This window comes from Lathamus discolor, chromosome 1 (assembly GCF_037157495.1).
Source record: "Lathamus discolor isolate bLatDis1 chromosome 1, bLatDis1.hap1, whole genome shotgun sequence".
NCBI lineage: Eukaryota > Metazoa > Chordata > Aves > Psittaciformes > Psittacidae > Lathamus > Lathamus discolor.
Window position 1 is genome coordinate 127,030,742 of NC_088884.1, and position 125,744 is coordinate 127,156,485.

The 125,744-nt window shown below is 37.2% G+C and overlaps 2 protein-coding genes and 3 long non-coding RNA genes across 7 annotated transcripts; 3 read left to right on the plus strand and 2 right to left on the minus strand.

Moving 5' to 3' along the window:
* Positions 1–37,116: 37,116 nt before the first annotated feature.
* On the minus strand, positions 37,117–41,822 carry LOC136007357 (uncharacterized). Its single transcript, XR_010609655.1, has 3 exons — positions 41,705–41,822; positions 39,007–39,123; positions 37,117–37,189 (listed from the first exon to the last, which is right to left on the minus strand). It is a non-coding gene; the product is annotated as an uncharacterized LOC136007357 (long non-coding RNA).
* Positions 37,194–46,000, plus strand: LOC136007358 (uncharacterized). The gene is made up of 3 exons (XR_010609656.1): positions 37,194–37,346; positions 45,575–45,681; positions 45,867–46,000. It is a non-coding gene; the product is annotated as an uncharacterized LOC136007358 (long non-coding RNA).
* A 26,474-nt stretch (positions 46,001–72,474) lies between these two features.
* Positions 72,475–85,020, plus strand: LOC136021955 (uncharacterized). Its single transcript, XR_010615948.1, has 3 exons — positions 72,475–72,937; positions 76,723–76,813; positions 84,558–85,020. It is a non-coding gene; the product is annotated as an uncharacterized LOC136021955 (long non-coding RNA).
* On the minus strand, positions 82,340–104,738 carry FBXO8 (F-box protein 8). Of its 2 annotated transcripts, none has more exons than XM_065694669.1 (6): positions 104,654–104,738; positions 99,146–99,482; positions 96,760–96,886; positions 89,200–89,318; positions 87,474–87,670; positions 82,340–86,689 (listed from the first exon to the last, which is right to left on the minus strand). In XM_065694669.1, exons 2-6 carry the CDS (start codon positions 99,472–99,474, stop codon positions 86,502–86,504), a joined length of 960 nt encoding a protein of 319 aa, XP_065550741.1. In that variant the 5' UTR covers positions 99,475–99,482; positions 104,654–104,738; the 3' UTR covers positions 82,340–86,501. The 2 variants fall into 2 exon arrangements, with proteins under 2 accessions (XP_065550741.1, XP_065550750.1); XM_065694678.1 differs by having other exon boundaries at positions 99,146–99,485; positions 104,654–104,737.
* CEP44 (centrosomal protein 44) lies at positions 104,681–121,633 on the plus strand. 2 transcript variants are annotated; one of them, XM_065694647.1, is made up of 11 exons: positions 104,681–105,011; positions 109,574–109,714; positions 110,330–110,477; positions 111,435–111,581; positions 112,437–112,544; positions 113,996–114,127; positions 114,509–114,718; positions 118,135–118,204; positions 120,197–120,324; positions 120,602–120,639; positions 121,430–121,633. In XM_065694647.1, the coding sequence occupies exons 2-11, from the start codon at positions 109,626–109,628 to the stop codon at positions 121,485–121,487; spliced, it is 1,128 nt and encodes a 375-aa protein (XP_065550719.1). In that variant the 5' UTR covers positions 104,681–105,011; positions 109,574–109,625; the 3' UTR covers positions 121,488–121,633. The 2 variants fall into 2 exon arrangements, with proteins under 2 accessions (XP_065550719.1, XP_065550728.1); XM_065694656.1 differs by lacking the exon at positions 104,681–105,011 and having other exon boundaries at positions 109,608–109,714; positions 110,404–110,477.
* The last annotated feature ends 4,111 nt before the right edge of the window (positions 121,634–125,744 follow it).

Sequence of the window (125,744 nt, forward strand, 5' to 3'; positions counted from 1 at the left end):
GGGAAGAGAATGGAAGACATCTGGAAATGCATAGCTAAAAACATCAGCATGTTGGTCTTTTGGTTGCTTTTTAGGGCTTTGCTTTTACAAAGTTACAAATAAAAATCCCAAAGGAAAAGGATGAAGCAGATGTGAAAATAGTTGTAGACAAAACAATTTTTAATACTTGAAATAACATTAGAGGGATATGATATATGGGCATATCACATGAATAAAGCATTATACTGGGCTGGAGTTCTTCGGGTTTGTATTTTTCTTCCCAGATGTTCCTTTGCTAAATCATAAGGGCAGTTTCAGAATACATAATACACAAGGCACAGGCTGCTAAAGGCAATGATGGTACAGTATTTATCCTTCTGGTGCTTCTCCAGTGTGTCCATTTGGATCAATTAGCCTTGACTTCATGCTGATGAGACTCTACCAGACATCAAGAAAAGTGAAAATTGCACCTTTCTCTGTCATCGACTACGTGTAAGTGTCACAGTTTGGCTTGACCTCTCAAAACAATGTCAGCAACCTGCTGGTTTAAAGAAAAGCACACACCTTAAAGACAGTGTATTAATGAGCATGCTAATGACTTTTACATGGATTAAAAGAGCCAAATTGTCATTTAAACACTTAAAAAATCAATTGTTTATGTTCTACCAAATATTCCCGGTTATGGGAAAATGTCTGGTACAGCTCCACTGATTTGAAGGAAGTTGTGCTAATTTATGCCATTTGAAGATGCTGATGGCAGAAATGAAACAGGACAAAGAAAGTTATTATAGTTTGAAAGTGGAGTAACGTAAAAAGAGACAATAATAATGACACCAAGTTATCTGATGTGTAGTATTAGGAGAAGAACATCAAGATTAAAAAACATGCTGATCAATATGCCTAATTCTAAGCATATTATTTTCAGAATAGCTTTAATTTTTCTAGTTACTACTTTATCTTTCTTGTTGTGGAAATCAGTCCCTGCCATTTTTCTTCTTTTATAGACTCATTTTTCCTTCTTTGTCCAGCATTATCAAACCAGGACACAAATTCAATTATGCTGCTGTGATGCCAAAACCTGTGGTCCTGGCAAAATATATCATGCAGCATATCTAGGTAAGTGAATTAAAAAAGCATCTGAGCAGGTATCTGGTGTGTGTCACAGTTCATTCTTCCATAATAAACTATGTTCTCCTTCTCATTCATTTGTCAATCATAGTAACTAAAGATTATTGTTTGCTGTATGTACGTGACACCAGCAATTTGCAAAGTCTGTTGGCAAGAAAATCAGGTTAGAATGACAGAGTGAGAAATTAAGCAGAAGTCTGATGTAATTAGCTACAACAATCAGTGCCCTAATTTCTGATTTATTGTTTCCTGTTTTCCTGCTGCTTTCAGTCCATGCATACTGTATGTGTTTCATATAGGTCAAACAATTGCCTTATCAGTCCTGGCAAACCACAAGGTCAGAGTTAACAATATTTATTTAAACATGCAGGATGCTTCCCACTGCAATTAGGAAATAACTATTACTAATAGGTCTTTGGTGCTATTTCCTCATTTATACAACTTTGTAAAGAAATAAAGGCGATAGGGAATTCGGATTTCAGACTTCTTCCTAAATATTTCTTGCAGACAGTTTTATTTGACTAGTAGCATTTTGTTTTGTTAAACTAGCCACATTGAAATTACACCAAATGACAGTCTGACAAGATATTGTGAAATATTTACATTTACATATATCAGCTTAATAACAATGGACATGGCATATTTTGCATTGTTTAATACCAGACCTTAAAAAAAGACTATCCAAGTCTTGGTCCCTCTGAAATCAAGGAGAGCTTTGTGCCTAAATGATGGGATTACATTGTAGTCTCATAAATTTGTTCTGGCTGCCTTTTTCACATTACATAGAGTTCAAGGTCTTTGGATGAACAATCCCTTTTAGTAATCCAGGACTGTGCATAATTTACACAGTTCTTGTAATTCCAGTAGGAATTCACATTTCTGCTTGTTTTGGTTTGAAATCCACACAATAAATTGTGCATATCACGAGAAATATATTTACTACATGTATTCAACTCTTCAAGTAACTTGAAGACACACTTCATAAAAAGTAAAGCTAGGAGAGACCGTCAGAGATCATCTAGTCTGCTCTCCAAACTATTTCTAAAAGTAAACTAGAACTAAAACATTCCTGACAGAAGCTGGCCTAGCCTGTTCTTTTAAAACTTCAGAAATGGAGATCCCACAGCCTCTTCATGTAATCTATTCCTCTGTCTACTCCACTACCCTTGTGGAGAGATAACAGGGTGAAAATTCCAAACTAAATACCCTTGTTGCAAATTAACTTCACTATTTATTTTCCTTCCTATAGTAGATATGAAGAGTAATATAATTTTCTTGGCAGTAATATTTTATATAGTTCAGTCATGTATCTTAGTCTTTTCTTCTCTAAAATAATCCATTGTAGCTGTTGTTCCTTGAAATCCACATTTTCTTGACCTGTGATCTTTTTTTATTTTTGCCCTATGGCGAACCTTGTCCAGTCTTCATGGAGCAATTGCAAAACTGGGCCTTGTACATACAGCTCTTGTGTTTATACTTCCCATTGTAATATTTGTTTTATTGAAATGTTAAGACACTTTTGACTCATGTGATAAGCTATAACATCCTGATCCTTTTCTGTAAGACTGCTATCTAAGCAAGCCATTTCTCATACAACATTCATGAAGCTGATTGTTCCTACTTAAATGTTTGATATGTATTGATTGAATTGCTTTCTATTTATTATAGCTTTTTTCTGCCATTTGTCTTGATTATTTTGAATTCTAACCTTGTCCACCACAATGCTTGCACTTCTCTCAGCTTGGTATCATATGAGAATTTAATAAACTTACTGCGTGTTGCACCACCTAAGACATTAATGAAATGGCTGCACAGTACCAGACTCAACACAGATTTCTGCAGAACCCTAGCTTATCAGCATATTGTTTTCCAGTCTCTTCAGCACCCTCATTACAGTAGTATCAGGTAGAAAAGTTACTTTCGTGTTTGTTGTAGGGTTTGGGGTTGGTTTGTTTGTTTTGTTGTTGTTTTATTTTTTTCTTGCCAATTAGGTTATGCAAAAAAGTATTGACTGTTTTAATGAAGTAAAGATACAGTACATAATTTTTGGCTGTTACTTATCACTAGTTAATCTTTCAAGTGCTTAGAATAGATCCTTTGTTTATTTTTCAATAGTCTGAAGTTGCACTAGCTCTTCCATGGTTCTTTGGCTTTCCCTTTCCCCACTGTTGGGAATAAGCACCATGTTTGTCCTTTTCTTTAGCTTGTGTAATTTCTGATGATTCGAGGATTACTTCAGCACTTAAATATCTATGTGAAGTCCTATATAATTCACAGTAGCCTGAGGTTTTACCCTATTGTTGTCAATGCTAATCACGGAACGCATGTAATCTCCGATAACTACTTTTAGTGAACCATGAATCAAAAGAGTATTAAACATTTTACCCATCTTGGCATTATCTACTGCTGCTAACAGTACTGTTGGCTCTTTATTCCTGTTGACTACCAGGCTAATTTATTGCTTATAAAATTCAGCTGCTAGGAGAAGAGCCACCTGCTTAGAACACTGGGCAACACTCATTTGTCAGGGCAAGTTCTGGAGTCAGCTGTCCAAGCCCCAGGGCCGTGCTGGAAAAGAGGAATTATGACTGCAACATATAATAGTAACAGATTTAGGATCGAGGCAATATGACGAAGCGAGTATTTATATTAGTGACATTTACTGTCTATAGCGTTGTGTACACCAGAATGGAGGGAAAAGAAGTGATGGAAAGGGAAGAACATAAACATGAAAATTGTCAGCATTATGAATTGCTAATATTATTTTCAGGAAATAATATCAGCTAAAGAATATGTTACACAGACTATTTTTGCAAATAAATATTTACACTAGGACAAATTAGTGATTTTTTAACTTAAATGAGGAGAACTGTGGATGGATAGAAGATGGCTGAAAACTTCAGAGATTAGGTATTACTGATCTATTTGAGGTAGTTTTTCTAAACTTTAACTATTTTCTATTTTCAGCTTTTTAAGCCTTTTTAGTTTGAATGAATTGAAAAAGGCTTCTTATGTGTATTTATTAGTTTATTGGTCTGTAAGCATCTCTCCTATTAATATCAGTGGGTTACTCTGTTTCCCTGTAAAGGCTCCTGTGTGGTCTGAAAGCTGCACTCACAGGGTAAGTTTTTTTCATCTAGCTGGAATTTACTGTCAATTCAGACTTTCTAATATGAAAATTTAATTTTCAAATCCTTATTTTTCTTCCTTTTCTTTTTGTCTTTTTTCTTTCCAATTGTTCTTCTTGAAGAGAAAACTGGATTACAAAGTTGGAAATGAAAATTGACCAACGCTTTTCTCAAAGTTTTGTAAAATGAGCGAACACACGGGCTGAGAACTTATACATGAGGTAACATTACCCAGGTTAAATTTGTATTTTGTCTGGTTAATATTCCCTTAAGCTTTGGTCTTGTTCCCATTGCTATCAAAGGGAAATCTCTCATTAAGTTAAAAGGGTGTGGAATCAGGTGTTTAAAAAATTGTATTGAAACATGACATAGTTAAAAATGCTAGTAAAACTTCTAAGAGTGATCTTTCAATGGCCCTAAGAATTCAGGGCTGATCCACACCAACTATGTGCTTTAAAAAAGGGCAATGCACTGAAATGTTGCAAAATCCTTCCCCATCCCCCCTCTTGCTGAATAGTTTAGTGTGGAGTGCTTCTCAGGAATCTTGTGCACTCTAATGGATAGCCATCCATGGAGTGTATGTGTTTGGTTAGATTTCAGTACATGTACTAGAGCTTTCTATAGATACCTTGAATGCTGGAGTCTGGGGACCCATCCCTATCCCTGGACTGAGATGAGAGCATGGACAATGGCCTAACCTCAGGCTGAAACACAACCTTAGTGCGGACTACAAAATCCACGAAGAGGGAACCTATCACACCTTCCAGTCTGTACAGTAAAGGAGGCAAGACTAGAGTGCAACAGACTCAGTTTAGACACAGACATATAACAGCAAGCTAGAGCAGTGCTTTAGCTTCTCTTTTCATCTATTCTAATGTTTTGTTTGCTAGCATTCTGGTCTCTTCTGAAGTTTCTACTTGTTTTCTGGTTTACTCTTGCTGCTTAGAATGCTTATGAGTTTGGAAACTTTACTTATTAGCATTACTTATTTCTCTTGCATACCAAAGCACTTCCTAAACAGGAAGAGCCTAATTCATTGTTACTCACACATCAAAGTTTAGGTAAAAGAGGACAGCACAGCTAGAACTTAGTTTTCAAATGTGTGTGTGTGAAGTTGCTGTGGGAAAATATCACTATGCTGTTTTGCTGGTTATCATTCATGGCTGTAGGAAAATATCTTAAAGCTTCCTGGGATCACAGAATAAACCACCATAACAGCTGATATACAGCTGAAGAATTTTATTTCCTGTGACTGACAGTTCTTTGCAAATTAACGTCTTAGCCAAATGTTCAGGTAACATCAATCATTGTATCTTCCCGGAAGCCAATTTACACCACCTTACAGTAGATGAGGATAGCTGTAGGATATCATAAAGATAAAAGAAAGACTGATATAAAAAGTGGTTTTACCCTATCAGTCTAGACAAAATGTAAGGAATTGTTTTCTGCAGAAAGAACAGCTTCTTGGTCAATTAGAATTGTTGTCAAGAAAATCATCACTGAAACCCTTATTTCTGAATTTTAAGTAGTTCTATAGTAATTTTTAACAACTTTGGTTTGGTTTATTCATGATGCGATGGTCTGCGGCATTGGGTTTTGTGTTCTACCACCTTTCTTCCACAAAACTGAAAAGCCTGGCACATTGGGTCAGAGCTCATTAAACAGAGGAATTTAAGAATGCATATTGTCAAATTCAAACTTCTATGAGACATTCCTGTAACATTTGTCACTTTAAAAAGAAACACCAGAGGCTATGTAGAGCAAAAACTGTAAACCTCTCTACTTGCTTCTGCTTAAGACTGCTGTAGGTCTGACAGGATTTCTTGTACAGACACTCATAGAGGAGAGCACCAGGGAACAGAAAAGGAGGAGCTTGGAATGAACAGTAGATCTGTGGATTTTTTTCATCCAGCTCAAACAGGAAGTTCTTCAGTCCATCCCATAGAACCTCAAAGTTACAAACATTATGAACATTACAACATTATGAAATTAAACTTGAGTGGAGAGAATATCACAAATCATAATATTAACTGCATTGGGAGTGTCATCATCAGATACTATAAATTCAAAACACAAAGATCCACAAACACTAATGTCAATTGTGTCCTAATATTCAGCTGGCCAAATATCTAGTGTTTTTACTGCCATAGACTAAAAGTGCCAAGAATTAATATTTTGGCTTCCTGGAAAAAAAAGGAGCACTTATGACTTACTTAATTCACTGTATTTATGCTCTTGGTTAAAGTTGAAGCTAAGCACATGATTCAATGCTCTGAAGAACTAGCAATATTTTTTAAAAGAAATAAGTAACTATTTCAACAAAATTAATAATTTCTACTTTTCTATTCATAGCCAGTTATTTGCAGCAAATGTAAATCTAATGTGACATTTTGAGCATAGCACTTAAATTAAAAGTTTGTGGCTAATAATCATTGCCCAGATTACTAATGCTAGATATTAGTTCAATTTTCTACAATTTCAGGAAATTGTCAACCCAACAGTATTATGGTCTGCAACCATTCTAATATTTATGTCCACCAAATTTTTGGTATACTAGTTTTTGGGGACTTTTTCCCCCATAAATGGGTAAATCTTACTTACTTGCTTCAAGATACTAATGCCAATTTTCTTTGCCAGTTAATTTGGGGGTAGAAAATATAACTTGGGCTCGGTCCCCCTTGTTTGATAATTTAACACCGATATTACTCATGTTATTAGTTTTACTGGTAAATCAAGGAGCAAGTTGCCGGAATCCAGCTGTGACCCCAGGGCAGGAACTTTCTGCCGGCTGTCACCTTCTGACAGTTCAGGCTGTTAATTACCTCCAACAGCTGGAGCACAAGCACCTCTCTGTCTGCCAGCTGGCAGCCTCCACCTCGCACTGGCAGCCTGAGAAGATTTAAAACCTGTAACAAAAGGCTGCTATGTAAACAGTTTATTGTATAATACACAATGGCAGCAGTAGACCCACATCAGGAATCAAAGGTAGTCTCTGAGCTGGAAATGATGCAAGCCCCTGTTTGCCTCTTTCCATCAGTCAGCAGACAAAACCTGAAGTCCAAAGTGAAACAGTACAAGCTAAGGCTTCTCATACTCTGACTTCTGGTATGCAAGTGCCTGAACTGGTGCAATACCATAGGACTATACTGATTACTTTAATATGTGAAAATAACACAGCAAGAGTTTGCTTGGTTGGTGCTATGTCTGTCAATCACAAACCAAGAGGAACTGCAAAAATAGTCTGAGGTTTTCTTCTCAGAAAACAAATACAGACTTCATGAACACACTCTCAGGTCCCCACAAGTCCTTAAAGTGCCACAAGTGTCCCCTGGAGCTTTAACTGATGTATAAAGGCTCACAATTGCACTCCCGAGGGAGCAGTGTTGCTGTGCTGTATGTAAAATCTGTGAGCTGCTCAAAGGGTGTGGAAAGTAGGTTCCTCATTCCATATTCATGAAAGGGTTTCTATATGGCCATATCTGTTCAGAATGTGCAGCTAAACCATTGCTGAAACCAGACAATGGGAAATGCCTAAGGAATGGTTTGCATTTCAGCTTCTGGAATAAGTTATTTTATGTCTTACATGTCAATAACTTAAGTTTAGGAAACTGAACCACTCTAAGCAAGGGTCAAAGAAGGTACCCAAACCCTTTTATTAGCTTCAGCCAAGTGCTGAGAGGCAGAGCAGGATTGCCATCCCTCCCAAGACTAAGAAGGCTCAAGCCCCCACCCCTCTTTTGCCTGGAGAGCAGCCTGGTAACTTCCAGGTGAGCTTGGGCCACCAGAGACCCAGAACTGCAAAACTGATGAAATCAAAAAGAGCAAGAAGGAGCAAAACTGTGGGCCAGGATGAAACAGTCTTTCCTGGCAGGGAGATGTTCTGGATCTCATCCCTGTTCTCTGTAAAGCTCAAGTATTTTATGTGCTAGCTGTTTGGTGCACTGTGTTTCTGCAACAGAAATTTGTGGAGATTTACGGTCCTAAAGAAGTAACAAAATAATGAGTGTTTTTCACAGTTTCCAATTGTATGTATATAAATTTGAGTTGAGTATCTATAGGTAAGGAATATTCCATATTATTAGGTTTGCATTCTAACTCATGAAGGTTCAGACATCTGCTATCTCTCTGTCATACTTAGGTAAAGGGTATTAATACTGGTAGTAAGCCAGATCTTCCTGCGTCTTTCGAATGGTATCATTAGAATAGCTGAAATCAGTCTTTAAGAAGCAAGTGGAGCAGTAAACTTTGCATTTCAGGATAGGAAATAAGTGAAAAAGAGATTTGCATAGTGATTGTTATAGAACGTCCTTTCTCTTTCTGTCTTTGTCTTACTAGGTTTTTACTCAAAGTCAAAATAATCCATTCATATCTTGGTAGAAATATTATTTCATACGTGGAAATGAAATTTCATATCAGTGGTACATTTTCCATAGATGTCACAATATTGTTTATTAAATTTATTCTGATAAATTTTGCAGTTTATGTCCTTTGAAATGACTCCTAGCGGAAAGGAACAGCTCTTGGTTTAGAGAAAAAAGTTATTATTGAACAAGTGAGTCCTAGGGATTTCTACAGTAGACGTGAGCCTAATTTCACTTATATAAATACAGTTCCCAGTACTTGCAAGAATTTCACCTACCTCATCTTTCAGATAGACCTCAATACAGAGTTTGTGTTTGAACATATTTCAGATCAGGAGTGGACACCGCTCTGTCTCCTCCCTCCCTTGCAGAACAAAAGAAGTTGGAAGCAGAATAAAGCTGTTCAAGAAAGGGAAGACTGAACTGTCAGCTTTGCAAAAATTAACAAGATCAGCCCAAATGCCACCTGCATGGTCTGCTGACTTCTAAATGAGTCTGAGCTTCCCAGGCCAGGGATGTCCATGTAGTTTTTTAAAACTAAACATCTGGGAATGGCTTTTATATCACTATGGAGCATGCAGTTTCACTCCTATGCTTGCAATTTGTGTATTCCTGACAGCCATTTCAAAGCTACGAGCTTAATGAGGCTTAATCTCACAATATCCTTTCAGATCAAATGACTTCTGAGGTGGGATGTACCAAACTGTGGTTTTGGCTACAAAGGAGCTTCCCAGTATTTGCACCAGTACAAATAGGAGCAAAGTTTTGTCCCGTGATTTCTATGCATAAGGCTAAATATATGTGTATTCAGCAGTTTGGAATTTAATGTACAAGAAAGACAAAATTAACTTTAAATCAGTGGTTTATGTGATTTATACATATGAAGCATTACTTATAAATTCTTTTTACATTAATGCTGGAGGATGCTTTGTAAATGATGCCCAGAAATGCAAACAACTGCCAATATAAAGAAAGCCTGCCTTCACTATAGCTGAGCTAAAGCAAGGTCCATTTCTTCGTGTTCTCCTCTCTAAAGTTGTGGCAAGCATTTTGGCAGCTCCCTTTCCTGCAGACAATTCCCCTCTCTTGTTTTTAACTGCTTCACTGCTGGCCTAGTGGTCAGATCTGTCCTGTGCTGCCTTATCACACAGATGCTCCCTTGAAGGCAAGGAAAAGTCGGCAAGACATACCTGGTATCTATCACAAGCAGACAAGCTATCAGATAACTCACTGAAGAAAAGCCATTTTGAAGTAATATTACAATATTTTCTATGGATTGCACAGATCAGAAGCACCCTAATAGTATTAAATTTGTTTTTTTTTTCATTTGAATGAACTTCTATTTTATTTGGCTGTTAAAATAGCAAATATAGAACTATGTCAGCATAGTTGGTTTTATCATATTTGAGTGTATTATTTAACATATTTTCTAGAAATTATATTTTTTATCAAATCTAATGTCTTCTAACCATTTTTCTTGTAATAATCCTTAAAATACAATTTTTGCTTAAAGATTCCTTTTATTCCCATCTCTTTTCCAAAATAAATTTAATTTTAATTTGATGTCTGCTGGGATGTTTCTATTAGAAAATCTTTACGTAGGACGTTTCATAATTTCAGTGAGAAAATTCACAGTATTTTATTAATGACATTTTTATTTTCTTTATTTTTTATTTTTTTTTTATTTTTTCCTAAAATAACCAGTAACCATGGTTTATTTCATAGATGCAGTGCTGGGGTTTTAAAGATACTCCGCTACCTGAGCTCTTTCAAATTTCTTAAAATTTCAAGTGTCACATTTTCATTCACATAATTTATTTTATTGTGGGAGGGTGGGGGCTTTTTTAATGATGGAACCCCCTGTCTCCATCCCTTCTTCTTACCCTTTGTTCCTATCGGCCATATCTTTGCACAGACATTACGTATTTTCTATAGTCCTGTTTCACACTGAACATGTCATGTGTCTAATTTTATGTGTGTGAGTGGTTCCACCCATCTCAATCACTTTGTGGAAATTCATCACAGTGTTGCTAATGAAGCAGGACCATGAACACAGGGAGAGCACATGTTCCTTGTCACTCACTGTCCAAAGCCTGTCACGATCTGTTGAGTGACAGCCCTGCAACATAAGTGAGCCATGGCCTGATGGTCTGTATGATGAAGACATAAAATTCTGTGCTTGATATTGAAAGAGATGTGACCTGTGGGGGAGGGATCTTTTAATTTCCCTTCTTTTTGTGATTTCCAGCACCATAGAGCAGAGGGAAGTGAAGGAGAGAGAGGTTCAGGAGGAAGAGGCATTGCTCAGGCTTTCTTTGATCTGCTCCAGGTGAAGTTTTTCTGACCCAGGCAGAGCAGATCAAAGAAAGAAGCCAGAATACAGAGCACTCGAGTATTTCATGGCTGTAGAAAATACTGCCACAAAAGTGCCCCTTTTTTATCTTGAAAACGTGCTCACCTTACATATAACCTGTCATGGCACTCATTACCAAAACCAGATGATCACAAACTATTGATTATTTTATGTACCTCCTTCAGGAAGGCATTAACCGTGTAGTGTCTCAGATAAAAAACCTGTGACTGGTAAATGTAGAGCTCAATAAAACCATAAGAAACAAATGATAACAAATTACACATCTATTTTACTTCTAAAAATATCTTCACTTAAAGAGATTCTAATTTCAAATCTTCAGTAACCCAGTGATAAGTAGGAGACTTCCTTTGAACATTAATAAACCCTAACTCTTAATAATTGTCAGAGACAGCAAACAAGCTGATGTATTACCATTTTCTTCAATCTACAGTCTTTAAAGAGTAAAACAGTACGACTGAATAAGGCCTAAATCCTGGTTGCAGTATATATGTTGTAATAAGCTACGTGCTGCATGCTTTATAGCCATCAGTAGATAACTTTTTGCCCCAAAGGGGCCTCTTGCAAGGGCTTATCCTTGTGATTAACTTCCTGCACTGTGAGCAGTCTCACTGATCTCCATCAACTCCTCGTGGACTTTGTCGGGATGTCTCACAGCTCTTGTATATCATGTGTGGGACAGGCTTCGGCACCGGCCATAGGAAAGCCCCTTCACTGAAAAGTCACAATAGTCTTGCTTATGTTACTTGCCGGCTACTTTTTCATGCCTGGAGCTACCAGGCAACCCCAGCAGCAGGGCTGAGGGCTGGGTCCCTCCAAGTCAGAGAGAAGGGTGCCATCTACTGAGGCACTCACACCCCCGCCTGCAACAAGCAGGCTTTTCTCAGCTGTGTAACAAGCTGGAAAGCTCGTATGACCAAAGTAAATCCACAGATTTGATGACACTCATTAAAATGAACATTTCAGAAAGAGCAGCGTTTGTTCAAATTACTATATTATTCCATTTGTGGTGCGCTAAGCAAGAGTGAGCAGCTTTATGATGAACTGATCTGATGTGAGAGATTGCTTTGGTCCATATGCTTTAAAATAACAAACTTCATGGTAAAAATGCCATTTACACTGCTATAGGTTAGGATGAATTGAATAGTTATCATATCATCATTTCAGTTGTTAACCCTGAATTTACTCTGTGTATTTTTATGGAATCTGGAGTTTCTATTAAGCCTTTGTTAAAATCCACTTCATGCTGAGGGTTATATAGTGAATTATCATTTTATGCCATACATGGAATGTCAAACCCATTATCCTGAGAACAGATTACACAACTATTTCTGACACTACAAAATCCATCACTGTGATATTTTGTATAAAGAGGGTCAGAGGTAAACAGCATATTTTCTTCTTTCAACAATATTTTTAAAAGCTGTGTTCTAGTACTTTGGTTGGTATGTTTGTTTCAAAAGCCAAATCTGTATTTTGCAGAACAGCCTTGTTTCAGTATCTGTTGGTATCTGTCTTCTTTAATAAGAAAAGGGCACTAAAGACACTGGAGAGAGAGCAAATACCTTTATATGTGACTGTGAGTAAATCACAGGCTGTGTGTAAGCCCAACACATGCTTTCCGTTCATAATCCACAGGGGAGTGTACTAATCATGCATTTTTACTGCAGCTGTATGTATCCAAACATTTGACCAGGTAAAATTATTGGAGATGTCAGAGAAAAAGATGTATTTGCTGTTTTTACTTTCACCTCATCTTAGAACATAAAACCCTGTAAATAAAACCTAATCTTGGCAAATCATGCAGAAAAAGTCAAAATCAAGTTGTCAAAGTAATAAACAGTCCAATACAGCTGACAGGTTTCTTTGTTACAAAATAATATACACATGTCAGCTGTAAAAAAGATAGGCTGAGACCTAAATGTACTGGTTTTGAAACAACAAGTATGTAGAGGTCTTGTTCTCAGGATGGTATACAACTGAGCTATGATAAAGTTAAAAAGGAATTTTTGATGTTTTTTTCCCTAAACATTTTTCATCAGCCTACCCTGATCTAAAAATTGATTGCAGTCTGATATATAGCAAAGGCAGAGAGGAGCATCTGCCAATAGCTGTACTGATTTTGGGGGATTTTTCTTATCAGTGAATGACAATTGTGATTGGAAATGGGTCAAGCTTATTCTGTTTCTGTTTTTGTCATTCTTACCACCACGTTACAAAATAAATGTAGATTTTCAAGTACAGATGTATATTCCATGACTGTGTTTGGTATTGAGAAGTATTTATGGCAGATCAAATTGTTCTCTGATGTTTTTGGACAGATTTTACAATCAACAGGTTGAGTTAACAGGAGTTGTGAATTATAACTGAGTGGTATTTATAAACAAGAGTCAAATTTATACGTGCAGGAAGATATTGAGAAGTTTGAATAACACTGTCAACATGTCTACTGCCGATATGGTCTTCTTCCCCTTTACCACTCACTTGTAAGACTCTTTTCTCAAGATAGATAAGCCTCCAAACAGGTATGTGTATATTGATTTAAGCTTCCAAATAAAACAAAGAGCTGTAGCTGTTATTCCAGAGGTCACCCACTTGCAAAAGTGTTCTTTTTTCCCATTCTTCCTAGTGTATTGCCACTGCTTTAGTGCAGCTAAACAGTGTTTAAAATATTTAAAGCCAGGTTCATGTTTCTGAGTAAGTGCCTGAAGAAAACCAATTTAATTTAGGAGTATGGCTCAAGTGTCTTTTGGTATTTGATGTAATCATCTATGATCTTGCATTAGGCAACAGAATACTGTTTTCTGAGAGAGCATTGAAGAAATAAGGGTTAAGCATACCTGTTAAAAAGTTTAAGTGGATCCTTTTTCTTTTCCGTGCTTATTTTTGTATAATTGTAATTTACAGAGTTTCTGAGCTCATGGAAGTGCTGTTGTGACAGTCTGACAGAAATGCAACAACAGAAGGGCCTATTGAATACAACTGGTAACAATATACTGTTTTGTTTGATTTGTTTGTTTGTTTTTAATGCTGCCCACACCATTAAAATTGTGAGGAGTCATCACAGATTTAATGTAGTCTATCTGGGCTACCTTTACAGAGAGATGTCTTGATGCCATAGTCTGAACTTTACAAACCGGTATTTTTACTAAATTACTTTAAAGTTGTCGATAAGCAGAAAATAATCAAGAAAATACTTCCTTACATTTCTTAGTCAAATGTGAACAATATGTATGTGAACTTTGTAGTCCATTGTGGGCATGGAGGGTAATGCATCCTGATATCCAGTGTTTTAACTCTGGCTTATAATTCTGTTGTTGTTTGTCTTTGGACACAGAATTGAGTCACTCCATACTTTACTTTTTGTATATTTAAGAAAAAGGAGAGATGGCAACAGCGTACTTGCTCACCTCCCCTTTTAAGGTATGATCAGTTAATGCTGCTGCAACACTTTGAAGATAGGCTTTCCAGAACTTAAATACGATTAGACATTTATACAGATAATAAAACATGCATCCTTACTTAGGATAAGATACAGGGGATTTAAAATACTCAAGCTTCCTGGCATAACTAACTGCTTGAGATTAAGAGGGAAACCTTTCTTGAAAGCAGTTTATTACTCAGGACATTACTTTTGGTGTTTATGAGGTGGCTTGCATGTTTCTTTGAAGCATCACACACTGTTGGCTGGAAAGGAATAGTAGGTTAAGCAAACTACTGGCCTCACTGAGAATGACAGGTCTTAGTCTTGTGTTTCTAGATTCTCCCTGGCTGGTAGAGAAGAACCCTTTTGCTTCTATGTGCCTTACCTGGATATGGCTACACTGTACAGTTAAGATATGTCCCACCTTGCTAAGGCCTTGGTTATTTCAGGTTTTCACATACATTATATGAAATTTTAGTTTGTGGTTCTGATTTAGGTCAGTGCACATAAATGACCCTTACTAATTAAAAACTCTCAAAGAAACCCAGGCTCTTTTGAACTAGAGAGCAATTAGAAGAGCTATTGTGATTACAGATTTTGGGGTGGGTCATCTCCAATGACAGAACCAGAACAGCATCTCACTGGAATGAACACCCCAACTCTTCTCTAGCCATTGCCCCACCATTTTGGAGGATGGGTTAAACTCCAGAAGGTTGGCAGAGACTTTAGATCACCTTGTGTCACTGAATGCAATGCCCATGAGCTGGTCACTTGCCATCTCAGTGCTGGAGTAGACAATGCAAAATCTGTTTGAAAGTGTTTTGCTAAGACATACTGAAGTAGCAGAATTGCTGCCAAAATAGAGTCCTTTTTTGGACTATTTCAAGCAAAAGCAAAAATAAAGTAATAGATTAGTAACAAATAAGAACATTCCTCTGTGAGAAAATACTGTCTGCAGTTTTGCCCTTGCATTTTTAAATATGCACAACTACATGCAGTGCATGTGTGGTATGTGTGCATGTGTTTAGGTAATAACTAGCTTAAATTCAATCCTTATTACTTTTTCAAACATGCTTATCAGACAGAATGTCTCATTTAATTTTTATTCAGTTCATAGTTTCTGGTTTACTCCCTTATTATATTAAGTTCACTGGCTATTTCTCTCTCCACCCTTTTTTTCCCTCTTGTCACATACTTTTTATATATAAATATATGCATATGCACAGAGAAAGAGCAAAATAATCACTTATGAGCAATCTTGAAGCCCTTTCCCTTCCCTGAACAGCAACAAGAGATTTACATTTATAAATAGGGACCCGAGGGCTGGGAGGCAGAATGCTAACACACAACAGCAGTGAAGTTAGGCAGATAAATTTTTCAGTTCTTTTATCTAGTAAACATCCTAATGATCAACATCAAAGGCTGAAGAAAGAAGCAGTTCTTTTCTTTTGTGCCAGATTGAGAAAGAGTGGGCTCTTTTACATCTCATATGGGAGATATGAGGAGCCTTTGAATGGATCATTGCTTTTTATGAGTAGTAATGAGGTGAGAAGTATTCTAGTGTGTGGCACAGGCCTTCATTAAAAGCGTGAAACAGAATGGCTTATGGTCAAAAGGAGTAATTTGTTCTAACATACTTGCTAAATTGTGCTGTAACTATGCCAGGTCACTGGACTATATTTTCCATAGGATTCCTAAATGCATTTGTGTGTAATTATTCTGCGTCTATGGAGTTCAGGGATTTTTCCAATGGCTTGTGCTAAGCAGTTGACAACACTCATTCCTTTACTGGAAACTTCTCTAAATGCTATATTTTAAGAGGTGTGGATTCTGTTGCTCAAGCCTATATTTCCTCAAAAGAATAAGAGCTAGCAAAACAACATAAAATAGGCATAACAGATCTGAAGGTCTTACTAACACCAGAAAAAAACCCCAGGAAAACCATCCCCACAATCTCCATCCTCAATGTGCATGGATTTTATCAGAGGTCCATGTAAACTAAAGGCAACTAAACTGCTATGTACTGCTGCCTCTTACAGTAGCATGTTTGAGCAGCCTGATTTCCTGAAGCATTGCTCAGCCACTCCTCACATCACAGCAGACAGCAAGCAGAGATGGTCATCACTTTGGAAAATCAGCCACTTGCATTCTGGTGCTGCTGAGAAACATGATAACAATTATGCAGCGGCACAGATCCACAATGTGCAAATGGTTTTCAGGTTCTTATTTCTGACATCCTTGAAAAGAAAAAACTTTAATTATATGTGCAGTACAAATTTCTGCCCAGGTAATTCTTTATAGGGGACTAAAGGGGTATGGTCCTGGGAATCACACACTTGAACTGTGAACGATTGGAATAAATTACGCTGGCAAAAGAATAATTTTTCCAGCACACGTTATACACACAATAGGAGTCCTTTTGTAAGCAAAACACTTATAGCATCCAGGTCTGACCTTTAGGCATTAAAACCGTGCAATCTGCTGAGGATTTTGCATCCAGTCGGCAGCAGAATAAGGAAAAGAATGCAGACTACAGTCTTGCCCTGCTCCAGTCACTGCATCGCACCGCCTCTCTGCTCTCTAAACATTTCTCTGTTCCCAGAACTACAGAGAAACTACCTCCAGTCCTTGCCATGCAAAAAAACCTGGAAGGTCTTGCTTTTAAGCTTGATCTAAAGTAGGAGTAACAGCTGAGATTTTCAATGAAGCTTCTTTACAAGGAAGTGATAATGTACCTAAAAAAAAACCCAAAAGGAACCCGAATAGAAAGTATCATCTTCAATTTGTGCTTTTTAAAACAAAAAAGTAGGGGGAAAATAAAAATAGGCAATACATCTTATTTTTTTTTATCTGTCTCATTTTAGGACAAATAGCGATACCTAAAAATAATAAAAATCTTACTAAAATATTTTAATTAACTCAAGCCAAGCTTTTGTTTGGAATACACATTGATGAAACCTTATGAGATTTCAACTTTTTGCCCTGAGTCAGAGCAGGAAAATGTTTGAAATCTCAAACCCATCTTATTCCTAGCTTTGAACTAGGGGAAGGAACGGGACTGTGTATGTGTGTATGTATGTGGGCATGTGTATTTGGCAGCAATTAAAATATGAGAGCTGTGCTTAGAGCCATATGCTTCCCCCGAAACTGATAAAAGTTGCATGTGTATAACTGATGGAGACTTTGTCCCATAATGTTAAGACAGCTGAGTTAAGTTTCTTTATACCAGCTTACTATTTCTTCCTGTACAGGCTAGTCCACTTAAACCTATTTATATGAATGAAAAAATAGATTCTGTGCAGAACACATGAAATCTAGTCCTATTACCATTTGTCTTCAGAGTGTCTGTCACTTAGAAAACTGTGAAACAGATAAATTTCTCCACGTATTTTCCAGCCATACTGAGATATACAGAAGACTTCAATATTTTATGTTGATCAGTAAGTGCCGGGGTCATTCCTTGTAACTGGAAAAAAAAGAAAAAAAAGAATAAAGCAGAGGAGTAGTCTGCTTTACTTAAATAGCCACTCCCCTAAAAGTATGTGTATATATATGAGTGTGCATGGATACATGTAAGTATAGCGTATATAATTATATACGTTTATATATTCGCATATAACCACATACATTACATTGTTTGAAGAACAACAAAATGCAATGTTAGATTTTCCTAAATTTCAGATTGTTTTTCTTAGTTTTTCTGGCAGAGAGGTTAAGTGACAGGACAAAGTAGCATGTCAATAGACATCTGGAAACCGTAAGAGTCCAGTCAACAACTATATTTTCTCTCTGAGTACAAGTTAGGAAACTCATCCAGGTTTGTACAACAATAGGGTGAACTCGGGTTGCTGTGAAGGTTTCAGAGGATGCCTCTGACAAATGTCGGGTACCTGCTTACTGGGAAGATTTTAATGTCCTGGTGTTGAAAGATCTCTGTGGGATGAATAAAAAGATGAATATGGTTTCAAGCCAGATTAATTAGGATTTTATATCCATACACTCCAAAGTTATGGTATTAATAGAAATTGTCAATTGTCGTGCATTATGAATAACAATTTTTAATACACATTTTGACACTAATGCCAAAAAACTCTATGGTTTTAAATAGTATTTGAAATGAAATCTCTATTTTTTATTGATGTCTTGGAATTTATGCCTGCAAAGACAGGTTTCACCACCTTGCAAACACCACAGAGTTTGTGATGCAAGTACAATTTTAATGTGCTTTAAACCAAACCTGACTTGAATATAATGTCACCAGGCTGCCAGTATTGCCCGACCTTTCCCTTTCTCCCACTGCAGCTGCACACTGGCTTTGCAACCATTTGTTTGAAATAGTTTATTCTGTGAATAATTGTTTAACCAATAATTGCTTAAAAGGAAGAGAAAATAAAGATGAGCAAATTGAAATCACTTGAGGCTATTTAGGAAAAGGGAAAACACAATACTCCATGGATACAGCTACCAGAAGGCAGAATACTGACTACAGTTTTTAGCTCTGGAGCCTAGTTTACCCATTGAAGATATGAAGATCTAGAAAATGTTGGTCCCAATCCAGCCTTGATCTTCCAGACAGTATTCCAATACATTTTTGTAACACAGAAACTAAGATTTTTAAGTTAGCAAAGCACTCAGGTTCTGATAACAGGACCATAAATGCTATTATTAGTGCCTTCTTTATCAACAATTAAAAAAAAAAACAAAGAATACAAGCACTGTAAAGAGTGTGTTTTGCCCTGTGCCTCAGTTTCTCTTTACAGTGTATTTACAGTTCTCAGCACATTTCTATATCTGAGTTTCATGGAGCTCAAATGACCTGATGGTATTCAAGCTCCTCATTAACAGACAGAATCTGAAAGGGATATGGTTGTGTATATATAGTTGCTTTGTGCAATAATGTGTTAAATTACTCCAAACATCTCTTGATTAATCTTGAGCCAAATTATCTTCAATCATTTGTTTGCATATTTCTTGCTTCATGGGATCTAGCAGCAACGATTTAAAAAACCCCACCAATATCAGAAGGGAAACAAATTTACGAGTCCCCATGCTGCTTTTAGGAATCTGCGTCGGGGTCCCGTTACCCTATTTATTCATAAAGCATCATACATAAGAGGAGCATATATGCCCACTGTGTTTTTCTCATTACAACCAAAGTCCTGTTACATTGTTCCTGTTACATGAGTCTTGTGCATGACCCAGAATCAACCAAGTATTCAGGAAGGACTGGATTTTTGATTTATGTCATTTTTTGCCCAGTACAAGTTTCTCGGGAAGACAATTGCATTCTTGAAAGCGATTGACCACATACTTCTGCTGAAAGTTTTATTTATTTGTTTTCTTCTCATGTCTCTTGCCTTCAGAAAGGGCAAATCTTCAGCTGGCAGGTCAAGCTTCGTTCAGGCTTTCCAGGGCTGCTTTTTGGGTTTTGGGCCTCAATGCTGCGTCATTTCTCCTGCAGGGAGCTGCAGCCTTGCTTCACATTAATGTCCATGTGCTGCAGAGATTTACTCAACCAAAATTTCCTTGTCCTCTGAATGGCCTGCATATGTGCTGAAAAGTCCAGCTCACCAGTGCAAATCTGCAGATTGAACCAATCTAGTAGATTTTGGATGAGAAGTTTCATTTTCTTGTCCTTGTCCTGAATGTGGCCATACAGCCCAGATCTCATCCAAATTAAGAGCCATGCTGGTATGGAGCTACATGAACTCCAGCTATCTCCTGCTGCTATATGTGCATTTATGAGCACTAATGACCTGCTGAGAAGGTAGGGGGAACGGAGAAGAGGACTAGGGTAAGAATTAGCACATTAGTGGTTTCAGCCATAAATATATTATCTCTGTCTTGCTAGTAAACATTTCTTTTTGGAACTTATAATTGTATATTCCTTTATGTCACTTCTGGAAAAGCTGAAAGTCTGTCCTGTGGAATAGGCTATTTCTTTATTAAATTTAGGACTAAACCTCAGCCTGTTGCTGAGTAGTCAGAGGTGCCAGAGGCTGGAGCTGGGTAGACAACCAATCATGGCAATCTCCCTCCACTCTCTGAATGGAAGCTGCAGGTCAGGACATCTCTATCTGTTTTCTGTGCTTAAAGATACATCTAAACCAAGCAAACCTTGGTGACTTTGCATGTTCATAGTGCTGAAATTTCACCAGTGAATTATTCCCCTAATTAGTATCCCCAAAGTGTGGAGTGCAATGAGAAAAATAAGTCACGGCACTAACTAGAAGTGTGAAATGGAAGTAATTCCAAAAGGAATAATTTCCCAAGACTATTGTTCAGTTAACAAATACAAGAAAGTGACAGTCAGTGAAAGGGAAAATTATTTCTGCCTTTTTTTTTTGTTTGTTTTTTTGATGTCTTTTGGAACATGTCATAGCACTGCACTGATCTGACATAAAGCACAGCCATATAAACAGTTGCATTGGCACAGCTGAGCAGGCAATAAATTTGAGCTGGGGTTGAGCGAGCAACTGGATGAAACCCGGAGAAAATAGGAATGTCTTTTATTTCGTTTTGTTAATGAAACAAAGTAATCATGATTTGAGACCAAACCTGTGAGTTATGGAGGTTTAACTTTCTGTCCCAGGTCTGTGCACATCTCAAAACACCAAAGCAAAGGAGGATTTCCTGGTAGTAATAGCCGGACTGACTGTGCCCTATGCAATGGGGGGCAGTGGGGAAACAGTGCAAAATACAGAAATGTGTTAAGTACTGTATACCATTCTGACCTACTGAAAGTGAAATACATGGGCCACTGCTTAAATTGCCATTTCCCACAAAAGCTGCATTATTCTAAAGTGTTTTCTACCATTTTTCTTTTTAAATGCCTGGAGGAAATTAATTTTTATAAAAATGACAGTTAAGCTTGACCTTCCATCCTTAAGCTATTTGTGCCTTAGAGATCCAGCACATATGGTACAGTATGTTACAACCAGCTGCTAATTGGGCTCCCTGCAAACATGGCTATTAAGGTCAGCTGAATCAAATGAGGACAGCTCAAGCTTTAAATCCAAGGGATATGTGCCCTTCTGGTGATTGCACACAGCTCCCTTTCCTGCTGGTGAGAGTAAAATGAATTTATCCAGAAAGAATAGGCTCCTAGCCAGCTTTGTTATTATTCGTAACACTTTTAATATTATTATCCACTTATAAGTGCATTTGGAGCTATACATCAGAAACTGCAAAGCCCATTCCTCAGAGACTTTGCAACAAAAGCATATGGACTTCGGATCATATAACATGTAATTCAAATTCATCCTTAAGTTTCTATGTATAGATTATTTTCAGTATGTTTAGGTAAAAATTAAGAGTAAAATTAGAAAACTAAAGATTATAATTTTTCAGAATTTATTAGAATATTAGAAATCTTAACCTTTCTGTATTGAGAGAACATACTATAGTTGGACTAGATGATCTTAAAGGTCTTTTCCAACTTAAAAGATTCCAATATTTCAAACAGTACTATGTTAATTTTGTTGAGGTTGGCATGTAGTAACAAGGTACTACTTTTAGCAAGCTTGGTGAATACGAGACAAAATTTAGGAGACTCCAACAGCACAACAGCACTGTCTAATAACAAAAGTCTGCTAATCTACATGCAATCTTGACAGTGGTCGTTTAGCGTATTTGTTTTTTAGACTATTGTATTGTGAACATCCTGCCAACAGAGCGTAAGCCTTGCATACATCTTAAGCTTGACTATCAAAGTCAACAGAAAATCTCTCATTGCTCCTGAATGTCTATATTAATAAACTGTGTAAACAAAACATTCATGGGTACCTCACTGGGTCTGAAGTCTTATGGAACTGTTGCTGATTAAGGAGTCTCTTTACTTAGCATTTGTCTTTCACATTTATTTTTCAAAGTATTTCCGTAGCAGGCCAATGTGACTGAAGTTTCCTGACCCTCTGCCAATCACAATATAACCTTCAAAGGAAAGAGATAACCTCCCACTGAAGTAAGCAACAAAGAAATGTTCTTCAGAAGAAAATCCAGTAAAATTCAAATAGGGAGTGCAAAACTGGAACTGTTTGTGAGAGCCAAATACTGAGATTAATTTAACTCTTTAACTGGTTAGCCCCATAGCAAAAGGGCTGATTTAAATCAGAGTTCCACCTACCCAACCATGCTGCAGGGAGCAAAAGATAAGCCCTTCTGTGGCAGACACTTTCAAAGGCAGTGAGAAACGATCTTTCAGCCAGGACTGCTTGATGTTTATCAAATGGGAAGACCTGAGATAAGCAGGACCTGAATCCTTGTTTGCATTAGAACTGAGTGAGCAGTGAAGCCTTGGTCCCTTGAGGCATTCTGAAACACTGATATTTATTTTCATCCTAAGTAATAATGAAATTTGGAACATCATGTTTTGTGGTGTGGGGATTTTCTTTTGTTGTTTTGGTTTTGTGTTTTGTGGTGGTGTTTTTTTTGTTTGTTTGTTTTTTCTTTTTTTATAAACAATTCCAAATTAACATAATTTTAAAATACTGAATTGTTTTGACTGCATTTGCTTATCATGCTGTATTGCCTTATGAGCATAGTTGCCCAGAACCCTTGTGCCCAAATTCTTTTCAGGGCCAGGTTTTCTGGCTGGATGACATTTCTTTTCGGTCACCAGATGTACCATATCTTGATCAAAGGAATGACTGCAGAGAATAACAGAAAGTGCAGCAGGAAGCGTTACTCTTATGACAGCACCTATGACAATGATGCGTTTCTATTTATAATCCTCAAAGATGATAACCTCTCCCTGATATAAGCAATCAAACCACTGTTCTTTAAAAGGAAATTCAATTGACAGAAAATAATACTAGCTTTTTTTAGTGCTTTACACAGGTTTCATAGAAAGTGCAGTTTCCACTGAGTACTCTTTTATCTGTGTATTTCCTCCCTATATGAATAGCAAAATGATGCTGTTTAACTGGTGACTCAGTTTGTTTCAAGTGCCATAGTCAGCAGTGTTACCAAATCATCACTAGACACTTTGCCTATTTTCAGCACTCATTTTTAATTTTTTTTTTTTTTTTGGGGGGGGTGGGTGGTGAATGACATTGACACAACTTCCTAGAAACTCCACCTTTTGGGCTGAAAGTTGAAACTCTTTGCCTTTGCTCCATGGTGGTCAATGCTTTCTTATTTAGCTTGAATTCTGAAGGGAAATGACTCAGAATCAGGTTCTGGATGGCCCTTGCATAAAGTATAGGTAATGACACTTTTTCTGCTTTTGAATAACCTCCAGAAGCATGGTGCTCATTTGGAATGTATGTTAGCAAATATTGCTCACTCCCTTGCTATATTGTTTGAGTGGAAGAAAATTAGTCACCCCTGTGAAATGCCACAACAACCCACCATTGCTTCAACCAGCACCAGCCTTGATTTACAGATGTGAAACCAAAGAAGAATATGCTGTCCTTTTTGCCTAATGTCTGGTCAAAGTTTCTCAGCAAAATGCTGTGTTCTCTCTCATAAATCAAAAGATGCTTTATTTTTATGGGTGCTTGCTGAAGTCTGGAGGAAGAAGAATGGGGAGAGATTATATGATAAATGGTAGCTCAGAAGTTAACCAACTGTTATCATAGAGTCATTATTGTAGATAATTATTTTTCTCACTGGAGGGTTGTCATGTCTTATTCTGAGCAATCCTCAAAGAATAAATTCACTTAAATTTACCAGCTTTGTGATAGGAGAGTTGTCTCATCCTCTAACAGAAGCTAACAAGGCAGATTTAAGATGAGGTACCAAATACAGTGTTACAAAAAATGTTCAGAGTTGAATACTGTCCTTGAAATTTTTCCTTGCCCAGCTTTTAGGAAGGCCACATAAAGTTCTGTTTGGGTATTAAAAGCAAGGTAACATGAAGGAGAAAATAGGAAGAAATCCCAGCCTGTATCTTTAAAGCTCTTGAATGGTGTAAATTATAACAGTGGTTTCACATTTTCATGGGATCAAGGCAACAACAGTAAGCTCATAAAACAGATACCACTAATTATGCAGAGGAGAAGTCGTAAAGTCACTGGTGGAAGCATGTTTTATATTCAAGAACACATCATTAAAATTTTAAGACGCACTATCAAATTCTACATTTTAATACTACACCCAACAGCATTAAACCCTCCCAACAAGAAAATCAGATTGTTTAATGATCATGTTTGTCACACAGGTTTTATATGTCTGCTGTTGAAGCAGATGTGGACTTTTCTGTTGCTGGACAGCTTTTATCACTGGACAATTTAAAATAATTTTTACCCAAACAGTTTATAGAAAAATTAAATACAATAAAAAGAAAAGAAAATCACCAAATAGTTAGGAATATTTAACTGCAGAAATATTTAAATTTACCCTGTCACATAAAAATCTTTTTATAGCATTGTCAATTTGTTTTTACTTCTCTTGTATTTTATTTTTTTAATTAAAAAGTCATTTTAAAGTAAAAGAATAGTGATTCAGGCAGTCTACAACCCAGCCCACAAATGTTAGGTATATTAAAGGAATCTTTAAATTAAACATGGCTTTAACATAGCCATTTAAATTAAGGAAAAATCTAATAAGAGATATTTCAGGCTTTGCTGCTCAGCTCAGTCTTTCAGAAGACCAAAGAGTGTCCCGAGTGATGTTCTTTATTGTCACAAAGTGACTGAGGCCACTGGGAAATATACATACAAATTTTAAGGGTCTAAATCCTTCAATATAAAAAAAGATGCAACAGATGGTAAATGGATGGATTCTTGTTGAGACATCGACAGCACAGGCGACACTTTCAAAGCTGATTCTTGTGACCTACAACAAAGACTTCTGTTTGTGGGTTTGGACTAACAGATGCAAATAATGGTGCAGTTGCACATTCACACATGATGTCCCTCCCACACCTCCAGTTTGAAAACAGTCCTACTGCTCCATTCCCCTTCAGAGTGAGCTGAGTTGCTTCTAGCGTTTGAGACCTCTGCCCCTCTAGAAAGAGTCAAGCAAATGAAGTGTAATGTTACCAGTCTTAGTAACTAAAAACTGAAATACCTAACACTGCCTTTAAAGGACATATTTTTAACATTTAACAACTTTTTTTTGCTAAAACCTTTTCAAAAAAACTAAACTGGTCTGTCTCTAGTTAATCACTGTATGATGTCCAGGCACCAGCTAATAACATAGTTAAACATTTATCTGACAAAAAGTCAAATGAGAGTTTCAATTATTAATGTGAAATTGTTGAAGAGATTTCTGTTAGGACCCAATGAAGACTTCTGCCTGAAAAAAAAGAAAAAAAATCAATGGCTCAATGTGGCCTAATATTAGGTCTTTCTAAACCTTTCTCTCTCCAGAGCCAATATTTGGCCTCCACTATCTGCCAGCATCTTTTTAATGAGAAGCACACATCTAAAACTTCTCACAGCTCTCAAAATTTAGGAGTAAATATTTTTAAATTAAAACCGTATGCTAAGCAGTGTAGATTTGCTGGTGCAGATGTTATTTTTGGCTCATTTTCTTTAACCGATTCGTAACCAATATACTTCAGCCTGTGTTTCCAAATTTATTATTATTCTGAATACCACAGATACAGTGAAAAACCTTAACAGCACAATATTGCAAGATATTTTAAACAATGTTCTACTTAGCAGTAAAACTGCCGCTGGAATTCTGTGAATACCTGTGTGTCCTCAGGACACTATAAATAGCAAAAGCTGGAAGAAAGAGAAAATGGAGATAAGAATGACTTTCACCCAGAGTGGGACAAGAAGGACCATTTTTAATTGAATTCTACCCTCCCCCTCTCTCAGGTGATTGACACAGTCCTTTGGCATTTGATTTCTGATTGAACTACATAGTTCTGCAAACGCAGTAGAGTCATGTCAGCTTTTGGTGGTTTTTTTTTGTTGATGGTGCTCTCTCATTCATTCTAATTTTTTAGGATTCATAATAATGTGTGTTTTTGGTGCTTAAATTCATGCTTGTTATCCACACTGACATTTTTATCTGGAAGAACCTGAAGTGTCTGGTGAAAGTCACAGTTTTCTACGCTGCTAATTCTTAATCACTTTAGAATTAGTTAATTCTCTGCTTATGAGGGACCCTGTTGTCAGCCTTAATATGTTGTCCAATGGTTTATTAAAGAAAGCATCATGCATTTTTTCTATAAATTGATCTCATTAGCTTCATTCCTTCAAATGTTGGCTACTCTTGGGACCTTGAAATCACATTATCTCAGAAGAACATGGGCATCTCTTTAAGTCATGGACTTAAAAACCACTAATTTTGGACTTCAAAATTCAAATCAACTCAGCTTAACATTCAGAATGGACTGTATGATTATAGAAAGCTTAAAGCACAGAGATGCTGTTCATACTATTTACAATGGTCTGTTCAGATAGTTTCCTTAGAGACTAAAATTGCCAGTTTATTCTTACTACAAGCATGAACACATTTTTTTCTTTCAGCTGTTTTTAAATAAGGTGGTCAGGTTTTGACTACGTGTGATTATGCTATTCTTCCTGTTCTTCACTGTTGTAATCAAATATTTTTAATTTGCTTGCCCAGGATGGCTAATATGGGACTATTTTTTAGACCAAAACATACTTAAAGAATTAAAAACTAAACAATTGTGCAAACTGGGCAAAAGAATTTTTTTTAGCAAGCCAAGAAACATGAAATTTGAGAATGAGAAGCTCCTCAGCTACAGACACAGATACTAAATAATAGACTAACATAAATTAATTACACATAAGCTTACACAGGGGTCTGAACATAGGTTTAGAAAAATGTCTGGGTACTAAAGATCCAATCCACTAAACATCTGCCAATTTTGTGTACTACTATGATAAGTAGGCCTTAACTTCTAGAGAACTGATCAAGGCAGTAAACAGCAAATGCAGCTTTGCAGGATCAGGTCTTTGGCAGAATTGCATAGAGTTTACAGACACCCCATTTTTATGTCTTAAAACATTTTTTCTTGAGGTCTTTTTGTTTAGTTTTGCCAATTATCTCTTACACCTATATAAGAAAATTTCCTATCCTTGATGCTGAAACTGTATCTTTGTAACTTTTCAAATTTTTTTTATTATTAGTAAGCTATAATGTAGAAAAAGTAAGTTGTTCTGGGGTTCTTACATCTTCTGAAATTATTTTCCCAAAATTGTGGATGTTTTGCAGAGCATCATATTTTTTTTTAAAGGAAACAAACCCCAAACCTGTAGGTCATTCATTTTTATTGCCCTCTGGAACAAAACAGAAACATGTAAGTGATGGAAAATGTCAAACCCAACATTTTCACTGAATTGTTAAAAAAGTCCTGATATTTTAGTGAGAAAAGATTCAGGAAAAGAGAAAAAAAAAAGCAAAAACTTTGGAATGACACGTTTACAGACTGTCATACCATAACGAGAAGCATAAATTTTAAAACATGTAATTCCCTTTACCCAATCTAATAATGACAACCTGCTAAAGACACTGGCTAATCAGTCAGCAACTAAATCTAGGCATAACCTATCAGACAAACTTCATTAAATAAGTTTTGTGTCGTATTTTGCATAAAACCAAACTCCATAATTGGATTAATTGCTATCTTCATCAGATTTAGCAAGGTCAAGGATTAAGAAGGCTCAGAGAATGATCTGACCTTTCATTGCAATTGTGTTCCCACTGAAATCTTCAGCTGTCAAATTCACAACTGCAGGTTTCACAGGAGACTGACACAAAGTAGGTTTGATGCTGAATGTTATTATTTATGCCGCACTTTACCTAGCCATGAAATAGTCAGAAATTAACAGAATAGCTGTTTTGAAAAGCAATATGAAAATTATATTAACGCACAAATTTTTCCATGTTTTGATGGGTTTTGCTACAGAAAAGGAACTAAAGCAGAAAAATCAACCAAATTAAAAAGAAAAAAGATAGAGCAAGATTAATTTTTATGTGTATAGGAAAACAAGTCTTGAAGTTAATACAGCTGGTTGAAAATTTCGTACAAAAACTTTTCTATGGAAAAATGGTTTATGATTTCAGTTTTTCATTCGAATGTCCCAAACAGAATGATTTCAGCCAAAAACTTGTCTGGTTTTGGTTATTTGGGAGGGATGAGGTTGAGGAAGAATTAAAATTTTACAATATGGCTATATAAGCACTTTTCTGCACTTGGTTATGTACATTTAAGACATATCTCCTTCCTGGCATGATTTGCAACACAATAATGGAGCAATGTTGAGAAATCCATGCTATTGCTCTCTACTTAAATTCCCAGAATTGTCAATCTGGCAGCTCTCACAGTACAACATTTACATAATTTTTAAATTACAGACAATTACACAAACCCCTTCTCCATCAAAGGATCAGATTCCTTCCCCACCCTCTCCCTGAAGTCAATAACAAAACATCCTTTTTCAGCAGTGGAAATAAAAGTGTTTTGGTCATAGTTACAGAAGAGCACTGTATGCTTATAATCATATTTTTGCTTTTGCCAAATACTGTGGTATTTGAGAAAGTATGGTAATAATGCAGATTCTATAAACAGTAGCTATGAAGTCTTTGATGGCAAGCACTGTTCAGGGAGGGTGTGCATGGTGACTATAGAATGATAGAAATAAACAGGTAACGACGGATTTGGTGGTTTGTAAAACTGCAGACTCTGGTGACTTCAAATTAAAAGAGGTTTACCAGGAAAATTATTGATTTTTTTTTTTTTTTGTGAGAAGCAAAATCAGCATCTTCCTAAATTAATGTAAATTGTAGTTGTCAAACAAGGAAATGCAGTTTCCCTAGTGCCTCCTTTCTGTTGCCATCAACCCTTCAGCTATATGAGAATTACATTCTTTACAACTGTTAGTGTGAAACAACACAGAATTGTTCTTCTCTGTCACTGGTACTGTGGATTTTTTCTAACTAAATCGTAGACAGATGGATAGACAGATGCAAATATGAATGACTTACCACTCATTTCATTCAGACGGCAATGTAAGCATATGTGTGTATGTGTATATAATACACAATGTTTATGTGTAGGTCCACATATGCACACATGTATTGTGACTGGTGTTTGGCATATAGCTGTGAGACAAACAAGCAAGAGACAGAACTTGATTGCTTTTTCTATGCTTTTATATAATGATTCACAAAAGTGTTTAGTTATAAAAGGCTAAACCCAAATGCTTTTTCTTTTGCTAAAGCAGCTGTTCATATGAGAAACGAAAACAAACCCAGCAACTTTTCTTTGATTTTACTGCAGGATACATGCTCAGTTGCTCTTCTTGTGATGCCCACAGTGCTGTGTAGCAGTGGACCTTGCTCCTTTTTGTAGTTAACCAGTGAAAACGGCTGTATCTGCTTATTCTCAGACATTAATACAGTTAAAGGAATAAGACATCACAGGCCTGCGAATGAGAAGGTCTTTTTAAATTTACAAAGCATTTGCTCCTGAATCCACCTCAGTCAGTTTGGGGAAAGGGCTTTTGGCACCAAGTCACCCTTCAGGGAAAGACTGATAATGATCACTAAAGACATACTACGGGCTCCTGCCTCACTCACTTCAAAGGCCTTCTCTCTTAATCAACATTAAATCATCATTTTGCCTTGGATAGGGACAGCTGTACACAATCTATTTGTTTTAAAACAGATTAGGAATGGGTTTTCTGCCAGAGTATAAGCTGCACGATAAATGTACTTTAAAGACGTAACTAGGAAAAACATTGCTCCCTTGTTAGCTAGATCCTGATACTAGCTGAGAACACACAACATTGTCCCAGAACTGAATCCTTCTTCAGTCATTTGGTAATCCTCAAGAGCACTCAGGAACTCAGGAAATATGAAAGGTTAAGAAAATCAAATGTCTGTTGATTTTAGTTGTGCATTTTGCTGAGTTGTCTGTAAACAGCAATAGTTATAGTAAACAGCATAAGGTCTTCTAGATCTTGTGCTTTCTTCGTACCTTTTTTTTTTTGAACCCTAGAGTTGCCCTATTTCATCCACTGACAGTCTCATAAGGTGACAACAAAGGCCTTTTATTACCCAATTAAAAGCTGACAGTTGAATAGTTGTTAAACAATTAAGTAAAGGCCCTAAATTACAGGGGGGGAAATCCCTCCCCTAGATCCATACAGGAGATATTTTTACACGCTAAACATCTCTATAAGCTGGTTTTCTTACACAATATAAATACACTGACACACACATAATTTAAAAGAAAAGTCTAGAAACAAGGCATATTTCCAGAATATGACAAGGATTGAAAAGCAGTGGTTCCAGAAAAAGCTTTGGGAGTCAAAATGAGTACCCAAATGAAAATCATTCCCAGGGCAATTTTGTCATGAAACGAGCTACTCAGTATTTTTGTATGTGTAGAGGGAACACTGAAAATAGAAGACTGTAATGACTTCTATTGTCCACTTTTTAAATAGAAATTAAAGACTTAAAATGGGCATATAAAAATATTACAAATAATATGTCTCACAATGAGAAACTTGGAATATTCAATCTGTATTATTTTTCAAGAAAACCCAAGAAAATAGACAAGCAATTTGATTGTATGTTGGTTGTTGTCACTGCTTCCATGAAGAGAAAACAGTGTTTGTAATCCTTTACATACAAGAGAAATACAAAATCAGTTTAAGAGACTGGAAGCCAAAATGAGACAAATTGAAATAAAAGATAAGTTCTAGCTTTTAAGAGGGACCAGTAAAAATCTATCAGATCATCTCTTATGGTCTTTAAACCAAAACCAGCCAAACTTTTGGGGGTATATCTTAACCAAGACTAGCTGCTTTATTTCAAATTGCACTCCATTCAGAAGGAGCTTAATGAAATGTATTGCTTTCGAAGTAAGAGTAATGTAACTAGATGGGGTGATCTAACAGCCCTCCTTGAGCTCAAGTGTTCCTCTCATGTCCTTGGTTCAAGTACAGGTGCCACTGCACTGCTAGGGTTTTCATGTGGCTACCTTAACTGTGAACATAAACTACAGACCTGTGCATGTGAATTGATATGCCTAAGGGCGTCACCAGTTACACAAATGGTATACACAAGCAAGAGATTAGGACTGTTGTGTCTACACAGAATGACAATCACGCCCACATATTAAGAAGGTATTGTTCATCTCTAAAAATGAACTGTTATTAAGACCCTGTTCTAAATCCAAGAAAATAAATTACTAAAACAAAAAATTCAATTTTTTTATGTTTTTATGATAAATCACAGTTTTGCCTTAGGCACTTAATCTCTTAAAATATTCACTTCAAAATTAAGAATGTCTGTTCTTCATGTTTTATGACAAAATTCAGACCATTCTACTCAAAAAGAAGTCTAACTGATTAATATTTATCTCTATTATATGTATATGACTGTCCTATTTTTTGTAAAGACGATACAAGATGAGCCAGCTTGTCAAAAAAGTGGAGCCCAGTGTAACAAGGCAGATACTACCACTGACTTCAGTTCTCCTGGTGTGTTTATTACATTGTGGACAGGGAGTAAATCAGTAACACAGCTTAATTTCTTTTTGTAGGTGCTGCCATAAAGAATATTAGACTTTCAAGAAGCTACTGCCAGGCATGGGAATAACAGGGAGAAGAAAAGATGACTAAATTACGTAGCAAGCACTACAAGGAAACACATAAGCAAAGGGAGATCAGAAGATAAATGGAGTAGTAGATAAACTGGGTAGTTTTTTGAACAAAAAAAAAAAGGAATAAAGACTGACAGAAGAAAATCCTGGTACTACGGAACAGAAGAAACTACACCACATGTGTAAAACTGTATCCTAGCTAGAAAAAGCCTTCACTCGCTAGTGCAGTGCAGAAGTATTATTTTGAGTCAAGGGAGGCCCATTCTTTGTCCTCCCAGAGAACTTATTTCTCAGTGAATGAGAATGCACCAGATGATCTAGCTAGCAAGCAGGACGCAAGGAAGGAAAAAGAATATAAAATGAATCGTGCGCATCTGAAAAACAACAGAATGCAAATCAAGGTAACATAAATTATAAAGAGAGGGAGTGAAAGTTACTCCAGGGGTTTTATCCCCCTCCCCCCACAGGATACAAGCTATTTCCTTTGACTTTGCACTAGTAATTTCAGAATGCTACTTCTGGCACTGTATAAGCTGCATGTATTTTCAGCACTTGGCAAGATGACATTTAGAAGATAGAGGTCGTTCTTTTACTTGGGAAAGGGAATTAGACTTCTTGCACTGTGACAGTAAATAATGCATTTCTTCACTGAGGTCACCATTGCACAGACAACAGTAAATTTGGTATTTCCTAATTTTTAGCTCCCTGACTTTGCAACCTAAATATCTTTCTTCTCTTCACTGAGTAATTGTCCACATGGAGTCCATTTTTATTACACGCATGCTCATGGCTAGCTTCAGGCACAGGGAGCACGTACAGTCCAAGAATGGACTACATGTGGATAACACATTTCAAAGAAGTACAGTTCCTGAGAGGTAAATAACTCCTTACTAATGTACAGTACTGAGAAAATTAAGATGGAGTTCCATTACCATTGACAATGCAAATTACTGATCTTTCACAATTTGTAGTCGGTAGACCCAGTTCTGATTTCTCAACAAATTTTCACTACTAAGTTATTCTACAAAGTAATTTGAGACAATTAGTAATTTCATATGAATGAAGAATTGTGTCCTTTTTTGAAGTACATCTAGCTGACTAAAGATTCAAAAATTAATTTCCAATAATGTACATCATCATATTATATTTCTAAGATAACTATATCCTATGTTATGTAAGAATGTTGAACAGCATGACCAACAGTAATGGCAAGGGGAAAGGCTATGGCTTTAATTTATGAAAGCAGTTATAGGACATATGAATAGCCATACTGGATTAGATCAAAGCCCCAGTCCATAACAGTGACCAGTAGCAGATGTTGTGGGAACATAAGAAAGAGATGGTAGCCCCTCCTTTTCTGTGCAATCAGACACTGTAAGTTTATACCACCAGGCTTTCCTGCAGGGGGGCAGATATGCAAAAAGGTAACAACTGCCTGTATCTTTACCTGTTTATTGACAGAGTTCTCTGTTTTCCAAAATTCTGTTTCATGCTGTGACAGATTGCGCTGTCTTGACAGAAGACAAAAAGAGGTTTATATATTGCTGATATTCACTGAGCAAAGAATATCATCCGCTTCAGAGGAGCTATGACATGCTGGATGCCAAGATCAAGCAAAAAACCCAAAGTGTAAATCTGAGTTTGTTCCTACTATGTCTAAAGAAACTGCTGAGATCACTGGCTGCCTGCCATCTTTCAGTGTCAGTGTGTAAAATTCACAGACTCAGATAGATAACTGACCCTTATTGAACTAACAAATTGTAACTTTGATTTTTTGTTTTATCTAGTATTAAAGGGAAAAGTAAAACTCAATTTAAGAAAAATAAAGCACTTAAAATGTGTGCATTCTTAATCACTGAGTGTTCTCATTTTTGTGGGAAGAAAATTATAATGGGAAGATCAGAGCTTTAAACCACAGTGGAGCTGGTTGAATTCATCTGTGTATGCGGGAATATCAGGTATTGCGTAAAAGTGAGTCAGTGTTCATGTCTTTCAGTTTTCATGCCTCCCTAGATGACAAAGGGTTAAGCATGAGTTAGGGATGCATGTGAAAATACATGGGTGAAGTAGGAAAAAAAAATCTCTTCTAGCTTGAGCCACTCCATCTGTTCCCTTAATTCAGTGGCAGACCTTGACTGGACCCTGGGATCTGCTAGTCCCACACTTCATACAGCTTCTCTCTGTAAATTAAGTTGTTGGCCTGTGTTGCTGAGGGTTTAGGAAGGTGAGTGATGACCTTGGTTTGAGTATGTTTGTATAGAAACATGTCACTGCAGGATGATGCCTTTCCTCCAGGGACATAGGGCCCAATACTAACCATTTGTTAAGAAAATACCAAAGCTAAACATATCCAGTGTATGAAAGGATCCAATGCTCTTGCCAAGTGTAACTTTCACTCATCTTTGAAACATCAATGTACACTATATTTTAAAGGTTATTTTTAGCACTTGTCTTTTAAACTGTTTCCCATATGATGTTAACATCTTGCAACTTTAAAACTAATACAAGTTATTTTTATTATTAAAATGGGAAATCTCTTTAATATACTGTAGTATGGCAATATGTTTAATATATGTTTTAAAACAAAGATCTAAAATGGTATTTATTCTGAAGAATGAGGATACATAATTCCAGATAAGCCCCACAATGCTTTCAAGTTCTGTGTTTCTTTAAATAGCAAAGATTAAAAGTAGAACTTTAAGGACATAGTTCTCCTTTATTCCATCTTCCCGGCAGCATTTTCCCAGCAGTCATTCACGTTCCTGAGTTCTGGTGCATGTGTGTTATTGTTTGGAGAATTGGTTGTGGTTGTTCAATTGTCTGAGAAAGTCTTACCATTAAATGACAAAAACTCTCCTGCAGCATTAATTTTGAAACCAGATAAGGCATTCAGTCAGTTCAGTAGTTTTCCTTAGTTTGTGAAGTCCACAAGAAAACATGAAACAATAAATCTGGATTAGAATCATATTTTTCAAGGCAGGTAGTCTTAAAACTAAATTCTTAACTGTGGATTTAGATCCAGACTTTAAGCATCTGAGTCTGAAAATGTTGGCCTTGTTTAATATCTCTATTCAGGATTGATTAATGTACAGTCAGGATGTTTTTCCATACAGCCAGCCTATAAATGTTACCTTTCAAAAGTTCAGCCCATACTTATTTGGTATATCTTTAAATAATTTATCTTCCTTACCTAAACTTTTTAAATATCTCAGCTTATTTTAGGTTGCGAAACAGTTGTGAAATTGCTGATTCGGCGCTAGAGTTTCTCCCAAGTATGAGGGGTAGCTGCTGCAGGGGACAGCCTTTGTTTAAACAGGAAAGAATGAAATCTTAGCACCATCAGAGTCAATGGGAGCCTTGCCACCAGCTTCCGCGTGGCCTGGATTTTACCCAGGGATCCGCCTTTGGTCTTAAGTGGTGTAAATCAAACGTGACTCACCAAAGACTGTAAGGATGCAAATTGCAAAACTGATATGTGAAGGGAAATCAGACCAAAACCAGTCAGCAGGACTATGAAAAGCTGGTCAAAGGAAAGCATCTGTATTAGAGGAAGGTGTATTTTAATGATTTCTCCCCTGCAAAGTTTTCTTTAAAAATGTGTTTCAGGAAAGACAGCCTACCATCATGTGGAACTATTCCTAATGGATGTATTGCAGAAAGTAAATAACAAGAATGCTGTGTATGTGGGATTTTTTTCCTCTCCCACAATGAATGGCTAAAAAATTTACATAAAATTGATCACAAACCATTTCTAAATGTCTTTTTTCCTCCATGTGTAAACAATCTTTTCATCATACCTGAACTTTTATAAATTCTCAAGTCCTGCTCACTCCAACTTATATAGAAAACCACCAACACATTTCACTTGTTACTGTCTTGCAACTGTGCCCTTCAATTTCATCTGTTTAAAGAACTGTACTAGTTGGAAATGACTTAATGCGAGGAATGCACTCAAGATATTTAGATGGAAATAGTCTTTATTTACAACCAGTTTTGTATAATTTTTTGGAAGCTATCATTACATTGCTTTTCACGTAAGTCAAAACAGAAATGTATTTGAGTAGAAAAGAGGGAACTAAAGGTCATTTCATTCAAGAAAAAGCATATGCTTTATCTGGGCCAGCCCTGAATAACAGAATAAAAGATTGAACAAATATCTGGAGAAATGCTTCAAATGTTTTCTGGGTGAGAAAATACTTTTAATAAATTAAAAAACTGCTACATAAACAGAATAAAATGCCAACTGCATTGTTTTACACTGAGCATAAAGATGAGATTAACAAAGCCTTTTAACAGCAGCCAGGATGTTATTCCCAAAATAACTTGAAGAGATGCAAAGGCCTGCATGGTTAGAAGGCCACAGCTAGACATCCTTTAATGAAGGTAAAATGTTCGGTGAGAGCTGGGTGAGAACCCCTGTACCTGTCTTGTCCCAAAATACAACTGCACTTTGTGACAACTATCAGACTCTAATGAAAGAAACCAAAACTTTTAAAGGCCTCTTAACACCAGAGAGGTCTCAGAATCTGAGTTTCTCCACCAGGAAAATAAGCGCATATTAGGGGGTCATGTGAAACGCAGAGTGGTGCCAGCCATGCTCTGGAGGTGTGTGCTGGGGCTGGTTTTCAGCTTGATTCTAGTCAATTAATATGGTGGGCTGTGAGCTGCAGCAGTTGAAGAGCTGGACTGTGCTCTAAGAAAGGTTTCCTTCCAAGCAGAGAAGTGACTGGGTGAGTGTGGTAGTCAACTCTGAAGCTGCCTCAGCTTGAGGAGTCAAAATTTTAGGAACTGGGACTCTGCTTTTCTATCAGTCCTTCATTCTCTCTTGAGTTGATCAGAGCTCAATATCCCTCCCTACCCTACCTACTACTGTGAACTTCTTTAGCAAAAGTTTTGTTTTTCTGCTTCAGATAGGAGACATACACAGAAACCTCCCACAAATTATAAAGCTACTCACCCTTTGAACTAGCATTGAATGCCAGAACCTGACTAAAAATTGGAAACATCAGATGCTGAAGATGTGCCAGATCTGCAAACACTTCAGACCTTTCCTGTGACAGAAACTCCTCATTTAGCAGGGATGAACTCTCCATGCTCTTGGTCACCATTCCTACCTACAGAGGAAAGATAGTTCACCATTTTAGATTACTCCAACTGCTACACAGGTGGAGCATCTTTCCATGGTACCTGGGGAACAGGTGTTCCTTCTGATTCTCTATTTCTTGCTCTGTTTTCAACTGCTGCTTCTTGCTGCCAGGTCTGAGGAAGAATGAGATATAAGACATGAATTGTTACTTGTGCTTATTTCCCTTTATTCTTGTTTTCCAAGAGCTCTGGTAAAGAAAAAAGCGGATTAAACACATGGGATAAGAGGTTCCACAGAGAAGCATTTTGAAAAGAGGTGATAGTATAAAAGGTCAGCATTATCTTGCTCTTTTTCTTTCTGTGAGTTGTTTGACACAGGTATAATTCTATTAGATTTTTAGCAATGCATTATCTTACCTTAGTTTAAAAACCAAAACTTCCTTTCCTTAGGGCCTGTTACTGTGTGTTCCCAGACAGAGAGGTGCATGGGCTAAAGAAAGCCTGTTTATATGTGACACTTTAAGTGAATTTACAAGCCTGCTTAAAGACTTAAATGAGCTCTTGTCTAAAAGAGCTCCCTGGGTGGCTTGTTGTCTACTTGTCAAATATGTGTATTTTTAAACTGCCTGATGTAAATCTGAGAACATATCAGTTTCATCTGCATCTTTGTTATCAGTTTCATCTGCAGCTTTGTATCTCGTAGGTTTTTCTACTCTTGCTCCTGATAACCTAGCAGTAAAGCAACACCTTTTAAATGTGATTTCTTTCTTATTACATTCATCACTCATATTGTAACCTTGCTGAATCTTTTTATTTGCCTTGGTTAGTACCAGCGCTCATAAATGCTTTATAGTTCCATATCCACAAGGCCTGAACAGCCAAGGAGACTAAACAAGAGAGCAGTGTCAGGAAGAATACCTTAAATATCTTCTTGCTGTATGTTTATAAATGTTGACCGGGGAGAAATACCGGAAAAAACAAATTACACCCTGAACACTTCCGATTTTATTTAAATATTTGGGACCTGTGTTCATTGCATCCTTTTACTTTTTTATTTTTTTGTTATTTAAATTAGATTTATGCTATTATGTCACCTCCAAATCCTCACCAGAATTAATTATTCTGCTAAAAAACGAGAAGTGTGACTCTCTGCCACTTGCAAAGAGAAAAATAATGGTTTCAAATTTTAAACCAGATTTTCCTTAAGTGAATATTTAGCCACATTTTTGAAGGAACATCTTCAGATGTCAATCAGTGTTCATGTGCATGCCTGTGACCGTATTTCTATCTAATTAAGAGTTTTATATTGCTTCTCAATTTCAAAGCTGTAGGCAAAAAGTTTTCAAAGTGTTTCAAAGCTGTAGGCAAAAAAGTAGGCAAAAATATATATATTTCTAAGGCAAGTACATGACGTTGTAAACAGAAAACAGGCTGATGTTTCAAAATTCATATTTGGACTAATTTTTTTTTCAAAAGTTGATAACTTGCTCTGGTTTTCTCTCTTTTAGAGATGAAATCAGTGTGTGAATTTTTGGCACAATGGGTGTCCAAATTTGTCACACCATTTTCCCAAAGTGGGAAGATGTACTCTGATGGACTTGTTCTCTAACAAATTACGAGAGTGTCTCCAGGCAGGCTATCTCAGTTTTTCTATTGTCCATTTATTTCTCAGTGATAATTTGCTATTTCTGTTAAGATCTATTTAAGAAAAGAAAGCAGTGGAGTACCTAAAGAACAGGTACTTCCTTGATCTTTTCCTTTAAAGATTAATTCAGGTTCAGTTTTAGTTTTATTGCGTTTTCCCTTCCCTCTCTGGCAATCCCCTGGAGAAATGCTGGCATCTGGGAACGTTAACATGGTAATGTAACCCCAGGTTCACATTTCTGTGAGGTGGAAGAAGGCAGGGCGGAGGGAATAAGAGACCTGAAGAAGAAGGTGCATTAGAGGAGGAGAAAAGAGTAGGCTGGATCAGGCACACTGGTTGCTATTACCAAACTGAAAGCAGCCCTTGGTCTTGCCCATGCAGTCCTGGCTTTCTGGGGTAAAGGTCTCACTGCTGAGTTGTTGGATAATGGCAAGGGGGAGTTCAGTGCAGGAGGTTCTGGTGTCTGAATGAAAACAAACCATGGAAATTTTATATAAAAACCAATATTAAAATAATGCTGAAGTTGAAAAAACCAGGATTCAAAAATAGAAGCACCAAATTTATGCACTCATGTCTTTATGCTATCTGAACTCTACAATCTTAACTGTTATAACGTGGATGTGCTTTAGGCTATGATTTTTACTTTTGCTAATCCACAAGCTGTGAAAATGAGCAGTGTGAAATTTCTAGCAAAGTGGTGAGTTGCACAGATGCAAAGAACTTTCCATCATAGAAACACTTGTGCTAAATTTGAAATTATGACCTCTTAATATCTTTTTGGATATGTAACTGAAGATCTAATTTGAAGAATAATTTTCTTCTTAGGTCCTCTGCAAGAGTCACTGAGATTTTAGAACTTGAGAACCAAATGCCTAATGCAATCATGAACTATGCCAGTAGTAGTTGGTTTTAGTCTGTTATTACTTTCTGAGTTTGGAAAGTATTAATTTCAGCCATCTGACTTCTGTAGTGATGGCAAAGTACTAAATTTATTAAGCACAACAGAAATTTGCACAATACTTTCCTGTAGTGCTGAAATAATAATTGAAAATACTTTCTCTATTATATGGCATGTTAAATAATGATCTTGGGAGAAAATAAAAAGATAAGTGAGAGAAATCAATTTAATACAGTGTTGCATCATTTGTTTCCTATTAATCTTACAGAAAATTGCACTGAAAATTTAAGGGGTTTAATGGCCAATAAGAAATTTTATTTGCTTCCTTTCGATTCAACACTTTTAGTTGAAATTGATAGCTATTGAGCAGCATAAATAGTGTGTGTAACAGTAGTTTATTTAAGGGGTTTCTATTGCCACCTAGTGGCAACCCCCTACCTCCTTTCCTGTGCACTAGCTTGAGTATCTCAAAGGATTTTCAATTGTCTGGAGCAAATGAGTTTCGTTACTGACAAGTGAAGGAGTGATGGAAATAGTTTCATTTTTTAGACATAAAGAAGAAAGGCATGAAGTTAAGTGTCCTCATTATATGACTAAAACAAATTCTTTGATTAACTAAGATCCCCCCCCAGCTGACATAAATTAAGACACGTACAGTATAGTAGTGAACACTACTTAGAAAAGGAGAAGTTGTACAAGTATGTTTTTTTTTTTGTTGTTGTTTGTTTGTTTTGGTAGTGGTATTTGAAGGAGATTATATGGATTTGACATGATTCTTTCTTTCACGGATCTTAATCTGCATTTCTCCCTGATTTCTGCTGAATTTTTCCCCCTGGTGCAAAACCTGCTTCTGCTCTTATAGAGCGAGAAATTCATGTTGGTCATAGAATCATAGAATAGTTAGGGTTGGAAAGGATCTTAAGATCATCTAGTTTCAACCCCCTGCCATGGGCAGGGACACCTCACACTAAACTATGTCTTTGCAAGATACGTTGAGATAAATTGTAGGAAATGTGAGGTCTTCAATTCTTGTGACTCTTGATTGATAATGGTAAATACAAAACAATTTTCTGAGCTTTTGACCTTGCATACTCACATCTGAGAGTTAAAAACAAGTGAGAGTCTTAATACCTCTTACTTATGCCAATAACATCTATGGGTTCACTGAAGGCAGTAGAAGTACTCATGTCTATGGAGGCAAGACTTGCTCTAAATAAAATTAGAATCAAGCCCACAAACTTGAATAAAGTCCGGAAGTTTTCCTTTGTACCTGGTCTTGTGTGGATAATACAGTATTGTAATATAGATTATAATATGTAACACCTGCATGTAAGAGCTCCTTGTATCAGTTTCCTTTCTCCACAGAAGTGTTTAAAAGTATACTTCCTTTTGAATTCAAAACTTTCCTCAATATAAAATTCTAACTTCTTTTCTTCAGAATAGGCTTAAATGAGATTTTATTTCTCAAAAGTTGTATTTTAATGACATGTAAAAACTGTAAACATTAATTTTGCCTCCATTACTTAAACAGAAATGGTGTGTTCTGAGTGATAACCACTCCTCCTTTTAAAATAAACCACACAGTTTTGTCTTGGCAGACATTCAGCTCTAGAAGACTTATCTGCTTGTAAAGTTTTCCTTTGCATACATGGTCTCTCAGTTTAAATACATTTTTAAAGTACAGAGCAAACTACAGAATGGAAAAAAGTGTGAAAGCTTTGATATATATTCTGTCTTTACTCTGCGTGTATGGAATTAACTCTTTCTTTTCCGGTAAGTCCCCTACACTTGGTATATCTTTTCAGAGTCACCAGAACTGCCTATCTGAAACTTAGACTTCCTGCAACTGTAGGCTTTTCTGAATATTTTAATGCACAGATTGGGTGGGAAAAGGAGAGCTTCTAAGAGCCTCACATGGGACTCTGAGACATGCATTAATTTTCCCATTCGGTCAGAGCCTTCCTGTGTAACCTTGGCCAGTTCACTTAGGCTCAGATTTCAAATTTATTAAAACACTTTGATTGTTACTTTTTAAATACTCTTCTACCTGTTTTCCACCCATAAAATAACATGTTGCACAGTAGCACTTTTTTTCCGTGTCCTGTACACATTTATGGAGAGTATTCAGGAAAAGCAAAGCACTTACCTGGCTTTTGTCTCTGCAAATCCCTCTGAAAGACTGCAAGTTCTTCGAGGTTCAGTCTGTCTTCTCACAAGAGGATCTACCTCAGCTAGGATGAGGAGGCCCCATACCGGGTTTAGACTTTGAGTCGCTGCCATGTTTCAAGCAGTAAAATAAAACAGGAAACCAGTGTGAATGGTCATTCTTCAAACTGAGTGTGGCTTATTCACACTGAAACTTCTAATTGCAGAATGAGCAATTACAATGATTGCACTCTGAAAAACGAACACAGCTGATGGAACAGACAGTACACTACAGTGAGTATATCAAGGCTATCTGCCAATTCTTCATCCATGCTTGTTTGACAACTCCAGGACAGGAGCTACATTGGCGTCCCTGGAAACAGCAGTATCTCAGTGATTCCTGATGGAAAGTAGATCCAGTAAGAACCAGCAGTGGCTTGCAGTTCAGTTTTTTTTACTTAAATGCAATTGATCTATCCACCAAAATATGCGTGCATATATGCATATATATATATATATATGCATAAATGAACACTGGAATCAGAAAAAGGTTGTCTGAACTCCTAGTTCACTGTGCAAATTTTCAGTGTTGCCTTGCATTATTTCTTGAAGTGTTTCAATGTTCATCATTCCTATAGGCTTTTGTAAGCAAAGAAATTTAAAACTAGATTTTTTTCAACTGCTCTTATTCTCTCTAGAGGCATTTTTCAGCTGAATTCCCTGCCTATGCTAATGCAATAATCATCTCTGAAGCACAATTTAAGTAGTTCATTTATACCATGTTCCAGATTGCATATGTTGGTATTTTCTTCTGCTAAAGATTTTTTTTAAGTACAAAACCAGCTTCCAAATGTAAGGGTTGTTTCTCAAATAACACCAGGAAAGAAAAAAGCACCCTATCAAGTTATATGTTTAAACCTCTCTATTGAGTTTCAATACGATGAAAAGGACAAATGCCTTAATTTTAGGAGTGGTAGTAGCCATCTGCATAATTTACCTGGTTAAAGGCAGAAGTTAATGAAAATTTCAAGTCATCTTTACGCACTACTAACGTGTTAAGTTTCCCAAGTGCTCTGCGTTGCCAGGTTAAGCTGTGGTTTACAGGGTTAGGCACTTGTGCCAGGTACCTGGTATGCTGCTTCCACAGTGCAGTCGCACTCCAGCCAAATGTAAACTTTCCCAGTGTGAGCAGTGGAACTGCTGTGTTTAAGCTCCATCAGCCAAAGAAAAATTTCTGCAAGAACATAACATAGAAAAACTTGACAGCTAAATGATAGGGTGAGAAGGTCACAGGGAAATGCTGGTCACTTGGATGCCTGAGATTGTAAATATCTTTCTGAAATGTTATGGCGTTTGTATGGCTGCAGTGAGTGAGAGGGGGGAAAACAAAAGAGAATGAGGCATGTGGGAAAAGATTGAAATGGTCAAGGTACAGGGAAGTAAGTGCTTCTAGTTTCTCCCCAATGGGCTTAGTGATGAGTGATGGATTTTTCTGAGCCTTCAGGTTGCAGGAATATAGATGCTCACCACAGCAGCCCTCTGCACAGCAAGACAAGTGGGTCCTGTTCAGATTCTCACCAGAAACCCCCTGATACTGTAACCAGTACCAAGCTTGGTGCTGCTAAGATTTTTCTTAATGTCTGAGATGTTTCAGAAAATGGGAAGTATTATTTTATTCAACAAAACTAGACGTGATGCTGAAATTTTCCTTCTCTTGTATCATTCTGGTAGTGTAATAATCAATACTACAGATTGTGTTACCAGCTGGCAGTGTGCAGTTTATCTTCTGGGTAACTCTGGGCAGCACAGTCTGACTGCAGCTCATTTGGTTTTGGCACGTTTGTGAATACCTGGATAAATGGGTACCTCCTCACCTGGAGGCATCTGCTCTATGTGGGATCTCCCCTGCTCTAATGACGTATCAAAGGTAGATGAAGATGCGTTGCTTGCTCATTGTCCTTGCCGTGACCTGGAGACACAACAAAGTGTGCTCAGGCTTCAGGCTTCTACCTTCACGTCTTCCCTCAGCACTAGAATAGTAGCACATAAATTCTTCCATTCAGCAAAATGCATAATTCAAGTGAACAAGCACGTGAGTAATCCCTTTCCTCCTCAGTGAAGCACAGCGTGTATTTAAATCCTATTAAAGCCTGTTGGACTTAAACACATACTTAAAGTTTGGTGGAGTTGAAAGGCAGACACGGAAAATGAAATTGAAGAAACTCAATTCTGCCTGTTAGTTTAACAAAAGGTTGATTGCACACGCTCTGTAAGTGGATTCTAGCTGCAGTATTTTACTTACTAAGATTTCCCAATACGGAGAGATAATATCTATTATGGAGGATTGCCATGTTTCCAGGTAGATAGGATTTAGCTAGGTTGTAATTATCTTCATTCCCCAGCAGATTTGCCAAAGTTGGATACTGAGCACTAACATGTATTTTTTCCTCCCATAAATATTGGACTGAGTACAAGTATTTGCGAGAGATATTTCAGTCTACTCTGGAGATACTTTGCATTTGGAATGGATATTTTCTGGAAACTCATTCTCCAGGTAAATGAACTTTCCATTAAAAAGCTCTTGTACACGAAGGGAAAACCAAGTGCAATCCCAGGGTCAAGGAAAAGGTGTTTTTTCTTAATAAATATTCTTAGTTTAAATTAAAAAAACAAAACCAAGAAACACGTACAAAAAAGCCCAGCACCTTCTCTCCCCACCCAAAAAAAAAAACCCAAAACAACAAAAAAACCCCAAAACCGAAACAACAAATACACCAAAGCAACAAATAAATAAATCAAAACAAAACACCAAAATGAGGAAAGGTACCAAAAAAGCCCCCCAAACCAACACCCATCACCACCTATTTTCCACTAGCTGATGATTCTGGAATCCCCTCTGGTAACAACTGCAAGATGTGCTGCTGAGGTGAGGGAAGAAAAGCACCAACGCTATCAGGTGCTTGCGTACTGTACTGCTTTGCTCTCTGATGGCACACAGTTCATTTCCTAACCTCTGGAGAGATGGCAGGGGAAAAAAAAAACACAAGTCTTAATGCTAAGGAATGAATGTGGAGTTCAACTTGAAATATAGGGAAGACAGTCTTTCAGAAGTTGTAGCTGTATTTAGCATCAGAGTTCATGAGATCCACATGTCCCATCTTCTTTTTCTACAAATCCCAGAGGGGAAAAAAATATTTATTATGATAGCCTGGAAGGAAAAAAAAATGTCTGTTCATCAATTTCCCCTTTTTTAAGAGATAACCACTGACTCCAACCGTATGTTATCTTTATCCTGAGGCAGCAAATTTATCATAATTTATTCTGGTATATTCTAAATTTACCATGTTGATTACCACTGTATAAACAACGTCTGGCATTTGCCTCAGCCAAAGAATGGAGGTTGGCGCTGATTTGGAGTAGAGATCTGTGGAAGAGCTTCAATTTACTGAAGTGGCTGTAATATCAGTACAAACACCAGAGATAGATAGCTAAGGATACGGCGGTTTTAAAAGGAAAAAAAAATAAGGATTCTTCTCCTATGTAATGCTAATGAGCCACTTACTGAAATGTATCTGTTTGGAAAGGGAAGTCCAAATGACATAAGGTTAAAAAACATTAGAAAGTGGTCTGCAAGTACAGCCGACTGGACTCTCTCATGGAAAAGCTGCTCTTAAGGCTTCTTAAGGTTCAGTGGGTAAGGGTTAAGAAAATCTTTTTGTAATTACTGCATACAAATACAAGTAACATGAAAGCATTCTCATAAGGCTGGACTAAAACCAGTCCTAATCTTGGTGACTAAAAAGGGTTTAAAAGGAAGACAAAAAAAAAAAGAGAGAGAGTGGCTTAACTAGAGATAAATTTCTATTTACAGGAAAAATGAGAATTGGCCAAGCTACATATTTCCTGAAAAATAACTGAGACCCCATACAAGCAAACAAATGGAGAAATCTTGTGTCTCTTCGCTCATACAATTTCAAGGTGACTCCTTTCTTCACAGCTCTTCAACTGTAATTCTAATTCACAAAGCAAATTCTGAAATTAAAGTCTATATCTATGAACAAAACTTTTAAATAACATGATGAGCTCCTTTATAAAAAAGAATGTTCAGGATTTAACTTCTTTTCATCTTTCTTTGTATCCTGTTTGTCTGTTGTCCTGTGCAGCATACTTATTACAGAACACCATTTCTTCTGAATTAAGATTATGAACCATGCCTGACTTTGATGAGGCTAGAAAAGTCCAGTTTACTTCCCTGGCCAGCATTTCCCTCTGGTCTCTTGTTTTGTTCTGTGAGACATACCCAGACAAGGTACAATGTACTTATATTAATTTTGTCAATTACATGTAAAAAATAGTAATTAGAATATTCAATAGCTTATTCCTGCTTCAATTATGTTTTCTACTGAAAAAAATAAATAGAAAGAAATCATTTTGATGTTCTAGCTTGTGCATTAGCTCATTAAAATGAAAAATCAGTTTCTGCTATGTGTGGGGTGTGCACTGTTTTAATCTATCTGAACATGAGAGCTTTTGGGCAAGAAGTGTGCACGTGTACAGCCTTAACAAATGCATCTTTGGAAGCACCTTGGAAGGTCTGTCTCTAATATTCCATGGTTTTGCTTAGATTTTTTGATCTTTGCTTTATAGTGTTAAGGTAATACAGACATTAACTACATTTCTGATTGGTTTTGAGTTAAGCTGAATAGATAATTTCCATTTTTTCCCCTCCATCTTGACACTTTCAACTGATTATGCACTTCTACTCCTGCAGAGAATTCTTAAATTTAATATCAAAATATGATTCACTATTAATCCTTCCTTTTAGTGAAGGGAACAAGGGAGGTTGTTTACATAAATAAATGTATTTTCTTGTTTTCAAAGACACAGGGCATCCTAAGAGGAGTGAGGATGTTAAATGTAGCTTCTCACAAGAGATGCAATGTCCGAAAAATTCTATTTGCCCTTAGAGTACAATTGCCCTGAAGCTCATGTATAACTTCAAGTACTTGAATTACACCAGTCACTTCCTAAACTTATATTGGCTGCTTTGTGGATCAAACTGGACTGAACAAAATATTGCAGGACCAAGTATTAGTATTGTTCATGTCTTGGTACTTAGTCAAGTTGTTTTAGCCTCTGTTCAGCATCTTTGATTCATGCTGCACACACAGATCAGCAATACAAGAACAACGCTGAATCACAATACAAAAAGAATGCTGTTCTTCTAAACAAGAACAGCAGGAAAACACAGGGAACTTTGTATAAATAAAAAACAAGCAAAACAAAAACAAACAAACAACAACAACAACAAAAAAAAACAAAAAAAAAAAACAAAATTCAGCACAAGTCCAAAACGTCTTTTGTGGGTGTCACCGTGCGATTAGCAAACTCACAGCTTGACCCAGCTAAGTGTGGGAGCATGAACTGAACTTCATGTGTCACCTCACCTGCAACATTACAAGCTTGCAAGTAAACACTGTATTTCAACATTTTGCTTTCTTGGGGTGTATAAAGTGTGGTAGCTTGCATATTTTAAATCCAAAGAAAGCTGTCAGTTTTGGTCTTTGTTCTTTACTGAGTTGTATTTTGACACAGAGCACTCTGCATTACACTGCAATTCTATGAAATCTGGCTTATTTTTTATTTTTCTAGTACCTGTCAACCAGGAAACAAGATTATTATAAGAAAAGCTGAAATAGTATGATTTTTTGACTTTGATTTATTTTCTGGTGTGCTGAAAGAAAGCTATAAACCCCTATAATTGCAGGTCAAGTCAGCTTCCTGCCTCTATGCATATGCAAGGTAAGAAAGCAAGCAAGAATGTCAGGACTCTGCATTGGCATTGGGCAATTCCTTGGCCTCCTGTAGCACAGATTTAAACATCTTCATGTGCAGCAGGACAGAAGACAGCCAAAGGCAGCCATGGGAATTCAGTAATTAGTCTGTGCAACCTTCTGTGGCAGCTTTACCAAAGAAGTCTCTGCAGCAACAGTACTGATGGTAATCTTTAGCCTGTGTGTTTGAAGCACAGAATAAGATGAGGGTGCATCTCCTCAAAAGGTAGCTTCTCTATCAATCCAAATAAATATTTTTTGCTTAAAATGACAGTACCTTGGACTCAGTAGATGTTGTGGTTTGATAACCATATACTGTGATTCTTTTGCCTTCCTTCTCCATTCCTGAATCTTAAACTCACTTTTCTGTAAAGTCAGCAGCCACTGTGAAGAATCCTCTGTAAGTTCTTTTCTGTGTTCTATTATGAGCAGTTTCTTTATACAAGCTCAAATATCCACTTCTTATAATGCTAAGTACATGTTTATAGGGATTGATTTTGATGGAGCAATTTGAAATGTTAAATTTTTCTTAATGCCATCAAAATCATCTGGGACTTGAAGACAGAGACATTTGTTCCCACTCGACAGCTTCTGAATAATGCTGTCTTTGAACACTATATTTGGGGTAACCAAGGGAAAATACAATACCGCCTTCTAAACAGTTTGGAGGACTTTCTGGCTGGAAGACAGAGGCTGAGCCTTTGCTAATGTGTTTTTCAAAGCCCAGTATTTTGAAATACAATATTTTATTAAAGAGTTCATAACAAACACACTCTGCCAGGAAAAAAAGCTGTGCTAATCCATTTTGTGGTATAGCAGTTTCTCCTGTGGCTTTAGCAGCTAAGCCATGTTATTCATACATCAATTTGGAAAGCAGTTTGAGATAATTCAGAATGGTATGGTTAAAAATAATATGGCTAAAAAAATTTCAGGTATTTACATTCCATTTCATGTATTGCCATGTTCCTAGTAATGCCATTAAGAAAAGATTGAATTCTTTTCCAAAATACAATCTAACCTAAAAATATGTAACTTTGTCTTGTAATTTCTTAAGCATTATAAAAATGCGCTAGCCTTCATACAAAAGAATATACTCTCTTGCCCAAAAAAAGTAGAGAAAATGGGTACACTACTAAATTTAAGACATAAAATAGACCCACTGCTTTTGACAAGGCTATGTAATAACTTAGAGGCACAGAGACTACACAGGAGACTTGCTTGCCACAGACCCACATGGCATTGGGAGAGATGCAAGTGGTTATCACTGCTGCAGGGTAGAGAGTGGCTTTTTGTAGTCTTGGTCATGCTGCTTTGTGTACATTGGTTTTGGAGCTCGGACGAGTTTCTGTGGCCCAACTTCTCATGTGAGTTATGGTTACCTTTGAGGGATGGTACTGCCAATTCCCAGGAAGGCACCAGCCATTTGATAAGGGCTCGGGGAAAAGAGTAATAAGACTGTGGAGCAATTGTGGGGTTTTTTTTGTTATTCCTTTAGGATTTATCCTAGAAAGGAGGGCAAGAATGAGGAGCTGGGTAAAACAGCAACTTGAGAATAAATAAAGCCACAGCTCAGTGAAAAGTACCAATGAATGTGTGGCAGAACATATGTTGAATGAAATGCGCTGCAGAACATGACATTACATTAAGAACTCCTAAACACATTGTTCAACTTGGGAGAAAAATGGATACTTTCTGCATATAGAGGACAAGTCACCATGCTCTGAGGCACTGTAGTTAAAATGGTGGCAACGGTAATATCAGCATCTGGGGGAAGAAATTGTTACCAGTAGCAGTGAACATCATCTTTGTAACTAGGCTTTTGAGATCAAGAGCTGAGAGAAATGTCACAGCTGTCTCCTAGGAGACTCCTTTACATTCTAAAAAGCCATGATTTGGGCATCCAAATACTACTCTCGGTACTTCTAGTAAAAATATGGAGGGGAACGAAACCTGAAGACACCATAAATAGAATCGGCAGTCAAACAGCCTATATTTCCTGTGAACACTGCTCTTTATGCAAAAGCTGACATTTCCTCACACCTGCTTTGCATTGCTGACTTCTTTTCTTGGAAGTTTTTTTTAAGTTTGGTTACTGAAGTTTAAGCAGACGAACTTCTCAGCTGGCTTGCCAGGACACAGGCTCTTGAAGGTAAAAGTTAGATTTCCCAGAATGATATCACTGTATCTGTTTAGTTTTACCCATATATTGCAAGCTGTTTCCACTACTATGAGTCTCAATATTAAAAAAAAATAAAAAATTGTCTCAGTCTGTTTATATTTTCAGCATTTAATTTAAACAAGATATTATGATGTCTTTGTATTTAAAGTAAACATTTGCTGCTTGACACTGCAAAATGCAATGCTGTAAACTAACTGGATCTTTTCCAGCTCTACCTTGTGTGCCTTGGTTGGCGTAGAACCAGATTTTAACATTACTATTGGGACTACGTTTTCAAAGTAATAAACAATTAAACAGTAGCAATGTGGTGGTGAGGAAATTTTTTTACTGCAAGACTTCAGCTGGCTCAAGTTTCTGTTTCCAGTGATTTTACAAGCAAACACTAAATTCCTTCTTTATTCTTGCCTCAGATGACTTACAATCAAAACAGGGCAGGAAAAGTTCAGTATCATAATTTTATACAAGGAATTAAATTTTATTAATGATTAAAGTTTGTGATTCTCTGTCAATTACACAGAACCAAATTTTTTGAATCAGTGGTGGCTAAAGTGCTATTTTTGCTGTACTTTTGTTGAGGGAAATAAAGGACCAAGGATACATACTATACAAAGTCTAAGTTGTTTTGGTTTGATTGCAGACAGCAGAACCATGGTCTGCAATGGTCATTTAGCAAATAATGTAACAGTGAAGGAGGAGAAAGCTTCAAGAGACGTTTTGTTAGGATTTCTGTTCAAGTGTGTTACAGACTTTCAACTCATATTTTGTCTCTCTTGGATCTCAAATGGAAAGCTATATGTTAAGAAATATACTAAAATGTCTAGAGGAGGGTTCTGTGTTGGTGTCACATAGTGTCTGTGCTGAAGAGGCAATATTTGGACTTCAGTCTTGTGGTATGTTAAACTTAATGGTAACTTAATATCCAGTCAGAATAATGGATGGACTTGTTAGTAAAGAGAATCTTTTAATTGATTACTCACAGAGAACAAACGTTAAGAACAAAAAGACAAAAAACCCAAATGTCATTATATATGAAGGAAAAATGTTATCATCATAAAGGTCTCATCCTATATTTTGGATGCACTGTTTAGTTGCAGTGGAAATATTAGACAATACAGGACAGAATGCTGGAAATCCTGAGAAGCATTGCTTTTCCTTTGAACTGATAATTTCTCTGCATTTCAGCAGCATGGGCCTGGAGAAGCACATGGTGTACCAGCGATGCTCTCAAACCTGTGGTACAGACCACTGGCCTGAGCTGCAGAATGGGCTGAGACAGAGCCTCTGAAAATGTCACAAACATAGCTGCTTTAGGTGTCCTCTCCTAGTCACAGCATTCATGTAAATATTACCCAAATTGCTTTATTTCCTGCTTTAGCCCTTTCTTACACTTGATTCACGTGTGTTTTAGAATGTGTTTTAGAATGATCCTTCATTTTTGCACAGATGTGATAAAACAATGCATGTCTTTGTAAGCTAAGATCAAGACTGTCCCACAGGTAAAAATAGTTTAGGATAATCAAGGAGGCCACTTCCCTCCCCACTTCTAAGTAGGCTTTTTTTGTGCTCCTTTCCCAGACAATTTTCTGAAGCATCGAACTGTAGAGTCACAATTTAAATCCTTGTGCAGCTGATGTTCTTTCCCCTGACTTTAAAGAGCTGTGGGTCAGGCCCTAAGTAAATAATGAGAATTTCTTCCACCTCAATTTATGTTTAATTTTCAAACTAAGCACTTATGTCTTTCATCTTTTTTTTTTCTTTTTATGACTCTGCTTGTTATTTTAAGGAAGCAGTAATATATGCAGCATCTATATACACAGAGTGCAATATATGTATATATATACTCCCTGAAGTCCAGTAGATTGTCTTGGTGAATGGATGAACATATGACGGCAAGAAACTATTCAGAGTTCATCCAAAATACATAGCTGCTCATCACTTTGTACCGTGGTTTCAGTTAAAGGTGTATTTAATAGTAATTTAAGGTTTTCTTTTTTACGGAGGCAATAAATAGTTCAGAAAAGATGCACATTCAAGGAGAAGAAAAGCCCTCTGTTACTATCCAGCTTGCTGCTTAAGTCTGCAGAAATTGGGAAATGTTACTGCATGTTCAATAACAAGTTCAAGAATAAAGCAAATTATCTTGTCTATTGACCAAAGCAAAGTTGTTCCCAGCTACATTTTCTTGTGTTCAGTCCTAAAACTAAGTGCTTTTAATTCCATTCCTGTACATGTGTGCATTTATGCAAGGACCTTTCAGTGCAAAATCATGTAACACTAGGGATATTGGCTTCTCCCTTCCAGTTTCCAAATTAATTGTTGTCTATGAATGATATCATCACTGGCATGCTGTCTATAAGCTGCTTTTGCTATGACATGAAGGGCTTTGCATCATACTGTACATTCTGTCACACACTAGCTTTCATTTTCATTTCTGAGCAGAAAGATGAATATTACCTTTAAAAGAGTGGCAGCGGAGGAAACAGCACCCCATGCCTCATATTGATGCAGCTGTCATGCCTTGACAAAGTACACTGCGAGAAGCTGGCCTGGGTGCAACCCACCACCCTATAGTGATAGATATGAAGTCCCTCATTTGAAGTAACATTAGCTGAGATAATGTTAACATAACCTTAGTTATGTTAACTTTAAGCCTCAAAACCAAAAGGCATCTCCAGAGAGAAATCCAAATTCTAGGTGCCTCTCCGCATTGCTGGGGAAGAAGGTAACAGATAGATACTTCAATGCCTGTGGTTAGGTGGTGTTTTGGCAAGTTGGGCTTACTGGAATTTCATGATACTGAGAGAGGAACAATAACAATTTTGGGGAAAAATTAATATCTAGCTATCATTTATGTAAATGTTTGTGGCCAATGCATATATAGGGGATAAATATGAGACTTGGAAGAGGGATTGTTAAGGTGGTACATAAAATCTTAATTACACAGACCCATTGGCTGTAACTTATTACTTTATTTCATTTTTGTACTAACCCTACTTTTGGAATAAATTAAGACAACTTTTTAGCATTTGCCTTCTTTAAATAACATGCTGAAGTGGTTTGTGATGCTGTGTTTCAGAATAGGGGTGGGGTTAAAATCGGGGGGGGGTTAAAATGTATTTTTTTATATGTATATAAATAACATTTTATTGAGAACTGCCACATATGTGTTTTCCTAGCAAAGCAAAGAAGGAGGACTGGTAAAGCTATAGGCCAGAAGACACATGGAGAAATGATGGTGGGAACATGCTCTTTAGATTTGAAATGTGGGTCTTTGGGAAAGGAAGACCCACATGAATGCTGGCAAATATACTCGCTGTCTAGGAAGTAGGAAGGACCAGAACGCAAGAACATATAATGCTGCAAATGTAATTGTAGCATTAATATTAATAAATATAAACCTGCAAATTGCTCCTGCAAATGTAAGAAACAGAGGGAAGGAGGCATGAGGGTTTATACTTCTCTTTACAATAGCTTTTAACAGAAGATCGGCAGTGTCTGGTAGTATAATATCTTTTTCATACAGATCTTAAGAATTCAGATTTGGTGACTTGGGATTTTTTTTTAAGAAAGGACAAAGCAAAAAAAGCTCCTCCCAGGTGTGAGGAAAGTGTTTAACTTTGAGCAAAATCTAACGCGTTATTTGAAGAAAGAAACAGAGATACCCACCAGAAAAAAAATCCCTGCTTGGCTATTCTGAACAAACTGTACACAGCAGCCTCTCCCATCACATGCCCCTGTGCAGAACCAGCTTGGGAGCAAACTTTATTGTAATCTTTGGTCAGTTCCAGGCTGCAATCTGATTTCAAAATTAAACCAGATTAACAGACAACTCTGTTCAAATGTCTGGTGTCTTAATGTTTCTGTTCAGATGTCACTGTGGTCTTTCTATGGATAGAATCATAGAATGGTTTGGTTGGAAGGGACATTAAAGGTCATCCAGCTCAACCCCTCTGCCATGAGTAGGGACGCCTTCCCCTAGACCAGGTTACGCAAAGCCCCATCTAACCTGGCCTTGAACACTGCCGGGGATGGGGCACCCTCATCTTCCCTGGGCAACCTGTTCCAATGTCTGACAGCTTTTGCGTCCACTTAAAAATGGTAACAAGTTGATAGTTTCAAACTTACCAGTTGACCGGGAAACACTGTGGCTTATATAGCAGCTACCTGTTCTCATGATCTTGTTGAAATACAGCCTCATTTATATGCAGCCCTTGTGGGAGGCCCAAAGGGTGCTTTTGAAATAGTTCTTATTCTGTAGCTTAAATGAGTTGCAGTATTTGTTCTTCTACTGAGAGGGCTCTACTTATATATCTGGTACAATCATCCAGTGAACATGCTGTCTGCATCATGTTATGAAGTTCTGGCTTACTATAACTATACAAACAATTCTCTATGCAAAGTAATTGAAAATTAATATGGTCAGTGACTTAGTGAGAATATCCAGGCATCAGGTTTGAACAGCAAAAGAATTTAGTTGATCTGTTTCAATGTAGAATATTTGTTAACCTACTTCTGTTGTTTCTGTTATAAACCTAGAAGTCGTCACCTTCAGATTCAGTATATGTATGTCCATTGCTGATTAGCTGATGAAATTAACTGCAGACACTGTAGAAAGATTATTTATTTAAGATCCTTCTATCTATCTGAGCACATAGTCTGTAACTTATTTGTTTTGACAATATAGACATAGATGTTTGAAACCATTCCCTACAATGTCCATTTCTTTTGCTAAGTATTAAAGATAACCTAGACAACAGGTTTTGCTATGGATGTAGCTATGAACACATGACAAGTATTTAAATCTGCTCTGATGATTCGCATGTTTTTAAATCAAATTATGAAAATACAAGATACAAGCCACTTACGATGTTGTAACAGAGAGACTGGGGTTAGCAAAATAGCAAAGTCTAATTTGTCTTGCCCCAGGAAAAGACAACTTTGGATTTCTGGAAGATACCTTAGTAGTTGCACAAAATTAATCTGGCTGATGGGTAGGGCCACTACTTAAATGTCTCCTGTACTTTTATTTGAACTGCTGCTGGGCATGCAGGTAACTGCATGTAACTCAGGCATGGGCCAGTAAACAAGACCCAATAATTATTTATTATTCTGTCTTGTGGAAAAATTCCTTTGCCCAAAATAATTTCTGAGATTATGTGTGAGAAGTTAAGCAACCAGAGAGAGCACGATGATGATGGTAAGCCCACTCTTACTCATGTACAGCCTCATAAAGCTGAGCATTATGTACAAGTATACAGCTTTTCTGCACTTTGTACCAAAGATAAAATGTCATACGACTACATTACTGTGATGGACAATTTTTAAGCTAAAACCCCTTCCATGGGAATATCTTCACAGAAACCTGTAGACATTTCCAGGTTAGAATCTCGGTGCTCAGGTGCCTTTGCCCTAAAGCATGTCAGATTCTTCGTATTAATTACAGTATCCCCAGAGCTAGTTTGACCAAGTCCAGAGACTGGACTTTGGCTTTGCTTCTCTAAATATAAAATATTTATATTAGCACTTGGCTTTGATTCTCTAAATATAAAATATGTCTTAATTAGTTGTTGGTTTGGTTTTTTTTTTTTTCAGAAGGGGTAAGGAGGATATGCTTCTACCCCTTTCTTTCAATGAAGTAAGAGAAGAAACCAGAGGAGGGTGATAAGAACTAAAGCCAAAGAGCTGGTTCAGTGATACATGGCAGTACTATGCTGTAGCCCTGCTCCAAAGTGGGCTAACCTGTTGTAGCTAAGGTGATTGTAGGAATTCTACAGTAGGGGGACAGGAAAATATAGGCTCATAGCGAATGCTGACTTGAGATCTCCTTTTTCAGGTGTTTTTACTCACAAAGATGAAGGAAACGGTAAGTATGTAAAGTAGAGAAAATAAGTAAATGCTAGTGATCTCATTCAGATATTTGCTTTATATTCATAATTACTTATGTTAACTAATTTGAAAGACCTGTGGCCAGTTTTTCAGGGGCACTAAGCCCTCATGACTACTGCTGAAATTGTTCAGGGCTGATCCTCAGAGTCTGTGCGGTGTAAGTCCAGTTTTCACAGTCCTGTGTATGTTAAGATGGTCTTAAGTTTACAGCTGTTCCAGATCTGAATTTTTGGTTTCTCTATAAGGATAAAAATACCAGTAATCTCATGGGTCTTCATACGAAGGTGGTGTGAAAATAAATCTGCAAAGCACTCCATTAAACTGAGTGTGAGGGAGAAAGGTGGAATTGGGTGTAAAAACATGCAGTTCATAGCTTTGTATTCAAAGCTGGACTTGGATAACTTGCCTCTGTGTAATACTTAAACACACGATGAATGCAGAAGACATAAAAAAGTCTTCTTTCAACAGGAGTCCTGTTGAAAATCTAATTCAGGATCATAGAACTAAAGCTAGACAAAGGTGCATTTCCACAAAGAAGCAACTGATGTGGGTAGATTGCATGAATTCAGGAAGTGTTATTCTGGCATTTCCAAACTTAATCCATCAGCCTTAATATTTGTTAAGTATCCTCTGGAGGATACAAGTTGTAAAATGTTTCCCCCTTTTGCTCAGAGTGTTGTGAAGGGCTAGTTCTCATTCTAAGTATAATAATTTGAATGTTTATATTCAGGAAAGTAAGGGTACTTTCAAGCAGAAGCTGGTATACATGATAAGAACACCATCCTTGGCAACCTTTGTGGTTAAAATGAGCCATTTTGAAGTTCTGTCGCAGATTCTTTAACACCTAAACGCATAAAATCTTTGTCGATTTGAAATGTATGATACTATTATTAACAAATCTATAAACCTTTGAAATATTTGGCTATCCTTGTATTGTAGTATGCCAGAAATTCAGAATATGTTGTTTGGATCCCTTCAATTCCACTTTTGTACACAGTAGATGCTGAATCTGGGAGATTTGGTGCTAATAATAAATAAACAGCAAAATCTGAATCAGTAAAGCCTCTGAGTTTCTCTGAAAGTGAAATCCAACCACATTCTAACTTCATTTAGAAGAGGGATCCCCCCAGTCCCTCCTCCTTCTGTATCTTTTTTCCTATGGAGAGAAAGCCTATACACAGAATCCAAATGAAAGCCACCTCATCTTCCTTCCAGTCTTCCATTTAGGATGAAGAGGGGTACCTTACCTCCCTCATCTATGCGCTAGTCTAGGCAGAGCAAATGTATCTATATCTGGTGTGGCTCTTGTGAAGGGAAGTTAAGGTATGTTTTCATTTGTTTCCAGTTTGCCAGAATGAATGACTGATATTCAGTGTGGACAGGGGAGGTGCATTGTTCTTTTTTTGTATTCCTGGAGTGCCCTAAAATTCTGAGTATCAGCCATGAGCTAAAGGTACTTTTTGGTCTATAGACACTGTGAAAAAGGATACCGTGAAAAAGGATACTGTGAAAAACTACAGCATTTGAGCAAGTTGGAAATTATGTGGGGCTGTTGAGGTTACATATTTGAGGGTGTTGTCTAAGCTCTCCACTACGGAAATTTTTACTTTCTTTTGTCATTTTAGAAATACTATATCTGTATAGAGAAAAGATTAAAATACTCTGAAATGTGCACGGAATGGTTTGTTGGCTGTGGTTTTGGCACATGATATGGGAAGTATAACACTATAGTTTCTCTTGATCCTGTGTCCTAGTGAAGTCAATATACAGCTTCTATAGATTGCATGCAGTGGATGTGTCTCAGAGTCTTCAAAATTTAGCTTCAGAAAATTAAACATAACTCTTACAAATGAAACTCAATAATCTTACAAATAAAGCTTAAAGGACTGTGGATAGTAGCATCTGCATAAATCCAGACTGTGTTTCATCTCATTCAGTTTCATTTCCACATACAAAGCACACAGCTTATTCCTTGGTAGTTACACACATAATGACCTTTTAAATTTGCTGGTATCATTTGATTTTCTCATAAACATGAGTTTCGTTGTGAAAGCAAGTAATGAAAGTGAGATTACATTGCAGAATCTTAGCTGGTGAAGAGATAGGGAGAAAGCTGCAAGATAGATACATTAATATCATTCCCAAAGCAGAATGAAAATCTCAGCTTCAGCAATGTACACCAAAAAAAGTTTCTTTTCAGATTTAATTTCCATGAGAAACTATGTTAAATTAAAACCTTCCAGTGCAGTGTCCTTCCATTTTTTGCATTTTTACTACCTAGAGATCAAACAGTTTGACACAGCAAAAATTCTGGTGAGTTAGGAAGAAATGCTGATTGGTTTGTTGGCTGGTGGCCGGGGGAATGTTATGACCAAGTAATTATGTGTTCTGGACAGATGTATTAACCAGGCTTCTAGCTGGAGCCACTGGATATTATTTTAGTCATAAGACTAGAGGAACTGAATCATTTTCAAAGAGCTGGCTGGCGGACACTGCTTTAGTGATGCCTGTTCCAATGATTCTTTGGCAACAACTTCCAACGCTGCACTTATGACACAATAAACAAAAACTACATTAAAGGTTTGTTTTTTAATCATAAAGAAGTTGAACATTTCCACTGAGCTTTTTTGCTATTTATCAAGAAGCACTGAAGGCTATTGTAAAGCTTCTATTCTTGTTTCACTTACCAAAGAAGGGGAGCTGTTTAGCAAAACTGTTTTAGATCTGGTGATAGCAAGACTACTTCAAAATTCAAGGTTTTTGTCAATCCATTGACTTCTTAGCAGTAAAACTGCTGTGTCATATTTGTTTATTCACTCACTTTGTGAGCTGAATAAGAATGGGTTTTTTTTTGGACTGACAAGTAGAAAGAGGGAGGTTTTCATTGTCAACTTCAAGTTAGGAGAGGGTAAGATTTCTCCTGTTCTGGTAAGTAATAACATTATTTTGCAAGATCCTGGAATATTATATTGATAGGTGCAGAAATAAATTGGAAGGGAAAAGAAATCCATGTTAAGTGCAGTCTTCGCTGAAAAAAATGAAAATTTTGCATATAAAAGTGTATAATGTGTGCATATATTTAGTACTTAATCTGTTTTAAATGTGATACTTGAGATATTTCAGCAGGTTTTGTCACCTGATAACCAGGAATTAAAAAGGCCTTTGAGCTTTGAAGAAAAGTTATTCTATTACTTTTTAAGTCATTTGATTCTTGAAATTAATTTGCAAATGCACATGGCCAACCTTGGGGTTTTTACTGGGGGGGAGTGGGGATGGTGTTTTCTGGTTTTTGTAGTTCTAATCTAACTTCATCACTGGTTCTTTCCTGAGGACACCATATAGAACAAGAGCAGCCCTTCAGAATGAAGCAGGAAAAAGTCTGTTGTTTTGATTTCTTTCTGCAGTGATGGATTATGAATGTAAACTGTTATGTAAGGTCATTTTGAACATTGCCCTGGAGGCAGTATGTCAAGTGAAACATAGCAAACAAGTCAAAGTTTCTCTTTCTTGGATTCAAAATGGATTTAAACGGAGAAGGCTCTTTTCTGCCCTCAGATTCTGAGGGCACAGTATGTGACTGGAAAAATACAGATATGTACCTACAGCCTTGGCAGCTGGTTATAAGAGTCTTGAGAAGACGCTTTATTTTTAGGCCTCCTACTTGCTTGTTTGTGGTAAATGTCAGGCTCTCTGTGCTCCAGGTTCACCTTTTGTAAAACACAGGTGATAGAGTTGGGGCTGACAACAGCTACTGCAGTGCTAAATGCCTGAGGCTAGAGCTTTCTTTGGTTTGGGGATAGTACAAATAAATGAATAGAAAAATTCAATGAAAGAAAGAGCATGCTATGGCAAAATGCAAGAGTAAGATCAAAATTTTTCTTTCAGAATTGTGCAGGGGTAAATTCTCCTGTTCCTTGGTGATCCAATGTGTCTTTTGATGTTTCTGTGGATATTGGAGTGCCTTACAATTTGTAGACCCTGGCCAATTGCAAAGGAACAGTTTCGGCTGTGTGTTTATCTTTTACCCAGCTCCTGTTGGAAAAAGAAAGGTTTATCTGCAAACTTCTGCCCCATCTAGCCACCAAAACTTCAGTTAGCTTGCTAAGACAGTGAACAAGAGAAAAGTGGGACCTTGATGATATGTTCTCTTTCTTATCAGGGCAGGACAATGTTTCAGAAAAGCATGATGTTTCTCCCTGAAAGAGGAAAAGAAAGGGAATTGTAGAAGTGGAATAGTAATTAGGCACCTGTATAAATACTTATTTTAAAATTGCTTTGCTTTCTTAATATTTTAAAAAAACCTGTAACAATGCAACATTGAATATTGCGAAGTTCTATGTGTTTCTTAGCTTGATGGAAAACTAACAAAGAGCAGACAAACAGATGTTTCTCTAACAGGGAACCATTGAAGATACCTACATGCTTCTGTATCACTTTCAATTCAGTAATGAATTTGCTCACTACTCTGGTTTGGGCCTTTCAAGAATCTTGTCCAGAGAAGACTTGAAAGAAAGTAATTATTTCTTTCATTTTCAGAATCATGGAAGGGAATCAGAAAAGCATACGTTTAATTTCCTAAGTGACTTCATGCTCTATATCTTTGTCTGCATCCATGTATGTACATCTCTGTCTGTGTGTGTGCATAAATGATTCAGATTATAATCTGAGAGCCATTAGTGGAAGACTAACAGAAAAAATTGAAGCCACAAGTGACACTTCTAAATTTCTTCCAAACTTTTCATTTGTCTAGGAGTCTGGCCAAGACAAGGTCTGAAAATGTCTATAAGAGCTGCTTTCTTCACTGGGCCAAATCCGAAGTACCCCAAGTCAGTAGGAGACTCTTCTTTTGCATTCTTCTGATTTGGAATGAGCCCGATGGATCCAACAGGTTGATGTGATGAGAAGTTAAGTGATTGCATATGCATAAAAGAAATCCTTCTGTCAAACATGTCTAAATTATGCTCATTTAAATCCCCAGAAAACATATGACTGCTCAACAGCCATTAATTCCTTATGCACCATAATGAGCTTAAATTGTGAGCTGAGAGCCCTCAAAGATTTAATGCAAGTTTATTCTTAATTGGAAAAATTTGTTTGTGTTGTTGGTTTTTTTTTAGTAATAATAATAAAAATTAATCTTTTTAGTTTAGTTATGATTTATTTTCTTGTTCTTATATCTGAGATGTTAACGCTGAAGCCCAGACACTGAAGTCTCATGAGGCAAATATGGTAATGGTTTATAGATTACAATAGCTATTATCCCATTTACTCTGGGAACGAGTTACGAAATATAAAAAAACGAACAGTATAATGAATAAATCTACTGCAACCTAGACCAAAAGTTGTTTTCTGAAGATGAAAAGTGGAAGGTCATGCAACTTCAGGCTGGCACTGTTTTAATAAAGTGTGCTGACAATTGTGTCAGGCAACTATAATCCTTAGACTGCAACTATACATTATCCTACAAATTGCTGCAAATGGAAATAAACAATGGTGTTCAGGGGGACTGGCTTAGCTTACAGAGAGTAAAATAACCCACTCAGAATATAAATGAAGACCATAACTTTTCCCCTTCAGTTAACTTCCTAAAAATCTGTATATACTACTAAATCTATGAAATCAAAATTGGAAATATATTCCACATTGGATATATGGGTGCACATACAGAAATAGGATGGATGATTTCTGTGAATTTGAATGATAAATAATAATTATGATTAATAATGATAATCTTACAAGCTGGGAACCAACAGCATATTTGAAGAGTGATCTCTGAGAAGTGACATGTTGTTTCTTTGGTATTTGGAATTAAGCGGGAGATAGGAACAGCTACCTTGAAAGAAATGAAATCCTGCTCATCTGCAGATTGGTTCCATCTTTCCCCCTTCAGTCAAAGCAACTCTTGGATCCTGGCTGCCTTATAATCTTAGGGTATTTTTTAAAAATAGATAAATACTGCATTCAATACTGTCCTTAAAAGCCAGAACATTTTCATCTCATGAACAGTATGTAGATGAAGCAAAGTGCCACTTCTGCTTGCAATGCTGTGTGCGCTAGATGTAACACACAGGTTAGTTTGCTGCTTGGCTAGTAGGTTGCATTCAAGTGATTACATTAGGTGTGTGATTTAGAGGATTTGCTTAGCTCTGCTGGTTTGGGATTGGGATCTTTTTATTTTATTTTTGTTCTGGATATAGATTTTGTTTTGGGTTTTTTTTTTTTTTTTTGAGCACAAGAACAAACAGGAGGAGTCTGCTGCTTTTAAACACAGACGGCAGAGGCAGAGTCTGGTTTACAATTTTGGGGAGTATATACTAGAGCAAATCCATTATCAGTATGGTGCTGTGTGGGCACTATATTTATATTTAGAAAGCCTGCTCACAAGCATGGTTTTTTTTTCACAAACTAGATCACTTTTAGACCGGCATGACTCCTGGTAGAAGTATGTTACAGATACAAAGGAAAGCAGACTATGAATGATGATATTTTGTTTTGTTTTCAAAATGAAGAAAAAAGTCCACAAATCCTGGTGCTAGCCGGTTAGGGATGAGGAAGTTTACAGGATAATTTGAGTGGGGACTAAAACAAAAGGAACATTTTTGTCCTTTCTGATTAATAGATGCTTGTACAACACCATGAAGATGAGAGGCATGTTAAGTGTTATTAATTTTCTTTCAAGATATTTATAAGTTATTTATAATATTTATGTATTTATGACACCAAAAATGTTCCAATATAAAAGCGAATTATCCCAGAAAAAATGCCAAGCTTTTGATCTGCTTATGCATCACATCACTGCAGACCTTTTCCTTTCAACCTAGAGTTACATTCAAAAGCAGAAAGATATACAGCTGACGTTTCAAACTGAACGGCACTACGATAAACTAGGGTTTCTCTAGAAGATAAAATACACCATAAATCGGTGTAACACTTACCTCATTTTAAATATTACTGTCTCCTTTTATCAGGTAACACTATATAACCTCCCTTTACCTCCTTTCTTCCCATATTTTATTTGGTATATTAATTCTGAACAATGATCACAACCAGAATTTTTTTTAATTAAAATCAAATATATGGCTTTAGAGGCTGAGGTTACCTGATAAAAACATTTTAATTTAAAAGATACCAGCTCTTTCAATTCCCCGATGAATTGATAATAATTGAAACATACAGTGTTAATTTTAATCTGCAGCTAGTTGTTTAAAGAAATAATTCTTACCCTTCTTCAAAGTCAAAAATAAATATATATAAAGAAATCCCTTAGGGGGAAGAGAAATCTGGCCCAATGGGCTTTTTTATTGTAGATTGTAAAAAAATCACCGATTATTAAAAGAGCTTATTACATTTATTTAGAAAGTTATTTTATTATTATTATTATTATTTTATTATTTTATTTTGGTTTTCTAAGGATAAAGAAATTCTTGTCTGACTATAGTAGCTGAGTTGTTTCTGCTTTCATGGCACTTTACTTCCACAGGAACTTAGTCTCTCTTACAAAGGTACTTGCCTTACAAAATACTGTCTCTGTCTTTATCAACCAGGAAACAGATTTCACTGTAGTGAGGCTTATGGCCCCCCCACCAGCCCTCCAGGCCTTGCCCTAAGAAGTATGCATGTAATGGGGACAAATTTCAAACCAAGAAAACTATTTGTATGTCAGGAGCGTGGCTCCTGTGAAGCAGTTCACCATTGCCCCCTTAGAGGAATGCTTTTAAGAAGAGGATAGGAAGACTTCAATACTTCTAACACTTCAATAACAAATCAAGAGCGTACAAAACTAGAAAAAAAGAAAGTAAATGCTGATTTTTTAGTATTTTTAAAAATTCATTTATTAATACTGTAAACCATTATCAGAACAACTTCTTTTTCAGGTATTCTAGTCAAATTTCTGTTTGAAAATTGATTTCAGTACAACCTTTTAAAAATGGATCAGAAGTTTCTGACTGGTTGATTAATTGTTGTTTTTAAGGAACACCCAGTGCAATATGAATTTGAAAATGGAGAGGGAAACAAAAGTAAAGCTGAGTGGCAGCTACTAGATGACAGTTTCTATATAAGAAAAGTTGGAAAACCAAGATACATGTGCATAAGTCACGAACAAGTTGGGTTTTTTTTTCCTTTTGAGATTGTTTTACTTAATTAAATATTAATTCCAGGTGGGACATCACCTGGAATTTTTTCATTTAGAATGATTGATTTTTAACATCTAATCTGGTTTTATAAATCACTGTATGAACATGACTGTTCAGAACAGTGATTTAATTCCATTGTGACTGTTCTGACCTGAAATATTAAGCAAGCATGGATTACTCAGTAAACACTGTTATGGAATACTTGTCTGAATAACCAAAAAAATAGGTTTACCCCTTCACAGAAATCTGAGATGCCTTTATTTTCCAAATCTTATGAGAATAATAAAAAAACCCACACCTAACTACAAGCAAAATTAACTAAATTCTAATAACCTATCATGTCTTGCTTCAGGGTTTTTTACATGATGATTTAGGTTAATCTATGCATTCACTGTATCTAAGCCACTGGTAAAATTAAAAGGTTGGAAACAGAGAGGAGCTGTGTGTGCCATCGATCACTGTGTAAGAGTGAAAACTGTTACTGTGCTACCCATGGGAAAAATAGCATCAACTGTGCATGGTCACAGACCAAGCACACTGTAAGTGTGTGTGCAGATGTTGGGATATGGACGGTTATTCCCTTCCTTTAAAATGCCTTATGTCTAACCAAATATCTTATTTAGGCAGCTTAAGAAGTATTTCAATTTTCAGAAGTGCAGGACACTTTCCACTAGTATTATTGGGAATTTTTGGTCAGATCATTAGCAAGCTAAATAAGATCCAGAGAGTTCAACTGTGGGCATATACCTAAAATGTTTTTGTTCAACAGCCTTAACCTGTAAAATATCTTCATCTATGTGTAGCTGATTACTGTCACTCTTTCCAGATCTTGCAAATATTCCTGGAGTCAAGCTTATCCTTGTGAGTTCTGTATATTGTACCTGAATATTTTCTCATATACCAGTTTTCACTTTGTGCATGTTGTTTTGCCTTGGTCATGTACTAGGGGAAGAGGCAGGATTTATTTATGCCTACTATTCATCATTTTATGTTATTTCTGTGAAAGTTTCAGAAGTTCTGATAAGATTTGCCATTTTGAGTATTTCCTGAACATGTGTGTTTAGGGTTTGAGGGTGGTCAAAACTTGAACTGGTAAATAAATAAAATCAGAAAACAGAATTTTAGAAATAGGTAGGTAACAGATTTTAATTCTTTGACATTAAATTAAAAAATACTGGTGTCAGAAGTGGTGTCTTTTCTATTTTCTCATCATTTAATGTTTGAACTTGACACTTTTGACTCCCCTATATCTACCTAGTTACCGTTAGGTAACTGTAATAACAGAATTAAAGAGGTATTCTGGATAGATGTTTTAAATCAATACTAATCCTTGTTGAGTAGTATTCTCTCTTTAGGGTAAAATCAGTTTGTTATCAACTCCCCAGGACATATTCAGTTGGTGCTTTTCAGTCTTCCAATGCAGTAGGAAAAAATAAGTGAATATCAGCCTACAAAGCTTGCCTCCACCAGGTCAATAGCATGTCTTAGAAACAGGTTTGTGACAACCATGCATCTGATGGCTTTTGCTTGTCTTTCATCTCATGTCTATACTTTCTGCTCCATAAGACACCAGGAACAGCCAATATAAAGAAATTCAGGCTGCTTGAAAGTTGTATCAGCCTCTGCTTTTCTTGAGTATAGCTTAAACCAGCATATTTCTTCTCTGTTCCCCCCCCCACACACACCCTTTAATGAATCAATCTTTTATTATCTCCCTTCACAGACGGGCAACATTTGTTTCTTTATTTTGTATATTATGTTACTACAATAGATAACAGGATATTGCAGTCTTTGTGATGATTTAGAACCAAGGAGGGGGTTCTTTCTTTTTCCTTTTTTTTACGTGCTGTTTCTTTACCTCCTTTGCTTTTGGTTTTGCTCATGTTGGATTGACCTGCACATATGCTGTAGACAGTCTTCTGGCTTGCATGCATACACGCACATGTGGTACATATACCAACAGGATCCACCACGAGAGTCTGCATGCATTCCTGCAAATAAAACTGCTCTCTTTAAAATGTGGCTTATTAGCATGTCTCACTACAAACAAACAAAAAACCCAGCCTCGAATTCAGCATATCCTGAGAAAGGAATGCTCAGAAGCAATGCTAGTATCTGGAAGAGAGGTCTGTGTTCGTGACTGCTTGTAGCTTCCCGTTTCTCTACAGGAGAAACCCTAGTACTGCGTGGGGTAGTCTTTCAGCTTTGAAAACACACACACACAGTGCAGTGACTGTGCCCTAAATACGTGCTTAGTGCATATTTTGATGCGGAATCAATACGTGTTGTTAAGAGCATTTTTGGTTTTCTGATGATACAGGGACAGAAATAATCATATGGATCACAGGGAAAAAATATTTCTAAAAATTGACATGTTCGCCAGTTAATATGTCAGTGGAACAGTCTGTAAAATGAGTACATTAAATTGTTTATTCTTCATATTTTGTAAATCATTTTATTGTCTTGAAAAAAATCTTCACAAATTTTCAGAAGAAAATCACATTAATTCCTTACATAACTTAACATTTATTATTCTGGTTATATTTAGAGCAAAACTGTGAACTCAGGAAGTTATGTCTGTTCAGAAATAAGTTGCATTAATGAAATAGTCATTTTTTAAGGTGAAATGAAGGAAATAATTTTTAAACATCACAAACATTTCCACAAAGCTTTGTCTTTGTAAGACTCTATCATTCCTTAAATAACTTTATTCCTTCATTAGAGAAAAAAGATCCAATTTCTAACTGTGCTTTATACTAAAGTATGAAAATTTGTTAAAAAGGAAGTATAGGATCAATTTACTGTTAAATGTATTACAGAAGTGAAATGTTAAAATGCGGCAATGGTATGTTGGAAGCATTTAATTTTGATAGGCATGATGTATAGCTAGGGAAGTAAGTGTACTCAAATAATTATGCTGTCTTTGAAAGACTAGGCAATTTAAAAGTAGATTATCCAATGAGACTGAAGTAATAGTTGTCAAATTTTCAGGAAGTAATTAAACAAGCAGAGGGTCTCTCTTTTTTACTGGCCATTCCTGGGTTACATAGGGATTATGAAGAGAGACAAGAAAAATGACAGAGCAGGCTAAACAGCACATCAAACTCCCCTTGAAGAAAGCAAGCTTTTTTTTTCCCCTTAGTGACTTTCTAACTTACAAATAAGCCAGGTAATGTTTTGTGATATTTTGGTGTAGGTATCTGAGAAAATGTGCGCTTTGGAAAAGCAACACACAGCATGGACATCTTTTCGGGTTTGTTTAAAATGTTTCCCAGTAAAATCTGTATTGACCCAAAAGACTTGTTCCCTTTCAGGGTTTGTGCTTTTTTTGGTTTGTTTGGTTTGGGGTTTTGGGGATGGTTTTTTTTTTCCTTTCTTTTTTTTTCCCCTTTTTTTAAGGCTTTTGTTTAGACCTTGGCTCCTCTGGTCAGCTGCCATCTGGCACTCTGCCTTTTCTTTCCAAAAGTAGGGCCACGATTGATTCTCCAGCTGCTGTCGGTGCTGCCTGAACTTTCACACAGCTCCACACTACTCAAACGGTGCCTCAGTCTTCGTCCTGCATACACAGCCCAGCTTCCTAACACTGTTTTTCTCAATTCTATATGTAACAGCTGCCTCTGGGTTTCTCGGCAAGATGGTCAGGTAATGAGCGGCTACTCACTTGCATCTTGGTTTGTTTGGCTATAGAATTTTGGTGCCTGCCCCTTGGAGCGGAGAGCAATGGTCCAGGGCAGGCATGCAGTTATATGATGAAAAAACATCCACTGGCCAGCAGGAACATGAAAGGCAGGGCTGTGTCCTCAGCCCTACCTGTTTCCACTTGCCTTCCCTAGGGATGGACAAAATTGCTCCATTTTTAATGATCTGTAAGCCAAAATACTCCATGGAGCTGCAAGGTAACTCCATGTGTCCTTTGACTTCTACTCCATTTCTTCAATTCCTTTTAAATACAGAAATTGTGTATTCTCCTCTAAAAAGAAGAAGTCACAAAAAGAAGAATCTTCCATTTCCTCAGTGTTTGACTAAGTTGAGCGACAATAACACAGCTGTGTGTTCTTTTTTTATAATTGCAGTTATATGTATAAAATTTATATAATTGCAGTTGATAAGGAACTTGATTCAGTGATTACTAAGAAGTACTGTAAGATGTCTTTGAATGAGGCACCTTGGGGAATTTCTGTGGAGAAATGTATACTTTTCTTGGCTCTAGGTGGGCTCAGGGTTCAGTTGTGGTTGTTCAGATTCAAATTCAAGGTACACAGGAAACTTTAGAATCAGAAAGTACACAAGTATGGAATTTAAGTAACATGGACACAAACTGAAAGCAGAATTGAATCTATGAGTCCAAAAGTGTGATGCATAAACCTTAAAAATTTTATTGGGCTTAATCCATAATTGTGACTTTTAGGTTTTGTCGCCACAGGTAATTTTCAGTAGTCATAAACAAATCACTCAAATTTAGTTGTTCTGTAAATTCTTATGTAACCATCTTAGCAATCAGTCCTTGAGAATCTGGCTTGAAAGTGCTGTATCAAGTCAAGATGTTTTCTGGCTTCAGAAAGGTGAGAAAAATGCTAATTTTTCACCTGTATGTGTTCTGGAGCATCTTTAATAATACAATGTACTCTGATATTGCTTTGCTGGAGAAGTTCAGTACTTCGTTCTTTCCTCACCTGCATGCCACTGTCCTCTGGTAGTCAGGGTAAAATGGCAAGGTCAAGCTATCCCAGGAAAAAGAATAGCCATCTTCAGGATAGCTGAAATGTTTGAATACTGTGAACTATGGTTGAGTTTTCGATTCTTTGACGGACTAGAGAGCCATGAACAGTAAGTCTACTTCAAGGCAGGGCTTTGGCACATAGACTCTCATATCAATCTCGTATCAGTCATTTTTGAGTAAAACAGAGTTGAAAAAAACCTGAGGCCTTTTAGAATATAGATTAACTTTTGCGGTGTTTATGAATTTGTAACAATGAAGTATCTAGTTTTTGGCAGTAGGGCTCTTTTCCTGAAAAAAAAATAAAAAAAAATAAAATAAATTTTTGATTTTGTCTGCCCACAACAGACACACAGAAAGAAACCCAGTTCTTTAAAGTTTAACTCTATTTCACCTGTCCTCTGTTTTGACCAAATGTCATCTCACCATCAAAGATATATTCCTACATTTGTATACACTGAGCTGTTCCCCAGGGATGAAAATAAATAAAGTTCAGCATACAGTTGTGCAGTTTTGTGTGTGTGTTTCTCCTTTTCTTTCTATTCTTGACAGGCACATAGACTTTCTAAAAGCAGTTTATCCACAATTTGCAAGTTAGCCAAATAAGCCTTGCCTGAATACTACTTCCACCACAGGGTTCATGAGCTGTTTGTCAGGGTTGTTGGCTCAGGCAAATGGAGGCATGCTGCTTCTAGATATCTGTGCTGACTGCACAAACCAGCTAACACTACTCTGCACAATCCTCCCAGCTCTTCTTTGTTTAGTACGAGAACAGTTCTTCAGGAGCCCTGGCTCCTTATACGCTCCTTTGGGTAACACTCACCTTCCATCTCATGCCAACAGCCAGAGAACATATTTCTGAAGTCTGTAAAAGCAAGAATGTAGGAATCTGATACAGGAATGTCCAGCCATGAAAATGGCTTTCATGCTTATTCAAAAATTTCCATCCTTATTTCTCTGTATATTCCCGTGGACCTGATGCAAGAGGAGAAATCATGGTTGTCCCATTCTAGAAAGTGAGGAAGCAGATCAGATCACTGCATCAGGTTTCTCTGAGAAATGCCTCAGTAGAGGGCCACAGGCAGTAAACACCACTCCTGTCCTTGCATGAGCCTGTGGGAAACCTCCCAGAATGTCCTGTTCACCATTGCACTGCACAAAGCAGTAAGTGACACCTGAGACCACTTGGGGGGACTCAAGGTCTGTCTGACTGGACTCTCAGAAAAATAGGAAGAGAACCAAAGTATTTTCAATAGCCAGACCAATACTATAATTGCCTACCAGTAGTCAGTTCTCTCTTGACTTGTTCCGGAGGCATGACATTTCTCCTGTGAGCAAACTCCTGACCCTGCCACTTTCAGCTGCCTAAAGAGAGAATTCTCCCCCACACCAGCCAGAGCTCCAGCCACGCTCTCACCTGGTGCTAGTACTATCGTGGAAAATTTCCATGCTGACAACAGAGCCAGAAAAGGCTCTTTTTGCATTCTTTTTTACCCTTTCACATGATAGACTAATGTAGGATTTCTCTCCAAGACATAAGGATTTACAGCTGTTTACCTTACCCGTTCACTGCTTTAAACTGCAGGACTCAGAATCCTGATTAATGCTGCTAACTACTGAGCAACTGCTGCTGCGCTCCAATAGGAGCACTGGAAGTCACCAATGGGATCTCTTGGAACAAAATTTCCTTTTAAAAAGGCTGTAGTTGCCTGTGCAGCAAGTAATCCAAGAACATTTCCATAACTCAAGAATATTTCCATAACTGAACCTGAGAAGTGACCTTGTAAATGAAATGTACACTTTCTTTTCAAAACTGGGAATTTGAGAATTTCAGTAAGAAGATTTTGTTTTCATTTTTTAAGCAATCAGAAGTTTTCACTTCCACACCTCATGAATGGTTACACCTTTTTAGGAAATAAATTAGTCTTACTTCTTTTTCTGATCAGCTTTGTATTTCTACATAAAACTGCGTTTTCAAAACACTGTTTCTGTTAGTTGGAAAATTGAGATATTAGGAAATGAAAACAGTAAATGAAGATGATAGCTATTTTTCATAAGGCTTTCTGCAGTCATATTTGCGGTGCTCTGGATTAAGAGAGGCCATTGCTCTTCTGTAGTTGCACCATCTGATTAGGAGTGGATGCACAACACTAGACAGTGTTGATGATACTAAACAGATCCCTTTCAACTTTTCTGTTCCTGGTAAACCCAGATATGCACCTGCATATCAAGAATATTATACACATATGGAATAACATTATATATGTTATTATATATATGTCATATATAATAACATATTAGTTGCAAAGACACTGCTGACTGCATCCACAATATACAGGAGAGGTATCAGAAAAATTACTCACATTGGTAGAAATATGCATATGTGCACATTAATTCAGTTTTAGGACAGGTCTGTTAACAGACTGATTTTCTTTTCTTAACTGCAACAGCTGAATGGAACTGGTTATATGGCCTTTGGAGTCACCAGCCTGCCGGCTTTAATGGAAATGATTCTCGAATCAGTGTCCAGGGCGAGGCTGACTTGTGAAGGGGCTGAATTGTTGCAAACCGGTTTGGGACTGGTGGGGTAAGGCTCCCCTGGATACCCTGGAGAGAGGTGTCTGGAATGTCATATTTGAGAAAGGAAACGTGTGAGAATTGCTCTGCGTATGGTAGTAACACTAAGATGTGCCAAGTGCAGATCATCAGTATATTTTCCTTTGGAGAACACCATGAGACATTAAACTGAAGCTGTTAATTGCAGTTGTTACTAATTGCTGTGGGGATTACAGGAAGGAACAAGATTGATTTGCAGTCTGAAAGCGCGTGTTCAGAGTGTCCTTTGGTATTATGCATGCTTTCAAGCTGAAAAAGAAGAAGCCGATTCTTCAAGCTAACATGGTGTGAATAACTTCACAGTGAAAGGGTTTGGTTGTGTGCGTCATCCTCTACATTTGGGGATTTATTTGGCATGATGATAAATGCAGAGAAAAAAACTTGTCAGTGTATGAGAGACACCAAAAGGCCTCCTATAGAGATTCAGTTACAGTCCATTATCGTATCAGCGCAGAATTAGAAAGCTTTGGATTTTGCCCCAAATAATCAAGATATAACTGATTTTGGGGACTGTTTGATCCTTTAGCTTCTGTGCAGAGAAACATGAGTACGAGTACGTTTGCCAAAGCACTTAGTTAAAAAGAAAAGCAAAAGAACCCCATTAAAAGCCTTTTTTACACAGATAAAAGGACGTGTTGTTTCAGTAGTCCCACTGCAGCACAGGCTACTTGCAGATGGATAAAAAGATAAATTAAAAAAAATTAAGAAAGCTATATTTCCTTTCATTTGCTTTTATTTGCACCTTTTCAGCCCCACTTCAAGTTTCCCGATGGTGTTCCAAGCACAACCCACTCTCATGTCCCGCACTGCCACCGCAGCCCTCTCCAGCCTCTCAAATAGATGTCCCAGCTCCCAATGCCAGGTAAGCTTTCCGTGCGTGCCCCCCATCCCTTCTTCCATGTTATTGGACTCCTCTTCCTCCTCGTATTATTGTTGTTATTATTATCGTAATAAATTATTATTATTATTACTACTACTAGTAGTAGTATTACTATTTCCTTGTTTCCTCCCTCGTGGGGGGGGAGCGGCGGGGCTGGATCTGAAGGCGGCGGCAGACCCCCGGCCGGCCCCGGCTCTCCCCCCCGCTTCCCTGCTCTGGCTTTTCTCTCCCTGAAGCGCTGTGTACACAAAGGGCTGGCTTCTGCCTTTCAATTAGGTAACGGAGATTTATTTACTTTTGCTCTTTCTCCCTTCCCTACACGTATTTAGCGTCTGTAGCTCCTGTCAGCTTGGGGGTTTAATTCCACCCACCCCCCCCCCCCCCCCCAAGAATAAGTTATTTATTTGTGTTTCTCCAGAGGCAGTTTTAAACCAAACGGCAGGACGAGGGAGGACTCCGGACAGCCTGACTCCTAGGATCGGCGTGAGAGTGGGGGAGCGGTGTTTAACGGGCCATCGGGGCGGGAGAGGGCTGCGGCCGAGGGGCTGACCCGCGCCTCAGTGTCCGGGGAGCCCCCGATGAGTGGGCGGCTTTTTCCCAGCACGTCGGAGGGTCTGAGCCTAAGAACACCCCCTCAGAAATAAAACCAAACCCACCGAAACCTCCAGGGTACTATTGTTGGAGAAGGAGGTTTTCCTCGTGTAAGGCGGGTGGGGCGGCCTGAAGCGGCGGGGACGATGTTCGGCACGGGCCGGTCCTCCAGGGCTTTCCCGGAGAGCCTTATATGGAGGGATGGGTGGTGGTGTCCCCGCCATGGGCACGGCTGTGAGGCGCCGTGCCCGGGCCGTGGGGGAGCTGCGGCGTGTTACCGCGTTGGTGTGTCATTCTAGGCGGCAGACAGAGCGGCTACCGGAGGGGACGGCGGACCTCTGAGGGGAGCCCGTCCCGACAGAAGGGAGAGTTATTGCATCCCTCCGGCCGTGAAAGGTAAACCTGATTTGGCCGCTGTAGGCTGGGGGGTTTTTCGGTGGTGGTTTGAAGTTTGTTCGTTTGGTTCGGTTGTTTCTTCCCCTCTTTCTCCTTTCCGCTCCTCTCGGCATTTCCTCACGTTGGTCCCCGGGAGCTGCCTGCCCTATGCAGGGTGGCGGACACAGCGGGCTCCGCGCCGGCGGGCGTGGGAAGGGGACAGTCCGGAGCTGTAAGGCGTTTTGTCCAGCAGCCCCCTCGCCCCGCTTTACTCTCTGTCTTCGCGCCAGCCCCGCGGCAGCTGCGCGCCGGCGGAGATACTGACGTGAGAGAAGGAGCGCTGTACAGCCAAGCGCACCCTTTGCTGGCCGATGCCACGGGGGAAGGCATTGCGTCTCCGGCGCTCCCTGCGCTCGCACCACGGGGGAGGTGGGAGTAAAGCCGAGGGTTTGTCTATTTCGCATTAAAGCGGAGAAAGATAAAAATTGCGCGGAGCGGCACCTGCTCCACGCCCTGCCTCTCCCCTCCCCGCATGCGGCAGCTTTTAGCGTCCATAAACTGCAAACCAGGCAACAGGATCAGGAAAGGGGGCATTAGAGAAAACCGCGCTCAGGCACGCCCGCGGAAAAGCAGGCTCTCCAAAGACACTCTCGGAGCACTTTTCGCGGCTGTAAAGATTTTATTGGTGATGGAGGAGCGGCTCGCACCCGCGGGTTTGGTATTAATGACCCCTTCGGCGTGTAGAAATCACACTGCCTGGCTTGTGGAGGGGACCCACGGGCAAGGGGCACTGCGCGGTAATGACAAGTATTTATTAAAGGAGTTACTGCCACATGAATGCCGGGATTTAGGCTTCGGTTTGCCGAATAAAGTTGGTAGTAACTATGAAAGCAGGGCAATAACTTTTATAGAGGAAAGAAAAATATTTAGTCAGTAACTTCTCTAGTAGCTGAAAATGAACTTCTGACAACAAACGGGATTTGCACTCCTCGCTGAATCAAAGGAACTTTCATACTTATTTTTCACCCTGAAATATCTACTATTTAAAATAACAGCAATTTTTCAGTTTAGAAGAAGCTTTTGAAGCCGACCAAGCCGAGGTGTGCCCGTGGGCAGCCGGCACGCCCGGAGCCGCTGGGAGCCAAGCACCCACACCATTGCTGTCGGGGTTTTCGCATGTGCAGGGAGTTTTCTCCCCCCTGCAGATCCTGACGTTCTTCCTACGAAATTCTCTTTTTGATCTGCTTGTTGTCAAACTGAGTGATTAGCTTACGGAATTATCCGCTCTGGCGTTGTGCTTTCAGGTAGCAGAGGCATTACGACTGTACACTTCTAATTTTCTGAATGTCTCCGGCTCATCTTCCTCCTCCACTACCACCAATGGAGCTTTTGGGGGGGGGGGGGGTGTAACACTGGAGTTTAGGTCGGTGCCACTCAGCTGTGAAGCGGACAGGGGAGGGTTATGCCTCCGACTGTGCCCATTCAGAACTCAAGAGACGGGTCTCGGTGATTCCGGGTCTGCGGGCAGCAGCAGAGCGGAGTCGGAACGAAGCTGGAGGGGGAGGCGGTGCCGGCGCGGTCGGTCCCACCGCCCCCAGCCCGCCCCGACGGCTGGGCGGGGACCCGGGAAGGGGGGGCACCACCGGCGTGTGGTGGGGCGAATAATGGGCGCAGCTCCTGTAGTCCCTGGGGAGGCTCCATCCGTGCAATTGTAAATCCACCGCGCGAATTTCCCCGGGTGGGCCCCTGTAGGTTCATACTCTCTTTAATGTTAACGTGACTTAAAAATAAAAAGGAAAGAAAAAGCGAAGGCGCTTGTGGCGTGGCTAATTAACCTTCAGAAATGTTACTTTTCCGTGGACATGGTTCTAAACTCTTTCGCTGGATCCGTGCAAACGAAAACAGCAAAGACTGAAATACGGGTTCATAACGATACTTACATGAACGCTTGGCTGTAGCGCGAGTGGGAGCGTATGGGTACAAGGGGGATTGCCGCTCGTTCAGAGCACTTTCCTTTGGAAAGGAAGAGACTGAAGAAAGATTATCCCCATCATTAGATTAAAATCCGTCTGTTAAAATGTTTAAATCCTTTCGTCAGGATTATGGCTTTGTTCTAATGCTGAAATACCGGGATTTTGCTTGTCATAGGAAAAAACCCAAAGCAAAACACAGCCCTCCTTCCTGCTAACCAAACAGCCCCCTTTTTGTCTACCTTTCCACTCCAGAACAACACAAAACCCACTCCAAAGCATCTGAGAATTTTGGGATTTTGTTTTGCTTTCATTATTCAACGCTGAGAGTTAACAAACGATTACAGGTTGGAAAACAGTAGGGTCACGTTACATACGACAAAGGTCTGGCCAGCATTAATATAGTGTTTGGAAAAACAGTTGACAAGTTGCAAGGGTCCCCTTCCTTCCTTTCCTTTAAAAATAAACCCCTTCTAAAAGGAATCACAAACCCTATCTCGGTTACTCCAGGTAAAAGCCCGTCTCCCTTTCCGCTTGCAACCGTCATGAAAAGGTAAATGGAAAGATCATTTAATTGTTTTCTTTCTAATCGCTTTAATCCCCTTTATACTAGGAGCAAATGATGATAATGGGATCCACATGGAAAAGACCCCCGGGAACGGGGAGGGTTAAGGCAGGGGGATCCTCCCGGCCCTGAACCCTGGCAGGTGGAGCAAAGCCCAGCCTGGTGCTTTGAATTGGAGTAAGGCTCTTAATCTGTGGACGGATTTATTTGTTATTTTATATTTTATATTCTACTATCTCTCAGTGGCGTGTCTGCAAAGTGACCCGGTTGCCACCCTGTGATGACAGAGGACGCCCCTGAAACAGAGAGGAAAGCTCAGGACCCCACTGTCCCCGGAGCCGGAGCATAGACACGCTAGTTAGTTTTCCCGGCTCGGCCCCGCAGTCCCCGAGAGCCGCTTAGCTGCGGCGCAGCCGCGCAAATACCCTCGGCTGCGGGGGCTGCCCTGAAGATCAGGGAGGGGCGGGGGCGAAGGAAGAAGGGCAGCTCATGGGCGGTGTTAGTTATAAGCACCCCCGGAACAACGCTCCTATCTGAGGCTGCAGGAACGGAGCCAACAGGGAGCTTACTGGGCCCCTGGTTTTCTTCGGGCGTTTGCAGATCTGCACAAATACAGGACTTGCAGGTTGTTATAAACATCTTTCGGGATGCAGTCAATCAATCATACTGGCAAGCAAGCAAACCAGGAGCCTAGGATATATACAAGGCATAAATATATACATATAAACGCTGTCAACTTTGTAGTATTGACACCTCTCCCTTGCTGTATCTAGAAAGGTCCTGATGAAGTCATGAAATCACACTGAAGAAGTGGGCAGTCTTGTTAGGAAGTTAGGTTATGTTGTATGTTTTACCAGCAAGCGAGATGTTAGAAGAGAGAAAGGAAAAAAAAAGTGTCTAAGTAAGTAGAAGACTTTTAAAAAATTAACACCCCTTCCCCCCCACACACACACATTATACTAACAGTCGGGAACACAATTTCAAGAATATGTGGCTGAAAAACATGAAACCTGGTAATTTTAAAATACAATGCAATAGATATATCTGGAAAAGACATAAGTTTACCAGATTTTCTACTCTGCAAAGTGTTCTTTATGTTGCAGCCATATCTAGTCTTACTTTAATTTGAAACATATTTGTAACGAGGGATAGGTCTTTGCAAATGCACTGTATTTTTTTATTTATTTTTTTAGTGCTCTTTTGATAATAAGAGCTCTACCTAGTGTGGAATTTGTGCCTTCTCTTTCTGACACTGAGTCTCTTGCTTGCAGGAGGAGATGTGTGAACAAGGAATCAATACTGCAAGGAGCACAGCAGATCTGAAACATTCAAGTAATGCAGAGAAAATAGTTACATAGCAAGGTAGGAGAAAAATTACAAGTTTTACTGAAAGAGGGAAGTGGCTGGTGCTGCAGAAATGGTGGGTTGTTGTTTTTACGTTGCTGTAATCTGAAACTGTGGCCCTTTCTTCTGGATAGTGAGTATGAAGTAAAGGCCTGCACTGCTTTGGCCTGGTGGGGGAATGATGCCAGGGAGCAGCAGCTGTGCTTTGGGAGGGAGTACCAAGTGAGCTTTTACCAGCTGGTGAAACCTGGCAAACAAGCTTGTAAAACTGGGGATTGGAGTGATGGTTTTGTTTAGCAAAGACCTTGTTGCTGCATTGCCTCTATGGAGCCATTGTCATGCATGTTTTTCTTTTGCTGCAGTTAACTGCATTTGTTCTGGAAGTTTTCTTATCAAGAATAAACTCGGTATTAAACTCACTTTCCCTTCATGGTTGTTGTCTGTTAAAACAAGTCATATAAGGAGCCTGAGACAAATACTACTCATGTCAGGAGAGCAGCTTTTAATGCTGCCCTTCCAAGATGGCTGGGTCTTACAGACATAAATAGTACGGGAAATTGGTTTCATTGTCTTCTCTGCAATTTAAAGGAACATATTTAAAGATGTGTAATCTCAGCAGAATACGGATTGGGTTATTCATCTGTTTACATCTAAGATGTTCCCTGGGAGGACTTGTGTTTAAAATGGACTGGATCACTGGCTCACTTTTCATTTTTATACAACAGTTTATATTTAACACCATTTAAGTGACAGCTTCACTGGTCAAAGCTTTATTCTTATGAACCTGATGTACTAATTTCCATAGCAATGTATTATGGAAACCCTTCACAGAAACTTGTCTTGATCTGTGGTAGATAAGACTGACACAATGAGGGATAAAAGTATTAATTGACAGTTTCCAGTTAAAATTGTACATGAAATAAGTAAAAATAAAATAATAGATGAAGATTCTGTAAATATTTAATACTTTGATGTGATATTTTTGTGAGCGTGATAACACTTAGCTCCACATTTTAACTTTCTGAGGTAGCAATTGTAATGTGACTCTTCCGCTTTCAGGTATCAGTGGATCAGTTTGGACTCACGTGAAGCTCACAGTTTTTACTCACAAAGATTTTTGTTAACCACAGAAATAATATTTTAATGTTACAGAAAAGCTCTGAAATTTCATGCAATATTTTTTTACCCCAAAGATTCACAATCTTCCTTCCCTTCCCTGCCCCAACACTTCTCCTGCTCCCCCAACCCTCACCACCACCACCACCACCCCTCCCACCCCATCCTTGATAAATGGTTGTTAAGAGTTACATAAACAAGCCTTTTTGGAAATGAAGAAAGTGCAAAAGGAGGAAAGGGGGTGAGAAGTACACAATACATATACCTGACCCACAGGATAAAAACTCCACCCAACCTGGCTTTCTTCAGCCTTTGAGCACACCTTCTAAACTTTGTGATATGGCAGGTGACACATCTCTTCCTGAAAGATCTTGCTTCTACAAACACTGCTACTGACTCACCAAAGGCTGTTTGTGAGAAGTGCCAGCCAGAGCAGACAGGTTACTATTAATCAGCCTATGAACACACAAATTCTCCTTTGCTAGATTATGTGGTACACCCATAACCTGAGACCTGGCTACAAAGTGGGCAAAATCAAAAAGGCACTTTATCCTCTGCTTGAGAAAATTAGATCATAATTTACTGAAACTGACACACCTTTTTGTTTAGACCAATATTCTTCTATGCCTGTACAGGTGCAACTCTGTACTGTAAACAAAAAAATATTTTACAGATCTACTATGCATCATGGACATATTTATTTATTTATTTATTTATTTATTTACTGTTTCTTTTTTATCTGAGGTTAAATGCTTTTTGACTTGTAGTAAGCATAAAGTCTCCAGAAATTCACCCTGCTTTTGTTTCTCTTCTTACTGAGCACAGGTTATCAGAAAAGATTTGAGAATACTATGTAGGAATTGGAATCACAGTGCTACCAGCTTAAAGAGAGGGCTGTCATAGGGTTAGGCATTAAACATACTCCTAATCTTTTGCTTGTTCCAGACCATAATGACATCCTGACCCTACTTCTTTGAATTACAGATTTGCTTTTGATAATGGTGGGGCCAGAATTTTACTAGGTTGCATCTTGTTAGGTGTGTTGCAAGGATAACGCAGACAAGTCTCTCTGAGTGTACTCTCATTCTCTATGTAAAATTCTGCTTAGTTCAAGTATGTAGTGAACAGCTTCTAAAATAGACTAAAGATCATTAATCAACATTTGTGAAATTAATTTAAGGATAAGTTTGGAAAAATCAGGAGATAGATTGAAGTTATTGACATAATGCTGTATAACTTGCAACGTGGGCTTCCTTTTTTATTTCTTTTATAAAATAGAACAACTCACTGTCCTTAAAAGATATCAGCACTCACTGAGAGTACATCCTAACTACTAATATATTTTGTTTCTGATATTTAACCAGCGTTAAGAAATTACAGAGAACACTTTATATTTTAACAGTAACAAGATTACACACAGTCCATTTTCTAACTGGGTGGAAGAGAAGAGTAGGCATCAAAGGAAGACTGTTCAGCCTCACTGCGGACAGCTGTGTTGAGGAGCAGACTTGCTGGGCAGGGCAGGAAGGTTGTTATGTTACTGCTTTAGGGAAGAGGGAGGATAAGGTACAAATATGACTGGGACCAGGTATCTGATTACAGAAACTGCTGATCTCACCTCTTCAAAACTTCTGTCTCAATCTGCATCGAAACTAACAAAATTTTAGTTTCAATGAAAAGTCTTATCAAAGAAAATTATCTTCCTTTGGCTTTCTCCCCCTTTTACCAATTTGCATCTTTATACCCAGACCATAAATTTTATTATTTAAATTTAATATTAAAGAATATTACTTATTCAAAAGAATTCTCAAGACATTTCAGGGACTTTATGATTTTAAATAAATTCTACTTTATACAGGAATTCAGCACAATGTACCATTTAAATCTTCAAACTAGGCCTTTATGCTGTGGTTTTCAGCATGTGTTATGCAGCACAATGTACATTGTGAACAATTAATATAAAGAAAAGGAAATAATATATGAATAGATTTAATAAAGCTGAAAAAAGTTTTAACAAAAGCTGATTACTAATCATGTTACTTCTCTATTTTACTACATATCCAAACTTTATTTATAGGGGAAAAAAATTGAAGTATTTTTAAACCACATTTTTACTGTGCTAGCTGAATGTTGTGTATCTACTGTAAATTTTGCTGTTATGCTAGGGGAATAAAAATTCTCAAACCCAACAGACCAACAAAACTATCTTTTTCTAGTACAAATCAGAAAAGATACTGTCAGACTTTAGACAGAAAGGAACAGTAACAAATACATTTATTGATATAAATTCCTAAGTGGAAATAAGAAAAAATGCAGGATCTTGATTGTCACCAAGCAGCACGCTGAGAGATGCACTTCTCTAGCACTCCTAAAGCAGTTCTGTGATTTCCTTGTTTGTTTTGTCATGCAGGTGATTAATGCTGCAGAAGGCAAGCAAGCTTAAGGTCTCAGTATAAAAATATATTTTGATTCAATTGTGTTACATGTAATTACAGCAATTAGACTGGAGTGAAGATGGGGAAACAGCAGTTGTGAAAATACTTTTCACATGTAAGAAACAGCTAAGATAAAAGAAGTCATGCAAAATCATGATACCTGTGGCATCATGCCCCATGAGGACTGGTTTGTGTGGTGCAGCAAACCAGTACAAAGTCCTTTTCACCATGTATACCCCTGTGAAGCCTCACAGGATTCTCAGCCTGCTGACTTAGTAGATAAAACTATGTGTAAATGGGTCTACAGGAGTGAAGGAAAGGTCAGTTTGTTGATACAGGGTTATGTGACTGCAGAAAGACCGGCACAGCCCAGGAAGACATATGTTTCCCTGGAAGGCGAAGGCTGCTTTTGAAATGAAAGTCTTCATTTTTCGTATATTTCATGTGTCAGAAGATCACAATGCTCAAGCTGTAGCCCAACAGAATAAAATCCCACAAGGAAAGTGAAACAGACAAATCGTAAATAATTTTCAGTATCTACCTTACATTTCAAAAGAACTGCTCATTTGCTTATGTTACTGTTACATATGAAAAGTATTGTGAACTTGTTGGGGGCTGGCTATTAGCATATGTGTGCACACAGATGTGTTCACCTTGAGTCCAACAGAGCATTCCTTGCCACCTGGCAGCCTACCCATGGGTGTAGGGCTTGGACAATGAGATTCTCTTAATGGAATGCAGCCAAAAATGAGACAGGTTGCATAGGTGGTCTTTCTCCAGAAAAAGCTTACCTGGACAAGCTTTGCTATTCTTTTTCCTCTTAAAGAATTTCTCATCTGCATGTATGATAGGATTTGCCACAAGGCTAATAATAAAGGCTATGCCTGCTCTGAAATGTTCATTTTATACTGGCATTCACTGTCAAAACCAGACTACTGAAATAATGAATGAGGTTCACTTCCTCAGAACGTGTAAATGTCTGAACTTAGAGTTAAACTTTCAACAGCTGAAAGACAATAGCACTGACATGTACCCGGCACTAGTTACTCAGGTTTATTTTTTCCTGGAAAGCTGTTTTGGGCGACAGAGTGGCGTCCGGGTTTCCCAGGTTGTTGTGCTGACAAACTGCAGTGGTGGTAAAGGCAGGGAGTCTGACAAAATCTCATTAATCATTTTAAATTAAATCCAACATTCCTCTCCAATGCTGCCAAGAAGAAAGCTAACTTTCACAAATGAGTATTCTCTCTGAAAAGAACTGGTATCCTGACCATGTTGTTTTCACATAAATATGCTTGATTTCTGTCATGTACACATATTCAATAAGTAGTATTTTTAAGCTTAAAAAATGATGCATTGGATTGCTAGGAATCTGAAAAGAGCTTTTTGCTTGTTTTCGGTATGAGGTGCTACAAGTGAACCACATATGAAAATCAGAGCCTCTTCCATCTTTCAATGAATTGCATTTTTTTGCCTTTTAAAATTATAAAGCAAATACAGAAAGTTCATTTTTAACTCAAGAAAAATTCACATACGAAATGGAAGTATTCTGTGTAAATATCTTCTAATCCATCTCTTTTCTAAGCTTGTTTATATGAATAAGAAAGGAAAACTGCAAATTTACTAACATCATTGTCAGCAAAAGCACTGAACTGATGAAGGAGCAATGTGATCTCTCTGAAGCTTTTTACTTACATGTTCATTTCTGTAATTAATCCTAGCTATCTGGTTATGATTTAATTACACAGACTGTATGGTAAGTTTTAACTTTTAACATCTGATAAATAATATTAGAAGCTCACATAAAATTTTATCTTACTAAAATCACTATTATATGTAGATTATAAAAGTTTGTATATTATTTCTCTTTAAGGCAAAATGAAACCATAATGTGCCTATGGGAGACACAGGAAATCCTTTAAGTCTGTTCTTTGTCCATTTTAATAGTGCTTTTGAGATTAGAGTGGTAGATTTTACAATGGCAGAGAACAAGTCATCAGCCTTAATGTTTATTAGTTTTGATGCTTACATGAAATATGTGAAAGGAAAAAAAATCCCAATCCAATAGAATACAACTAAATCTGGCTTTTCTAAATACTTAATGCTGCTATTTTGACATTTTAACATGATCAAGTAGGTATATCTCAATTTTGCTTAAGTACTTAAAATAATTTAATAGTTGTTTTCTAAAATCCAAACTATAAAAATATCAGATTGCACAATGACAGCCTTACAGAGAGAACAAAACTATTACCGCTTCAAAAAGAGCAATTCCTGTTGATAAAGTTGTTTATGTAAAGAACATCAATAAACTGGTGTATACTGATGAGGAAATAGTAACATTTATTTGCCCAGCTAGACAGTTTATTTTCCTAAATCTGTTGTTTGAAACTGTTTGTAATTTTTCTTTTTCCAGTGTGGGGGGTGGGAGGGAAAGGTTTAAGAGAACAAACTGTTTTGATTTTTTTTTTTCCCAGAATGCAAATTTCTTGCCCACTTCAAAATTGACAAACGTGTCTCTCACATACAATTGCTTGGGCTTTTGTATGTTGAAGCAGCTTTGATTTATTTAAAAAAGTCAAAGTTGAATAAATCTGTTGTTTAGAGTATGGAAAGTATTTAAGAGAGAAAAAGTTTTGAGAAAATGAAGAGTATGAGACACTGTCTATAACTAAACCATGTGAATATGCAATATATGCTGTATTCCTTGAATAAATGCAATGAGAGCCTCAGAATTTAATACAGGCAAAAATGATCTGTAATATGTGACACTGTATATGGACATAGGTACACTCACTTCCCCTGCATGAACAAGGAACTGTTGTCTTTCTGTCACATCTGGATACACTAAAGTTAGCAACATTTCAGAAACAGTCATTCAGTGTACAACTTTAGTGTCTTCTAGGACCATAATAACTGGTGTTTGCAGAGGGATGGGCTGCAGGCTCATTTCTTCCTTCAGTCCTGTGTACAACCAGCATGAAGGCAACATCCCATGGCCAAAGTTCAAAGGACAAGCAGTGGTAGAATCACAGTAACTCAGGAATCACTTCACAGCTATGAGTATGATCCTGCTCATGTAATTACGCTTGGTATCCTTTATCCTAGGTCTTCTGAAGTGTTTTATTAAGTAGCTACTTCCACATCGCATAATCTAGTGACACCTGGATCAATGAAGTATCTGTTTTCTTTTAAATGTATGTGGAGGTACTAATAGTTCATTGAAGAAGACACAGCCCAAAACTTGGGTTGCTAGAGGGGTTTTAGAGGATGACGAAGAGAATTCAAACTTTATCTTTCTCACTTTATGGGAGTATTGTTACGCTTGCCTTTTTTTTTTTTTTTTTTTTAAGACAAAAAATGGCCTAACATCATGCAACGTCTACATTCTTAAAATGAAAAAGATTACTTCTCTGCCACAAGAAAGCCTCAAATTTAAAAAGAAAAGATGACAGAAGACATGTCTCTTGTAATTTTTTGTTTCTTGGTTACCCCTAAGGGAATTCACACTTGGCATGTTGTGCTTACTGTTTTCTGTTCCACTCTGAGTTAGTAACATAAAGTACACCATGAGTTGGGTGCTAACCATCTAACAGTTCAAAATCCTATTGTGAAGATCAGATGCAGTTATCTGTATGTGATTAGGGTTTTGTTTTGTTTTTTTCTCTTCCCCTGGACTTGTGTCTTATGGAAACTTTAACCATATCATCCTGCTTCTAATTTATTTTCTTGGCTGTTACACTGGCCCTGAAGCTTTCTAAACCTTGCTAATAGATGTACTCAGATATTCCAGAAAAAACATGTTCTGTCTGCCTGGAGGCTTTGTTCTCTATCTGTTTGAGAATGGGAACTGAGGGTAATTGGAAATTAAGAGAAATGCAAATTAGCAATTCATACTCTTGTATCAATGGAAAATCAAAACCAGTATCACTAATGTTAACATAAACATTAGTCAGAAGAGACTCTCACTCTGCATTTGTGGTTTGAGAAGAAAATGTTTCCTGATAAGATTAGTTGTAATTTCAAAATTCACTGAATTCTTCTTGTTAAGTGTGTAACTTCTGAGGAGTGTTTTCTAGAAAGCCATATTCTCTAGTTTCCGTAAGATCACATTAAGGAGCACAGAGATATTTATCTTTTATCACTATTTTTACAGATCATGTTAAAAGTTTTCCAGCTTGTTTTGTTTTGGTTTTGTTTTTGTGTTTTAACAGGACCAGATACCTGTGCCTTAAACAAAGCTCCACACCGTACCATATTATCTTTATTTGTGCTTGATACTAACTGACCACTGCGGAATCCATTCTTGGGCTTCCTGACATATATGAAATGATACAGGATGAAGTTATCCCAAGAGAGGGGAGGAACACTGTAAAACCTGTCTGGAAAATAGCTGTGCTGCTGCTGGCTCCTGGCTTTGGCTATGTATGCTACAAATGCAAATGGCATTTTCTCTTGATTAAAGGTAAAGTAATAAAAACCCCACAACTTTTTCTGGGTGCATTTTTGCATGTGGACCAGAGCTATAACCAAAATGTATTAAACACTTCAAATCGCAGCAGTAGCTACATTGTTTCCTCCCTGTCATTTATGTAGCCCTTATGTGTGCTGTCATTGTCATCGTTCTGGTATCCAAGACAAATGTAACACTCCCTAGGTGCCAAATGGAAAGCAGCAGTGTGGGCAAAGTGCATGTCTATGAGGAATATGACTTGCTTCCAATCCTTTGCTCTGCCATAGGCTTTCTACACACACACAAAAAAATCAGATTAATCTGTAAAACAGAACTAAGAGTATCTTCCTACCTCACCTCATGGTGTGACAGGGAAAAAGGATAAATATACTTGTTACCATGATGAATCCAGATGCTAGCGATAGCTGAATATTATGTAAACAAACATAATCAGGAACAGCTGATTTCAACTACGTAGTATGACAATTTAAGAAAAGCACTGCTCTACGAGATATCTGAACAAAAAACAGGCAAAGCCTTATTCAGTCCCTGCACATGCGCAGCAGTTGCACTATTAATATTCTACACACTTCAGAAAACGTGAAACACAACCTGAGACCATATTTGAAATATTCTGATAAATCCAGAACTATTTAAAACCTAGCTACATGTCAGACTTAGAAAGTGTCATTCAGTATCTGAGTCCAATTCACCTCTCCAGTCCTGCACAGTCAGTGCTCTGATCTTGCACAGTCAGTTTTTAACAGCTTTAGCAACGAGTCATCTGGTATATATTTGCCTAGGCATTTCCATCATTGACACTTCTAGACTGAGGGAAGCAGTTGAAAGCAGAAACATGTTAGCTGCCCCTACCACTTTCCCTGTTGAAATTTTTCCTTTCTTACCATGCTGAATAGATAATTGTAGTTGTCCTATGTCACCAATAACTAGCATCTGCAATACAGGTTAAGTAAACTCTCCAGGTAAACAGCATGATTTCCCTAGGCTGTCCCTGTATGACATCAGGATTCATCTAAAATAGCGGTTATAATCTTTAAAATTGAGTGAATAGCAGATCGGCAATATGCTAATTTAAGTTAGTCAATGAAGTATTAGATATCATCTTAGATATTTTACAAGTGTTTTGCTATCTCCTAGAGTAAACTTCATTAAAGTATTCAGACCAATATTCCTCTAAATTATGTATCTGAGGTAGTCAGCACTGTAAAAAAATTCAAAAGAAAGAAGTACAACATTTAAGAGATAAAAGAAGAAATTTTAGTTAAAATATTTTACAATAAAATAATTATGATTATAAATCTCTTTAGTTAAATATATACACATTACATGGTATTCTAAAAAGAATGAACTTATTAAACTTTCAAGCAGATCTAATGCACAAATTCACCACTTTGTCAGCTTAGACCGTAATGTCAGTTTAACATTCGTAAATGTCTGCTTCAGGCTGTGGTTTTGTGCAAAACTAAAAAAATTATGAAAAAACAGATCTCCAATTCTTTCTATTCCCATGGTAAACAGATAGAAAAGGTAGTTTACACATACACACACTTACACACACAAACTCTGATTGCATACAGAGGTTAGAATGACCAGCACTAAAATAACCTCCATCTCTACAAAATAATTTCTTGAATTGATGTAGTTTTTGAAAATTACAAATCTTAAGTGCTAGGAAATTGTGCTTTTAGGCAGCCACGTGGCCAATAAGGTAGATGTTGTCATAAAGGTGCCCTACAAAATCTTCACTGATATTCTGTGCAGCTCGCCTTGTATTTCGGATGAATTCCCTCTTTGACATTTTGTTCTTCACGTGAGGGCTTGTTAGGTCAATGGAAAGTAGAATCAAAGAGTAACACAGTACGTAAACTGCATCTAGACAAGAGAGAATAAATTAGAAAAAAGTTGAAAGGAAACTGTGATCATTAAAAATATTGCTCCCTGTCCACATACCTTATAGTCTTCATCATCTGTGCTTATAATTATATATATATGCACACATGTATACACACACATATATAACACCTCAAAAGGTTATCCCAGTGAAATAAAATTTAATATAGCAATTTTCAAAGTAATAATGTCAGCACATTGCCAAATTAGCATTTACAAATCTCTTAACATTTCTATGTTACCCAAAAGTTACCAAGGCCTTTGTGCACATTCATTTAAACAGATTCTTGAAGGTTTTGCAGACTAGGGTCAACATCCTGCTAAAGCTTATCTTTAAATATGTAAGCAGTCCCACTGCTGAAAACTGGCTACCCCCAGCAATTATAAATACTTGTTAACTCCAGTGAGGCCCCAAATTCCCCTCTCATTTCTGTGAGACTGTCCACAAGGCAAAATGTTAAGTGTGTAAGGCTTTGCAAGAGGGAACTTCAAGATAGTACAGAGCTTGAGCACAGAAAAAAATGAAGGAAAGATAACAAGAAAATAAAATCTACTTATCAGCTAGTTCTAAGAAGAGCATCTGTATGGGTGGTTTTTGGTCTTTTTTTATCTCGAGTGGGATGATGCCTGTATACGGAACCCTCCCAAGCCATGTTTGTACTTTCAGAAATACTTGTTTAGGTACCGATTTAAAAACTGTCATAAAGAGTAACAACATCCAGACGTACAAAAACTGATCCACTGAGTAAAATTTTTTTTTGCTTACCAGGGCTAAGGCCAAGCTCTCTCATCAAATCAGGGTTACAAGCACAGAATCGGTGAGAGAACTTTGTTATGAGAGTCTCAAGGTACTCCCCACGCTCCTCAGGAGCATGAATGTGTCTGAAGAACTCTCTCAGTGCATTTGGCAAGAACTGATTTCTGAAGTTATGCAGCGTCACAAGGTCATCCAAAACATCTCGCCTGGTAAAATAAAATCCCACATAATTAGAGAAGCTTCTTTTAACTGTTTAAGTATGAAAACATATGTTTAAAAAATAAAAATGAAAGCTTTAGAATAGCTTATGAGCTTTGGCTTTTGCAAACAAAATTATCATTAACAGTACAAGCTAATATAAACCCCTGTTTTTCAGACACAAGAGTAACCAAATACTATAGAAATACACACTAACCAGAATTCCAAGTTTCTTTATATGTATATTCAATCACAGTCTACATAGAGGCTTCACCTCCTTTAAACTGACAAAGCCATTAAAAAAGAAAGTAAAGGGAATAGATTCATGTGTGCCACACATTTTGGTGCCTAAGTAGAAGCCGTTACAGGAGTATCTTGTTAAAACCAAGCATAAGTTAAACAATTTGCTCACAAAACCCCTTTAAGTCTAAGTCCATCAGGGTGCAATGCTCTCGAGCGTTTTCCACTGAACACAGAAACATCTAAGGGATTCAGACTAGCCTACATGAACAGATGTGCAAAAGACATCTGAAGGAAATTTGGACGTAAATTTGAAGTGAACCAAAGGATATTCTCAGATGTTTATCCTTTATGTTAAACATTTCAGTACTAGGAGGGGAGTTTCAACATTTAGAAACCTAGTTTTATTTTTAGTGCCTGATTACACTCTGTTTATGAAGAGAAGATGAATGGCAGTAGGGGTTGCTAATATTAACTTGCAATCTCATCTGTTAAACGGGTTTGTATTTTTTCTATTGCCAACAAAAACTGATAATCTGAAGTTTCACGGCACAGGACTGTCAGTGGTGATACCACTACAGAATGACTCCTTTTATTCCTTTAGTGGTTCAGGCTGAGGAGAATGAAAAGCAGAAGAGGATTCCTCCTGGAAGCACTGCTGTCCCTCTACTCTTCCTGTTATTATTCTCCTCCTCTTTCAACTTTTCTTAAACATGTTGATGCTCCTGTCTCCTGACACTGCACTACCCCAACCTGAGGGTATCCTGGAGGGCAAGAGAAAGCATTGTGGAGGTAGAAGAGCATGCTACAGCAGGGAGAGTGTTCCCTAATGCAGTTCATGCTGTCTCCAAGAGGATGCTCTACTGGTGGGTGTTAACTTCCATTCAAGAAATACCAGACACCCAAATAATAGATGATTCAACATTAGTTAAAAAGCTACCATCACTTGGTAAAGTGCAGCAAAATATCTATAAAATCTGAATGTCATACAGCGCAAAGATTATCCTGTGCAGTTTACATGCTGACTATAACTTCAAAACAATTCATGTCCAGAACTGCAAAAATGCAGAAAAAGCACAGGATGTGATATTTACTTGTTATAGATGGTATTTTCAGGGTTTTTAATAAAATGTTACAGTTAATAATACTTGAACTGAGTAACTGTTCAGATTTAGCAGCAGCATTACTTAGTTGCATTTACACATCTATAAAATTACATCAACACAAGCAAAATATTGTTGAATGGTGCAGTACATTGAAAGTGAATAGGAAATGTCTCAAGAGAAATTCAGATTACCTTTCATCAAGGTAGATTCTCAGCTTCTTCCAATTTAGTGTTCTTGTGCAAAAGATAAACTTAGCTATTTCTTTTGGTGAATCATCTAGTATGCCCTTGGACATAAAGTAGTTGACTCCCTGAGATAAAATAAATGTATGTATAAATAGGCTTAATCTTCATAATGTGTTTAAGAACAAGTATTGTGCTTGGCAGTGTATGAACTTAATCCTACTAATTATTTAATTTGTTTTTTGGAATGATTCTTCTTTCTCAAAATCACATTTCAACATGCATAATAAACTCTAAAATTATAAATCAAATGCAAACAAACAATTTATTGTTATGGTTGAGATTTTACATATACTCACAATAAGAAATTTAAAATTATGAACCCTATAGCAAGCATGTCAGCTCTTTATTAATTTCTTTGCAGTGTAGACTAGTATTTTGGTTTTCATACTTTTGTAGTTGTATATACAATGATGCAGGGTCCACAACTTTTAATTTCTTAACTTTTGTAAATAAGAAAATCTTAGCCATAATGTGTTCAGTCTTTAGTACCTTACATTAAAACATTAATGTTCTCACATGTATACAATGTATCACATTCAAATAGATGCATTAAATGCATTTGTTTAAATGTGAAATAATGCAAATAAACACAAGCACGCGGATTTCAAAGCATAGGTAAATATCAACATATATAAATATGCATACACAGAAAAAAAGAACACTGTGCCTAACAAAAAAAAAAAGTTAAAAAAGATAGAACTGTGTATACTTAATATTATGATTTCCAGAATTTTCCACACTTTGCCAAGCACACATTTCTCACGGAATACACATGCCAAATCTAATTTAAAAATATTCCAGTGATCTTCTGGATTCTTTCTGTTCATTGAAATATCCCAAAGCATAAAACTATTTTCCTTATGATCTCAGAAATCAACACCAGCTTAATGGATTTTTAACATGTTCACATTTTTTAACAACAAAAATCTGAACCTGAGAATAACTAACCAACTAGTTTCAATTCAATTTGGCAGGCGCTAGGAGTGGTTTTGAGCATTTGTTACAAAGAAGTGTTAACAATACTTAACTACAGTATCTCTTGACTATACCACAGTATTGAAATAAAGCAAAATGTGTAGGCCAGTGAATTTTTGCATAGGATAATGTACGAAGGCCACAACATAAGTCACCTTTAAAATACTCCTAAGATATTTTTTCATAAATCTTCTGGTATCAGGCTTCACAATATTTTGCAAGTCTGCCCTTTTAGTTTACATTACATCTATAAAGATGTAGGGGCAACCTGTCATTCAGTGTATAAACTGACTTCCCAGTGGTCTTCAGTTTTGCTTAAAAAAGAAATAAAGGACTGAGTGCAGGTTTGGAAAGTTGTTTTATGAAATGGATTAGTAAAGCAAAGTCTCAGTTTTATCAAGCAAAAAATAAATTAGAATACATGCTTAAGATATTGGTAACACAAGTGAAAATCCAACAAACACCTGTAATGTTATCTGGTTTTCCCAGTCCATATTTTTTGCTTATATATTTATAGAAAATAGAAGTTAATTAGAACCCTTTTTTTTTTTTTTTTGGTTAAAAGAATGTTATAGAAAATAAACTAAAAAAAAAAAAAAAAAAAAAAAGGTTTTATATAGGCAAGACCAAAAAAAGAAAAATCCTAGCAATTTTAGGCCCAGATTTTAAAAAGAACCTCCATTTAGGACCGTAATGAAACATGTATTTCATTGCAAGCTTACATTTAAGTCCAAACTACATATTTAACTTTGTCCATAATATGGATGGTCAACATATGAATTAGAGCTAAATAGTAAACTAAACTGGGAGATCAAAATGAACATCAACTGTGCATTAATTCCTCAAGTATTCTGGCAATTTATACAAGACTAGCAGCAGAACATACATATATACCCTTTACATATATCCTCACTTAATGAGACACATTTGCTTCAGTAATAAGTATTTGCTTAAGGTAATACAAACTGAAGCCTGGAAAGGGAGTCCCGGTAATATTCCTGCTACAATTATTTAACATACACCTCAGCAACATATCCGGAAAATACCTGGCATGTCATACATGAGGCAGGATAAAAATAACACCTTCTTTAAGACATACGGTGAGCTGGTTTCACTGTGACAGTAAATGCCATAAGTAATTTATTTCACGCATTAAATTTTATCTCAAGGTACAATCTTCACCTGATAGCCTAACCACGTCTTTGCAAAGCACTTTTATTCCCTGTCTCTAATTCCCAATCTCTCCCCTCAACGCACATAATGCTTAAAAGTATCTTTCTCTGTGAATGCAGTCTCATTATTAATTTTCCTCATCTCCTTCACAAATGAAAAGGGCATAAATAAAATATACTTCAGCACATGACATCATTTTTAGGTGCCTTTTATTTTTTCCTCAACAACCACAAACACTTTGCAACAACAGAAATCTGATTTCTCTTTAAAGTCCTTAAAATTTGGCTCACAGCAAATGAAATTTATTTACAAGACTTACGGCATGTCATCAAATCAGCTTTTTGTAACACTGTAAACACTGCCTTGAATTCCTCTCAGAACCTTCACTTCAAATAAATCACTTCTGGTAGCCAAAATGATCATTTGTGGCAGGTATGCTAGCTGAAGTAACTAGTTCTACACATTATTAAAATCGATGCCAAGATTATCAGTCATCTGGTCATTCTCTTAGGATACATGTGACTGAAGTCAGGTTGGCAGATCTGTGCCACCATCTACCAGGTCTGAAGAGGTGTTTATAACACTTAGGAATGAGCACACACATGGTATGTTCTTCTAATTCTGATGTAGTGGAAGAGTAATTAGGTGAACAGTACAACAGCCAAGATTTCCAGTAGATCTGCGTCTGCCAACTTATATGAGGAGCCTGCTTGTCACTATAATGTTCTTAACATTAGGGAATTAGGAAAGATGCCTTAAAGATACTTTGCCTTTGTGGCAAGAATGTTATCACTGAATTTCAGACAGCTCTGAATAAAACTGCCATGCATTGAAGTGTTGATTTAAATTATCATATGCAAATAACAATCATAATTATAGACTAATAGTAACCAAAAAAGCCATTTGTTGTATTTCAATGTTATTTTTACAGTTGCTCATTTTTTCCCAGTCACACAATACTAGTTTTACCAACCTATTCTGCTACAGGACTGACACTCCTTGCTTACTTTCTACCTGTTCCTAAGAAGTTTTCCATTAATTTATATCCATACAGGATATGTAAACTAAAAAAGTTTTATTTTTCAGAATTGATTTCATTTCTGCATTGGTTTTATCCTCTGCTAAGAGCACTTTCAGAATATTTTAATACAGCAGTCAGTATTAAAATTTTTGTAGTTGTCTTTGCCATCTCTGTTTAGATACGTACACAAAACAAACCAGATATTTTAAATTATTCGCATGGAAATTTTGGAATCAGCATTTTTCTACCCATATACATGATTTCTCTTTTTAATATTTAAATGGAAGTGTTGCAATGTTCAAGTTGGAAGACACTGAAGCTTTTTACCCAATGCCTATTTAAAAGTAGTGCAAAAAAATATGACATACATTTGTCTACGGCAACAAATTTCACATAAATGGTTGTACACATGCTCAATTTGTTTAGTTTAAAAAGTTTTAACAGGTGAATCAGGAAATCACTAGAAAGTATATTAATATTCTTAGGCAATTTATAATTCTGCAAATTATATGCTTTCACATTTTGGTAGGATAACAGATATCAACATAAAATGCTGATTTCTTTCTAGTCTCTACTGTATTAAAAAAAAAAAAAAAAAGACTATTTTGATCACCAACAAAATTAAAACATTACTAAGTAAAAGCTCAGGAAACAGGAATTCAAGTTTATACACTAGCTTAATTATTTAGATAAATTATTTAGGGCTAGTACGTATCTGGCATAGTAGGGCCTCAACTGCTAATTGGGGCTTCTAGGTAACACCAGCATTACTAGTAAACAGTAATTAGACATGTATGGTATTACTACTCCCATTTTTCTAAGGAAATGCAATATCTTAATACATTTCATGGTGCATTTCCTGAAGCAAAAGACACAGTACTGATGTCGTATTTTCCAACAGAAATTTTTGTAATTCTTAGTTCCTAAGTTACAAATCAAGTTGCTGACAAATGTGGACACCATATAGAACATCACATTACAAACTGTGTCTCTTTCACTGTATGTCTTTAAAATACAGTCTCAGTGATACGCAGTTATGATGGCAGAAATCATAAGTAGAAATATTTCTCCAGTTACATGGAATCCATAGCTAATAATTTACAAGATTAAAGTTCTCTGACTTTAATGTAGAGTTTTCAAAAGGTTTCATCTCTCTGGTTCATTCCACCTTTCCAGATAAATCACACAAAAGAACATCTTTCCTCTACGACATACACATACTTTTAATATTCGATAAATCAGTGTATCTCAAAATCCCTACGAAATAGGCTAAGTTTTCAAAAAATTGGGCTAGAAATATACACTACAGTAAATATTCCATCATCTGCAGACTATAATTAAAAGTCAGGTAAGGTAGCTTTATGCATGTGGCTAACAATTCCTTTATGATCAAGAAGAGGTCAGAAAACTGACCTCCCTAACAAAAACTAAGGGTAGTTGGTAACAAGTAAGAGAATCGGAAGAGTGGAAAGCCAGCTTTAGTATAAGCACTGTCTCACTGTACTTTATTGTTATTATGCTACGTAAAGGAAATCCTGACCTCATTTAAGTCTGAGATTTCAGTACAGTTCAGATTCCAATAGATCCATAAAAAAAAGCTATTAAACAGCATGAGTTAGAATCATTATCATTATGTAAAACAAAACAAAACAAAAACCCAAACAAAAAAATCTTTCCTGACCAATCTTTCCACCTTCAGTTCCAATTTTAACTACATAACATAGCTCTATGTAATAAACTTGACAAAATATCTTGTAGGGAATTAGAAACATATACAAAATGTTGAGAAATAACTTCTGTTTGCTTACAAATTCCAAGTCATAAGCATGTGAGGTATGAAATGAGCACTGCATGAGAAACACTTCACATACACCATACACTGTTTAGAATAAAATACAGCAGAGAGACCGTGAAGGCAGATTGAACAACATAATGTTCATATTCAAGTGTTAATACTAACACTAAACCATCCCTCCTCCCCAACTAAAAAAAACCAAGCTCCAAAATCTTGGCTACAATGGTGCTGCCAATATGAAAAAAACAAACCAAATACTAAACAAAAAAACCAGAAACACCAAACCTAAAACCAAAACCAACCAACAAACAAAAAAAAAGAGAAACCAAACATGCAGTGGAGATTTTAGCTTTTTTGTTTTAGATTATGTGTAATGTGATTAGGCACATCCTTTCAGCAGAATGTGAGCACCTGCTATGTAATATGCAAGCTCATGCACACAATCCGTACATTAAATTACAGCAGATACCACAACACCATGCACACAACAATGGCTAACCAGAGAATCCTACCACAAAGTGTGTAGATGCTCTTCCCTACCCCGTGAGCCACCGCTAGCTCTGGAGCTGTTGCTGTGGAGCCTGGTTACCCATTTTCATGATATGGGAGGTGTCCTTTGGAGAATCTTGCTCCTGTGGCTGTAAGTATTCCTATTTTTATAGTAATTTGATCAGGTCTGTTATCAAATGTAAAGCAGAGTTTGGCAGGAAATTCGGAGATGCAATTTGTAATAGTGGAATGTCATGTCATATCATATATTCCAGTCACAGTGTCCTTACAATCATAATACTGCCAATACCACAGTTGTGAACAATACAAGCAATAGTATTTGTGAATTCTCCTGAAACTCAGGCCCTGAATGATTCCTACCAGGCTATGGTGCTCCACAGGGAGAGAGGAACAGAAGCCCTTAGGAGGTATCCTGAAGTTCTTGTCTCTCATTAGGACTGAAGCAGGCCATTTGTACTACTATTGTACAATATACCATAATGAAGCCAGAAAAAGAAAGTTTAGGATAATAAATTTAATAACTAATTTAGGTATACTACAAGGTAGCTCTAATTTGCAGATCTTGTAAAATAATGATTTTTTTATCCAGTGCCTTTTGTGAAGACTCCAAATGCTTTAAACCTGCCAAGATTACTTTAAATTAGACTGGAATACAACAGCATACTATAAATGAAGATAAGTGTAAAAAAAAAAAAAACAAACCAAAACGTTAAAGCAAATTGAAAGACAAAGTGAAATTTGGGCAGACAAAGCTGTTGCCAACTAAAACTTGGTATACTCTTAAAAACATTTAAGTTACCTAAATATTGTGTTTCATTTAGAAAACTTTACATTTACTACTAAATTCACCAAAATCCTGCTGAAAAATCAATGCTAATCACTCAAGTGGCACTTTGTATCACAGTTCAAGGCAGAGCTCCAACAGAGAAATTACAAATATTGTAATTTGTGACTGATAAAGAGTAGTGATTATCACGCAGAATATGAGATAAAGCAAGAATTTAAACAACATGACATTACTGTAATGATGCAACTGTTTTATTTATTTCACCCTGCAGTTACACGTTTGTGTTTTTTGTGTATCAGCAGAGTGAAATATTTCCTCTTAGAAGTGTACCTTTTCATGTCTCTTAATCCTCTTCCTACTTTGGATTTATTCAATTACCACTTCCTTCTCTATGTGCAAATACATTCAGGAAGTTAACACTACTTTTTGTTCAGTACTATGTACCACCTTTTCCTAGGAAACATGAAGCAGGAGTCTGGTTTTCTACACAAAAGACCCTCTTTGTCACTTGGGCATTAATTGCATATCTCCCAGGCAAAAGCTGTCTACTTTCAAACTCTTTTCTTCTTTGAAAGGTGACAAGAGTGAAAGCAGAAACTGACTTTCCCAGTTAGTTTCATGAATTAATATATGGAAACCTTCTAGACTGACATGGGGTATTTTTTGAAAATAACTATGTTGTTACACACTATAAAGAAAGATTATGTTAGCATAATAAACACCCACAGAAATAAAATCAAACTGATCTTTGGAATAGTTCATAGTATTATTTTCATAATATTTCAAGATCTGCTCCTTGATAGTGGAAATACTTAAAAAGCTCTTACAAGAAACCATAAATTTCATAGAAGTAATTTGTGTTACTTTATACCTCACCCTGCTATAACTGATGTGGGAACAAACTAACTCTGCAGGCCTATTATTATTCATTTTAAATTCACCACTATCTCTACAGTATAGGATACCTGTCTCATTCCTAAGTCAGTATGAGGTTATGAATTTCTGGAATTCATAGGTCAGACCACTGTACAGAGCGCTTAAGAAGCAAGCCATGTTAATGATGTGCACAGGTACCATCTGCAAAAATGATCAGGATAGGGCTGTAACTTACTATTAACCATTGCTATGTTAAAAAAAAAAAAACCCAAAACAACTATTAAAACTTAGCTTTTAATACTGCTATGATTATAAAACAACAATCACAATTATTTAACTGTTTACTACTATCAATAACAGTTCACTTACCTCATCAGGGTTGGCATTAAAGGTGAGACTGCCCTCATCTAGCTGCATATACAATTTTCTAAAAGAAAATCCTAGAGGTGGATTCTTATTGTATATAGAACAGTGACCCCAAGTGGATTTGCACAACCTATGAAAATAGAATTAGTCTATTATCAAAATTCCTTTCTGTATTTCATGTATTTTACAGAAGCAAAATGTAATCAAGACTGCAAAGTCAAATACTCAAATTACAGGAAAAGTTAGAAATGGGTTGCTCGTTACACTTAGTTGTTAATCCTTTTATATGTGTGTTGCTGAAGTTTTCAGTTATATGATTATTGTTTTCTTCTCACAGGTTTTGGGGTATTTGAGTGCAATCTCAAAACATATCCCAGTAGGTGGCATCATAACGACATCCACATAGCTGAGACTTCTGTCACTTCTAGTATTTGAACAGTGGGTAACTGTGACAAGTTGATCTGCAGCAGTATGACAGATTAAAAAATTGTGCTTCTTTTCCTGTGCCCCAGTTGTACAGCGAGTGGGACACCACATCTGCACAAAATTATGCCATTAATTTATCGCTTTCCTTGATTGTCCTTTTCCACCCACCTGGCCTCTTTCCAGTCTTGACCAGTTCTAATTCTTCAGTCCAGCCCCATTCCTTTATATCTTCCATTACTTCTCACTTTCTTTCCCTCTCATCACACCCTGACTCCATATCTCTGTTTCATCGGTTTATGTTCATCTTGGTCTTTTTGATAACACCATCTAAAATTGCCTTGAACTTCCACTTCCTGGGCAATCCATTTGTTATCTAGATTCCTTATTGAACTGGTAGTTCTGCTTCAATGCATCCGTTTTGTAAATAATTAGCCACAATGTTTAGAACCCAGCAGGTAGCTACTGAGGACATGGAAGTGACTTTGTTTTCAGTTCAGGATCCTGGGTCTAATTTGGACTGAATTCAGAACTGCAGCCACAGGGCTTGCCAAAGCCTAAAATCAAACATATCCAATGCATACGCGATGTTGAAAACTAAGATATCTATAGAGATTATTCAAATTGAATCTTTATTAATTTGCTAAATCCGGACACATTTTCATTAACAAAGTGTATACTCTGAACTGAGTACTATTTGGGAAAATTTTACTAAAAATGATTGAGCTATTTCCCAGGATGAACTCTGTGGAAAATATGTTATTTTTTTTTTGCCCTTATATGTTAAGAATATATACTATATACAATTAAGAACCTCTACTATCTTTGGTGCAGGGAATTTATTTGTATTTCGTGTGGGTTTTTTATACCAAGAACTGAGTAAAATACAATGGATACCGACATAAACTTAGAAGCTTAGCAGGATCTTCACTAGAATTCCTGTTTCCTACCAAGAAAACAGTCCCCAACAGCAGAACAATTGTGACTAAGAAGTTATAATTGCATTAACCCTATTGCTGAGTTCATAAAGCATGATAAGAAGGGAAGCTGCTTAATTCAAATGCGGAGAGGCAAAGAAATAGATGAAGGAAGAGACGTAAAACACAATGAAAGGGAATTAAAAGGGACCTGAACAACAACCCAGCAGTAATACTTCTTACTGTCTGTTAAGTTAGAGGGTAAGAATATATTGTGAAAAAAGATACAAGTTCTGCTGACCATCTACTCTAAAAATAAGTATGATTTCATGAGTCTTTCCCAGTGTTGTAAAACATCAAATATAAAAAAAAATACTTGTAATTAAATTTTGATCTTATACTATTTGGTAGAGCATTTCTGTATTTGTTTCCTGGACATACAAACTCTCCATAAGTGTATAAATGTCTTTCAACCGTTAGACTGAAGAAATTCCACCTGACACGTGTGCAGGACTGAACTTTTCTTTCCCCCTTCCATCACTACCTTCCATCACTACCTTCCAAAAAAACCCATATATACACTTCAGTTGCACTAAGACAAGCATATTAGATGAGTTAGAATCCCTTTCTACCTGGATTTCCTGCTGAATAGGTTTGTTTGATCAAGCCAGATATCTGTTTGAAGTTCAGAGAAGTTATAATACATACACTTGAGATGTGCTTTGAGCTAATATCAAAGTGAAGATAAGTCCTTTTCTTTTTCCTCATGATATATCAAATGAGTGTGCAGTAATACACATGTATACTTGTACCAAACACACTTATGTATGTGGTAATCTCTGTTACTACCCGACAGTAATTAGAAATTCAGAATAACAAATTTTTAAACTATATTCATATTTCCCCTGTGTCAAATCTCATTTAACTTAGCAAACCTTTGCTACAGTTACTGTGACAAAAAGCACATACTGAGACAAATTTAAAATCTGATAATTATTTATATTTATGTCCAGGTGATTTTTTAAAATTTATTTACTTATTTTGCTTACCCTTGCCAAAGAAGCTCATCATTAGCAAGATCCTGCCAGACGCATGAAGCTAGACAGAGATCAGTTGCATTCAGGTATGACAAAATGGTAAAACTAAGCTCTGGTGGCAGCATTTCCAGGTTAATGAATCCTTCTTGTTCTTTAGTTTTTCTGGTCTTCAACAGGTGGTAGATATCAATGCCTCCTTGGGCTTGTTTGCGATGGCTTGTATTGGAAACACTGTTGGTAGCTATCCTCCTACCATGTTCTCTGGTAAAATAGCCTTGTCCACTGTATCCTTGGTGTTGCAGTTGCTGGTTCCTAGCAACTCTCCAGAGTCCCTGACCCATCTGCGAGCCTGCTGGACATAAAACCCAAATTAAATGTTGCCAGCTATTTATGAATATTTGCAAGACAGACTCAGCACACACTGGAAAAATAAAACTGTAGGACTGATCTGAATAGAAAAAAAGTGAGTTTTGTCAAAGTTATGCGGACAATATAATCTGTCTTCAGTGGAGCAACTGAATAAATACTGAAAACAAACCCATAAAACCTGATATTTTTACAAAAGCTTTTGTGCTTGAAGAGTTATAAAATTAATACTAAGCTTCTGTGAATAGTAACAAACATTATCTATGTCCTATGCAAGTTAAGAAGCCTTAACCTTCAGAACATTTGGAATTATTATCTTCAAACTTCCTTTAAAATGTAATAAAAATAGCTTATGTAGAGTCAGTGAAGTGCTATAAAATGTAAGAAGATATAATAATGTCCTGAATAGCAAGAAGCATACAAAATTAGGCTGCGACTGACATTAATACAAAGTTTAAAAACTTCAATGAAAATGCATTAAGGATTCATTGTTTCTTGCAAGTTTCTTGTTTCTGAGCAACTCGCCTGGGCTCAGCTGTAGCAGCTATTTTTCTCCTTAATAGCTGGTGCAGCGCTATGTTTTTGACTTTAGTCTGAGAACAATGTCAATAACACAATAATGTTTTTAGTTGTTGCTAAGTCATGTTTATTCTGATAAGGACTTTTCAGTCTCTCATGCTCTGCCAGTGAGAAGCGGCACGGGAAGCTGGGAGGAAGCAGAGGCAGGACACCTATCCAAACTAGCAAAAGGGGTATTCCATACCACAGCACGTCATGCCCAGTATATAAACTGGGGGGAGTTACCCGGAAGGCCCAGATCGCTGCTCGGGTTTGGCTGGGTATCGATCGGCAGGTGGTGAACAATTGTATTGTGCACCACTTGTGTTTATTGTTTTCTTTTCCCCTTTTAGTTTTATATTCTCTCCCCCTGTTATTTCCCTTATCATTATTACTATTATTATTATTGGTGGTAGCAGTAGTGGTTTTGTGTTATACCTTAGTTACTGGACTGTTCTTATCTCAACCCGTGGGATTTACATTCTTTTGATTCTCTTCCCCAGGGGGAGGAAGGGAGGGGAGTGAGTGGCTGCGTGGTTCTGAGTTACTGGCTGGGCTTAAACCATGACAGCAACCAAAATATCTTTTCAAGCTTTCTTTCACAGTAGCATAAAAACTTCAGGATAAGACTTCTATATTTTACTTATCACTGTGGGGTTTTTATTTTTTGTCAAACTTCACTGCAGATGAAAATAAAGAGAACAGATCCTGAATGAGTTAGTCAGTTGTCAAGACTTCTGAATGCCGTAACTCAAATTTCAGTAACCACCTATATTTATCAAGAGGAAAAAATAGTATGATAAATCTTACTAATTCAGTATGGTAATGTTATCGTAACCCTATCACAAGTAGTCTATATATGGTGATAATTTTTCAACATTTATTATGATGAGAGATCACTAAAGTAATCATACCAGTAATCTGCAGGTTCCCAATGCTGATTTTCAAAAAAGAAACACTGATGGTCTGGCCTGCTAAGATCTCACATGTATTTGAAATTACGTATATTCTATTAGCATGGGAAATTAAAAACAGGGTTTTAACACTGTTTAAGGTTGGACATGAATGGAAATTGTTCTACAGAAGCTGAAAGAAACAAGCCATGAATGCGATGAGTAATTATGGGAGAAAATGGAGAAATTGGATAAAGTACAGGAAAAAAAAACCCACCACAATCAAGTTGGAAGTCAACACAAAACAGGTTCATCTGGCTAGTGAAGCAGTTATCTATGTAACCATCCACTCAGGGAAAGTTTAAGATTTCATTCCTAGATAAGGCCAAAGTTGTGAAGAAACTATAGTCATATGTACTATATTCAGTTTAGTAATATGCAAGACTTTACATAAATTCATCATTATTATTATTCGTATTTCTTGTACAGATATTTGGCTTTTTTTTTTATTGTACAGAGACAGATTAAACCATGATCAACTGCTATAAATTATCAGGCAATTAAAAATAAGGCTTACTGAGTTGCAACCATAAGTAGGATATACCACTGGCTGCAAGAATGCATACATAAAGAAGGTATTCTCATTTTCTTGAGAACAGTTGCTCAGTGCTACCTTTTTCTGGTTTTGAAAAACTACATCTCTCCAAGGAGAAGGAATTTACTAACTTTCAGCCCAAAGGAGGATCACCAATTTTTAGAATAAAATCAAGAGCTATTAAATAAATCAGTGGCAGGTGTGCCAGAATTGGCATTTGGAACTACAAGCATAAACTCAACAAGTCTGCTCCAACTCCAACTGTTGCTGCTATTACCCCTGCTAAACTGGCACAGGATACAGAGATGTGGAGTGAAGAACCAAGCTAAACACCAACTTGTGTGGGTAGGTGGTAACACCCAAGGGCTGAAAGGAGGTAACTTCCCAATGGATAACAAGAGCAGACAAGGAATACAATATTTCTGAGCATGGGCAATATTTCAGAAAGGGCTACTATCACTGTGCTAGAGGATTCAATTAAGATAAAGCTCCTATTTTGCAAGTAATTGTATCCAAGCTTGCTAATTACTCAAGTACAGTACTTGGTAAGCAGTACTGTATATTTAAAGGAATCTAAACATCTTGGGAGGCTTCAACCAATTCTTGATCTTAGCCCTGTGAGTAAACTGAACACTGTCAACAAGGCATTTTACTTTCAAATATGCAGATGTCAAATTTAGAGGCTGTGTGCACTCTCAGAAGATATAAGATGATCTGAAGGACTGAATAATAATGACCTTTCAATTCAATTATGTAAGTTTTGAAAGAGGTAAATGTATACACACATGTAGGTGTAACTCCAATATAATATGCACACTTTCTCAGTGCAGCTTTTCATGTAAAAATGAAATCTGCCTGAAAATATAGCACTGACTATAAATAATTAAAGAGCTAAGACCAAAATACTAGTTTCAGGGACAGAGAGAACCAAGAGCGATGCTTTATAATCCTTCTTTATTATTTCAAGTCTTTAACCTTAAGACAATGGAAATCAGCAAGAAGAAATATGATGACACTGGAGTATTAAACCTTACATTTCACAAAAGATGAAATGAGAGAAACTATTCTATGCAAACAATATATGTCAATTATAGATATATGTCAATTATATAAATATGTCAGCTGAGATAACTTTTTGTAAAACAGCTTAGAGAAATTATTTTGCTGGTATTTTTTTTCTACCTTTTCTCACATAATTTGGTATCATTATAATAAAACCACATTTCTATATACATTTGTTATCTCCCAACTGTTAAAAATATTCTGAAAATACTAATTATTTATCATAGTTTAAATAAAAGAAAAAAAAAGTAGTAACAGGAAACTTAAGGCTCTGAAGATCATTTAAGAATTATATTGTGACAAGATTCATAATCATAATACACCAGGAAGATGAGAGAAGATGACCAGCAGCATTACCATAAACAGTCCACAGAAAGGCTGTGCCCAGTCAATTATCAAGTGAATGTATGCTACCAGGTAAGCATCTGGCAATCTTATTATAGCTTTTAAACCTCTTCAAAGTCAGATTATCTTTGTGCTCGATACACAGTACTTGTAAAGAATTTGGTAGTGGTCACAAAGGACCAAAATCAAATATTCAAATATCCAAAACCAAAGTTGCTAGTGTAATACCTTTATTGCAATATTCAGCTTGAAGTTCCTGTTCACAAAATACCTTCCATTAAGAGATACTGTGCTAACAAGATTATCAACAGTTCCTGTCAGAGCTCACAGGGTTATTCTCCCCACACAAAAGCTAATTGCTGTAATCACCAACAACATAATTGATTCCAAATTATTTGACACTAGAAATAGCTTTAAGACAGAAAAAAACCCCACCATTCTGTGTCATTCAATAAACTGGCCTTCTTAAAATGCACTCACATACTTATACAGCGCATATCAATGCAGAAAAAAATTTAAAGGCATCTTTAATGTTAAAAAATGATAAAAAAAATGAAATTTGTTCTTTAAAGTACCAACTGAATAAATTTCAGAGAAGAAACCGTTCGAGAATCAGCCACTGGAAATTCACAAGCTTTTGTATGTGTATAGCTATATATGCCAGTTTATATGCCATTTGTTAGATCACATCTTGTTTTCCCCATAAACTTTGTAGTAATCCAGGATGAATGCTTTGAAAACTCATTCATGAAACAAGATGTGTAAACTAACTATTATTATAAAGCCTTTTAAGTAAGGTCTCTAGAACTATAGTTTTAAATTCTTTTGAACATACACTTTCCATCACTATTCTCTCCACTCAAATGTACACTTCTCAAATGTCTCAAAAATTCCAGTTACGTAACTTTATCTAACAGAGACCTTTTGACAGCTTGGCTGTAATAACTGTCACAGTAAAAATAACAAGCTTGCTTATGGACTGCTGATATTCTCTGGCTCTGTCTGTTACCTGTCTGCTTTCAATTTTAATCATGTCTTCTGCATGTCGCTTTGTTAGTGCACAGTAAATTCTTTTACAGTGTTGAAGGACGCTAGAAGCTAAATGCATCCTAGATTAATGCTGTATTGGTACTGGTTTCTGCTTTACGAAAGAAAACCCGACACTCGATATAAACGTCCTCCACCTCACGGGAACTGAGCCCTACAGCTACCGCTTGGCTACCGCGATTATCCGAACAGGTAAATGTTCCTCCGATGCTACCGAACCTGAAGCTTCGTTCATCGCAGCTGCACTGGTAACCGAGGCCTGCGACACCTTGACGGAAGAGTCTTTCAAACCCAACTCAAGGCAACTACGCGGCGGCTCTAGGGGCACAGCAAGTCCCTCACGCTCACGGCCGCCCCAGCTGACAGAGGCGCCCTAGAAACCCCCCTTGCTAAGGGCCGCGACTGCACTCCCGCCGCCCAGGGGAACCCCGAAACCGTCCGGCTCGCCGCTTCCTACAAAGAGGAACCGAGACCTCGGCTGTCGCAGGCCGAGACACAGCAAACCCCGAGCCACAGGGCACCGGCGAGCCTAGCCCCGCGGGTGCCACCCCACCGCGCCATTGGGCTTCCCCAGTAGCCCCGGCTTTCGATTGGATGCGCAACCCGTCCATCCGCAGTCGCCGGTCCCCCGAGGGACAGCCGCAGGGTCCGTACCTGTGCGAGTTCGGGTCCCAACCGCCGCCGCGACGAGCCCGGCCCGAGTCCGTGCGTGAGCCTCGCCGGGCAGGAGGTGGCTGAGCAGCCCCCGGCGGCACGAGAGGCGGCGGCAGCGGCGGAGGCCCCTCGGCAAGCAGGGCGACCGCCACCGCCCCGTCTCCTTGCCTGGCCGGTTTGACGTTTGCTGTTGTTGCTGGAAGTGACGTCACCGCGGCGGGACGCGCAGGAAGCGGAAGCGGCTGTTGGGTGTTGCGGCGGTAGATTCGGTCTGTGCCCGCCGCTGCTTGGTGTCTGCTGCAGTCCTGAGGAGAGGCGGTGGGGCGGCCGCTTTTCGGAGAAGGCAGCCCGGCGGAAGGTGGGGTCCAGCAGCAGGGGCGGCAGTGGCCGCGGGTGGGCGTCGGGGTCGCTTTCGGGGTCGCTTTCGGGGTCGCTTTCGGGGTCGCTTTCGGGGTCGCTTTCGGGGTCGCTTTCGGGGTCGCTTTCGGGGTCGCTTTCGGGGTCGCTTTCGGGGTCGCTTTCGGGGTCGCTTTCGGGGTCGGGGCTCGCTCTGAGCCCAGAGCACTCCCTCTCCTCATGGACTGTGAGCCCCGGGGCGGAGCTGAGGAGGAGGCCTGGTCTCCATGGGTCGAGGGTTGAGCAATTGCGGCTGGGGAGCCCGCCCCGTCCCTCTCCTGCGAGGTCGGCTCGGAGCGTTGGCGCGGCTCCGGGACCGCGGCCGACCTTGCCCGCGGCTGGGACACGATTTTCTTTTTTCACCCGGTGTTCTGATGGCGCCCAGGGCAACCGGCTTGCGACGCGCAGTTCCTTGTGCGGTTCACTCGTTTGCAAACATGGCGTGTTTCTGGAGTGTGTCTGCGGCGGCTGGCACGGTAGCGAAGTCCACTGATGATTTTGCATCTGGGCATAAAGGTGTTCCCCTCCACTTCCCCTCCCCATGTAACAGAAGAGTCACAAAATCGTAATTAACTAGGTTGGAAGGGACCTTAAGGATCATCTGAATAACAAAACCAAGCCTTTTTCTTTAGGCATTTTAGTGTTTGCAACTCTAAAGTATTTGGTAACTTGCGTGTCGGGTTTTTTTGGTGTGAGTTGGGTGGGGTTTTTTTGTGTGTTGTGTTGTGGGGTTTTTTTGACATTCATTGCCTCTTTGAATACTGTAAGCAATTTTGAGAGTTGTTCTTTAAACAGTATGTGGTTCTACGTTAAAACTTTGTTATACCTGATTTTACTCTGGGTAGCCAATGTTCTGTAACTGTTCTGTCATGAATTCTTGCAGACAAAGCTTATATGGCGCTTTTTACAGTGTACACCTTCCCAAAGTGTTATCTTTCTACCAACTTAACTGTTATTTGTATGATCTCCCAAGCTATATAGTTTGTAGTAATGGCTGGTGCCAGTTTTTACATCTAGAGGCATGGTGTAGAAAGGATTGCTGATACTTTTGGGAAACAGCCTGTATGGTTAGATGAATTCCTGTGAGAGTGTCTTCTGTGAGTATTTGAGTTGCAGATTAGTGCTTCAGTTTTACAGCAGACTCTTTGTGGTTTGTCTTGAGACCTGGTTAGGTTGGCAAAACCCTAGGGTGAATCACTTTGTAAGGTGAGGTGGGAAAAACAGCTGCCTTAGTTTCCAAAAGCTTGAGGTTGAATTGTCCCTAGCCTTTAACAAAGAGTATTGTGTAGTTATATTTGTCACAAACCTAATGAGTAAATAGCAAGAACCTGATAATTAAATAGGAAGAAAATACTTTAAAAAGGGCAGAACACATGTGAGGATCTTCCTTCATCTTCTTGATGATTGTTGATTTAAGCATCATATAGACACAAGAAGAGGGGCGGGGGAGGGAAAGGCAACCCCCCAAAAAAACCCCATACCATTGTGAGTGCAAGCTTTAACTGTTTGGTGGTGTTGTGGCTTTTGTTGGCATTTATTTGTTTGGGGTTGTTTGGTTGGTTTGCTTCCCCCCCCCCATAAGTAGATGTGTGTGGTCAAAAAGTTCCTTTCAGGAAGACCTGTTGCTTTAAAGAGTATGACCAAACAACAAGGCTGCAAAGTGGAGTACCTGTCAGAGTAACTATAATTTCTTTGTAGTGTTTGGTCTGAATCTGAGGTGTGAGCAAGAAAAATTATATAAAATGCTATATTTCAAGGGTATCTCTTCCATGCTTTCTGGTAATGCCTCTTTACTGCTTGGATTGGGAGGCTTAAAGTATATGTTTTGTGTCAAGACACTGTCCCACACAACATCCTTGTCTCTAAATTGGAGAGACATCAATTTGATGGATGGACCACTCAGTGGATAAAGAACTGGCTGGATGGCCGCACACAAAGAGTTATGATCAATGGCTCAGTGTCCGTCTGGAGGCTAGTAACGAGTGGTATCCCTCAGGGATCGGTGTTGGGACCGGTCTTGTTTAACATCTTCATCGTTGACATGGACAGTGGGATTGAGTGTGCCCTCAGCAAGTTTGCCGATGACACCAAGCTGTGTGGTTCGGTTGATACGCTGGAGGGAAGGGATGCCATCCAGAGGGACCTCGACACGCTTGTGAGGTGGCCTGATACCAACCTTATGAGGTTTAACCATGCCAACTGCAAGGTCCTACACCTGGGTTGGAGCAATCCCAGGCACAGCTAGAGGCTGAGCAGAGAAGAGATTCCGAGCAGCCCTGCGGAGAAGAACTTGGGGGTGCTACTCGATGAGAAACTGAACATGAGCCAGCAGTGTGTGCTCGCAGCCCAGAAAGCCAACCATATCCTGGGCTGCATCAAAAGGAGTGTGACCAGCAGGTCGAAGGAAGTGATCCTGCCCCTCTACTCTGCTCTTGTGAGACCTCACTTGGAGTATTTCGTGCAGTTCTGGTGTCCTCAACATAAAAAGGACATGGAACTGTTGGAACAAGTCCAGAGAAGGGCCACGAGGACGATCAGGGGACTGGAGCACCTCCCGTATGAAGACAGGCTGAGAAAGTTGAGGCTGTTCAGCCTGGAGAAGAGAAGGCTGCGTGGAGACCTCATAGCAGCTTTCCAGTATCTGAAGGGGGCCTATAGGGATGCTGGGGAGGGACTCTTCATCAGGGACTGTAATGATAGGACAAGGGGTAACGGGTTCAAACTTAAACAGGGGAAGTTTAGATTGGATATAAGGAGGAAATTCTTTCCTGTTAGGGTGGTGAGGCACTGGAATGGGTTGCCCAGGGAAGGCTGTGAATGCTCCATCCCTGGCAGTGATCAAGGCCAGGTTGGATGAAGGCTTGTGTGGGATGGTTTAGCGTGAGGTGTCCCTGCCCATGTCAGGGGGGTTGGAACTAGATGATCTTGAGGTCCTTTCCAATCCTAACTATTCTATGATTCTAAGAAACTCAGTGTGGACAGTGGCAGGCAGTTATGTCCCAGGTTCTAAGGAGAAAATTGAGCATAAAATTTCTGTTCTAAGGCGTTATAGCTGAAACCATTACTGAGGCTTTTGGGGGAAGTAAGGTAGTGGATTAAGCCAGTCAGAAGCGGATCTCAAGGTTGTGAGGAAGGAGAGCTGTTTTTGTTAAGTGCCAATTTGTACTTCTGTACCTTTCAGTAATGTTCTCTCTCCCTCCCCCACCCTTGTTTTTTCTCTAAACCATTGAAAGAACAGAGTTTGGCAGTTTGCTAATAGACTTTCTCAAGTCCTATCAGCCTGTCCAGATTACTATAATGCAAGCTGTTTGTTTTCAATTGTGACTTAAGAGCTGGGCAGTCACCCAGTCTGTGCTTTTAAAGCCTTGTATTGGAGAAGAGCTAATTAATATTGGCTACTTAGAAACAAATGGTTGCAAGATAGATTACTTAGTACTCATAGGCTGTCTCTAAATGTAAGTGTATTTTAAAGCAATATAGTGAGGACAGGGTTCTTTAAGATAATTGTTAGTACTGATATTTGAAGGTACTGCTGCAGGTGTTTTATTTTACTGTCTGCCAGACAGGTGGAGTTGCCAGTATTGCACAGTCTCTTCTTCCATTTGAGAATTTACTAATCAGTTTTGTTTGGTATAACATGTTAAAAGTAGGAGCTTCCTGTACTTATGTATCCCTTTGATAGATGTAAAATCTGGTTTGGATGATAGTGATCTTATCCTTTGCTGATTCTGTTGTTGTTGCTTGGCTCCCTTTTTTCTCCAGCTCCTCCCCCCCCCCCCCCCCCCCCCACACTTCTTGAAGTCTTCAGTTTCTTTTCAGGATAGTTCTGCAGGGAGAAAGGCACCTTTCTGTAGTTTGTACCAAGTTCTTAGATGAGTCTTTCTTCTGCAAAGTAAAGTAAATTGAAAGTGGGTTCTCAACTCATGTGTTACAATGTAGAAGTTAAACAGGGACCTTTTGGTTATCATACCAATGAACTTTCACCTATTTTGAAATATTTAGGCAGTCTGTTACCCTCTTCTCCATGAAAAATGTTAAGTGTATTTAATGGATCTAGATACAAAAGTGTTGTCTGTGGCGAGTTGTTAGCCTGTCTTCCCATGTTTGCACATCCAAACATTGCTCTCTTGGCCAGTGAGCTTGGAGCCAGGTGAACAAAAGAATAAGCAGCATTCAAAACTGAAAAATGCAAAAGCTTTTCACTGCCTGTGGGCCTTCTGCACCATTAAAATAGGGAAGGAACTCATTTTCACTCAGTTTTAGTGGATTTAATGGGCACTAAATTCTTTAAATGCTTTCAGATATCTTTAAAGGTCTTTGATAGTTGATCAGGTTGAGGGTTAGTAATTGATCCTATTTAGAATTAATAATGATGACTGGTATTAGTTGGTGTTGAGCTGTAGCTTTGTGCTGTACTGCAGCACTTTGGAAATAGTCATGTCTAGAAAAGAGGAGCAAAACCCTTTGAATTTCAGTGATAACTGTTGTATTTTATAATTTTTGTGGTTTTTTTTTTCTTTTAAGGAGAAGAATTGCATTTCTTTCATAATCTGAGAGAAGAATAGTATTTGGAATAATGGCAACAGGAGATCTGAAAGGAAGTATAACAAAAATAGAGCAAGGACTTCGCTTGATAAATTATCCAAGAGATGTGGATTATACAGTGTAAGTGGTAGTGTAAATAAATTTATGCTAATACATGATGACAGCAAGATGTGTAAACAATATATGTATAAATATTGGGATTGTACCCAGTGATGAATAAGCCAAGCATATGTCTGTGGGAAGCTGGGGGTTTGCTACATATGAACTGGAAGATAAAAGGATGTAGTTTTGCTGTTCTGAGAATCCTCATAATAATCACGAAGCGTATCTTCAGTGTATACTGAAGTATATTGCTATCTTGCCCATTTTTTCTTCTCTGTTTTTCTCTTTTCTTTGATTAATCTCTCACCTTTGTAATTTCTCTGTAGTTGCTAGCAAATTTCATCTTGCAAATATTGAAGAAAAAAGTCTTGAATGTCAAGATGACAATGCTGATGGGCTTTAGACTGGGCAATGTTAAAATTATGAGAGTCACAAAAATGTTGTTTTGAGTGTTTTGCAGATAACAGTAAAGACTGCTGAATGAGAGAGCCTGGGGAAAAAAAAAGAAAAATTAAGGAGATACTTGGACATAACATGCTGTCTATATTAAAACACCTTTCAAATGGAATGTTTGAATTCATATAATGAAAGGCTTTGTCTTCTGCTGTGTAAAGTACTTTTGTTTCTCAATAGGCTAGTAAAAGGTGATCCAGCTGCATTTTTACCTATCATCAGCTATTCTTTTACGTCTTTTTCAACTTCCATAGCAGAGCTTTTGGTAAAGTGCGATGTGGAACTCACAGCAAAGAGTGACTTGCGTTTTATTGAAGCTATTTACAAGGTATCTGTCTTTATATTCTTCACAGAAGAAACATAGGTTTGAGTATGCTATCATAAAAATTCAACATCTACTGTAAATTTTACTAGAAAATAAAAGGCTTTTTTGCAATGAATGTAAATAGTAATTCTGTTAGGATTTAAGATGTTTAGTAAGTCACTGTGTGATAAGTCTTTATATAGGTTTTTATGAAAATAAAGATGGATGTTGTTAGCCAAATCTCAATGTTGAGACAATGGCAGAAACAGTAACACTATTCGTGTATGTTAGTTGTAAATAATACTGAAATGTTTAATACACAATAAATTTTATAGAAATGACCTTAGAAGAAATGATAATCAGCAAAAAGTCACATCAAACTTCAATGATCATAATGAAAACAATATTAAGAAGTAGAGGTATTTTAAAACACCATGCTGTGTTAATATATAAAGTCCAATATTTAACAGCTTAAAAATTGGGATAAAATTCATAACTGAATGAAAATAATTTTTAACTCTTCTTAAAAATATCCATAAGCATATTAACAATATTAGCTTATTCAGCTAGTTTGCACTCTGCAGAGGACAGTGACTCCTTTACAAAGAAGCTCTGTGGGAGCCTTACTTAGCCCTCTGATGTATTTGCTGAGATTAATACAACTTCTTATCGTGCATTCACTTCGAGAAGTTTTTGTTTGACTTTTTAAATATTGTCTAAAATAATTTATTTTATGAATCTTAAGAATGTGTCTTAATCTCTACAAGAGTGTTGTGAATGAAATGGTTTGGAGGAGGTATGTTTAAAGTCTAGTTAGAAGAAACGTCTGAGAATATATAAATAACCAAATGTTAAAAGGTTTAACTGCTGAAGTGCAGACTGAAAGAAAAGATTGTAGAAAAATAAGAACCTGAGCATGCCATTTCTGCAACAGATTGCATGGTGATTTTGAAAGTGAAGCAGACTCTTATTTTGTTGCAGCTTCTTCGAGATCAATTTCAATATAAACCAATTTTAACAAAACAGCAGTTTCTTCAGTTTGGCTTTGCGGAAAAAAAAATGCAGATTGTTTGTGACATTATCAACTGTGTGGTAAAAAAACATAAGGAATTAAATAACTCGAATAAGGTAATGATTAAATGATAACTTTATTATAAGTTTCTTTTGACATGCTTGATGCTGCAGATAGAAGCTGAACACCTGCTTTTTTTAGAAGCAGCATTGCTGATGGTCAAAATAGGGGGAAAAATTAGTATGAAGTTCTGATGCTTGAGCCCTATCAAGTATATGAAAGACATGAAGCTGGGAATGCATTGTAGTATAAACAAAAAAAAAGAATAAAGATAAATCCAGTACTTTGTAATAGAAATGATATATTTTATTCTTCTTGAATATTTTATTCTTCTAGTGAATATATAATTAGACTTTGCTAGTTCATTTGAAAACAAAGCAAAGCCATCAGATATGCTAAAGTTCTGGTAATATTTAATTTAAACATGACACTTGTATACCACTGAAACACAAATATATCTCAAATCTTATTATTTTCATCATATTTGTTTTGCATTGTTAAGTCATTTTTATTGGTGTATGCTGTGTATCAGTCTTCTTTAATAAAAGAAATTTTCTGTCCTCATTTTTTACAGGATTTTGTTTCATTTGAGTTTGTAACAGTCTTCAGGACTGTTACTTACGCTTGCCATCTACTTAATGTGTCACTTTTTGGGGCATAACTACCTTTCTTGTATTTGCTTGTTTTTCAACTCTGGGGCAAATTGTTTTCTGTTTATGACCAGCTTTGATGCAACCTCTTATAGGCATTGAGTGTATGAATGCAGCATTCACTTCCAGATCCATTTTCTCTGTAAATTTGGGTGTTGTCATAGGTTGTGTCCATGTGTCTGTATTGCCTCCCTGCACTCCAGAAAATATTTCTGTGTTCTTGTGTTGGAAGCATAATATTTTCTCCTCTTCATTTTGAAGGTTAAATCCCAAACAAGGAAAAAACCCAGATTGTTTAAATCTGAAATAAGGTCAAATTGTGATAATGCCATTACTGATTCTAGTGACCGTGCTCTGAACTCCAAACAGGTATGAAAATAATTTTTATGTTGTATATCTAAAGGTTAATCTTATTTGTAGCGAGTCGGGCTTTTTCTGGAAGATGTGCTTTCATTTAGGTTCTAATGCTTAATCAGACCAGGGGTTTTTTTGTTTTTATTTTTTTGTTTTTTTTGGTTGTATTTGGTGTTCTTTGTTTGTTTTTTTCCTTTTCTTGAAGAAGTGTGGCTGACTGAAATTATAATTGAAATATAGAGGGTATTGCTTGTCTCTTGTACTGACTAGCTGATCTTAAAGTCGTGGTGCTAATGATGTAGTACTATTGATTGCTGTTTAAATTAAATCAAATGGAGGGACAGGAATGAAAATGCATTTAAAAAAAAAACCTGTTTGGAGGTTAAAGTGTATTTTGTCTAACATTGCAGTGTTTTCAATGCAGCTTTCAAAACATTTTTTGTTCTTTTGTCTGAATCTTTTAAGCAACGATTTCTTAATGTAATCTTCTGCTTGGTTTTGGTTTTACGAGAGTAATGCTTGATCTTATGTGTTACGGTACTCTTGGCCTGTGGAGGAGGCCACTTTCCTAGATTTTAATGCTAAAAGGGTGCAAAGTAAAATTGTACAAAACTTTTTGGAATCTGCCCATTTAACTGTGAATGATTCTTATTTAGAAGGAAAATGCTGCTTTCAGGCACGAGGAAAACTTAACAAAGGAAATATTTGGAATGATTTATTTTCTGGTTATTGAATGGCCGAACTGAATGGGGGTATATGTGAGTATATTAAGAGTTCCCTAGAAGAGGAGAGTTTCAGTTTCAATAAAACATCTAGGAATCTAAATCTTAATATGTTGTACAAAACTAGTAATTGTGAGTTCTTAATCATTAGGTAATCTGTTTTATTTTGTGGCATATAGCAATCATGAGACTTGACCCACCTGGAAAGAAAGCAGAATTTGTCTCTTATTTTTCTTTCTCTAAAGGAAGCATTCAAAGCAAATTAAATGTGGTTAATAGTGTTGTTTTGCTGACAGTTCTCAGGGAAAAGAGAGAGTTCTAATCTTAAACTACTTAAGCTTTTCTGGTTTTGAATGTTTGAGTGGCAATGTTGACATTTGACCTGTCTATACATATGTTAGTATATAAGGTAAGATTCATACCTCTCAGTCCACACTTGGAAATCTAACAGCTCTTACAATAGGAGAGGACATCAATGCTTTAATTACTGTTTATAAAAAAAAAAAACAAGATACACAGTGCATACAGTAAAGTGTATGTGTATTTGGTTTATAGTTTTTCATGTCTATATGATTTTTTAAAATTAAAATCTCTGCTGTTGCTGTCTGTTTTGCAACCAGTTGGGATAAGATTTTCAGATTCAAATAAATATGAAAACGATTGGTCTTTTAGGGTTATTCAGTTGCTTGGCTAATGAATTGAAATGTTCTTTTTTTTTTTTTTTTTCTTTTCCATCTTCAAAAGAAGCCTTTAGTGGAACGGCACTCAGGAAATGAAATTTGTGGTGACCTTCATCCATTACCCCTTCCAGCACAAGGAGGTAATGAAGAAGAATTGTGCCTAGATCATGATGTTGTCGAAGTTAATTGTGAACAAGTAAGAATTTCTATTTTAAGATGCTGTCAGCATGTATTCTTAACTTTTCTTACAGGACTTTTCTAAAGGGATAAAGTTTTTAACATGGTAACTGGATCCTCCTTAAATGTAACTAATAGATATATATAATAAGTATATTGAAAAAATTGAAAAATGTCATTTAAATTGTACTATCCTTTCAAGAGTCAGTTCTGTCAACAGTTTCTTTTACAACCTGAGTTCCATAAATAGGAGCATTATGGCAATTGCGAAAGAAATAATTTTCTAATGTAGCAGAATCTGGTTATTGAACTTGAGGAAGGTTCCACTTGATTTCATTGATCAATTGATGAATTATGTCTGTTTTGAAATCAGAGGACATGTTCTTGTCCATGTTTTCAGATCATAGAAGATAATTCTCAGATTGAGGCCCTGAAGAGTCAGCTTGCTGATTGCCAGGAAAAGCTTCATAAGCTGGATTGGATGGAAGATAAACTGCATGTTTTAGAAGAGAAACTGGAAGGAAAGGTGATCATAGATGAGAAGGACTGGAATAACTTGTTGAGTCGAGTTTTGCTTCTTGAAACAGAACTGTTGTTGCAATCCAAAAAGGTATGTTAACTTCTGTTTTATTTGTGTAGCAAAAGTGGCCCAGACACAATGTTGCTGGCCTGTTTCTGTTCTTGCTGCCTCCTATATACGCTTTTTTTACTATTTTTAAAAGCATTGATGCGAATGGCAGTGTTGTTTATGGAGTTGGTGGTTTAAGTTTTGCTGTTTTCTTATGCTTTGTGAAGCAAAGCTCTCCATTGAAAATTGCTTCCTTGCAGGAACAGCAGGTATAGTGAAGCCTATTTTCAATAGTAATGGCTCTGTGTGTTTTATCTCCTTGTGAACTTATAGAAAGAAGCTTTTTGAAAGACTTACGCTGTCTTTGTAAGCTTAATATTTCTGTAGAGTTTCATCATGCTAGTGATACATTTAAGGTTTTCCTTGTTCTGATATGCGTATTTCTTGATTTCTTATACTGTACTGCAAATGTTGCTGTTGAATATAAAATTTATTTATTTTTCTTTTAATTCTCCAAACTAATCAGATACAGATACTCTCTTTGGAAGATTAAGTCTTCATTCTGTATAACTAATGTTGACAAAAATAGACGGCATGCTTAATGGAAAATGCAAGGTTAATGGAAAAGTTCTTATTTTAGTCCTATTCTTAGTTTGTGGCTCTTTGAAATTTCTAGCCCAAACCTGATGGTTTTTCTTTTTTTTCACCCTCCACTTTCCCGCCTTCCTGTTCCTTGTCATGATACTTGTTGCATTTTTAAACATGTGAAAGTGCTACAGTTGTGATGTGGCTACATTGGGCATATTTGTAAAAGCAAATCAAGTATTTTGTTGCATTAAGGCGCTGTTGTTTTTCGTGCTGTTGAAAGGTCCCTGTAGAATCGTAGAATCAGCTAGTTTGGAAAACACCTGTAAGATCTAGAGGCTGGACTTGATTATCTTAAAGATTATTTTTTTTTTTTTTTACAACCCAATTGATTCTATCTGTGAGTCTGTCACCAAGTCCTACCTTTACCTCAGGACTGCCAAGTGCAACACTAAACCATGTTACTGAGGGCCTCATCTACACAGATTTTTGAACACTTCCAGGGGCAGAGATTCTATCACTTCCCTGGGAAGCCCATTCCCATACCTGGCCCTTCACCCTTCCATAATATCCAATCTAAACTTACCCTGGTGCAGCTTAAGGCTGTTACCTCTTGTCCTATCACTTCTTACTTAGGAGAAGAGACCAGTTACCTCCTCGCTTCATCCTCCTTTCAGGTAGTTGTAGAAAGTGATAAAGTAGTTGTATGTGCATTATATAATTTTATGCATGTGCACATGTAGGTATTCTGAAATGCAGTGAACCGTAGCATCATTTTTGTGATCACATGCTTAATTTCAGAGTGTATATGCTTAAGTATCTCATATATATCCTTCAGATGCTGTCAGATGCTTTCCAGAAGTTGAAAGCCCTTGTAGAAAATACTTGACCAGTATTGCATTTGTCTCTGTAATTGTAAAAATTGTTGAATTTACTTGTAACCAGAAGCTCTGTGTCTGCAGATTTCAGAGTGTTGCTAATGCATGTATACAAGACATGTTTTTTTTCTGTGTGTCTTGCAAGTATGCTAGTTATGTAAAGTCTCAAAATGAAGTGTTCAGACTGGTCACTAGGTTATTTCTAAAGGCTGTACTCATATGATAAAGATTGACATTCTCAATCACTTATGTTTTAAACACAGTTTGTTGGTAAAAGCTAAAGTGATTTACAATTTAAAATCAATTTTGTATGGATATTGTAATTTAATTATCAATGGTTATAAGTCCAGATAACACCACCAGTGATAAGACTTTTGTCTGTCAGCAGTCTCAAAAGTGCCTCAGCTGAATAGCCATAGTTTTGCTCTTGGGTAGAAGTCTATTCTCCAAGAAATACTCGTTGCTTTTATGAGGTAGGACCACAGGAAAGTCTGTTTCAGAGTAGGCTTGCTATTTTCTGTAAACTTGGTTTATTATTACTTCAGTAACAGTTTATTTCAGTTGTTCAAAGGTTTGGAATAACATTTGGAAAATATTTAGAAAATACTTAACTTTAATACCACTTTAAAAATTCCAATAAGATAATTGTATTTCTGTACTGCATGTTACTGAAAGAAGTCACTGCTGAAAGAATTTTGAATGTAATTTGTGTAGCATTGTTGCTTGTCCTTTTTTCAAAGCAAAATAAGCTGGTTTTTATATGTTTAAAAAAAAAAAAAAGTCTTCAAAACCTAACTTTTTTGCAATAGGCATTTGAAAACTGCCAAGAAATAATCCTTTGGCCCAGGGAATTGCTGCTTCTTTGTTTCATGAAATTCCATCCAAGTTGTGCTTCACATATAGAGAAACAATTCAGAATTACTCCTTTCTTCTTACTCTTGCATTTTTTTATTTTTTTCAGGGAATTTTTTGGCATCTAGCCAGCATTGCAGGAATGCTAAGATCTGTCTTGCATTGCTGCCAAAATAGCTGCAGCTGTGCATTTAGCTCTGGGAAGGTCTGAAAGCTACCAAATCTATTTCGATGGAAAGAATTGAGCAGAAGTAGTCAGTGCAGATCTCTCAAATGTATCCATTATTACAGTCTTTTTTTCTGGCTTCTTCTCATACAATGGCTACTATTTCTCCCTCTTTGACTTATTTGGGTGTAATATTCCCCTGTTAACTGGTGTAGTTACTGCAGGATATAATGTGCTATACTTTACTGAAGGCCGAGATTTCAAATTGTAATGATAACTCACTGGTGAAAAAAAATCCAGATGTTGTGTGAGTGTTGGATTCTTCTTTTTATTTTGAAATCAGAAAATTGCACTGCAGAACATTTATTGTTAGTACAATTTTACTTCCTTCAACAACCTTTTCTAAGCTAGATAGAGTTAAATTTGGAACCTTTCTTGAAAGAGCCTTCTCTCATTTAGGAGCCTGGGAGACTAGCCTAAAATATACTTTTGAATTCTAAATACTTACATGGCACAAATTTCAGTTCATGTATAGGCTAATTTTTCTAGGACTGAGGAGCTGCATTTCTGGATATCAACTGAAAGTAGAAGGTAAGCTTATTTTGTTAAGGTAACAGCAGACAATGTCAAGATGTAATTGTTAGCACAGACCAAGAACCATTTGATTGTTCATTCTGCTAATACCAGAGCTATGTCACTATCACTATATTTGGACTTCGTTTTGAACTGTTTATAAACAGCAGTAGTCTACTTTTCAAATGCAATGTATGTATGGAAATGTTGGATTTTTTTCAGTCCTGTAAAGACATCTGTGCAGTCCCAGCATATCTGGATGGTGTAGCAAATGCATACACTAGTACTTAAATGACTTAATCTTAGTACTTAAGTACTAAATTACAAAGTACTTAAATATACTTTTGTTTGGTCAAAAGATGATTTTAAGTGTATGGCTAAAATGTAGTAAATTTGTATTTCAGAGAGAGTTACCTACAGAGTTAAGCACTATAAGTCAAGAAGGTTCTTCTAGTAGGATTCCAGTTTCCCCTGGTGAGTATTAATGATTATATTTTTAATATCATATGCTAAACACTTCTTGCTGACCTTAACTAAAAAAGTGTTTTTTTAAGTAGACAATTGCAATTTAGTGACCTCTGAATTTAAATGGGTGCTTCAAACTACAAGTTAACCTGTCAGTTGTTTCGTGTTTGTAATTTATTCTTTAGCAGCTGTACTTACTGAAATAGTTTTTAAAGCGTTATTGAAAACATACAGTAATTAATGGTTACAAATAACTACTAAACATAAAGATGCGAATTTAATTAAGGTTCTATAGCTAAAGCTGTGAAAAACAATGTTATCTGCACTTTAAAGCAGTTATAATGTTTTTAAAATAAGCTATTCATAAACATGAATGATATTTGCTGCCACAGCTTTGTTGTCATCATAAATGCGACACTATTTTGATTATGTTTTTTGCATTTATAATGGCTCGGGACAAATCAGGGCCGTTTCATTCACAATCTGTGGTGTTTTCCAGCTCACTGCTGAATATTTGCTATAGTTTCATCCCTTTTGAAAGAGTTAGCTATCCAAGTAGTATTTTTGTTGAACTCTTATTTTGAAGATCAAGACAAAATCTTTTCTTCCTTTCTAGGTTTTTGCTAATGTACAAGTAGTAAATGAAATAGCCTGAAGTGAGAAAGAAATTACTTATGGCCTGGGGAATGTTTTTAATTCTTCTGTCTGCCTCAGTGGTAGCTATTTAGCCCTTACTCTGCATCATTCTCTTTCTTAATTTGTCCTGTTTCCTTCATGGCACCTGTTATGCCTACAAACAGTAGTAAGGAAGATATTCTGTTTCCCATTCTCACTTGTTAGGAGTTTTTGTCCAGTGGTGGGCTGTTGCACTGAAACTAAAAGGCAATCTCAGTAATTCAGTTTTCATGGAAATTAGGAAGGCAGTTTCTTGGTTATGGCAAAATTCATTTTAATTTTCAAGTGTCAGAAATGGGACTTTCTTTTTACAGACCTTGAAAGTTGCAACATCTTTTCTTCCTTTCATAACTTTAGTGGTATGTTACTGACAGTTGAGGTCTTAGCAATCAGCAAGCAGGCTGATGGTGTTTAAAAAAGAATTTTCATATTTTCATACTTCTGGAATTCTCTGAATTCATATTATTCCTGCTTTTCTAAAATATGATTCAGGAAATTTTAGGCATACAAGTTACATGGCCAGTCTTAAGTTTTCTGAGATGTACAGTACTTGAAATGCGTTCATGTTCTTTTGGTCGTAGTGTTCTTCAGGAATAACAGTTGTACAGAAGAAAAAGTTTTTAATTTTAATAACTTAGAAGTAATATAATATTATTTTAAAAGCAGGATAATATAGCTAGAAAAGTTCTAAAGGTATGTTGGCTGTACTAGAAGAAGCACAAGGGATCACTTTTTTTCCAAATGCTAAATTCTGTTCTCCAGCAATAGTATTCTAATATTGCAAAGAGTATCAGAGCCTTCCCAATGTAAAAAGAGAAGTCTCTTTCTGCTAAATGGATATTAAACTTATCCCAGCAGGAAGAGAGCTAGGGAAACAGCCAGACCTTCATTCAGCTTTTAAGCAAGAAGATGATATTATCTTTTTATTTCTGCTGCTTATAAGACAGGTTACTAGAACAAATTAATGACATGTTTGAACAGGCAATTTACAATAAAAAGAACATAACCTATTTTAAGTTACTATTAAATGTTTGACCTAGTAATTACGCTTTAAGGGTTGATTTTATTGTAATAAGGATAAAGGTAGCATTCCTAGTAATCTTGGAATTTGCCTTATGTGTGTTATACATACTATACAGCATTCATCTTGTTTTAAGCAAATGAGAAGCCTATTTTAGACTCTCACCATTAGCTTTTCTTTTTCCGTCTCTAAACAATGCATTCTCTTCTGTTATTACATACTGTAAATCAAGCTTATTTGATAGCTGACCTTGCAATAAGAGAGCAGAAGGCAAAGGTGACCCAAAACCAACTGTTTCTTCATAGATACAGAGAGGAGGGAAGAGATGCCAGAGTGTCTTCATCAGTTGTCTGGATACAGTTCACTACTATCCCCAGACCCATCTCCCAAAGCTGTGACCATTAATTCTCATGATCTGACAGACATTTCAAAGGTAAGTAAAACTGTCAAATGCTTAGTTAATTTCTTTTCTGAGATCAAGAGAACAAGTAAGCATTAGTTTTAGTTGTATAGACTACTAGTCAAAAACAGGGAAACTGCGAAACTATATCTAGGTCTGTCTCATAAAAATCTTTTCGGTATGTTTTCTAATGTTTCTTTAACAAGCAGGGCTTAAAGTCACATTTTCTCTATGAATTTTTAGGTTGAAAGTCCATGTGAAGAATGTTAGCTTTGAAGAGTTCACTAACTTTGTTGCTTTTAAATTGCAGGAGACAACAAGACAAAGAATGGAAAGGATAAGTAAAATGTAAGTAATAGGAAAGGGCAGCAGGAATTCATTTCCCAGGAGGGAGTTGTGCTTGACTGAGGCATATAGAGAATGTACATGTGTTCCAAACCTCAAAGGTCTCTACATCAGGTGTGGCATTTCCTTATGACTCCACTGGATAATAAATCCACTTATAGTTCTGTATTTGTGGGATGAATCACTGTTTTGGTTTCTAAAAAGCAGCAGAAAACATTCTTAATAGTATTAACTACAGATTAAAGAGATTAAAGGGTGTTTTGAATCTGGTTGACAGGGAACTGAAATATTTTATCTTCTGATAGGAAATCCCAGGTACTTGCAACTTTTCTTCCATTACCTTAACTCTGTTTTTGTTATTTAAAGTAAAGTAAACCAGTTTTAGCTTAAGCATTGTGATAACTCTAAGGTGTATTTGATACTAGTCCTGAGATCTGTAATGAATTTCTTTTTGTAAGAAATGTTTTCATTATACTTGCAGAGAAATGCGTTGCTGGGTAATGTTTCTTTAGCAAGAGATTTTCTGTTCTGTAACGGCCTGGCCTCAAAAACGCTGTAGTCTTTTTTGTGATTTAATTTTACTGTGTAGCTTACTTTATAGTTAAGGTTTATAGATATGTGGTAGGCATTTAAAATACAAACCAATTGCAGAGGAAAAGTGGGGATGAGTGGAAACAAGGTTTCATTACGCTTGTTAATATTTTGAGTATATTAGAAAGTTAAAGGCAAATCAGTTACTTCTTACCATATTTTAATAAGAGTGTGTGTGTGTGTAAACAAAATTTATTTTCAGAATTGAAGAAACCTCAGAATTGTTGAAAACATCAAGCAACACCTTTGGGAAGACCTGAAAGCACAGGTCTTCAGACCTGGTCTCTGTGGACTTACAGATATCAGACCTAATATGTATGTTTGTACAGCATTGAATTTTTAATATATCAAATATGTAATGATCACCAGTGCTTTTATTCCTTTGAATAAATATTTGTCTAGTGCATCTGTGTATTGATTTTCCTTCCTCCAACCTTAATTTTTGTTTTTTGAAAACTGTTCAAATATTTACCCCTCCCTCTCTTGTAAAGTGAAGTCATTACAGCAGCGTATTTTTGTGTTGACATTTGTTAGCAGTGTGCTAAGTAGTATATTTTTTAAAGTGCAGGCTTGAGGACTGTGGTTTACATCCTGTTGGAAACGTTCCTGCTGGGACTTGCGTATTACACCCAAGAGGCATTCTTGCATACCATCTTACCATCTGTACTGCTGAATAAGTCTTAATGAATACTTAAATATACAATTTCAAATATGTACTTTTTTGCTGGTTTTGGGTGTGTGTTTTTTTTGTTTGGTCGGGTTTTTTTAATATAAATTTTCATGCTGAGCTGGAGAGTACCAGCACATTATGGCTTCCATTAACACTGGCAAAGCGAGGGTCAGTTTGATCCTAAACACTAAAATATGCAAGTAAGTCCACAGACTTTGACTGCAGAGAGATGTGTTGAGTGTTTTAGTGCTCTTACCCAACACATTTTAAGACCAGCAGCACAGATGGAGACCATCCAGTATACAAAGATACAAAACATTTTTATTATTTGGAGCTGTTTTAGAATTTCTTTTTAGAGATATAAGTAGATATAAGACTTGCATAAACATTATATAATCATACCAAAGATGTGTGAGGTTGATAAGATTTATTCATATATGTATTAGTCTTTGTAAATTGGTAGCCTACTATATCAAGGTTTCTTTGTGCTGTAATGCTCACTTCACTTAAAAGGATTTTTGGACTTTGATATCACAAAAACAGTGGATTTTTTTTTTTTGGCAGTTTGCAAATAAAGGCAAAAGCAGCTGTTTGACATTATGCTGTAAAAAGTGATTTATATGTTTTAACAATAATTACGATTTTTTTTTCTATAACCATATGGAATATAAATTGACTTTATTATGCATACAAACAGAAGAACATACGGTGATCCATTATGTTATATAAACTTTAGCTGAGAGTTTTGGGACTTTAGCAATAGAACTTTTCCTGTTGTTTAAAAGAAAATAATTTGAAAAGTTACAGAGTAAGAGCATGCTATGCTCCTTAATTGAAATTAGACCTTGCAAATTGCTGTTCATCATCCTAACTATGAAACAAGGGTTTTTTTCTAAGTGTTAGGCTAATTCATTGGAAATATGTGATATTTTCAAAAATAGGACTGTAGCACCATCTTGTGGAAATCTTCATACAGAGTAATTGCCAAAGGAGGAAAAAAGTATACTCCTATATGTTTTTTTTTTTTATGTTATTGCTTTAAACCAGTAATGATCAAATATTTTAAAATATTACCTGCCTTTATTTTTACCTCTTTGCCTTGGAATCAAAGAGGATTTTATGTTAAGCAGGGTAATTATATTGTATTATATTTGATAATGAACCAGAGAATAATTGTTGCTTGTCGATGTTATGGCAAAGATGAGAAGTGTTAGTTGATACAAATGATTTGAGTTAAAGAGATTTAACATTGAATGCATATAGGTGATGCAGAAAGTATTTAAAAAACATCTTTCTGTAAGTGTGCAATTTAATATAATCTCTCTTTAGTACTGCAAAATTGAATATCTGGAGTTGTTCAACTGTTTTATTCCTCCAGAAGCTTAAATGCAGTACCCCACAATGGGATTTAGCTTTTGTAATTAAGGGCTTTGCTTCTGTTTTCAAGACTAAACAGAAGCTCACTTTGATCAAACAGAAGCCAAGGGTTTCTTACTGTTAGGGCAGTTGCAGGTTTTGTAAATGTTATTCCTGGGGATGTTATTATTAAATGTTATTATTAAATTGTTATATATTTTATGTATATTATTGTATAATGTATATTATTAAATGTTATTATTAAATGTTATTCCTGGGGGTCCTGGTGGATAGGAGGATGACCATGAGCCAGCAGTGTGTTCTTGCGGCCAAGAAGGCAAATGGCATCTTGGGGTGCATTAGAAAGGGAGTGGTTAGTAGGTCAAGAGAGGTTCTCCTCCCCCTCTACTCAGCCTTGGTGAGGCCGCATCTGGAATATTGCGTCCAGTTCTGGGCCCCTCTGTTCAAGAAGGACAGGGAATTGCTTGAAGGAGTCCAGCGCAGAGCCACAAAGATGATTAAGGGAGTGGAACATCTCCCTTATGAGGAGAGGCTGAGGGAGCTGGGTCTCTTTAGCTTGGAGAAGAGGAGACTGAGGGGTGACCTCATCAATGTTTACAAATATGTAAAAGGTAGGTGTCAGGATGATGGAGCTAGGCTTTTTTCAGTGATATCCAGTAATAGGACAAGGGGCAATGGGTGTAAACTGGAGCATAGGAAGTTCCACGTTAACATCAGGAAGAACTTCTTTACTGTAAGAGTGACAGAACACTGGAACAGGTTGCCCAGGGGGGTTGTGGAGTCTCCTACACTGGAGATATTCAAGGCCCGCCTGGACAAGTTCCTGTGTGATGCACTGTAGGTTACCCTGCTCTTGTGGGGGGGTTGGACTAGATGATCTTTTGAGGTCCCTTCCAACCCTTGGGATTCTGTGATTCTGTGATTCCCTGACATTTGCTTTCTTTTTTTAAATTAAATTTGGTTGTGGAAGGTAGTGCCATCTTCTGACGAAGAAATATTCATAATGCATTCAAACCTTCTTTGTATGTTTGAGTTATATATATAAATATTATTTAGTTCTATCATTGGAAACAGTTAGTACTTGTAATGGTATATGTCACAGTAAAACTTCACCAAAGTTGGGAAATACATGGCAAGACTGAAAATAGCAACAGTATTTTAATAACTACTTATGCAATGCTACTTTGAGCATTGTTGCAACAAATTGTTGACATTCTATATGTTCATGGGTGGATCTGGCTGAATGACAGGCAAATGTTAGATACCTTCTGAAACACACATTACATAAATACAGAGAATATTCCTCACTACAGTTTCTATCATGTAGCTTTCTCCAGTGACTTGGAAAAATTCCTGTTGTTCAAGATGTATGTTCTATGATTTTAAATCATTAATTGAATTACCATGGTTTCTTAAAGGTACTGCATTATTAGTTTAAAAATCTCTGATTTTGTAGTGAAAAATTATTTACACAAATTTCGTTTAACATCAATAGGATAATTACACTTTATGTTACTGAAAGTATTTCTGTATTATGTGGGATAATGAAGCATTATTGCATTAAAGTAGAATGCTAAAACTGAAGCTTCTATGACTGTATACTTTTTTTTATAGCAAGATTCTAAATCTAATAAAACATGATTCTCATACAATTTTTTAAATTTTTTTTCCTTCTGCTCTATGTAATGTCAGTATGTACTTTAATTTGTTTATTGGAATTACAACATGCTGTAGAAAGCATAAGAATCTTCTCACCCCAAATCTGTAGTATTGAGAATCAGTCTGATAACCTCTTTCAGTTATGTTTTCAGTTTGTGTATATACTGCCACATGTTGTGGAATTCTAGTGCTCAGAGTCATAAATATTAAGAAAATTATTGCAATTATAAATAAGATATATTCTTTATGCTGTTACTTTTGGTGCTTAAGATCTGATACTTAAATTGTATTGTAGATCACTCAAGTCTTGGTTTACCTAAATATGAGACAGGCTAAGTGCTATCCAGTTATGTCCTGGTGTTTATGCCTAACTTGGAATTTGTTGGCATCATCAGAAGCGTAGCCAAAGCTCAAAGCCTTAATTACTAAGTGTGTTTTATTTCCTTATATCTGATTTTCTTATTCTTTTATATGTTTCTACCCTGCTTTAGTCTCGTATCTCATGTCAGGCTCAGTTCAGTTTCTAGTTCAGTAGCAATGGTGCAGAAGAAATCTGGCCTGAAAATGTTTTAGTTTCTTTTAAATTTGCCTGATACAGGGTACTTATTGTCTTGAAATCAGGTCTTATGGCATTTGCAGAACTGACATCTAGACTCTGTGGAGAGGGAGGTTACTTGTTTTTCCTTCACTGTCAGTCTGTCAGTGATTAGTAGAACCAACTAGTTTGAACTGTAATATAAAAATAATTTTGTTGCTCCCCCCTTTTTGTTTTTTCCTGGTGATGTGGTATATTTATTATAGAGTTTCAAAG

Bases quoted from the DNA above. Each gene is read 5' to 3' on its own strand.
- FBXO8 (XM_065694669.1), bottom strand. From the start codon at position 99,474: ATGGGTCAGGGACTCTGGAGAGTTGCTAGGAACCAGCAACTGCAACAC. The intron at 89,319-96,759 runs GTAAGTGAACTG...ATTTTATCTCAG, and splicing joins TTAATGCCAACCCTGATGAG to GGAGTCAACTACTTTATGTC. The intron at 87,671-89,199 runs GTAATCTGAATT...TTATTTTACCAG, and splicing joins AGAATCTACCTTGATGAAAG to GCGAGATGTTTTGGATGACC.
- CEP44 (XM_065694647.1), top strand. From the start codon at position 109,626: ATGGCAACAGGAGATCTGAAAGGAAGTATAACAAAAATAGAGCAAGGA. The intron at 114,719-118,134 runs GTATGTTAACTT...TTTGTATTTCAG, and splicing joins TGTTGTTGCAATCCAAAAAG to AGAGAGTTACCTACAGAGTT. The intron at 120,325-120,601 runs GTAAGTAAAACT...TTTAAATTGCAG, and splicing joins ATCTGACAGACATTTCAAAG to GAGACAACAAGACAAAGAAT.